Below are 144179 nucleotides of genomic sequence, written 5' to 3'. Positions count from 1 at the left end.
AACCACTTCATTATTCTCATAATTACTCAGAATCTCTTGATTCCAGAAGACTTTTTGGCCTGCTGGTTAAAGGGAAATGGGTGTTTCTTTTTCCCTGTCCTCATTACTTTTCTCATCCAGCCAGTGGTGTACCAAGGATGGGATGGTGGGAGTGGTCTACCCCTAGTTTAGGCAGCAAGGGAGTGCTTTGTGTATAGAAAATTTAAAAGGAATAAAATAAAATAATAGTAAAAGTCAGTCTGCTTTTTTTTTTTAAAAGATTTTATTTATTTATTTGACAGACAGAGATCACAAGTAGGCAGAGAGGCAGGCAGAGACAGAGAGAGCGGGGAGCAGGCTCCCCAATGAGCAGGGAGCCCAATGTGGGGCTCGATCCCAGGACCCTGAGATCATGACCCCAGCGGAAGGGAGAGGCTTACCCCACTGAGCCACCCAGGACCCTGGGATCATGACCTGAACTGAAGACAGAGGCTTAACCCACTGAACCACCCAGCCGCCCCCAGTCTGCTTTTTATTATCACTATGCACCAACAGTTCTAAGCAATGCCAATGACTCTGCTGCTCTCTGAACAGAAAAACAATCTTTTGTCAGTCTAAGTTCTGAACAGCCGCTGCAGTTACTGAAATGGGGTGATATGCATGTGAGCTGAAAATCACCGTGTTTTCCAATCACTTATGCTTTAATACACATTATACTCCCCATGGAAGTGATTCCAACTGCCCTACAGGTGGACTCAGCTACACATATTTATTTCAAGAATAAGCAACCGACTTCTGTTTTTTCGTTTTCATAATCACTCTGGTATAATTATTTATTTTGAATCTGAGTTTAAACACAGGATTAGGTAGTACCTCAGGGGCTAAAGATATGAACTGAGCCTGAAGCAAGCTCAAATATCGAAACCATTATCGGCTCTGGAGAATTTTACCAAATAAAATAGAAATTTATGAGGAATTTTCTGGTGCAGGTATTCAACTGCAGAAACATCTGAAAGCTGCTACAATGAATCCCAGAGAACAACGAAATGGACAGTATTGCAATTTCTCGAATTTGCTATGAAATAGGATTTTTATGAATCTCTGATAAATATCCTTATTTTAAAGCTTTCTATTTGTATATCTGTTTCTTAATGTGAGAGAAACATTTGAAGTTAAAAAGTGTTCTTTAGTCAACTATGAGTGAGGACAGATTGACAAATCTGATATATACTATATATTGATTCTGTTGACCATGAATGTATGAATATCAGTTTGACAAAGCCATTGACAGATTTGCAGAAGTTACGTTTCAAAGCCAGAAACTGCAGTGGAATTATTCACCGTGGCAGACCAATATGTAGGCAATAAATACTTTTCTCCTTTAAAAAAAAAAATTAATGTATTCTAAAAAGAATTAGAACTTTATTTCTTGTATTTTATTATTTTTTAAAGATTTTCTTTATTTGAGAATGAGAGAGAGCACATGAGCAGGGGGAGGGACAGAGGGAGAAGCAGGCTCCCTGCTGATCAAGGAACCTGACTTGGAACTCTATCCCAGGACCCTAGGATCATGACCTGAGCCGAACAGATGCTTAACCAACTGAGCCACCCAGGTGCCCCACATTTTACTAATATTTTACTAACACTATTTGCACTATATGCAAAATTTATTAAAGGAAAAAGGTCACTGTTTGAATTGCTTTTCTGAACAAAATAATTCTTATTTGTTGCATGTCATGATTGTTGCTGAAAATACTTCTGTCTGCAAGAGAAAGAGGTTCAAATGGTCCCTTTCAGGTGTCAAGTCACTAGGTATGCCCCTGTATCCATCTTTTCAGTTGAACTCAAAACAAAACATATTCTGTCTTTTTAGTTCAACTGCATTTTAAAAAATTATGCCAAATAGCAACTCATTTTAATAAGGCAGGTTCTTAATCATCAAGAAGTAGAACTATCCTTAAATACAGCTCTCATCTGCCATAGATTTAGTGATATATAATTATTAATTTTTAATTAATAATTATTGTTCATTACATATTATATATGCTATATATTACCAAAATATATGCCAATAATAAATATATGCTTTGTGTCTTAACTGGTTTGAATAAGCTTAGTAGGATAAAAAAAAAAACACAAAAAAATACAGCCTGCTGAAATTTAGACATGAACAAAGACATTATGTAGATCTCATAATAGCTAAAAAGATGAATCTCTAATTTTAAACCTTCCACTATATGTGATAGTTTCACTATTTAACTCTAGAAAATGTTTAAGGAATAAATATCTTTATTGACTTCAAAAAACAGAAAAAGAGGGAAGGCTGTCCAACTTAACTTACAAGGCCAGCATTACTTTGATATCAAAATAAGAACAGGAAATTATGAGGAAAAAATTAGAGGGCAACCTCAATCATGGACACAAATAACAAAATTCTTAATTTCAGCTGACTAAAGAATATGTCCAAATGATAATATGTCACACATAAGTTGAGTTTGTTGTGATGGTGAAATATTAACATTAGAAAACCAAATCAGAATTTACCACATAAACAGAATAAAGAGAAGAAGTTTTGTCAGAATCTTTCTGGAAAAGCAGTTGATTCCAGTCAGCATTTGTTCATGATTAAAATACATCTTTTGGCAAACTGAGAAGAGAAAATAATTTCCTTCATAGAGGATATCTACAAAATACCCATAGCAGTCACCATATACTTACTGAAAGCTTCCCTTCTGAGATTAGGAAAAGACACATATGAGAATTATTACCGTTTCTAGTCAGCCTTATACTGGAGGTCCTAGTCAATGTGTATAGGAAGAAAGAGAATTTTAAAAAACCATATAAAACTGATATTATTTAATGTGGCTCATCTATGTAGAAAATCCCAAAGATTCTACAGATAGATATTAGAATTAGATGAGTTGAGGGGCACCTGGGTGGCTCAGTCCATTAAGAATTGGACGAGTTTGGGCGCCTGGGTGACTCAGTTGGTTGAACGGCTTCCTTTGGCTCAGGTCATGATCCTGGACTCCTGGGACTGAGTCCCGCATTGCGCTCCCTGCTCAGCGGGGAGTCGTCTTTTCCCTCTGACCCTCCCCCTTCTCATGCTGTCTCTCTCTCTCTCTCTCTCAAATAAATAAATAAAGTCTTAAAAAAAAAAGAATTGGATGAATTTAACAATTATGTATTTTTAAAATTGCATTTCTATGATAGGTAACAACAGAAAATAAAACTGAAAAAAATTTACAATAGTTTAAAAAATATTTAAAACCAAGGAATAAATATCTAAAAATTATAAAAACATAAAAACATTTCTGAGAGACATTAAGAAACCTAAATTAATGCAGTCCAATACCACATTCCTAGACATTGGAAGACTTAGCATTTGCTTTAGATTCAATAAAATTACAGTCAAAATTCTACCAGGTTTGTGTGTGTGCTTAACTGTATGTGTGTATTTGTAAGTATCTGTGTATGAGAGAGAAAGGTACTTGAAAGAAGCCTGACAGGGGCGCCTGGGTGGCTCAGTGGGTTAAAGCCTCTGCCTTCGGCTCAGGTCATGATCCCAGGGTCCTGGGATCGAGCCCCACATCGGGCTCTCTGCTCCGCGGGGAGCCTGCTTCCTCCTCTCTCTCTGCCTGCCTCTCTGCCTAGTTGTGATTTCTCTCTGTCAAATAAATAAAATATTAAAAAAAAAAGAAAGAAGCCTGACATGAACAAACAGAAATTAGGAAATATATATAATACATACACAGACACATAATATTTTCAAATTCACTTCTTTGCTATGTTGATCTCCATCCCAGCTTGTTGATTTTAGTTTGTTTTACTTTAGTGAACACTGGTGTACAAATCTGTTTACACATTTGTCTCTCACTATTAGATTCCAATGTTTTTGAGGGCAAGATCTTATATTTGTGTCTATATTATTCCCAGTGTATCACACATGTCTGTTGAGTGAATGGATGAGCCTTTCTACTCAACATCTTGACTCAGTGGTAAGTTCCCATTTTAACCTTTCTAAAGAAAGCTTGAAATCACTCTGATACCTGCCAGCAGAATTAGAGCCGAATCACATTCTTTTTTTTTTTTTTTTAAGATTTTATCTGTTTAGTTGAGAGAGAGAGAGAGAGAGAGCGCGTACAAGCCAGGGGAAGGGGAGCAGCAGAGAGAAAGGGAGAAGTAGACTTCCCACTGAGCAGGGAGCCCAATGTTAGGCTCCATCCCTGGACCCTGAAATCATGACCTGAGCTGAAGGCAGACGCTTGACCAACTGAGTCACCCAAGTGCCCTGCCAAATCACATTCTGAAAAATAGAGGATTCTACTTTATTTTTCCATTTGAAGTAATTGACAATTTCACTTCCTGTGGCTCTCTTAATGTGCACACTGCCCAAGTTTCACAAACTATATCCAGAGAACAAGGCTATCTTTGCTGATGGTATTGTTTTCTCGGTGTGCACTTAATCATAAACATCTCTCTCAGAATTATGTCCAGGATATGAACATCCCTGCTGTACATTTGTATTTAGATACCAACTTCTTTGGAATCCAAGGGTAATTTTATTTAATAATAAATCTGTTTCGGGGCGGGGGATGGGAGGTTGGGGAACCAGGTGGTGGGTAATAGGGAGGGCACGTACTGCATGGAGCACTGGGTGTGGTGCAAAAACGATGAATACTGTTACGCTGAAAAAAAAATAATAATCTGTTTTATAGAAGGAAAATATAAAAGTACACATCTTGCAATAATTAAGAGAAAATGCACCCTGTTGAAAGGATCATGATGACCTAGACAGAATCTAAAAAGTTGTATGAAAGAATGATATACAAGCCTGCAACATGCTAAATAATGTTTTGGAGTTAATTTTAGCTACAGACTTGCTCATCTGAATATTATAATTTCTAAAACCCCTTTTAAAAAATACACATTATTTTAAAACTAATACAGAATGTCACCTACCTGAATGACATGTGGTCTGTTGTATTTGTTACCATGCTTTGAAGAAAAAGAATAATATTAAATTACATTAATATAATTATATCGTGCCCAAAATATCTGAATATAGGTGTTAGACTAAGTTCATAGTCTCTGTTACAAATATTAATGACTGATTCATATGTATTAATATTTATGACTATAAGGAGAATAGCTAATAATAGTGATATACTGATAATGTGCATGTTTACATTTTGTCTTTTTAAAAGCAATAACCTTGTAAGTTATAAATACTGTCATTACCCCTGTTTTATAGATAAGGAAACTGAGACACAGGGAATACATATTTGCTCAATGTGACACAGCTGGTAAGTAGTAGAGCTCGTTCATAAATCCAAATGATCTGGCTTCAGAACCCTTACTCCTTACTGCCATGCCATAGTACCTTGTACATATGAGGAAAACACATTAAAAAAAAGTTGCTTTGTGCAAGATTTCCTTTAGCTTAATTTTGCAATGGTATTCATTCATCATTCATCATTAGAAAATCTCTAACTGCAGAATTACTCTGCCTTAGTATTGAAAAGCATTAGTATGACTGATGATTACAGAGGGTCCTGAGGTAAAATAAAGACCAGAGATTTAGAAAAATTATGTTCTGATGAAGTGTGAGATTTCAGATATATGTAGAGTAAAATGGTTTGATATACTTCTTAATGACTATTAGCAAAAATGACCTGTGTGATTTGGTTTTTAGAAATGACTTTGAGAACACTGAATATAAGTTAGGTCTGCTCCGATTTATATAGATTTTTACTCCCGCATTCAATAACTAACTTTTGACAGTTTTGTAGGACATGATGATATTTGGTATAACTATGAAGTTTACACCTTCAGAAACTCCATCAGAAATTTTGCAGTTACCTTGATTCTGTCAGGTAAGAGAAACATCAAAAACCATGAAGAATAAACTTCATCAGTTCTTTCCCATAATAAGAGCTTTGTTGTTCTTCACAATTCCATTTGGTGTCCTGATTAATCTTACTTTTTTAGCTCTCTTTATCTTTTTTTAAAAGATAGATTTATTTATTTATTTATTTATTTGACAGACAGAGATCACAAGTAGGCAGAGAGAAAGGCAGAGAGGAGGGGGGAAACAGGCTCCCCGCTGAGCAGAGAGCCTGATGCGGGACTCCATCCTAGGACCCTGAGATCATGAGCTGAGCCGAAGGCTGAGGCTTAACCCACTGAACCACCCAGGCGCCCCTTGGCTCTCCTTATCTTTAATTAATATGTGAAATTTCATAGTGATATGTTTTAAATTTGGATCATATGATTTAGAAGTCATTATAATTTATAGACTGAACCAAAGATTACCTTTGGCATAAGTTCAGAGAGAGTGGAAAGCTTAGCTAAACAATTCGACCCACACCCAAGCAGCATCTGCAGAGTTTTTGTTACCTAATTTGCAAAATCTGTGTAGCTTATTCCACACACAAAGCTGTAGAATGATAGAAAGCTTTTTCCATTTTCCAGCAAAATACTGCACAAGCAGCAACATGTTTATGAAAACAAATAGCTTCATGCCAGTTCTAGATTCTCCAGCTTCCCATTTTCAAGGGTCTCTGGACTTCTGAGGGCTTGCCCAGACATCCTTGCTCAGGTCCATCAGGAACTACAAGTTCATCTGTGGTTCCAAATAGCAAAACAGTATTTCAGAAATGTTTGCTATAATCTTTGTTTTATTTTTCTCATGTACCCTGTGCTAGACTCTCTATTCATCTGTATCCATTTATTAGTAACATGTTTTTTTCTCAGTAGATAAATTAGTTGGTCTTCTTGTCTTTAATTGGCTGAAAAAGTCCAGAGTGGGATCTCCTCCACCCCAGTCCTGTCCATCTGCTTACCATATTCCGTGGCCACGTGTCCTGAATTTTTCATCTCCCGTAGTTGATGTGGCCACTCTACACTTCCAAGAACTTACATAATGTTAAATCCTAGAACATTTACAAGTTGTCAGGGAACATGTACCCGCCCACAAGTAATTATCTTTTTTCCCCCCATCTTTTCCCTTCTCTTTCTTCTTTTTGAAACTTATTTCAGTTGAAAGTCTCCAGATTTTTTTCATGACTGGAATTTTAGGTTGGCGAAGGGAAGTGCTAAATACAGTTAAAAAAGCAATGTTCTGCTAACAAACTCAGATTTTATTTTTTGAGGCTTGGGAAACTATCATTTTGTTATTATTTTAACAGGGACACTTATGATCAGAGCTAAGCTTTAAGAATATTAATCTGAATACTATGCTTTGGATGGATTAAAGAGAGAAAAGGACAAGTCCATGAAAACAAGTTATTGCTGTAAGATCTATCTGGGCGAGAAAGTAATGACATCCTGGACTAGGGAAATAGTAGTGGAAATGAATAGTAAAAAGAAAATTGTCAGTAGAATTGGCAGGACTCAGCAACCAAGTAAAGTTGGAGTAGAAGGATATTCTTATTCTTATTATTTTTTTTCATTTTCACCTTTTACTTTCCAGTGCCTTTTCTATTTCCTCTATTCATGCACATAGCTCCAAGGTTAGCCTGGAATGGGTGACTAGCTTTGACTCCCTCTCATCTCCACATATGCACAGACAGGAATATGCCTCAACCATGACCACAGCCTCGGACTGGTAGAGCTGTTGGCTCTCTCTGGTCACCCACCTAAGAACTCATTACTTCAACTAAAAATGTTGGGAGTGGTTGTCTCCCCCCACTCCAAACTGAGTGAGCTCACACTTACCATGCAGAGAAGCTGCCAGTTTTTCTAGCCTACCCTACCTCTACCAAATCTCTGTCCTTACTAAAGAGGCAACAGGGGGTGGAGAGCAGCTGCAGGCCAGAATGCCACAGTCTCTTTATTCTTACTCAAAATTCAACGATTTTTTAAAATATTTTATTTATTTATTTGACAGAGAGAGAGGTCACAAGAAGGCAGAGTGGCAGGCAGAGAGAGAGGGAGAAACAGGCTCCCCACTGAGCAGAGAGCCCGATGCGGGGCTCGACCCCAGGACCCCGAGATCATGACCTGAGCCGAAGGCAGAGGCCCAAACCACCGAGCCACCCAGGCGCCCCCAACGATTTTTCAAGCTAAACACTTCTCAGATTGTTGTATGCCTTTGGTCGATTTTCAGAGTGTTAAAATGATTGGTTTTGTCAATTTTATCTAACTTTATACATTTTAGAAAGAGGTTTTATACTTTACTTTCAAATTTTATACTTTTTTCTCTCTATTTCAGAGTGATTTGTATGTCATAAAGGAATAGGGTAATAAGAAAATTGAAAGTGATCAGGCCACTTCAAACACCTTAATAAAAACTGTTCAAGGGGATACGGTTGAGGAATGATATAGAAGGTCAATGTACTATCATTCTACATTATTCTACTTACTTCCTCACAGAATAGAAATCTTTGACCAACTCCTGTGGCAATAAACTTTATTTAAAGTCGCATACTCACATTAGAACTCATTCTTCAGGAGTGTCTGGGAGGCTCAGTTGTTTGGGTGTCTGCCTTTGACTTGGGTTGTGGTTTCAGGGTCGTGGGATCAAGCCCTGAGTTGGGCTCCCTGCTCGGGGGAGTCTGCTTCTCCCTCTCCCTCTGCCCCTCTGCCTGCTTGTGTTCTCTCTCTCTTTCTCTCTCTCAAATAAATAAAATCCTTAAAAAAAAAAAAAAAAGCCAAACCTCATTCTTCAGAGAAAGATACATACATCTCTCCTTTTCATTAAAAAAAAAAAAAAATTGTGCCAGTGGGGTGCCTGGGTGGCTCAGTGGGTTAAGCCTCTGCCTTCGGCTCGGGTCATGATCTCTCAGGGTCCTGGGATCGAGTCCCGCATCAGGCTCTCTGCTCAGTGGGAAGCCTGTTTCTCCCTCTCTCTCTGCCTGCCTCTCTGCTTACTTGTGATCTTTGTCTGTCAAATAAATAAATAAAATCGTTGAAACAAAAAAATTATGCCAGAGAACCTGGATAAGCCAATCTGAAAATCACATGTTGAGCTTCCATTTAAATTTTCTCAGGGACAAAGCCCTGACACAATTGTTCATTCTTTGAAGATGCAAAAAATCCAGTGAGATATTGTGTTCTATTCAAGTTGGTCATTATGATATTTAAAACTATTCCTTAAAGAAAAAAAAATATTGTTCTCTAAATATCAGGCAGGTCCTCACTGCTTTGCTGGTTTTCTCAAAGAGGAGTTATGTGCCGAACATGTATTTTCACTAAACCTGTACACTGCATGTATGCATATAATTGGCTTCCAAGGATGGAAAAAAGCTAGAGCAATTTTGGGGTGTTTTTTATGCAGTTTTTTATACATGACGAAGATAGATTTTCATTGTGTTTGGGATGGTTGTTCTTAAAGGCAAAAGACTTAACATCCGGGATGTCTGGGTGGCTCAGTCAGTTAGACATCTGCCTTCAGCTCAGGTCATGATCCCAGGGTCCTGAGATCGAGTTCTGCATTGGGCTTTTTGCTCAGCAGGGAGCCTGCTTATCCCTCTGCCTGCTGCTCCCCTACTTGTACTCTCTCTGTCTCTCTGACAAATAAATAAATAAAATCTTTTAAAAACATACTAAAAAAAAATGACTTAACATTCATAGGATTAGCATTAGGTGGAGCAGAGGTCCGTAGCTCTTGAACTGGTTAGTAAACACCAAAGAATTGAGAAATAGAAAGCAGGAACTTTGGGATGCTTTGAGGAGCACACGTCAAACCACCACAGCCTCAGATGTTGTGCTAAAGAAGTAAGAGGGCCAAGAAGAAAACATTAGTCAGGTCTGGAACTCCACTCATTCCAATAATATGCCTGGCAAGGAAATTAGTACCTGTTTTGCAACATAGCCTTAGGGCAAGTCTGGGCAAGCTTTGGGTGGGCAAAAAATTGGCTTCCCAAAACTGAGCTGGTTTGCCAAGCCAACCCACATGCATGCCTCACACATGGAATCTTCCTTTTCCCTTCCTTTCTTTCCTTTTTTTCCTTCCCACTTCCTTCCTCACTATCCTGCCTCTCTTCCTCTTCCTCCAGCCCCTCCTTCTACCTCTTCCTCCTACCCCGGTCCTATCGGTCTACTCTTCCTTCTCTTTCTTTTTCAGAATGACTTGTGGAAATGTGGAATGTGTTTTGTCAGACAACTGCATCAGGGACAGTTAAGTGGAAGCCAGAAACATGAGTCTTGTGGTCATCGTAAGTTCTCGGGCTTCCCTACCTCCTCATTTGTTTATGTTAGCTAAGTACTAAAATCAAGGTCTTTACTAATTCATAGTTCAAATACACATATGAGTAAATGTGTTTGTGTGTATGTGTGTATGTGGAAATATATATGTACGTGAGTCTGAGTTTGTATAAACACTGATGGATATTTTCAAATGAACTGATGATGACCTCTAATTTGTGGTTTAACAGAAGGAACTTTATGTCCTACTTTTTCCCTCTGGAGAAATTAAGATTACTAAGGTGGTGGCGGGGCAACACTGTGCATATTTGTGTGTGAGTATGTGAGTGTTAGGTAATATTGGGTGGAAAATTTAGCGATATTTTCCTTTGTAGTATTCCAAGTAAATCTGTTTATATCGTGGATAGTTACTGGGAATAAATATCTTTCTTCATGAAGGACTTCTTAATTTCCAGGATGTCTTATAATTGTTTATCATTAAGGTCTTTAAATAGACTTTGTTCCATCAGCAGTAATAGCTTCCTTTGAGCATTTACTCTGTCTGGCATTGCCCAACACTTTACATTCTGATGTTTAATTCTATAGGTGGGCATTAATATCCCCAGGAAAGATGAGATTTGGGGAGGCTAAACAATTTGCCTAATACAGTAGAGCAAGTAAGTGTACAGCTGTTACGTGACTATAGATCTATCTGTAGCCAAAGGACACCTGCCATTGTGACATAAAAGGACTTAGATAGATATGGGCTTATTTTAGAATTTCCTCCTACTAATTTGGGCTTAGTTTAAAGTTTTCTTGTTTATTTAAGATCTTTCTTTTTTCTTAATGCCGGTTAAAACTACTTTTGCAGTATCCCATAGGTTTTGATATGTTGTATTTTCACTTTTGTTTGTTTCAAGATTTTTTTTTCTCTTTTGATACCTTCTTTGACCCATTGGTTGTTCAGGAGTATGTTATTGAATTTCCACAAATTTTTGAATTTTCCAACTTTTCTCCTGCTTTTCATTTCAAAACCATTGTGGTTGGAAGATACTTGGCATGATTTCAGATTTCTGAAATTTACTAAGACTTTTTGTGACCTTTCATATAATCTATCCTGGAGAAACTCATGTGTGCTCTTCAGAAGAATGTGTGTTCTGATGCTATTGGATAGAATGTTCTGTATATGTCTTTTAGGGCCATTTGCTCAGAAATATGGTTCTGGTATAATGTTTCCTTGCTGATTTTCCATCTCTAATTTATCTATTGTTGAAAGTGGGATATTGAAGTCCCCTACTATTATTGAATTATTGTCGACTTCTCCTTTCAGATCTGTTGGTATTTGCTTAATATATTTAAGTGCTTCAATGTTGGGTGCATATATATTTATGATTGTTATATCTTCTTGATGAATTAACCCCTTTTTCATTATATTATGATCTTGTCTCTTGTTACTATTTTTGGCTTAAAGTCTTTTTTGTCTTGCATAAGTATTGCTGAGCTACCCCTGCTTTCTTTTTGTTTCCATTTGCATGAAATATCTTTATCCCTTCACTTTGAACCAACATATTCTTAAAGCTGAAGGGAATCTGTTGTAGGCAGCAAATAATTGGATCTTTTTTTTTTTTTAAAGATTTTATTTATTTATTTGACAGAGAGAGAGATCACAAGTAGGCAGAGAGGCAGGCAGAGAGAGTGAGAGGGAAGCAGGCTCCCTGCCGAGCAGAGAGCCCGATGCGGGACTCGATCCCAGGACCCTGAGATCATGACCTGAGCCCAAGGCAGCGGCTTAAACCACTGAGCCACCCAGGCGCCCCAAATAATTGGATCTTGTTTTGTTTTGTTTTACCCATCCAGACTCTGTATGTCTTTTTAAATTTTTTTTATGTTTTATCTACTTATTTTATTTTCTTTTTTTAAAGTAAGCTCCGTCGCCAGCATGGAGCCCAATGCAGGGCTGGAGCTCACGACCCTGAGATCAAGACCTGAGCCGAGACAAGAGTGAGACATTTAACTGAGAGCCACCAAGGCACCCCTGGACAGTTTTATTATAATTGTCTGGGAGAAGATTATTTTGGATTTAAGTTTTTGGGGTGACCTATTAGCTTCATGAACTTGGATGTGCAACTCTTTTCCCAGGTTTGGGATGTTCCCGGCCATTATGTCTTTAAATAAGCTTTCTACTCCTTGCTTCCTCTCTTCTTCTGGGACTCCAGTGACCCAAACGTTGTTTCTTGGAATTGTGTTATATAAGGCCCATAGGTATTCTTCATTCCTTTTTTTCTTTTTTCTTTTTATTCTCTGATTAAATCATTTGATTGATCTGTTTTCTGGATCATTTTTTTAAAGATTTTATTTATTTGACAGAGATCACAAGTAGGCAGAGAGGCAGGCAGAGAGAGAGGAAGGGAAGCAGGCTCCTTGCTGAGCAGAGAGGCGATGCAGGGCTTGATCCCAGGACCATGGGATCATAGCCTGAGCTGAAGGCAGAGGCTTTAACCCACTGAGCCACCCAGGCGCCCCTATTTTCTAGATCATTGATTCTTCCCGGTTAACTCTGCTATTGAAGCTCTCTATTCAGTTCTTTAGCTCAGTCATGTATTCTTCAACTCCAAAGTTTGTTGTTGTTTTTTTTTTTTTTAAATATCACCTGGATGGCTCAGTTGTTGGGTGTCTGCCTTCAGCTTGGGTCATGGTCCCAGCGTCCTGGGATCAAGCCCCGTGTCATCGGGCTCCCTGCTTGGCAGGGAGCCTTCCTGCTTCTCCCTCTCCCACTCCCCGTTTGTGTTCTCTCTCTTGCTGTCTCTCTCTGTCAGATAAATAAATAAAATCTTTTTTTTTTAATGATGTTTTTTATATCTTTTTTGGAACTCATTTGTTCTTGTATTGTTTCCTGATATTGTTAAATTTTCTATTGGTGTTCTCTTGTAGCTCTCTGAGCATCCTTAGGACAATAATTTTAAATTCTTTGTTGGGAAATTCTTTAGGACCAGTTACTAAGGGTTTTACTGTATTCCTTTGGTAGAGTCACATTTCCCTAATTCTTTGTGATCTGTGTGGCCTTGTGAAGGTATCTGTGTATTTGGAAAAAAATCACCTCTTCCAGATTTTATGGACTGACTTGATTAAGGAAAGACTTTCACCTTTGGGTGGGGCACACTAGAGCATACTGTGCTCCCAGGTCTGGTGCCACTGGGCACCGACTTTGAAGGCATGTGGCAGCACCGGGTTGGGGATGGGAAGGACCTAATATCTTTTTTGCTCAGGCTACTACGTGAATAGCATTGACAACTGTGTGGTTCTTGGTGCACACAGTGGGGATCCATAGTGGCTGCAAGGGCTGTTGAGGTTCTCGGTGGTCTTCAGGTCCAGCGGCTAGGGAGCAGGGCAGGCAACAGTAGTGGCTGGAGCTGGTGATGTGCACGTCCTCCTCTACTGGGGCCAGCTACAGGTGCCTGTGTAATGGCAAGAGCTTGTTGTACTACACATAGTTGTGGGGGGTGGTGAGGGGAGACAGGCAACATTGGTTGGGCATCTGCAGGGGCCCTGGCTGTTGGCATGTTCTTCCATGGCTGCACAGTTGCCCCCAGGCTCGTGCATGCAGGGGCATACTGGTGTATAGCTGTAGGGACTGACGGCGAGTAAGCACTGTGGTGCAGGCTAGGACAAAGAGCAGGGCCTGATCTGGGCCCACAAGCAGGTGGGGAGACCCTGCCCCTGTGGCTCCACAGTCTCTCTCTGGGTATGCACATGGCAGTTGAGGTTAGGAACAGTTGGCAGGCCATTGGGTGCAAGTGCACAGAGTGGCTAATTGAGTGTGCACACAGCAGTGGGAGTCAGCTGTGGGGGTTTGTGTTGGTGTCTTGCGCTCTTGCAGCTGCAGAGGCCTGGGCTGATTGCTGGTGTGGTTCCAGTCTCTGATGGGGGGCTGAAGTGCGGGGGGCGTGGGTGGCTACCAGACAGACTCAGGCTGGCATCTCCAAATGAGAACACCTGTGGGATGAAATCTGGTGAAGTCCGCGGGGTTTCTTCTGCATCTATGCTGACCATTAGTTTCTTCAGTAGCAAACTGCTGGATTAGTCTGCAAATCAGGCCCCTGTGAACTGTGATTGCTCCTGCTGCATGACTACTATTGGTAGCGCCTGCATTCCTAGCTGTCTCTGTCTGTCTCTGCTGTGCTGGTCTGCGGAGGGTGAAACCAAAGGAGGACCTATGAGCTGATTGCTCACCCAACTATGCTTTTTCTGACAAAGGGAGCTCCTTCTACCTGGGAAGTGCCCTCTTGGCTAGCACAGTGCTGGCTGGAGGTGGGATGATACAGGAAAATGAAGCTGTCTTCACTCCCTTCTTGTGAGATTTCAGGTGTTTTGTTCCACTGTGTAGTTTAAGTTTCTAAGTGGATGCCAGAGCTTTCCTAGAGCTCCTTTTGTTTGCGAATAGCTGTCTGATTATTGATCTGTGTTGTAGAGGGCAGGAGGCCGCGTTCTCTTATGTCACCATTTTGGGCTCATCTGGTTTTTTTTTAAAGATTTTATTTATTTATTTGACAGACAGAGATCACAAGTAGGCAGAGGGGCAGGCAGAGAAAGAGGAGGAAGCAGGCTCCCCGCTGAGCAGAGAGCCCCATGTGGGGCTCGATCTGAAGACCCCGAGATCATGACCCGAGCCGAAGGCAGAGGCTTAAACCACTGAGCCACCCAGGCGCCCCTTATCTGTTGTTTTGTGGCTGGTACTTTTCAGCCTTTTACTCCAGTGAGGCCACAAATACCCTCATCTACATTTAAGACTCCTTTCTTTTCCCTTTGGGAGAACATTGGCTAGAGCTCAGTCAACCTAATTTCAACATACCTGTTTTTTGAAAATTCTCTAGTAGCCTCCTTTGTCCATGCTTAAATGATTATGGACGTCTAGAAGGGAGACTTCTAATACATTAACCCATTTTTTTCATGTCAGTGAAATGAAAGTATTATGGGACTCTTCACTCTGAAAAGTTTTCTCAACTGCTCGGTTACCACTCAACTACGGATGTCTGAAGGTGGTGAGACTCTGTCCTAGACTGAGGGCAGCTAGTGCACACAGAAATGTTAAACAGGTCAGAAATAGATGCAGCTCCTTCAAGCCACCAGCTGGACATGTCCTGGCAGAGTGGAATCTGGTCTTCTTTGTTTTGGAACATCAGCTCATTATTCTTTAATACCTTTTAACCTGGAAAATAACTGAAAGCACCCTGTGCTATCAGGATTAGTGTTGAAATCTTCCAGCCCACTGAGCAGACAGCAGCTAGTCCTTTGATAACTATCTGCAGAGTCTCTGGCGGGGAGACTAACCACATGACCGCTGCTTCCCTTATTTCACCCATCTCTGAGCAGCATGAAGGCTTAATTCGGTCAGTAAAGAGATTTTCAAACACGTGCCTGCAAATTGGTATGAACTGGCTGCACATCAGATTTATCTGGTGAGATTTTTCTAAGATATGACACATCCCTGAGGAATGGGGAGAGTTCAGAAATATAAATAATATAAATATAAATTTAAATACAAATATAAATACAAATATAGTTCCCCCAGTAATTTTGGTGAATAGCCAGACTTTGGAACCATGGCCCAGAGCATCAAAGAGAAATGTAGCTCCTTCTCTTATGAACTTTGCACTACTGTCTGGAGCAGTGTTGTCCAGTTTGGTAGGTGGTAGCCACTCGCCGTGTATGGGCACTGAGCATTCCAGGTGTGAGTAGCTACTCGAGATCAGAGACATGTTGACATGCAATATTTGAAACATATTGGGTCATGCAGAAATTTTATAAAACCTGATTTCACCTGTTTCCTTGTACACATTTATTTGTTGTATATAGACGACATCATGAAAGTGTTGAGATCTTTTTTTTTTTTAAGATTTTATTTTAAGTAATCTCTACCCAGCGTGGGGCTCAAACTTACAACCCTGAGATCAAGAGTCACATGCTCAGGGCACCTGGGTGGTTCAGTTGTTAGGCATCTAGCTTGGGTCATGATCCCAGGGTCCTGGCTGTGTCTCTGTTAAACAAATAAATAAATTCTTAAAAAAAAAAAAAAAGAGCCACATGCTCTACTGACTGAGCCGGCCAGGTGCCCCCCTTTTACATATTTTATTGTAGCTACCAAACATTTAAAATTACATATGCAGCTTGCATTGTATTTCTGCTGGACAGTTCTGATCTGAAAGGTATTTGTCCCATGAGTCAGGGAACTTTTGAGTCATAAAATTCTAAAGTTCAAAGAGTATTGTAGATGATACAACCCTTTCATTTCATAAATGAGGATCCTGGCACCCAGGTGGGTGAAGTGACTTATTTAGGTCACCAGAATTGATGGCAGAGCCAGGATGTCCCTGAATCGCATATACTTGGATCCCCATCCCGTGCTAGCGTCTCTCACCCATGCTGCCTGTGTTTAGCTGCAGTAGCTCTATTGAGTGTTTCAGGGGTCCTGCAAGTCTGGGGCATAGCAAGTTTCACCACCGACAGCCCCTACTGCAGTTTCTGCTCACGGGCTCCTGTCTGCATAGCTGGTGCTTCCAAAATTCATTACTAAAAAGCCATCTTTGAGCCTAAGCTGCTGTCTCCCCTTTTCACCATCTCACATTAATTACTAGCTTTGACTCTGCACGGAGCTATGGTTTTTGTGAGGTCTTGGTATTTTTCCAAAGCATGGCTCAAAAAACTAACAAACAAACAAAAACTGTCTAGCTAATTAAGAAGTGTGAACCTTAGAAATTCCTTAATCATGTTCCCCCCACCCCAAATGTCTACACATCCTGATTTCCCTGGCATCTACCAAACAGCGTTCTTTCTCTTCCCTTTTCAAGTACTAGCTCACTTTTCAGAAGGATTGTTGCTGATGGGTAGAGAGCCACTCCCTGGTTCCTGCCATTTAACCATAAAAACAAGTTTTTGTGTTTTTTTTGTTTTGTTTTGTTTTTTTTACATGGCATCAGCAGAGACGTGTTTATATAAAACTTTTTTAAACCAAAACCAAAAATATTTTCCTTCTCTCTTATCCTTTAATAAACGATTTGAGAATTTTAAAGATTTTATTTATTTATTTATTTGTTCATTTATGTATTTAGTGTGTGTGAGCAGGGGGAGGGGCAGAGGGAGAGGAAGCAAGAGAGAATCCCAAGCAGACTCAACGCTGAGCTTGAGCCAATGCAAAACTCAGTCTCAGGACCTTGAGATCATGGCCTGAGAGGAAATCAAGAGTTGGACCCTCAACAGCCTGAGCCACCCAGGTGCCCCAAAGCATTTGAGAATTTTAAAAAAATAATGTTATTGGTAGCATCCAAAATATTTCTAGAATCCTCTCCCCACCTCCATAGGAATATTTGCTGCTCTCAGTGGTGCATTCCAGGAACCTACTTCCCTGGATGATTCCAGGTCTGTTGATATCCATGCATCTGCATGTCCAAAATGTATGAAGATCCATTTATGTGTGTCAAAGTCAGTGAAGACACAGAGAAATACCTGACTAATGTCTTTGCATTTTCATGTATATCCTTCTGGGTTCCTTAGATTTACTCTGTCTCTTTAAGTGAAAGACAGATGGGTCACCTGGGTGGCTCAGTGGTTTAAGCCTCTGCCTTCAGCTCAGGTCATGATCTCCGGGTCCTGGGATTGAGCCCTGCATCAGGCTCTCTGCTCAGCGGGAGCCTGCTTCCCCCGCTCTCTCTCTGCCTGCCTCTTCGCCTACTTGTGATCTCTGTCAAATAAATAAATAAAATCTCTAAATGAAAGACAGGCTAAAATGGAAAATGTAATATCAGTTTCTGAAACTGTCTTATATGTATCTATTTCTATATCTTTCTCATCTATCGATTCTCTCTTGTCTGTCAGCTGTATACCCATATTAGTTTTTAGCTTTAAAAAAGTTTGAAGAAAATCTGCCTCAGGGTTACAGTCAGAAACCAATTATTAGACTTTGTAACTATTCTTATGATTTCTTGGTAGACTGAATAGGGAACACTTCCTCTAAGTTTGCAGATGTGACAGCATCCTTCTTTCACAACTTCTTCCCACAACTCCTGTGTTAGTTTTTTGCCTTTTAAAACCGTGGGGAGAGACATAAAAAATGGGGAGGGGATGATACTAAGTCTTATGGACATCTTGATAAATTATCAATGGCCTTGGCTTGCATGGCTCCAAGCTCTCTGGGCCAGACCTGGCTGACGTTCCTCCTCACTGAAGCCATTCAGCAGAAGAGGCAGACGGAATGCCAGCTCCTCGAAGGGCTTGCCTTGATGGGACCAGATTGTCAGTGGTGCATTAAATGAAAGAGGGTGTAGAAAAGTTTGGGCACTTGTTTAGACATGGTCTTTCATGTGTCATGCCTCAAGCATGTACTTGAAGGTCCATAGCCAATGAGACTTGTTTGTACTTCTGAGCAGTAGGACAACCAAACCAGTAATGGAAATTTAAAGTAAAAACTTTATAATGATATATAATAGCAGAACATAATTCTGCTTCAGTCACTCACTTAATTCTTTACTCTAAAGTGGACGCTTCACTCAGGATGTAGAATGGGGCACTTTTTAAATTGTTGATCCAGAATAATTGAGCCACCATTTGCTATCTCAATGTCAAAGCAACAGAAGTCACATACAAAGATTGAGGCCAAAAATAATTTACATTTTCTGATTTATCCTTCATTACACCAATTCTGCTTATCAGGGAAAGAAAGACATGCACATATTCTGCTTCAGTTTCTGGTAAAGTTGGCAAATAGAACTTGCTTATATATTTCTGAACTAAGAAAATACAGATAGTTCTAGTTCTAACTGACAATGCTTCTTGCTACAAAAACAAAATTTTATGTTTAGAATGGTGTTTCATCAACTTCTTAACTGAAAGTGAATAGTATATTTTGTCCAACTTCTTAGTAGTAAAATGTTATTTTAAAATAACCACTGTTACCGGGCGCCTGGGTGGCTCAGTGGGTTAAAGCCTCTGCTTTCGGCTCAGGTCATGATCCTGGGGTCCTGGGATCGAGCCCCACATCGGGCTCTCTGCTCTGCAGGGAGCCTGCTTTCTCCTCTCTCTCTCTGCCTGCCTCTCTGCCTATGAATAAATAAGATATTTAAAAAAAAATAACCACTGTTACCATTATAATGAATTTCAGTAGTCATTGTCAACCATAATGATCAAATTTAAATTAAATATATCTTTCTTCCTATTTATAATTTCAGGTCAACTACTATAGTCTTGTTTCCTATATGTAGTAAATACTGTTTTCATATCGGAAGAGTTCAGAAGCTTCTTAGCTTTCAAAGAATGACATCTGATTGGTGAGGGGCATGCAAATTCAGTACTATTCTCTCACTCTCAAAATAGAAACTGCAATACAGATCTTTCATTTCAATACAGTATATATAACAGGTGATGTGTTTAAGTGGCAACAGCTGGGAGTTTTGCAGTATTATTACAAATCAGAATTCTATAATCCTTTTCCCTTCAAGCAGTTGTTAATCTCCACTCATCTGTGGTTCTAAGTGTTGGTATAGCTTGCTTTCCTCATAAAATTATATCATTGACTTGTGAAGCAAAATCTTTTAGGTTAAATTGCTAGGTAATGGTCATTCTTAGTGGGATCCAATAAAAGCAAAATTCATATGGCAACATCATTTTCAAACAATTCCCTACCAAATTATATTTCACTTATAAACTTGCTTATAGAGAAAGAAACTATCCTATATCTGCATATGGAAAGAAAGTCACATCTTTTTTTAAAAAAAAGATTTTTTTTTTTTTTTGTCAGAGAGAGAGAGCATGGGTAGGGGGGAGGGGCAAAAGGAAGGCAGAAGCAGGCTCCCCACTGAGCAGGAGCCTCATGCAGGACTCTGTCTCAGGACCCTGTGGTATTGACTTGAGCAGAAGGCAAACGCTTAACCAACTGAGCCACCCAGACGTCCTGAAAGTCACACCTTGACATGTACTCTAGCATTTCATTTATAATTTCCCTGGTGATTTTTTTTTTATTTTTTTTTTTTAAGATTTTATTTATTTATTTGACAGATAGAGATCACAAGTAGGGAGAGAGGCAGGCAGAAAGAGAGAGAGGAGGAAGCAGGCTCCCTGCCAAGCAGAGAGCCCGATGTGGGGCTCGATCCCAGGACCCTGGGATCATGACCTGAGCCGAAGGCAGAGGCTTTAACCCACTGAGCCACCCAGGCGCCCCCCCTGGTGATGTTTATTTATTGAAAGATGCAGAAAATCTTTGAAAGCCAGTTTTTGAATGTCACTTGTAAATGACGGTGACACAATTAGTCCCCTTCCAACAGAGTATGGTTTTGGTTTTTTTTTTAAGATTTTATTTTTTGTCAGAGAGAGAGTACAAGCGGGGGTGGGGGGGGCAGCAGGCAGAGTAGGCAGAAAGAGAAGCAGGCTCCCCACTGAGCAGGGAGCCCTATGTGGGACCCCATCCTAGGACCCCGGGATCACTACCTGAGCCAAAGGCACTTAACCAGCTGAGCCACCTCGGCATCCCAGAGTATGGATTTTTGAGTACATGTACCAATCTGATGTTAATTCTCTTGTTGCTTTGTGACCACTAGTATGGATATTTAGCATGTTCATATGTTTGAAAATGTTGCCACTTTGGCCTCATTAGAACAAAATTCTAATTAAGCCATCTGCTCAAATACTATTCTTAATAACTCTCCTATTAAACCCCAGGACTATTAAGATTGTTAGTTTTGATTCATGAGTTACTTGTTCCTATCTGATGAGTTCAAAGTTTTTAATTGTTGAGTTTTTAACTGTTTCATGGTGCCTGGGAGAGGAAAAGAAAAAATATCAAAAGGTTGTGTTTTCTACTCTTATGTGCTCACTTTTGTGCTGACAGTATTACAATTAAATTCACTGGTCAGACCTCTGATAATTTGAGATGTTTTAAAATTTCATTTTTAAATAACTGTTATATATTTGGGCAAAGTGACATCTACAGTTTTTATCCTAAAGTGATTTATATCCTAGTATTGAAGGAGATTTTGAAATTGCATAATTCAGAACTTAAGTTTTTTTTTTTAAAGATTTTATTTATTTATTTGAGAGAGACCACAAGTAGGCAGAGAGGCAGGCAGAGAGAGAGGAGGAAGCAGGCTCCCCGCTGAGCAGAGAGCCCTATGTGGGGTTTAATCCCAGGACCCTGAGATCATGACCTGAGCCAAAGGCAGAGGCTTAACCCACTGAGCCACACAGGCACCCTAGAACATAAGTTTTAATACTAAGAAATACCCATAGTTCTTTTATTTATATGGTTGAATGACCTTATTGAGATTTACAAAATAACCATATAATGTTTGTTTCTTAGGATTACCCCTGGACTCTAAATTTGTAAGATTCTTTTTTTTTAAATTAAAGATTTTATTTATTTATCTGAGACAGAGAGAGCACAAGCAGGGCGAGGGCAGAAAGAAAGGGACAAGCAGACTCCACACTGAGCACAGAAACTTTATGCTGGGCTCAATCCCCAGACCCGGAGATCATGACCTCAACTGACTAAGCCACCCAGGCGCCCCTGTAAGATTCTTTTAAAATATCTCATAAGCATCTGGCTACTATCCAAACCCTCATTTAGTCTTATACAATGGAAAGACACTGACCATCAAATAAATCTTTAATTTTTATGAAGGAAAAAGAACCATGTATCTAGCAAGTGTACTTTCAAAATAGCAATTCTTAAAAAAAAATGCTATTTAATACACTACATCACCTGATTAATGAAAAGGGATTAACAAATGTGTTTATATCTGCAACTATAAAATAGAGCTATCCTATTACTTTCCTTTTGATGTACAGTATCTAGATTATATTATATTACATGTATATGTCATTATATTAAAATCCATACTGTTTTAGGACTGAAAGACCCCCTAGTGGTCTTCTACACCAGTGCGTCTCAGATTGGATTTACCTGCAGTGCTTTAAAACTTGCTTAGCATAAGCATCCTGTAACAAATGGAAAACTCTGAAATTGGACCCCAGGCATCAAAGGTTTAAAAATTCCCCAGGTGATTCAGTGGGAGGCCTCACGTAATAGTAAGTGGCCTAGGCCACTGATCCTCAAATTTGTGCATAAGAACCATCTACAGAATTTGTTACAACATGGATTCTTGGTCCTTACTCCCAGAGGATCTAAATCAGTACATCTGGACTTGGGTCTGCTTCAAAGTCCCAGGGGATGTGGACCAAACTGAACCCCACCCCCATTCATTTGTTAAAGATAGGGCTTTTAGGAGATAAAGTTACTTGAGGTCATAAAAGTGGTGTCATCCTGTAGGACTGGTGGCCTTATAAGAAGAAGAAAAGAGAAAGATCCTTCTCTTTCTACACATGCATGCCCCAGGAGAGGCCAAGTGAGGACACAGTGAGAAAACAGGAAGAAAGTCCCCCCTCCACCCAAACCGAATTGATCTTGGGCTTTCTAGCCTCCACTACTGTGAGAAATAAATTTCTGTTGTGTAAGACACCCAGTGTATGGTATTTTGTTGTGGCAGCCCAAGCTGACTAATAGGCCAAGCGGTGCTGATGCTGGTGGTCCATAGACCACATTCTGAGTACACTAGCTGAAGCCACATTCCCCAGGAATTCTGTTTCAATTTGTCTGAGGGTAAGTGCAGGGCATCATTATTTTTTAATGTTTCCCGGGTGATGTTGATGTATAACCAGGACTGAGAACCTCTGATCAAGGCCAATTGCTTCAACTTAAAGCTAATGACACTGAGACTCAAGGAGGTTAAGTGGTTTGCCCTAGTTATCATGTATGCTATTGCTAAATTTTCCAGATTTATTGGGGGGGGGGGGATTTCTCCTGAGGCCACACACTAGTATGTGAAAGATTTAGTCCTAGACCCCAACACTCTCCATTTCTAGGACTGACCCATTCATTTCTCCCCAAACAACATTAATTTGTTTAATTCAGGTAGGTTCATTTTACATGGCTTTTTCATTGTAGTACAATCCAAGAATGTTGTATTCTGTGTTCTAGGTCTGCTCCAAAATTGTTGCTATTTGTTATGACATGCTTAATGACTGATCATAAAGTGAGATTATAAACACACACACACACACACACACAATTCATATGTATATATGTACCTCCAGGTTGATCCAGGCTGATCTTCACGCTGTAACAGTAATGTGCTCACTATGAATAAAAACACTGCCATCTAGCATTATCCTTTTTTTTTTTTTCATTTAAAGATTTTTATTTATTTATTTGAGAGAGAGCATGAGCAGAGAGGAGGGGCAGAGGCAGAGAGAGAGGGAGAAGCAGACTCCTAGCTAAGCAGGGAACCTGCCATGGGACATGATCCCAGGACTCTGGGATCATAACCTGAGTTGAAGGGAGAGCTTAACTGTCTGAGCCACCCAGGTGCCCTAGCATTGTCCTTCTTGCAAGTAGCAGGAAGTGTAGAAAGTTGAGTCATGCAACAAAAATGTGAAAATGTGTTAAAATGTTTGAATGCCTTAAAAATCTCAGGCATAATGAGGATAAATGATTCAAGGAAGATAAAAGCTTATTGAGAATTTTACCTCCAGGACAGGAGCTTGGTTAGGTGATAACTGTTAAATATGTAGTGAGGAGCATACTTGGCCCACATGTCAGTGGAAAATTATACGTAGCATACACTACCAAGTTTAACAGTGCTGAATGCAGGATGCCATCAATTTACATTTTGAATAGGAATTTGATTTCCTCCAAAAATAAAGCTTACTTCTCCATATGCATCAATATTTTGTTAATGGGAAGAAAGCAGATTTACATTTTTAAATAAATTGCTACAGTTCATGTACAGTATGAGAACCTCAAAAGAAGAAGTTAGACTTTTTTGGCCAATGATACAGTATGGAGAAGTGGGAAGAAGAACATGCAGCTAGGACCCAGTCTTCCCATCTCTACCAGTAATTAGCAACAGGAAATGGCAGTCACCACCTATGCTGACCTCAGTTTTTTAGGAAAATGAAAGGGTTGGCATATGATTATTCCAAGGTTCCTTCTTTCTTCTTTTTTGCGTAGATGAGAAGTGCTTCTAAGAAATGCTGTTTTTCATTTTGCTGTTTTAGGTTTTTTTGTTTTGTTTTTGCCTTTTTAGCATTTTTAAAAACACCAGTGTTTTCCATTTGGCCATGAAGAGCAAAAATGGCCACCCCAAAATGGAATTATTTATAAAAATCATAAGAACTAGAATGCAGAAGAAGCTATCTGTATTCTTTGGAGTTAGTTTAGAAAAATGTATGGAAAATGTCATTGGGTTACATACTTAGGTTTAATATCAGCAAACTGGCAATTATTCCTGTCATCCAAAAGATCATCTGAAAGATTTTATCAAAATGCAAAACAGCCAAGATTTTCTTTGCTTAATACAGTTGATCTCGTTGGCAGAAGAAAAAGTCCTGAGTAGCCTAGCTGTTACATGTTTCATTGGAACTTAGTATTTATAGTACTCGGGAAGCAGAAATTTGAAGTGAAACATTCACTACTGAAACAACTTCACTAGTTCAGCTAATACTAAAACCAACTATTACTTCTTCAAACTGCATACCCAACAGTAGTACTTAGAAATAAATATATTAGTGAACTGGCAAATGAAAAGCAATCTTCACAATATTTTATGTAAATGAAAGTAAATGTAAAGCAATCTTCGCAATATTGTATGTAATTATTGAATCATTATCGATTATATGGTAAATTAACATATTATCAAAATCTAATGCTTCGTTTAGTTCAAGTGCCCATTTAGTAACACTTCTACAAAATGGTGGTTCCCAAACTTTCTATATATTGGAATCACAGGGCTTTAAACACCCCAGTCAGTATGCTTTGATTGGCACAGGCCACCAGAAGCTCTAAAAGCTCCCTAGATTGTTCTAATGCTATGGAACATTGGTTCTGACTTTGGCTGCACACTGGAACCATCTGGTATATTTAACAACATATAGAATGCCAAGGCTTCATTCTAGAAAGAATTAAATCAGAATTTCTGAGAGTGAGCCTAAGCACTGCTGTGTTTTTTTAGGTACTCCCCCCCCCCCCAGGTGATGCTAATATAGCATTAGAATTACTACTACAGAATATTGCCAAAGCAACTCCTTATCCTCCTAAATACATTAGCATAAAGTCCCATAAGGCTTAGCTTCCAAACTAATGCAAACCTGTCCTAATCTCAACTACTTTTAGCTACATTGTGAGTGAGTGGGGTGCATGAAGACAGAAGTTGGGTTATTTCTTGGAATAACACACTGAAATAGCACATGAACATTGGGCAACCAGATTCCTGGGCCATGAACCTGTCCTCAGAATCTTCTTAAAGCAATTCTTCCTTAACTGCACTTTTCTGGAAGAAGCCAGAATTTGGTAAAAAGAGGAGAATTAAGTACTATGGAAGCACCTGTTATAAGGAATCACTAAATTAAATCATGCCTCAATGAACATCCATTCTGAACTCCTCAGTGATGTTGACAGTTCTTTACAGTACTCAAAAGCCACATTTAAGAAAAATATTATTATTACTATTAAATATGCTGAAACTACTTTCAGTTCTTTTCGTGCTCAAAAGAACAAACAACATCAGTCATTCATGTTGCAAATATCAATAATCATTTGTTAAATTCAGAGAATAGTGATGTCCCTTGGCAGGTGTATGGGACACCTTGGGTGTTTTATTTTATTTTATATTATTTTTTGTTTTTGTTTCATTTTCTCAAGAGAGGAAAGCAGGGGGAAGGGGCAGAGGAAGAAGGAGAGAGAATCTTAAGCAGGTTCCATGCCCAGTGTGGAGCCTGACACAGAGTTCAATGTCATGACCCTCATGACCTGAGATCATGGACTTGAGCCAAGTCAAGAGTCAGATGCTTAACACACTGAGTCACGCAGGTGCCCCCACGTTGGGTAGTTTTAAAATAAATCAGTAAGTGATATAAAAATGATCTATTCAAAAGTCAATTGAGAATGGAGAATAACTTTGACCTGAGGACACTCAAACGGAAAGTGGGGGTTTTAGGTATGAAGTTAGTGTAGACCAAGTGATTTAGTAGAAAGAACCTGGATTTGATATCAGAAAATGTAATCCTATGTGCTCTGAGCCACTTATATCTTGGGAAACTCACTTCAACTCTCTGAGCCTGTTTCCAGTCCAATGAACCTAGTAGTGCTGACATCAGTAGCCTGGCATACATGATCTTTTAGGAGATTTTAAGGCCGGAAATAGGTACCTGAATAAGAATTATATATAAAAACCTTAAATTGTGACTGAGGATGGAGAGGGTACAATTCAATTATAATTAATAATACCGGTAAATGTTTTCTTTTGTTTTAATGATGAAAACTAAGTTCAGAAAGCTTGAGTCATCTGAAAATGAAGCAGTAGCAACAGAACAGTCTGGGCAATGGAGAGGGGCCGGTCGGCACTGGACAAGTCAGGGAGGCTGTGGGTATGAGTCAGGGGCGCTGGAGAAGCCTGGTGGATGTCTGAGCAAGGCTGAATGCTCAGAAATGGAAGGGAAACTGACGAGATTACTGAGTAAGGGCAACTCCAGGGCCATCCGGCTTAAGCAAACCAAAATGATCAAAATGATCATACCTCTTCAGTGACTCAAAGATGAAACTTTTAGGTGTAGGGTAAAACAGTTTTAGAAAAATAGACTATTTGGCTTAGGGAGAGAAAGAAAAAAAAAGGCATTTCAAGGATGGAGGAAGTTGTATGGTCGTGGACCAACTGGCTGGTTAGTAAAACCTAAAGGGCAAATTTGAGTTTATTGAATTAAACAAGAGAACCAAAATTATGTGATTTTAACAGCCCTATAAATTGGGGTCCATTAGGCTAGAGCCAAGAATAAACCATAAGGACAACTATATATATAGAGAGAGAGAGAGAGAGAGAGAATTTGTTTTCTTTATATATACATATATTTTTTTGTTTTGTTCAAACCAAAAGACCATAGAAGGGATGCTCCTACTTGAGATAAATAGACGACAAACAGAACTCATTCCTTTTTTATTACTTATCATGAAAAATAACCCTTCAACTGAAAGAGTAAAATGAACACTGTGAGAACTAGTTACAGACTTAGGTGAAGAATGTGGACGAAGATAACCTAGCTCTCTAAAGCTTAACTTCTCTTGTCTACAAAAATTATATCTCAGCAAGGAGAGTTTGCAAATAAGAACTTTCATCTCAAATCAGCACAGAGAGAGATGAACACTAAAAGACCAGAGATGGACAATTAGAGTTCCAATTTTCAAAAAAGCAGCACCTAGATTCCTAAAACTAAGACAAGGGGCTTTTTACCCTGAGAAAAATCAATAAATCTATTCTTACAGTAATATCAAGTCATTTAGAAAAGTCAGAAATCCAGAAGTTAACAACAATTCACTAAGTAGTCATTTCCTTTTTTTGACAATGTTGCTATGCCAGTAGAGCAAGGACATCTCATAGACAACACATTTGTCTGTATCTGGGAGGAAGAGGTTGCTTTTTCCTAATCCCTTGACTTGGGTATGTGTGGGTAACTTTTTCTAATTTCTACAAAGATGCCAAGCACACATGCGCTTTAGCTGCTGTTCTGGAACAAGAAAAGAAAATATGACTAAGTAACACGTGAGTCCTTCATTGATGAGAATATTCATCAACAGTGTGCTAATTTGGTGTTAGTTGGCAGTGGGAAGTGCCTCAGAATGAGGACTTGAATGATGACATGGTGTACAGGCCAAATTTGCAGAAGACATATTAATTGGGAGGTAGAATTACTCAATTATTTACATCAGTGATATTCAGTGTGTCAACGAGCTAAAAGAAGAGGCGTGACAGCACAATCCAACTTAATAGAATCATGTTAAGGGATGAACACCAAGTAGAATGCATGTGGGTTGGGAAGGTGTGTTTCCGAGTAGTCATGAAAAAGCCTTGACTACTTCAGAGTTTTAGGAGTAATCCAGCAGTCATTAGGGTAAGAGCTGCCCTACTAGCTCACAGGATTTACTTGAGGGAATACAGTAATTAGAACAAAGCCATTCAACATCTTTTTACTCTGTTATTTAGATGAAACCTTGAGTTTATTATTGGGGTCAGATTTTAAGAGAGACAATGGCGAAGACTTCTAAGAGCTTTTCAGAAAGGATGCGGAAAAGCTGATGGAGTTGGTTCCAGACAAACTGGAGCACTTTTCTGTGCAGCCAAGGTGCCAGATGCTTCCTGGAAGACACCAGGGGTCAAAATTGCCAATCTTTGAGGCATTTTGTAGAGGGGGCTTTTGCAAGGGGAAGATGTTATACAAAAGCAGATTCTAGATCAAATGAAAGCAAAACGGGGGGTGAAGGGAAACAAATGACAATGGGTACTGTCACCCTTGAAGAGTTCTAGATCCTGGTTGCCCATTATGATCACCTGGGAAGAGATTTTAAAGGCTGCTGCTTAGATTCTAGCCCTAGAGATTCTGATTTATTGGTCTGGTGTGGGGTCGTCATTGAAAGTATTTTATCAAAGTCCCTCTGCTGATTTACTGTTCTAGGTTGGAAAATCGCTGACCTAGATGACTACTTGTTGAGAAGTTAAATAAATCAAACCAGATGCTTTTTCTAAGGTGTCTTCCAAATTCGAGAAGATCAATGGAAATGAACACTTCTGGATTACTTTCTTTCTACAGCCAGGCACTTTCATAATTAATCCTCTCTAATTGAATTAATATGTGTAAATCCCTTAGCACAGTGTCCGGCATGTAGTAACTCTCAAATATTAGCTATTTTTCTTGTACAACCATTCAGCCGAGGTACTGTATCTCTACATTACTGATAAGGAAACTGAGACACTGCAGTTAGTTTTCCAAGGCCTCTAGTAATAAATCGCAAATAAGGATTTAAACCAGATTAAAGCCGATTCTAAATTAGAGAGCCCTTTCTCCTCTGCTCCACAGGTCACTTTTAAAACTTCGGGAAATTTATGCAAATCAGTGGTTTACCTGAGTGAACATTTTAAAAAATTTAATGAAATCACTTCCTGTTTAACTGTTTGTAAGGAATCTCTCTTCAAGCGCTTTTTTTTTTTTTTGGAAAGGAGAATCATAAAAGTAGACATCCACATTTTTTTCCTAATGTGGCCTAACGAGGAAGTTCTTTTCATTTTATTTATTTTTTCAGCGTAACAGTATTCATTCTTTTTGCACAACACCCAGTGCTCCATGCGAAACGTGCCCTCCCCATTACCCACCACCTGTTCCCCTAACCTCCCACCCCTGACCCTTCAAAACCCTCAGGTTGCCCCAACCTCCCACCCCTGACCCTTCAAAACCCTCAGGTTGTTTTTCAGAGTCCATAGTCTCTTATGGTTCGCCTCCCCTCCCCAATGTCCATAGCCCGCTCCCCCTCTCCCAATCCCACCTCCCCCCAGCAACCCCCAGTTTGTTTTGTGAGATTAAGAGTCATTTATGGTTTGTCTCCCTCCCAATCCCATCTTGTTTCATTTATTCTTCTCCTATAACGTGGAAGTTCTTGAGAACCTCTGAGGACAGGGGAAATGGATGGAGGTGGCCTTTTAGAACCCAGCAAAGCACTTTGAAGCAAAATGAGGAAAAACTGCTATCTGGTAAAACACCTCCGATTCTAATGAATGGGTAAACATTTGCCACTTTCTTACCCCTAGCTCTGGCAGGTTTGATTACAGGCCAACACGGAGAGAGGCAAAAAGTCAGGCCTCAGGTGATGGCCTGGTCATATAGGACACCTTCCTGGAGTCAGGATGGACCAGGCTGCCTGCAGTGGCTGCTTTAAGAAAAGGGAGGAAACTTCTCCAAAGAGGTTGTGACTACTAAGGTTGCAAATCCTCCACCTGAAAAACTTTGAGGGATCAGAGGTCTCTCTCCTCTTCCTCCTCCTCCCTCACCCTCCTCCCTACACGGGCCTAGGAGGTAAGGTAAAAGAAATTTCCTTTTGAAAGCCGAGAACATCAAATGCTCTGTCCCAGATCCCTTTACCTTTGATGATTTAAAATCGGTTGAGTTTGCAGGGTTCAGTGATTTAGGATTTAGTGATCTCGTCAGTGCAGTTAAGGGGAGAACTGCTTCTAAGTAGGTGATTTCCTCCCTTCTTTCTGAGAGTAAAATCGAACGCAGGAAAAAAGGAGGAGTAACGATTGTGGAGAAGGGGAGGGGAGTGGGCAACAGCCCCGGGGGCAAGGTTTCCTCGATTTCCTTCCCCAGACTGTGCGGAAGCATCAGCTCCTTCCCCCGGGCCTCCAAAAGTATCTTCGGAGTCGAACCCGAACCGTGTGGGTCACTTGGAAACTAAAGCGACTCGGAGCCCAAGAGGCCTGGCAAAGCAGGGGTGCGTGGAGGGGAAGGCCGAACGCAGCGCGGAGCCGGGAGTCCCCCGAGAGGAGGCGGGGAGAAGGCGGGGCGGGACGGAGGTCGGGGTCCGGCGTGGATGGGGGGTCCCCGTTTCCCCCTCCCCGCTCTCGCCTCCCGGGCTCTGGTGACGTTGCGGTTTCCTCCTCCCTCCACCGAGCCTCAGCGCCGGCCGCGTCCCGCCCTCCTCCCCCTTCGCCCACACCCCACACCCACCCGCCCGCCCTCCCGCCCAGCTCGCAGTAGCGCCGCCCGAGGCTGCAGCGGCGCATCCCGTGGCGCGGCGCCCACCGGCACCCTAGGCGCGGCGGGCGCGCTGAGGGCTCGGCTCTGAGGGCGCCGGGGGCCCGGGCGCCCTGGAGTGAGGGGGCCGGGAGGGGGCTCCGAAGCCTGGGCCGAAGCTGGGGAGACGACGCCCGAGAGGACGAAGCCGCGGCGAGGAGCGGTAAGCGGAGGGGCGCGCGCGGCGGGCTCCCTTCTGGGCCCCGCGCGGCGCAACTTTCTTCCGGGGTCTCGGGCGGGTCCCCGGGCGCCAGCGGCAGAAGGAGAGCCACGTCCCCTTCAGGGCGCGGAGCGCTGCGGGCTGCTCGCCCGGGCCCGGCGCGCCTGGGCTGCTGGAGGGCGCGCGAGGCGTGGAGCCCGAGCCCTGGGCTTGCTGGGTCAGGGCAGCTCCTAGCCCCTTCCTACCCCTGGAGCGCCCGGCGCGGACTCGGCGCACCGTGAGGTCCCGGACACCGCTATCGGCGCCGAGGTTCCCCGGCCCGCCCGCGGGGCTCCCGCTCCCCTCTGACGGGTCGGCCGGCACAGCCTCGCGCCCTTCTTCCCCTGCGTGCCCCGCTAGTTGGGGAGGGGGTGGTGATGGCCGTGCGTGCGGACCCCTCGGTGCGCGGGCAGCCCTTCCGTGCGGCCGCGGAAGCGGGGGAAGCCCGTCCCGAGCCTCCCCAGATGCCGGATTCCAGCGCCGCTTGGCTCCGCCGACGCCCGGAGAGCTTGTGGGTAAAGCTCTCGCGCAGGCAGCTCCTGGTGGTGGTGGTGGGACGCTTGACTCACAGGCTGGGAAGCTCTGTAAGCAATGCCACATGGGCTCGAGATCTGTCGCGGCTGGAATCTGAGCTAAGTTTGTGACCCGGGAACTTTCTCGTTTTCATCGCTCATTTGAGGCGGCAGCCTCCGCTTAGGCTGGCTGCCACCGAAGCTTGAAACCAAACCCGCTGCTTAAACGCAGGAGCCGCATTTACCTGGAATTCCTTCGGTCGGGAAACGACACTTTGAGTTTCTAGGGATCTTCGTGTAATAAAGTGCTTCAAATTTTCTTTCGTTCGACCTGGTTAATGAGACAGTAAATTTGAGAATCGACGTTCTCACTTAGAAGGTTTTTCAAAACAGGCTTTTCAGTATTTTTGACAGAATTTAATCTTTCAGGAATTCCATTTTCTTCAGCTTTTTAAAATTTTTCTCAATACCTGATAACTTCTGAAACGATGTATGTGCCATATTTGGTAGAATATTCAGACAGTACTACCAAAATGGGATCACAAAAATGTAGTGACCTTGGAAGAATAGACTATGGGATGATCTAAATATTTGTCATGTGTTAACTTTTTTCTTTTAAGGTCACCATATGGGCCCAAGTCCTTTTCTGAAGTGTGTAGGTTAGATGTATTTCAGTAAAAATGAGAAAGGGTGAAATTTAATGCCTCCATCATCTACTGACCCCTCTGTGTGGGTACAGGAAAAAATGCAAGACAGTGCTGGTAACTGAGGAGATATGCAGAGGTCTGTAAGAAACTGCCCTAGTTCTCCTGGCGTTGTCAAGGTGGGATGGGAGGAAACAAAGAAGCACCTGAGAGTTTGAGCCTGGGAAGTGTCATTTTCCATTGATTGGCATATCATGCCAGTCAGTTTCATCAATTTTTGGTTAATAAGGACAGTGGCCTGCGAAGTAGGCCATTTTTACTTTTTTTTTTTTTTTTTAACATTCAGGTTAATAACTACTTATAGTACAGTCATCTCTGAGCTTAGGGGCCTCATGTGAGAAGACACCGGTAGGAAATCAGCTAGGCTGGCCACATGAGGTCAGGACCATTATAGTGACTAACATTTGTGTGAGTATCAACTTTAGTATTTATAAAATTAGTTCACTAATTAGCTAATACATGTTTGCAGTGAGATCTGTGGTCTGGCTAGTCCAGTTAATCTCGCACTGCTGCCTGGAGGGGACGTGGTGATCATCCATAAAGTTCTTAACTTTGCAGATGTCCTGCCTTCCCCAGTGCTTCGTTTTAAAGATTATTTAATCTCTGAAAAAGTGTTTTATGATTATAGGTGAAAGTGCATTCTGCAATTATGTAATAAAGTACTTATACATATTTTCATGTTCTTCGTGATAGATTATTTTGGTATTTATTTGTACTGCCTCAGATTCACACTGTGTTGTGTGAAAGAAATTACGTTATTCCCATTCAGTATTATGATTGCAGCAAATGGTTTGAAAGGAATAAGGATAAAATATTTAAACTTGGGTTTTAATATATCATATTACTATATTAATATATCATAAAATATAATTTAATATACATATATGTCATGTAGTATATATACATAATATATGTATAGATTTACTAAAATATAGTAAGTATTCTTATCGTTTTTCAGCCTCCTGCCCCTTCAAAAAAGAGAAGTAGTGTTATTGTCCTGGATTGTGTTTGTGACAGGCCTTGGAGTGAGGAGCCCGTGGTAGAGGGAACTTCAGCAACATAGTGGATATTGGTATTTCATTTACCGAGAGGGGCTTGACCTTTATTATTCTGAAGGAGTGGATGAGGGACTCGATAAGGTTCGATGGGCAACAGCCTTCTGAAAGAATGTGTCCAAGCAGAGGACAGGACAGTTCTTGTTACTGATGCCTGAGGGGTTCTTCATCTTGGAATTACACTATCGTCCTCTAACTGACGGTCACCCAGTTAGCCTGCAGATGTTTGGATGACACAATGAAATTCTCTAAACGTAGAATCAGTGCCCAACATGGGAGTTAGGCAAGTGTATAAGCCCAGAGTACCAGAAAGAGAAAATGTTTTCCCATGCAATTCTTTGGATGAGTTAGTGGCCGAATAGGAACTGGATATTAAAATCCCAGATTCCTGAGGCACTGATCCATGCGTCCATCTGGTGACAGTGATAATTAGGGATGAATGAATTTCAAAGTGTTGCCAACACTAATGCCCGATTCTAATAGGAAATCCCTTTAAAAAATTAAACTCTGGGGGCGTCTGGGTGGCTCAGTCCATTAAACTGCTGCCTTCGGCTCAGGTCATGATTCCAAGTTCCTGGGACTGAGCCTGGAATTGGGCTCCCCGCTCAGCGGGGAGCCTGCTTTTCCCTATCTTGCTCCCCCTGCTTGTGTTCTCTGTCAAATAAATAAAATCTTAAAAAAAATTAAACTCTGCATTAAGGGGATAATATTTTTAATTGAAATATTTGTTCTTTAAAGAAAATCTTTCTGGGGCACCTGGGTGGCTCAGTCATTGGGCATCTGCCTTTGGCTTGGATATTGATCCCGGGGTCCTGGAATCGAGCCCTGAGTGGGACTCCCTGCTAGGTGGGAAGCCTGCTTTTCCCTCTCCCACTCCCCCTGCCTGTGTTCCCCTCTCTTGCTATGTCTCTCTCTGTCAAATAAATAAATAAAACCTTAAAAAATTAAAAAAAAATCTTAAAATCTTTCTGTTAGTGAATAAACTTAGTCCCGTGTTCTGATCTGTCTACGCTTAGTGTTTCAGAACTTCTGGTCACACACAGAAAAGTGGTTTGGTTAGATGTTGGTGGAGAAGTGTCACAGAAAAGATTTAAACTAGTAGAAAGTGTTACGGGTGGGGTAAAGAAGTGCCATTAGGTTTAATAAACTCTTGCTCACAAATTCATATGTTTAGACAATTGAAGGGAAGGAAAAGTCCCTGATAGATCATATGGCTCCATGAATACTTGCATTTTGAAATTGCCTAGTACTGTGAAGTTTTTTTTCATACCTAGTATTTTCATATTTTTAGCCTATGGAAATGGAGAGTGATACAGAGCAAGTGTCTTATCCTCATTTTAGGGGTGTGGAAATGCAAATACTGTGGAGGTAAGAGACTTGTCTGTCATTTTACAAATAATTAGTGGCCTACCTTAAATATGGGGTGAACCTATGTTGTACTTTTGAGTCTACTTTTCTCCTTCATGACTTCAAGTTCATGTGATGAAAGACTCTTATATTTCATCTTCCTACAGATGTTGTGTATTATCCCTTTTACTACTCACTACTGACCAGGGACTGTTAGCTCCATCCAGTGCTTATGTGCTTCCTAGACTTCTGTAAACTGGCTGTTTGCACACCCTCTTCCCACAGCTCCCTCTTTTTCCACTCTAGGCTTTGTAAGGATTCCATTGTGGGGCCTCTTCTAATTCCCAAATTCCTGCAGAGTCCTAGGCTCATGGCTCAGTTCTCATTAGCTGCCTTAAGGTCTTGGGGTACTTTACCAGTTGTGTGGCTTGCTTCTGCCTCTCCAGGCAAGCTCCAGCCTGTTGAGGGTGTGGAATCCAGATCCTCTTTCAGACGCTCAGAAGAGTATAAACCTGCAGGAGGCAGAGTGAGCCTTTGCAGAGCCTGTTGGAGATCACAGAGAAGAAAAGGGAATGATTTTCACTTGGCAAGAGAAGAAAAGACTGTTGAGGCCATCTGTTTATTTCTTGAATGGGGTAGTTTGTTGAGTCCTTCATTCAGGAGAACACTATGAATTTTTAGTGTGTATCGAGATTACCACTGGATTTCCTTCTAGATGTTTCAACTCCTTTGGGATAGTCCACAAACATGAACTTGGTAAGTGTTGTCATCAAATTTTAGTAAACAATTCCTGAAAGAACCGAATTTGCCTCTTTAGTAATATCTGGAAGCTATAAACATACTGATAATAAGTGTGGTTTGTTTTGACATTTTATATTTGGGAATGGTTATAGTTGTGAGATAAGTATGGTCCTGTTTTTAAAAATATAACAGAAGACATATATGCCATTAACTCTCCATGGCTTGTACGTGACATACACATCGTTGGTTATCTGTGCCCATCTGCTTTGTCCTAGACAGGGTCAGAGAGAGTTTGCGACTGAGCATATATTTCTGCATGCCAAAAAAAAATTTTTGGTATTCTTTATGGAATTAATATTGCCTCTATTCTCCCCAATTAATATGAAAAAAAAAAAGGATAATCATAATAAACTTCCGTGTGTGTTTAAATTAGCATACATTGCTCTTTTAGTAGAAATCAGATAGGTCCACAATCAGTTAAAGAGCTGTCATTGAAATCTTTCCGATTGAAATATTCATGGCATACACAGATGCCTTAGAGTTGTAAATTTGTATTGTTGATTAAATCAAGGCTTCTGCATTTTTCTCGAGTGTAACAAACTTAGCTACTAAGCCATATGCACTTGATGCGTGCAGATGTTCTACCACACCAAAGCTGAATCAGCATTTCATAACTCTTAAAAGGAATTTGTTAAGGAAATGGGCTTACCAAACTTGTGGGTCTATAATATTTTTATTGATGAAGTACACAGGCCATATACTGGCTTTACTGTTGGAGCCTCATGGCTAGTGCAGGAAAAATGGGATTATTTGTTCGCAATTCATGAAGTGGGAGGTAACACGCTTAGGCTGGTTATATACGTTTCAGTGTATAATGTAGGAAGTATTCTGCACATGTCGTGACGCTAGCAGGAATTACTGATTTCCAGATGTCACAGATGGACAGATGGACGCTTGCATTTAGAAGACTTCCTTAGAGTGAGGCAGGGAACGGGTTATTGCATTGCTAAAGTTAGTTTGCTTCCAGAAAGTTGCGTCAGTGGCAAGAAACTCAAGAATTGTGTGATAAAAATCACCAAGTAGTTTAAAAGTGTTCGCATGCCAAGGTGCACTCAACAGCCTGACAGGCGAGGTAGAGGAGCAGGGAAGATGGCCTGGCCGCCCGACAGCCCTGCTTAACCCTCTCTACAGCTCTGCCTGTCATTCTTGTTGAAGCAGCACGGTTTTAGCTGAGCCTACTACTGAGGTTACACTGGAAATCATGGATTTCTAGAATTCCACAAATTCTGGTGAAGAACTCTTCTTGGGGCCTTGGCTGATTACTGATAGCATTCTAGGAAGTGCAAATGGGGCCAGACTCCCCAACCTTGTGGATAATCAGGCTTGGGCCAGCTGCATTTTGGAATCACCTGCAGTGTTTACACTTCTCCCCTGGGGGGGAATGGGCCTGGCAGGAAGGAAAAAGTAGCCTGAAAGGGAATGTTGAGCAGCTGTTTTCCATCGTCCCTGAAGAAAAAGTAGAGGAAATAGACTTACAGCAAGCATCAAGAGGGATTTATGCTAAATTCAGGGAAGTTTTTCTGAATGTTTTAACCTTTAGAATGGCTTTCTGATGGAGGCCTTGGAGTTCTTCTGTGTTTAGAAAGGTTTAAGTGAGGCCGTCCTGGAGGGATGTTAGCATCTGGCTTCTCCAGTTCTGATTTTATGACGTCAGCTCATCTGGATATGAAAATCTTGGGAATTAAAAAGGATTTAATTATATGAATATAGAAGAAATGGTCAGTTTTAGTGTTTGAAACTCAAGTTACTTTTATGGTTTCTATTTATCATTTTTGTTATTAGAACAAAATATTTGCTCACAGACTAAATACTGATTACGTGTAAAAGTCCTTTAACCTTTCGTTCAGGTACACATAATACCTGAAAATTCCTCTTCTCTATACTTAATATTTTCTCCCCCAAGGTTGCTTTTCTCCACTTTTTTTTTTTATTCTAGAAAACCTTAAAAAAAGGTTTTGGGGGGGCGCCTGGGTGGCTCAGTGGGTTAAAGCCTCTGCCTTCGGCTCAGATCATGATCCCAGGGTCCTGGGATCAAGCCCCACATCGGGCTCTCTGCTCCGCAGGGAGCCTGCTTCCTCCTCTCTCTCTGCCTGCCTCTCTGCCTAGTTGTGATTTCTCTCTGTCAAATAAATAAAATATTAAAAAAAAAAAAGGTTTTGGCACCAGTCTATAGTATTCCATTTGGACTTTTCAGTAATATCTTTTACGTTTTTCTGCTCCGTCTTTTATAGCATAACTAGACCGGCAGTAGTGGCCACAGGAGCATATGGGGCATTCGTCAGTCACGTGGTCAAAACACAGAGGTTGCCTATGTCAGAAAGAGTCTGGAAACTTGTCTCATTTACCAAACTTCTTATAGCAGTATTTATGGTTAAAAATTAGTAATGGTATTTATGAAAATGGAAAGTGAACTTTGTTTCATTTTTGTTTAAGCAAACAGAATCTCCAAGAGAACTGAGGTTTTCAGGCCGGTGGTTTTGGTTTTTTCTCAATATTAAAATTAGGCAGTACTTGAGGTGTAACTCTCTTAAAAGCAGGGTCATTTCGATACAACACAAAGTGTTGGAAAAACCACTCTCAGCCAGTGCCTGAGGTTCAAGTAGTGTGTTAGCAGAGCACAAGTAGGAGAACCTAGCAAAGTCAGTGTCTTAGGCTATTGGCGTTAGGTGTTTCAACTTAGTTTTACAGTACATGGTTTTAAAGCAGTTTTGAAATGTTTTCACAATTACCTTTCTCAAAGGAAACCTTGATTCTTGGAGGCGCTAAAAAACCTGCAGACTTATCTTAGGTAAGAGTGTCTTTTGCTGGCCCCTTTGGTGGTAAGCTTAATTTCTTCTTGACCTCCTTTATCTTTACCTTAAATCTTCCATAAGTTAGAGGCTATATCAGTTCTACTCAGAACCCAGTAGAGAGCAAAATAAGAATTGTTAGGGTACCTGGCCGGCTAGCTGGAAGAACCAGTGACTCTTGATCTCAGAGTCTTGAGTTCGGGCCCCACAGTGGGTATAGAGATAACTTAACTAAATGAATTTAAAAAAGTTTTTTATAAAGATTTTATTTATTTATTTGACAGACAGAGACCACAAGTAGGCAGAGAGGCAAGCGGGGTGGGGGGGGAACAGACTCCCTGCTGAGCAGAGAGCCCGATGTGGGGCTCAATTCCAGGACCCTGAGATCATGACCTGAGCTGAAGGCAGAGGCTCAACCCACTGAGCCACCCAGGCGCCCTGAACATTTAAAAATTTTAAGCTCCGCCCTTTCTTCTAAGGAAACAAACATTGTTCAGATTGGATTTATCACAAGTTAACCATGTGCTGTATTATGGTTCTAAGGTTCTCACCATTAAAATTTTTAGACTTACTGGGACTTGCATAGAATTATTCTGTATTAAATTCAAATTAACAAATAATATTTTGAGTATCTGCTGCAAGAACTTGGCAACTTTACAAATTCAATTTCATTTCTAGTTGTTGAATTTCATCTTGCAAGTTTCAGGTTAAGTTGGATCACATTCAATATCACTTCTTGGGGAAGAAATGTGTGTTGTATTTATATTACTAAATTGCCATAAAATGATAAATCCTATGCCTAAAGAAGGTGAATTGAGTTAGCAGTGTTAGGGCGGTTTCGTAACAGATCCTTCTTTGTGTGCTTACACCTTTTTTTTCTTGTTGGTGAAGCCACTGAAGTTTGGTTCAGTGATTGCAAGTTTTAGAAAAGATAAATCTGTGTTACTTGGGAATGAATGCTTTGGTATATAACTTTTTCCAATGTACTTTTGAACCTGGAGAGTTAGATGAAAGAACATTATACTTCAGTGATAGAAATACTGAAAGGATTTAGTCATTCAGCAAGTATTTGCCAGGTACTTCTGTTTGAAGGGACGTCTGTGTGGAGGTGAAGAGGGAAAGCATACAAAATAAATATGACATGGTTTCCAGCCTTGGGGAACTATAAAATCTGGTGGGAGAAGGATAACCGAGTATGAAACTTCATGAGAACAACGAAGTGAGGGCCAGACCCGAATGCATGCAGTAGAATTGCAGGAAGGAGGAGATCGTAGGATTCCCCGGGCAGAGAACACCCAGCTAGGAGGGGAGAATGAACTGGGCCTCAGAAGACTTTATGCCAGAAAGGGGAAGGAAAAAAACCATCGCAAGCAGGGCCGCTGAGCCAAGGCCCGGGAAGCAGAAAGGGAGTGGCTACTAGGTTGAGGAGAACTTGGGAAAACCGTGGGAATTCACTTCTCTCCTGAAACATTCTCTCTCCTTTCTTTCCTTCATTCTGGAGCTGTTCCTTCACTGTTTTCCCCGAGTATTTCTGGAAGGTCTGATTGCATGTAACCAGCTGTGCATGCCACTATAGGAAACAGACCAAGACCCCCGCCTCGCACACCCCTTCTAGCCCAGTGGGTAAGATTCACCTCCAATCCAGAGAGCACTAAAACTGTAAATATGAGAGAAGAAGATAACATACACCTTCAAGTAACTCGGTATGCATGAAACTAGTACTAAATGCATATATTACTAAATGCATGTAAAGCTATAAACATTTTTAGGGACCCCTTTTTAGGCCCAGGTCAGGCACCACCTCCCCAGTCCATCTTTCTCCACCCCAGCTAGTTTGTCGTTCTCAGGCAAACATCCTTTGTTTTATTTTAGTGGTTTGGGTGAAAATTTCATTGCTTTTGCCATCTTATAAGATGGTGTAAGCATCTTCTTGACTGGCATTGTTCCTGAAATCTCAGGCAAGTGTAAGATTGCGGAAGCTCTTGGATGAGAAATTTATTTATTGTGAGAAATAGAGGCTTTCTCTCTCGGCTCTTCACCGTCTGTGACCTTGGGTAACTTAGTCAATCCACCAATGCCTCAGTTTCTTCATCTGTAAAAAGGGGATGATATTAATATCTACATTATGGGCCTGGTGAAGATTAAATGAGTTAATCCACGTGAAGTCCTTAACACAGTTCCTGGCATTTGGTAAGCGCTATATATATTTATCGTTTATAGCAATAAGAATTACGATCTCTGCTTTAGAAATGAGAAAATTTAGAGCTAGGACTGTGTTTGCTAGAGCCGCTGTAGCAAAGTGCCTCTAACTGTGTGGCTTAAATAGTTCTCGAGGTTAGAAGTCCACAATTCTAGAGGCTAGAAGTCCAGGATAAGGCTTGGATGGGGTTGGTTCCTTCTAAGGCCATGAAGGAGTCTATTCCATGCCTCTCTGCTAGCTTCCAGTGGTGTCTGGCAAGCTTTGGCATTCCTAGGCTTGGCAATACTTCATCCTGATCTCTACCTTCATCATCCCATGGCATTCTCCCTGTGTGTCTCTTTGTCTCCGAATGTCCTCTTTTTAGAAACATACCATATTGGATTAGGGACCCATCCTACTCCAATATGAGTTTTTCTTTATTAATTATATCTGCAACAACCCTGCTTCTAAATAAGGTCACATTCTGAGATGTGGGTGATTCGGACTTCTACATGATGAACTTTTACGAGACACCGTTCAACATGTAACAGACTCCAAGTCAGATCTTTTGAGTCTACCACACTATGACCACGGTGTGCCAGAAGGATTGTGGGGAAGGGGAGGAATCTGTAGGTCTGTATGAGAAACAGTTAATGAGCTCACCTTGGTTCTTCTATCTTTGCCTGGACCTGCACCAGTCCCTGAACGGCTGCCAGGATGGACATGTCACGGAGAACCCTGGGATATCGGTGTATCCCTGTCTCCTGAAGGGATCTTTTGCATTTCTTTCTTTTTTCCAGAATAGCAGTCTTTTGCTTCTTTCCATTTGGGGATTGGAGATAAAGGTATTCAGAGAAGTTTGGGGATATTATACTTGCAGTGGATAATTTCAGTCTTCTCTATAAATTTGGATGATAAATCACTGTCCATAGTATAGGTGATAAAGGAAGAATTGAATACTTTTGGAAAGAGTTAAAAATCCAAAGTATCAACAGTAAGGGTTTTACTGAAGAGTCGATTGAAGTAAGCGGGTCAATATGCTGAGGTCAGATAGAAGTTGAGGCTTTTCAGGTTTATTATTGGAATCGAGGTGGAATGGGCAAATACGATTGAGGTTTCTAAGTCACTGAGGACATTAGAAATATCCCCAAGCAATAGAAATTGCCTGTGATGGCTAAAAAGAATGCATCCACAAGTGGGGATTTCAAGTGGCAAAGTACCAGGAGAGTTACTGAGAGTGGGTGGCCCCAGGAATCAAAAAGTCTTGCTCTTCCTCCCTTGTGGGTTGGGAAGAATGAGGTGTGGCCTCCCAGAGAGCACAGCAGAGCATCAGGTATCACTGAAAGAATCAAAGTTTCTTTATAAAATCTTTCATTTGGAAGGAGCCTAAGTGACACCTGGTCCCCTGCCTCATTTAACTCAGGAATTGCCTGACAGGTGGTCCTCTTACCTCCACATTCATTTAGGACAATACATGAGAAGAAAGTTAGAAAATAAGCTTAGCACAAAAGGAGTTTTCTCCAGCATCCAGCTCCACGAAGAGAATGCCATCAGGTTTGACCAAAAGAAATAGGTAGGTGGAATCTGGTTGTGAGCAGAGGTTGGGTGAGATGGGTAGGTGGAGATGAGAAGTGTATGCCTAGATTAGGAGATGCGGAGAACAGGCTAACATTCCCAGAGTAGGATGCTAAAGACAGTGCTACATAGAGACAGTTGATTCACCAAGACATCCAGTGAAGCATGCATGACCTTGGACATACAGACACAAACAGTAAATATCTGGCCATGTTTCAAGCTCTGACTTAGGGTGTTTTTGTCAGGACACTTTTTTTTGGCCTGTGGATCTGTGGCCAAGAGTTACTCTTTGGTTCTGCACGGTGATCATAGTTTTCAGCAGTCTAGTAAAGCTTTTCCTTAGATTGTTTCCTTTACAGATCTATAAAAACTCACCATAATAAGATATTTAGCACAAATAATAGGAGTAGAATAGGTGTACGAAAAATCATTCATTAGAAAGCATCCGAATTCTTTTGAATTCTCTAACTAAAAGACATGTTATCAGTCCAGGAAATTTTTTTTTTAATTTACAAATAGCACTAATAAAGCCCTTATACCAAACCATTAAATAATAATCTTTGGGAATACAGTTAAAAGTGAGGACATGAATCACTCTAAATTTCGAAACAGAACAACTTTAATAAATGTCTTAGCGCCAGACAACCAACCATCCAGCAGAAAGAGAGGCCTGGCTGGTCTGGGCAGGAGGAGATGGGAGAAGTGGCGGAATGTCTAATCCAGTGTGAAATGGGCTGAAAGTTTTGTGGTGGCCTTTAGAGAAAGATCTGGAGAAAAACCCATGAAAACCATCTATGGACTGTGGGAAACAGAATGGGATACTCAGGACATGGAGTGTGATCTGAGGTGAGCCAGGCACATTAACAAGGATGTGGCAAGACTTGGGGGGCACAGCAAGCCCCCTCAGCCTGGGGCAGATACGGTGAGAGCTTTGTGCCTGAGGGAGGGTTGGGAAGGCAGTGGGTATGGTGGCAGCTGTCATTAAAGTGTAACCTTGAAAGGATCAAACATTGTAGTCCATTTTACCTCCAAATGGTTTGTCTTGGTACACAGAGGTTTTATTGCTTCTTTTTATGTAACTATAGTAATTAGTTATATAATTATGTGTATAGTTATCTCTGAGTTTTTAAAGGTTAACATCTTGACACATTAGTGAATCCATTCAGTAAATAAACTCTGCATGTTTATTAAGTGTTGGGTACTGTTCTAGGTGTTGGGGATACAGCAGAAAGCAACGTGCCCTCATGGAGCTTGCTTTCTAGAAGGGGCAGCCAGGCAGACAAAAGAGATAATAAATTATGTAGTAGATTAGAAGGTTGTAAGTATTATGAAGAAAAGTAAAATCTGGAAGGGAGTTAGGGAATGGCGATGATTGATTTAAATAACATGGTCACAGCCAGCCTCGCTGGGGAAGTCACATTTGAACAAAAACTTAAAGGAAGCAAGAGAGCAAGCCATGTAGGTGTCTGGGGGTTCACATTCTCGGCAGAAAGAACACAAGCACTGAGGAGGGGTGCGGAGGAGGGAGCACGCCCCATGAATACAAGGAGAGCAGGGAGGCCACATGGCTAGAATGGGGAAAGAGAGAGTTGGAGGTCAAGAAAGCAGAAAGGCAACACGGGCAGGCCATGTAGTACCTTAAGAGTAATTGTAAGCACTTTGGTTCTTGCTCTGAATGATGGGAAGCTACTGAAGGATATTTTATTTTATTTTATTTTACTTTATTTATTTTAAAGATTTTATTTATTTGACAGAGAGAGAGAGAGAGAGTGAGAGCAGGCAAGCATAAGCAGAGGGAGCAGGAGACGGAGAAGTGGGACTCAATCCCAGGACCTTGGGATCATGACCTGAGCTAAAAGCAGCTGCTTAACCAGCGGAGCCACCCAGGCACCCGACTGAAGGATTTTAAACAGAACAGTGACATAACCTGAATTGTAATTGAACAAGGATGGCTCCAGCTCCTGTGTTGAGAATGGCCATTGGGAGGTGAGTGTGAAGGCAGGCAGACTAGTTTGGAACCTTTTGCAGTAATTCCGGCAAGACATGGCATGGCTTAGGCGTTATGGCAGTGGTGAAAGCGTCTGGATTCTGGATGTATTTTGAGGGTGGAGTCGACAGAATTGACTGATGGTTTAGACATGTAGACAGAGTGGGTAAGGAAAGGAGGGGGAGTTTGGACCTCAACCGCTAGCAGGGTTGATTGCCAGTAACTGAAATGGGCAAGCCCTGAGAAGACAGTGCCTGTGTCTTTCAGTTAATTACATGTATGTATCATTGTTTTACAAACCAAAGCTGTGGTATTCTGAGTTTTGATTATGATTCATAAGAGGACGTTTGGAAAGTACTCAGGGATTCTGGTGCCAAGGAACTATGATCTGTGAGACAAAAATGAGAATTGAAAAAAGTGCATATAAAAATGTTTGAGAATGTTAAAGGCAGCAAAAAAGTTAAATGTTGTCATTGGTGAATATTTGAAGACTGGAAAAATGGAAGAATGCTTGAATATAAATAAGGAATGAAAAAGAGCTTCATTATAGAGAGAAAAGCATCACTCTCCAAAATATACTCCGTATACATACTCATGAATGTATATATACACTCATCCAATACATGAAATTTTTATTTTGATTGAATAAGCTGGAATTGTAGGTTTAATGCCAGCAAATTACTTTCCCATGAAATTCTTTTAAGCCTTTTGCCTAATAACTGTGTGTTTCATTTTTTTTGGATAATACCTAGAACTTTGAGACCTTCTCTAAGTCTCGTACTGTATATTTTGCTCTGTCCTTTGCTTCAACAGCAGGATCCTTGGACAGAATCATTTTTCTGGGGATAAATCCTAGAAAAATAGCAAAAGTTGAGCACGAAAAAAAAGATTTGGTGAATAGTATCCCAGTACTTTCTAATGGGGCTAATTGTATGGCAAGACTCGCACTTCTAATAAGAATTTAGATGACTGGACTAAAAAGAAGACTGGGGAGGGGACTCCCCAAGACCACTACCAGACCCAGTGATCCACTAGAAGCCACTCACAAAAAGGTGTTTTAATCATGAATAAATATGGTTTGACACAGCCAAGGATACAGATTAAAATCAGCAAAGGGGGGTGCCTGGGTGGCTCAGTGGGTTAAGCCTCTACCTTCGGCTCAGGTCATGATATCAGGGTCCTGGAATCGAGTCCCATGTTGGGCTCTCTGGTCAGCAGGGAATCTGCTTCCCTCTCTCTCTGCCTGCCTCTCTGCCGACTTGTGATCTCTCTCTCTGTCAAATAAATAAATAAATAATCTTTAAAAAAAAAAAATCAGCAAAGGGAAAAGGTACATGGGGCAGAGTTCCGGAGAAACCAGGCACAGGCTTCCGGTCTCCTCTCTTTGTGGAATGGCACTCCTGGTCACAGTATGCAACAACATGTGCCAAGTGTTGCCAGCCAGGGGAGTTCACCCCAACCTTGGTTTCCAGGGCTTTTGCTGGGCTCCATTTGCGTAGACATGCAGCACCCACATGACTGACTTCAGCTATTCCGAGTCTAGCCCCTCAGAGCGAAGATAGGAGTTTGTCATCAGTCACACTGTTAGTATAAACCATCTGGTCATGCTGGTACTACCCGGCCTGAGGCCGCAGATACACAAACAAACTTGAATCTGGTAGAATAGTACAGGCCTTTCTTAGAAATTTTGCAGGGTTTGAGTAGTGGGCCTGCCATTTCCTGCATAGGGTGGTTAGCCTAGAGTCATTATCAGAGGCTAACCCTATAGGACCAGATCCTGGAGGAGAATGATATCAGGATGTACCCCAAGTATACATAGATTTAGCTAAATTCATAAATGAGTGACTCTGAGTAGATTACAAATGAGAGGTTAAGTGTTTTACGGTACATAGCTTGATAATCTATAATTGATGTCATGGCTCATTACTTGGAGGTTTGCAGATACTGGGCTAGAGGAGCAGGGGATCTGACCTACAAGGACCTGTGTTGACTAAAATCAGGAAAGAGGTGGAAAGGAGGAAAGGGAGACTTCAAGTTGACCTTCAGCAGAGGATTTGGTTCATTCTAGTCTGGAGGCGGAGTATTCCTCTGATCTGTGCTCTGCAGGCTGGAGCCCAGGAAAGGTGTCGGTGTAACACCAGTCCAAGGGCAGAAGGCTGATGGCCCAGCTCTGTTGGGCAGACAGGCAGAGTGTGGAGAGTGAGTACGCATGAATAAGAATGAATTCACCCTCTATCTTTTGTTCTGTTCAGACCCTCAGTGGGTTGAATAAGGCTCACCCACATCAAAGAGAACAATCTCCTTTACTTTTATTTAGTCTGCTGATTCAAATGCTAGCCTCTTCTGGAAACCACTTCCTGAAGACACACCTAGAAGAAAAGTTTAGCATATATCTGGGTGCCGATAGCTCGTCAAGTTGACATATAAAATTAACTATCACAACTGGTAAGAAAGAAAAATTAAAGGGGGGAGAGTTGGTTATAGAATTACAGGTAGTTTTATCTACAAATTCTAGGAGTTACATTACCAACTGAAAGTTAATGTGTATTGCCTTTTAGGGGAAGTAGAAAAAGTACTTCAATCAAACATCAGATTTTTTGAAGTTACATTTAGGTTCAAAGTGGTTTTTTTCATCTTTTAAATTTTGTCAAGACTGGTGTTTCTGTATGTACGATGATTTTCTTTTTTTTTTTCTTTTAAAGGTTTTATTTATTTATTTGACAGAGACAGGGGAGAGAGGGAACACAAGCAGGGGGAGTGGGCGAGGGAGAAGCAGGCTTCCTGCTGAGCAGGGAGCCTGATATGGGGCTCCATCCCAGGACCTGGGATCATGACTCCAGCTGAAGGCTGGAAGCCACTCAGGCGCCCCTGTAGGATGTTTTTCTGACTATAAACACATATGTGTCATTATGGTATATCAGAAAATTTTATCTCTCTCTGTAAATATTGGTTGATGACGAAATAGTTTTAGATTGAAGACTCCTTTTCTTTTTCAGATGTGTTGAGTTACTTGGAATACGTAGCCTGAAAGTTATAAATATGCTGTTGAGAAGGAAGAAGGAGAAACCTCTTGACTGCAGATACTTTATATCTGTGAAAATCATTTGATATTTTTAGGGTCCCGATGACTCTGCAAGGTTCTGAACACACAATGCATTGTACCTATTTGAAAAATAACTTTCTGCGTGTGATAGTTTAGTGAGCGCTTCCGCCTGGTGTCATGGCACACTTCCTCTCCATTGGACTGACCTTGGTTTCGCTGAGAAGAGGATGACTGCTAGTACTTACTGAACACCTTCTAAGTCCTAGACGCCCTTTTAATGTTTTAGGTGTATCAGCAAATTGAAGAGCCCAGAAACCCTATAAGGAAGGTATTATTTTATCCAGTCTACTTAAGGGAAAACAGGCACCCAGCTAAGGCTGTGGTGGCACTGGGATTTTAGACCTTGGAAGTCTGGCTCCAGCCTGTGGCCACAGCCACTAATCATGTTCTGAGGTGAACAGTGATGACTAGCATTTTGGGGGAAGTCTTAACCAGAAGGTGTTAAGTGCTGTGTAAGTGTTACCTCATTTAATCTCCCAACGTTCTATGAGATGAATACTATTTTCATCTTCATTGCAAATGAGGGACTGGGTTTCGATAGTTGGCCTGTCTAAAGTCACAGAGAGGTAAACGAAAGCCACTCTGATCCCCCTGTGAGCTCGCTTAGCCACGTCACCCGTCTGCCCTTGTCGATCTATGGCAGAAAGAAAAGTTGTGCTTTAGTTTTCATGATTATTTATGGTTTTGTTTAACTGTTGTTTGAAATTATATGAAGTTATATTTAGCCACTAGCTTCATTCTCTTAATCTTCTTTTCTATGCTTTATATTTTTAGCCAGTAATACCAGAAAAGTGTTTTCATGGTTAAAGCTATTGCTGAGAAAGCCATAGCTGGTTTTGTAGAACCTTCCAGAGAATTTGTGGTTACTTACTGTTTAGAAGAATTTTGAGGGGGAAAAAAAAGATTGTTAATTTTCTTATAGGGCCAGCTATAGTCTGTTAAATAAATTACGTTAGACTAAGGGAGAATTCCTGATCATTTTTATTGTCAGAGTAATACAAGTTCTGCAGTTTAAAAAGAACCAACTCAGGGGCATGTGGATGGCTCAGTCGATTGAGTGGCTGACCCTTGATTTTAGCTCAGCTTGTGATCTTAGGGCTTGGGATTGACCGGTGTGGGGCTCCGCACCTGATGGGGAGTCTGCTTGGGATTCTCTCCCTCTGCCCCTTCCTCTGCTCCTCTCCCTGCTCGTGTTCCCATGAACGTGTGTCCTCTCTCAAATAAATAAATCCTTAAAAAAAAACAAACCCTCAGAAACATCATTTTCTTAGATTTTTATCTTATAATTGTTAAGAGCAGAGCATAATTTTTCTTGTTTACTTTTTATCACTATGCCTAGCAGGGTTCCTGGATTTAATAGCTGCTCAATACATAGCTGAATTAATTAATTAATATTACAAGAAACTCCTACCCCAACATGGATGAGAAATTGATCTTTCAGTTCTGGAAAACAATGCATTGGAAAACTTAATGTGCATAAATTACTACTTTTTTAGGGACACTTGAGTGGCTCACTTGGTAAAGCATCTACCTTCAGCTCAAGTCATGATCCTAGGACCCTGGGCTGGCGTTCCATATCAGGCTCCTTGCTCAACAGAAATTCTGCTTCTCTCTCTGCCTGCAGCTCCCTTTGCTTGTGCTCCTGCTCTTGCTCTCTCTCTGACAAATAAATTTTAAAACTCTTTTAAAAAAATTACTACTTTTTAAAAGCTTTGGAATACCAAAAAGAAATACACTTAATTATATTCAACATTATATTACCTGAAAATAATATCAGAATAAAAAATTTCTTGACCATTTTATTTATTTATTTATTTATTATTTTAAAATATTTTATTTATTTGACAGAGAGCATAAGCCAGGGAGAGGAGAAAGGGAGAGGGAGAAGCAGGCTGTCTGCTGAGCAGGGAGCCAGATGCAGGATGTGGGACTCAATCCCAAGACTCCAGGATCATGACCTGAGCTGAAGGCAGATGCTTAAAGAACTGAGCCACCCAGGCACCCCCAAGAATTTTTTTTTTTTTTAAGATTTTATTTATTTATTTGACAGAGAGAGATCACAAGTAGACAGAGAGGCAGGCAGAGAGAGAAAGAGGGAAGCAGGCTCGCTGCTGAGCAGAGAGCCCGATGCGGGACTCGATCCCAGGACCCTGAGATCCTGACCTGAGCCGAAGGCAGCGGCCTAACCCACTGAGCCACCCAGGCGCCCCGAATTTTTTTTTTAATTAAGATTTTACTTACTTACCTGAGAGAGAGCAAGGGAGAGAGAGAGAGAGAACACAGAGGGAGAGGGAGAAGCAGAGTCCCTGCTGAGCAGGGAGCCCAGTGTGGGACTTGATCGTAAGACCCTGAGATCATGACCTGAGCCAAAGGCAGACACTTCACTGACTGAGCCACCCAGGTGCCCCCAGAATAAAAAAATTTTGAAAATACTTGAGCATATTTTATTCTAATACCATCATTAAGAAGATCAATTAAAATTGTAATAAAGAGGTACCAATTAGAAGGTGTTCAATTGTTAGACTGTAAACTAGTATTTACTTAGAGCTTAGAAAGTATAACCAACCATTTCATTTTTCTCATTTAGACTTTTTATAGGTAAAATGAGCTGCTTCATTGATCTCCTCAGTGATTTTGTAGCTTCTCCTCCTCACCTCTACCCTGCTTTCTCTTTGCCTCCATGAAAGTACAGATTTTACTTCCTTCCTATTTTCTATAAGACAGCCACACTCTCAACAAGTGGATCTAATTTTTTTTTTTAGGTAATACCTTCATTTATTTTTTTTTTTAAATAAGTCTATGCCCAACATGGGGCTTGAGCTCGTGATCTCAAGGTCAAGAGTCGCATGCTCTACTGACTAAGCGAGACAGGCTCCCCCAAAGCTGGATCTTAATGGTTCTTAGTTTTGTAGTAATGCACACCAGGCAGAGCTCTACCACGAAATGATGCCTTCAGTTTGATAGGCACTAAATTACTTAATCAAGTAGTCCTCTGGTGAACGGGAGATGGAGCCTTCATTTTAAACATAATTTAGGTTAACCATTCTTCTCATAGAAAGAAGTTATATAGTGTTCATTGTTGGTCTAGAAAGAAGTGAGCTTCAGATTACATTGTCAGAAAGTGTGTCATTTTCACAAAAAACTTTCCCAGGAACAATATAGAAATGGTCTTGGACTGCACAGAGCTGCACTTAACGTACAAACCTGACTTAAAGTTTCTCCAATGTTGAGTGTGAAGGTGGTGAGTACCATTATTATACGCAGTGTGGTTTTGCTGTGTGGGTTCAAGGTTGTAATTACTCCCTCAGTAGTGTGTGTAAATTCTTGGGGGTTCCATATGCTATAATTTCATATTGTGGATTTTGTTTTGGAAATGACTTTTTGGGGAGATATATTTCATTTCACCCTAAATAAGGAAAACAATAAACCCTCAGTAAAAGGAACTTTTCATTTTGATTAAGAGCCCATGGTTTTTAAAATATTCTTTTTTGGCTGAGTCTACAGGCTTTTCACATCAGGGAATATAATTTTAGCAAATGATTGTGTAGTACCAAAACCATGTGTTTTCTTAGGATTTGATGTATGTAAGAATAATGTTAGATTCATTTCACTACAGAAATTTACCAAGGACATAAAAGGTTTTATTTTGATATTGAGGTAAAATTATTTTTCAAGAAAAGGATCCTAATTATACATTTAATAAAATTGAAATAGAAAAAGTAAGGAGAACTTTAAAAATATGTGGAAACAGGGGCGCCTGGGTGGCTCAGTGGGTTAAACCGCTGCCTTCGGCTCAGGTCATGATCTCGGGGTCCTGGGATCGAGTCCCGCATCAGGCTTTCTGCTCAGCAGGGGCCTGCTTCCCTCTCTCTCTCTGCCTGCCTCTCTATCTACTTGTGATCTCTCTCTATCAAATAAATAAAAAATCTTAAAAAAAAATATGTGGAAACAGTGTAGTATGTGTGAGACCACAGCAAGATGGTTCTCGAAGACTTAGAAATAGATTTCTCTGAGAGTTAAATCCTAAAATAGATGAGAGAAAGAAACGTGCAGCTCTGTTAAGGTATATGTTAGTCCTCTCAGGGCGTCAGAGTTCGCCTGAAACCTGACTGGAGGCCTGAAGATGAGGGAACTTGGTTTTCAGTGGAGTGGCAGTTGCTAACTTCTCTAGCGCCTGTACGTTTTCCAGGGAGGAGGCTCCAAGGTCAGGGGCATTCTGTTGTCTGGTTTGCAGACATGGTTAGCCCCTCATGGATGCGGGCACATCCAGTTCTAGTGTGGGAAGTCTTTAGCTGTCCTAATCAGATAGCTGGCTACTGGGCCTCTCCATTGGCTTGGGCAAACAGGAACATGTACTCTTGAGCTAAAATCGGCGGGGGGTGGTGGCAGGAGCTGTGGGGTATGTACATTTTGCTCTTTCCTAAATATCATTACAATTCAATTTAAAAATTTTTGTTTTTAGTGATATCCCAGGGGCATCTGTGACAGACGCTGACAGCGCAACCTCCTTTCAAGCAAGTCATGGCGGTGCTCTTGACTGGTTGAGTTGCCCCAAGCCCAGGGCCCCTCTCCTGGCAATTGTCAAATAATTTCACTACCTGTGTGGTTTTCTGATGAAGCCAGAAAATATTTCCTAATCTGCTTGATAGTTGTATTTCTCGTCAACGAAGGCACTGATGTTCTGGTTCTATGTATGTTGGGGGAGGAGGGTTTTAGTTTTATTAATATCGGAGGAGGGTTTTAGTTTTATTAATATCGGATAGCATGTCCAGGATGATCAGCTGAGATACTGATGACATGGCCTGAGTCAACTGTTTACCTTATCAACTCAGGCGGGGCCAGCAGATGTCTCCCAAGTACTCATGTAGCGTTTCAGTCATATAAATTTATCGCTAGGAAACACTCTCCTGCCAGAGATTTTATTTTTCAGCCCCTGTTATATCACTGGGCCTTTTGAAAGAACACAGCAAGCAGCAGTCACCTTTTATACCCCACGAATTACGGGCCTTGGGAGGCAATCAAATTCAGATACCATTTATTTAATCATTATTCTTTTCTTTGAGGGCAAAACTCCTGGCAAATACTTGAAAAATCTCAAGGGTTTTATGCTTTCTTTTCCAGTGAGTGTTGAGCTTACTAATGAATGATGTCTTAAAAAGTCAGGAGCATTGTGTTTGCGTTTCAGCTGAGTTTCTAAAAAGTGGCATTGACCTTGCCCAGTACTTAATATCTGTGATTCCCCTTCTTTTCCTTATAATATTCAATTTCATTCAAAAAAATATTTTATGAATAGATTAATATAATCTCGCATGTCTGAAACTTCTTCCCTTTTATTAAAATATTTATAGGGACGCCTGGGTGGCTCAGTGGGTTAAAGCCTCTGCCTTCGGCTCGGGTCATGGTCCCAGGGTCCTGGGATGGAGCCCCGCATCGGGCTCTCTGCTCAGTGGGGACCCTGCTTCCTCCTCTCTCTCCCTCTGCCTGCCTCTCTGCCTACTTGTGATCTCTCTCTCCATGTCAAATAAATAAATAAAATCTTTAAAAAAATATTTATAGGGGCGCCTGGGTGGCTCAGTGGGTTAAAGCCTCTGCCTTCGGCTCAGGTCATGATCCCAGGGTTCTGGGATCGAGCCCCGCATCGGGCTCTCTGCTCTGTGGACAGCCTGCTTCCTCATCTCTCTCTCTGCCTGCCTCTCTGCCTACTTGTGATCTCTGTCTGTAAATAAATAAAATCTTAAAAAAAAAAAAATTTATAGAGCTCTTCACGTCAGGGTCTATGCTAAGTACATCACATAATATTTAATCACCCTGTGAAGTTGGGATTGGTTTATGGATGAGAGAATGGAGACTTTGGGAGCAGGAGTCAGTTGATCAAACCTAGCAGACAGCAAAGCAGGGATTTATTCTTCTGTCGGTGCCCAGAGTTAATTGTAATTCTGTGCTCCTGAGACTTGACACATGCTGTAACTGCGCTTTTAATCCATCTTAATTTGGAACATGTTTTATTTTCTACAGGGTAAGGTCACTCTTCAATCCTTGTGCTTTCTGTATTTTCTAAAGCCAGGGAAATTGAAAGAACTTTTGTGCTACCATGTGTTTCATTTATAAACAGTCCTAGACCATTTGGAAACCTACTTCATTTTGAAACTTGATGTTTCTAATAGTTTTCAATTCTTTTCCTTCTGAACGTATTCTTTCTGTGCTTTCTTTGTGTAAGGATGGCAAAAATGGGAACTTTAATGTCACTGAGTATTATTAAAAATTTGGTTAAAGAAAAGAATGTTGGCTTAGGATTTAAGACATGGGTTCTAGTTCTTCCTCTAAGATACAGTTAGAGTATCAGTAGACACTAACTCTTAGTACTGTTTGTCACATCAGGTTATCATAAAGTAAAAGATCAAATATGTGAAAAGTGTTTCACCAAAATTTCTGTGTGTCAGCAATCATAATAGCTACAGTGGATTGTTGGAACCAGGATTAAAGCAAAATAACTTTAGGCTTATTGTTGCTTTGTGAGGACCTACTTAAAATAATTAGAATTCAGGCATCTTGTTAAATGCTTTTTGTAATATTTGACTTGGTGTAAGCCTACTGTCCAAGTTGGACTGCTGCAGAGACGGCCTGGGCATTCAGGCAGGGGGTTGATCAAATTGCTGTCTCAGTTATCTGGTAGTGACAGGGTAATTCGTAAATGACTATACTGTACTCATTGATTAGGTGAAAATTTAGGAACGTTTTGCCTTCAGAGCTGTGTAGAGTGAGACAGAAGAATGAGAAGAAAACCAGATAACACAAACTACTGTGTTATAGTGGAAGAGAAGAGAAAAGGCTTTTAGGGGAAATGAGGCTCCATATGAGTCATTCAGAAACATCCCGAGAATTGAATTATAGGTAAACTGAAATATTAGTGGCAGGTACCACATGGGCAGTTGCCCGTGATGTTGCCATGTTGAAAATGCCATGCTCTTGAGCTGGACTGAGTGCACCCTAAAGATTTAAGGGACCCAGCAGTGCTCCGCTGTGTCTGCAACACATGAACATGAACTAGGGGGAGAGTGGCTTGAGAGATCACCCACAGACATCTGAAAGTACAGACTTGTTCCGTGGGGGGGGGGGGGGCAGTGGGAGAGTCAGAGTTGGCCCTTCTGGTAAACTCAGTGGCCATTGTTTCACTTAGCATTTCAGCATCTCCCAAACTTTAGTCATTCACCTACTACTTTCAGCAATTTTTGCCCTATCCATTTTTTTTAACTTTTAAATGTAAATGTGTTTTAAACAGAAACTATATATTTTAGATTTCTGTTGAAATCTCCGGTTAGATGTACCAGTGATGGTTTTCCCATTGAAATAAGTTGGCATAAAACCTGTCCCATCTGTGGCCCACCTAAAATGATCGTGAGAATCTCTCCTTTCATGTAACTTCAGCTCTTCTCTCTACAGAGTGGTACGCAGAATGCCGAGGGTAGAAGGGGAAATCCAAAGACTGGAAATGTGGGGGTTTTTCAGGGTGATTTACTGGACAGATTTAAGATGGCAGATGTCTCCCTTTAGGTTATCAGTTTAAAATAAGTTTGAGCTAAACTTGAAATTTAATTTCTTTCTTTTCTTTTCTTTCTTTGAAATTTGCTTTTAGGCTACAGAAGTTTCTCAGCCTTGTGAGTCTTTACCTCTATTAGTTTACTAGCAGAAATTTTTTTCTAAAAAATTCCAAACTTGCTTTGGCTTCAAATAAGGGGGAATAAGTTTTCTCCTTGCTCGTTTTAGTGACGACATCTGCTCTGCCAGCGCCTAAGTACAAGGGTTAATTCAGTTCAGCCTGCATCTATGAGGTACCTTTTCCCTGTGAAGCACAGTGCTAAGTCCTGCGATGCAAAGAGGAAGCTACGGCCCCACCTTCTGTGAGGCACAGCATATAAAAAGCCCAAACAGGGGCGCCTGGGTGGCTCAGTGGGTTAAGCCTCTGCCTTCGGCTCAGGTCATGATCTCAGGGTCCTGGGATCGAGCCCCGCATCGGGCTCTCTGCTCAGCAGATTCCTGCTTCCCCCTCTCTCTCTGCCTGCCTCTCTCTGCCTACTTGTGATCTCTGTCTGTCAAATAAATATAAAATCTTAAAAAAAAAAAAAAAAAAAGCCCAACCAGTTCCATGTGATACAGGTATGTGCTAGATCCAAAGAAATGGACTCTTTGGATAGATCAACAAAGGCCTTAATCTCAGAAGAGAGTGGAGGCAAGGTGAGTTGAGGAAGGCAACACACTCTGTGATGTGATGAACGCTACAGCCCTTTCTTCTCAGGCTGTCTGTGTGCCTGATAGTTCTGTGGAATTTCTGGGGGTTCTGCATTGGCCCACGTGGTATCCCAACAAGAATTTAGGTTTTGAGTGTGCGGTAGCTCACAGCCTTGCTGCCCTGACACCCTCAGGTGAATCTGAAGCAATAAGGAGGGAAGTTTCACTAACAGTTGGCATATGGAGGGGGCATGATTCCCAAACCAACATGGTAATGAGATTCTGGGCTTCAGGAGCAACTTTTCTTGTTTAAATATACTCAGGCGTGACCTACGCGATGGGAAGCAATGTGGCTCACCTCCCCACAAACACCTAGAACGTGAGCTACACATTAAAAAACCAGTAGTAGAGATCTTTCATACTCTTCATGTAGGGGTCAGTTAAAGGAGAAACTTCCAATTCATCCTCACTTTGGGCGCCTAAAAAACCTCCACAATGTTAATTGCATTGATAACTGCAACTGATTTTAGGCTTTGGGGCATTTAATATAGGCAGACTTTTTTTTTTTAATTGTTCATATGAGTGTTTAATGAATAGAGCAAAAAATAAACCTTGGGGTGGAGGGTGGGGGTATTGGGGACTCAGCATTACCTTCGACCCAGCCATGTCTCTGTGTTGCCAGAGACCACACCCCCCTCAGACATAACCACAGAGGACTATTTCTTTTGGCCGGGTCTCTGACCTTGAAGGGTCTAGCCAGCCGCCTGGAAGATTTGGGTGCTAGACATAATACGAGTACAGTCCAAGAATTATTTCTATTTTATATATTTTATTTAGCATGGCTATACCAATTTTTTTATTAATATGTTTGACTCTTGAAATACATCTAAAATGCTTTGCAAAATTGCTGCCCTTGAATTTCATATATATATAATATTCATATACATTCGTATTATATATATAATAGTCTAAAATACATTCAGAAATACAAAGAATACTAGAATTAATGGCAACATCCGCAAGTAATGCCATATTGCCTTTCTCTTGGAGATACAGCAAGTTGAGAATAGGGACTGATCTCCGGTGTATGTTAAATCTTTGGTTTTCTTCCTTGTGCGTGTGACGAGGCAGCTTTTCCTTAGAAAAATAGTTTGTGTTCAGCTGGGGAGGCTGATTTTTCTCCATCAGTTTCTCTCTTTAATAATTGAAAACTACTGTTCATTATTTACATAAAACTGTCTTTTTCTGGTCTGCTTCCTATAACCTTTCCCCTCTGAAGAATTTTAAGAATTCCCTTACTTTCCTCTGGGGGATTTTGTGCCTGCTTTATCCCAGATGTGGGACATAGACTAGGCTGAGGTTTTTTGTTTTTTTGTTTTCTTTTTTTCTTCTTCTTCTTCTTTTTTTTTTTTTTAAATATCCTTGTATTTGAAAGATGTTCTTTTAACCTGTGCCACTGGAAAAAGGATTTTTAAGAAAGTTAAGCAGTTAAGAAAATATGAGCTTGGTTTCAGTGTCTGACTTACCGAGTAACACCCAAAATCCCATCACGCAAAATGAAAAAGTAGACAGTGGTTTCAGATAATAAGGGGAGAATGCCAACGTGTTATTTCAGCCTTTTGATTCTGGGATTTTATCTTCTGAATGAAGCCCTGTCCGTTTCTAGTCCCGGCAGCCCCTTGTCTGGCCTTTCCATACGTCCCTGCTGATGTCAGTCCGGGGAAGGCATGGGTTTGGCTGTCTGTTACCCTGCTTTTGTCTTTTCTGTCCCCACCTTCTGTTGACACAAAGAGGATATAGACTTACTCATAATATTTTGTCTGCTTGCACTCTTACAGTTGTATTCATCCTAATCCCTGCTTCAGACTGTAGAATGTTAGGAAGCCTGAAGAAGCCAGAGTGATGGAGCCTATAATTAAGACAGGATTTTCTCTTTTTTTCCTGATGTCCATTCAGATTCCCAGACAAGATTTCGCCACCAGCTTTTTTGGTTATTGTGGTTTTCATGCTAATGTCTAAAAAAATACCATAAGATTTAAACTTTTTTGAGTTACAAAATATGAGAAAAATGCCACGGAGAGTTTGTCTTCCCTACGTGAGTGAGCAAATGTGGTTTCCCCAAGTCCAAAGTTCTGTTTTCCTCCATGAATACATGTCTGAAGTATCATGTTTACTTGATTAATTAATCAATAAAATTATTAGATATATTTTTTTAAAGATTTTATTTATTTATTTGACAGGGAGAGAGATCACAAGTAGGCAGAGAGGCAGGCAGAGAGAGAGGAGGAAGCAGGCTCCCTGCTGAGCAGAGAGCCCGATGCGGGGCTCGATCCCAGGACCCTGAGATCATGACCTGAGCCAAAAGCAGCGGCTTAATCCACTGAGCTACCCAGGCGCCCCAAATTATTAGATATTTTTATTTGAATGTAGTTTTATTGTTTTTTTTTTTAAAGATTTTGTTTTTTAGAGAGAGAGAGAACATGAGTGAAGGGTGGGGAGAAAGGGAGAAGGAGAGGGAAAAGCAGGCTTCCCACTGAGTGGGGAACCCCGTGTGGGGCTCAGTCCCAGGACCCTGGGACCATGACCTGAGCTGAAGGCAAACACTTAACCACCTGAGCTCCCCAGACCACCCCTGTTTGAGTATAGGTGACACACAATGTTATATTAGTTTCAGGTGCACAACTTGACATTTGGCAAGTTTGTACATTATGCTATGTTCACGCTAAGTATAGCTACTGTCTGTCACTGGGCAATGCTATTATAGTATCATTGACCGTATTCCTTATGGTGTATCTTTTATTCATGTGTAAATTATTAGGTTTTCATAAGTCTCTTCCTAGTTCAAATTTTTGTTGTAATTTAAAAAAAATCTAAATGGATAAGCTTTAGTTTTTAATATTTAGACCTTCTCCCAGTAAGCAAGGTTGTCTTTCCTACTTTGTCCTGTTCCCCTGGTTGACGTCCCCTTTTCTTTCTCCTCCCGTAGGATCTTTCGAAGATGGTTTGGCTGCCTCGGAGATTTGGAGATCTGATGCCACGATGAGGACTCACACACGGGGGGCTCCCAGTGTGTTTTTCATATATTTGTTTTGCTCTGTGTCGGCTTACATCACCGACGAGAACCCAGAAGTCATGATTCCCTTCACCAATGCCAACTACGACAGCCACCCCATGCTGTACTTCTCCAGGGCGGAGGTTGCAGAGCTCCAGCTTCGGGCGGCCAGCTCCCACGAGCACATCGCCGCCCGGCTCACCGAGGCTGTGCACACCATGCTGTCCAGCCCCTTGGAGTATCTTCCTCCCTGGGACCCCAAGGACTACAGCGCTCGCTGGAATGAAATTTACGGCAACAACCTGGGCGCCTTGGCAATGTTTTGCGTGCTGTATCCTGAGAACATCGAAGCCCGAGACATGGCCAAAGACTACATGGAGAGGATGGCAGCTCAGCCTAGTTGGTAGATTTTTGTCTTTTCTTCTTACTGTATTAACTCTGCAATTTAAAGAAAGAATCTATACACAATGAAATCTTAGAGGCCAGATTTTCACATACGTGAGTGAGTGAAGGGGTGGGGTTCCTTGTTATTTGTGGTGTTAGTGGCTTATGAATGGTCCATAGTTTCAAAAGACCCAGTCATGTCCATGTTTAAAGTTAGCAGGAAAATATTTAGATATGACCCAACCAAAGAAAACATAATTTGCTGCATTGAGTAAATACTATTATCTCGATTGTTGAGAATTCTTTCCTCCATGTTTAACAAGCATGTGTTATGGTCCTCTGGCGTTAGGCTCTTACTGCCCCCCAAGTGGTTAAAACCCTCTGCCTGCAGGAGATTTTTAGTTAATTAAGATTTATTTAAATTTTATGACAATTAGGAGTTAAAAAGGATTGTGATAGGATTAATTGGCGATTTATAAACAAGATCTTATCCAGTAACTACCAAACTGCCCAAACCTGTAGGAAAACCTGTTGTATAATTAATTATGTGAGGGATTCTAACTACATAGTAATTTATCTTCAGATGTCCTAAGATTTGGAAACAAACTTGCTGTCCCTTTTTGATTAGCTTAAATTTGTTTTATTTGTTCATAATGAATATGTCCGCCTACTTCCAAAAAGATACGGGGTGGTGGGTTGATTAGGGATTCTGTGGGTATTCTTAATCAAATTGTGTTTTAATACGTATGTATGGTACAATTGCACCAAAAAAATGACAAACTCTGTGAAATCGTGTCTTACAATTACAGAAGCTCCTTCTTTATAGGGCTATAGGAAGCTCATTTTTGAATGCTTAGAAAAATCAGTGAATGCATTTAATGCTGTGATGCGTGACATCTCACATATCACAGGAGTGAAGAATGGTCTTTTGCAACCTTTCTGAATTCTGTGAATGTGATAACAAAATTTAATCTTTCCTAAATTTCTGCCAAAATGATAAAAAATGCTATTTGCTTATAGAGTTTGAAGGATTTTCTGAAATTTCCTAGTGAAGAAGATTATGGAAGAGTCGCCATTAAATCCATAGCAGAGCTGAATTTTTCTTTAAGATTTTATTTATTTATTTGACAAAGACACAGCGAGAAAGGGAACACAAGGAGGGGGAGTGGGAGAGGGGGAAGCAGGCTTCTCGTTGAGGTGGGAGCCTGATGTGGGACTTGATCCCAGGACTCTGGGATCATGACCTGAGCTGAAGGCAGATGCTTAATGACTTAGCCACCTAGGTGCCCCCGCTGAGCTGAATTTTTGGGCGCCTGGGGGGCTCAGTGGGTTAAGCCGCTGCCTTCGGCTCAGGTCATGATCTCAGGGTCCTAGGATCGAGTTCCGCATCGGGCTCTCTGCTCAGCAGCGAGCCTGCTTCCCTCTCTCTCTCTCTGCCTGCCTCTCTGTCTACTTGTGATTTCTCTCTGTCAAATAAATAAATAAAATCTTTTAAAAAAAGTGTTATAATATAAAGCATTCAGGAGTATAAATACCAACTTGGATGAGTGCTATCATTAGGGAGGATTAGACTCCTAGGATAAATAACTTCAAACAAGATTGGTCATTTCCATATTATTTCTACAAATTGAGATTTATTAGTTATTGGAAGTATATATAAATCTGCCAGAAGACTAGTACTTTATTCATGACAGTAGTGATAAAAATAGATATAACTCTATGTTGTTATCTGGTCACTGAGAAGCCAGTCTGTAATTTAATAGAGCTGAACAGCTGACCTCTTTCTCCTAAAGCTGAATGTCAGAAATGGAAAATTTACCTTTACATCTGGTTTCTAGTGCCAGAAGTGACCTTAGCAGAAAAAGTGGAGCTACTGGAACATTTTGTCTTGGCAAATACTGTTACTAGGTTCTACTTTTAGATGATTTTATGGAAATTTTAACTCTGTTTTTTTTAAAAATTTTTTTTAAGATTTTATTTATTTGAGAGAGCATGAGTGGTGGGGAGGGGCAGACGGAGAGGGAGAAGCAGGCTCCCACTGGACAGGGAGCCTGACACGGGACTCGATTCCAGGACCCTGGGATCATAGCTGGAGCCAAAGGCAGATGCTTAACCCACAGAGTCACCCAGGTGCCCCGGAAATTTTAACTTTTTAGACGCTACCACACCCAACCCCTAGATTCTTGTATTTTCATTTAGATTTATAGTTGAAGTAATTGCTTTTTGTCAACCCAAATGTTTTTTCTAATCCAGCTGTCTGTTTAAATCAACTAATTCTTATGTTCCCACAATGCACAGAGAAGTATATTGTGGATGTTGTCACTGTCTTAGGATATAGTTCACCTATACTGGTTTCAGTGGGGAAAAAAAAAAGAACTAGCTCTTATTTACCAAAGATTTAATCTTATTAATTTGTTTAGAAAGCTTCCTGCAGTGGCTTTATCAAACTGAATACATTTGCCATTTTCCTTGAAGGGCATTTCTACTCCTTTTAAAACCAGTGACTTAATTATGTTCACTCACTTATTCAATCAACTAACTTTTATTATCTATTGTGTGTCATGAACTAGGCTGGGTACCAGGGATTCAAAGATGCAGTAATAGCCAAGAAATTGTATATGTCACCCCTAGACTGAGGAGTGCAAGCCTTGGGTATTTGAAACCTAAGCCAGGGCTGTGCGCTCTTCTTGGAAATGAGCGTAAGGATCACTTAATGAGAGGTGTCATCGGTTTCATTCATGACTTAATAAGCGAAGGTCTGTATTGTGTGCACTCTGGTGCGGTAGAGAAGTGCTAACTACAGAGTCTTTTTTTTTTTTTTTTTTAATTTACTTGACAGAGGAAGAGAGATCACAAGTAGGCAGAGAGAGGAGGGGAAGCAGGCTCCCTGCTGAGCAGACAGCCCAATGTGGGGCTCTATTCCAGGACCCTGAGATCATGACCTGAGCTGAAGGCAGAGGCTTAACCCACTGAGCCACCCAGGCGCCCCTAACTCCAGAGTCTTATTACGGCCTGGATTGGACTCCCAGCTCTCCACTCCTCAGCTATGGTACTTCAGACAAACGTTCTTCATTGGGCTGTGCCTTTAGCATCCTGATCCGTAAAGTGGCCACAGCAGCAGTATCTCCCTCACAGCCTTGTTGGGAGGATTAAACAAGGTAACGGAAAGTACTTGGTGCAGTCCCCATCACCTAGTAAGCCTTCAGTAAATAAGAATAATGACATTAATGATAAGTAGCTTTGCTGTTATTTACTCAGTACTTAGACCCTGTTTGGCTTATCATTTAGTATATGTGGGCTCAAAGGAAATAGTATTGGGGATTTATTTGGAGATTATATTCATCTTTGTTCCAATGCCTCTCTAACCCACTTTTTTTTTTTAAGATTTTATTTATTTATTTGACAGACAGAGACCACAAGGAGGCAGAGAGGCAGGCAGAGAGAGAGAGGAGGAAGCAGGCTCCCTGCTGAGCAGAGAGCCCGATGCGGGGCTCGATCCCAGGACCCTGGGATCATGACCTGAGCTGAAGGCAGAGGCTTTAACCCACTGAGCCACCCAGGCGCTCCTCCAATGCCTCTCTAAACTAGAACATCTGTTTAACTCATAAAATTTCCCTTTTGGCTTTGTTCCATGAAAATGCTCAGATATGCTCCCGAGGGCCCTTTTTTAATGCATATAAGAATCTGATGGGAAGGTCAGTGAGGAAGGCTTAGTGGAATGTGTCACACAGTGACACACAGTGATGTGTCTTTTGTCTGGTAATACAAAGAAGTCCATCTGAGATACGCGTGCATACAAATTTGTTAATATGGTTCATTTGAGTATTTTGTAAGTGAAGAGCTAAAAGGTAACAACTATATACTGACTTATTTAAGGCTCTTGGGCCATTGTGAAAGAAAAGTTAAAGAAAAATGTCTGATACACTGATCCTGCTTTTTATGTCCATTTTATGTGACATGTACCGCAAAGTAGAAAGGGAATCTGGAAGACTGGTCATGAGGATAGTAGTGATTGAAAACAGCAGCATGCAAAACTTCTTTCTTCTCTTCGAGTTACACTCGCTGTATCTCCCCACTTCCCCCGCCCCCGATGATCAGGCACCACGGAAAGATGGGTCCTGTCCATGTGCTTGGTCTGCCTTTGCAGAGATGCCCCGACTTTGCTCACGCACACTGTTGTTCTTCTGACTTCTGCTAAGGCTCGTCTGTTCTTCGTAACAGGAAAATTAACAGTAATTTAAGCCTGTTCTTAGCCTACGTCTAAAAATCAGGTTTAAAAAGATGTCGTTTTAACTTAGATATAAAGTGGCAAATCATTTTCAGCACCACCAAAAATGTCTTTAACCTTTGAATGAATAGCCATTTTTTGGTCCTCTATAGATCTCGTCTTCCAAATGAGAACTAGGATTTGTATTTTATATAAAGGTTTGTATTTTATATAACTATGAGTATTTTATTATATTGGCTCTGTATTTTATATTAAGGTTTGATGAGACCTGAAGATGCAGCCACTTGAAGAAAGCTTAATGAGCTGAGACCCTAAGTCTAGAGCTGGTAACAATAGAAAATGCATTTTAATTCACTTTAAGTGAATTCACTTTTCATATTCTGTCACCTAGTCACTGGAGCAAGGTCTGCATGTGTCAGTTAGCATATGGGGATATTCTCATGTGTATGGTTGCTTTCTGCCTTCAAACCTTACATTAGTTCAAAAAGAACACAGACTCTTGGGGCACCTGGGTGGCTCAGTGGTTTGAGCCGAAGGCAGAGGCTTTAACCCACTGAGCCACCCAGGCGCCCCGAGACTTTTTTTTTTAAATTAAGATTTTATTTATTTGAGAGAGCATGTATGCACACAAGTTGGGGGGTGGGATGGTGGGCAGAGGCAGAGGGAGAAGCAGATTCCCCGCTGAGCAGGGAGCCTAATGTGGAGCTCCATCCCAGGACTCTGGAATCATGACCTGAGCGGAAGGCACATGCGTAACTGATTGAGCCACCCAGGCGCCCAGTGAGGCTGTTTTGTGCCAGATCAGACTGAAGGCAGGGTTGTGGCTTTAGCTCACACGTGTATCCTCTTCCTCTTAGCGCGGTATTACGTAGATTTCTGTCCAGTGAATGAATGAATGAATGAATGAATACTATAGCATCCCTAGATAAAGCATCTCCGAAATGAAGTTCATTGAAATCCAGGTGGGGGTGGAAGGGCTGGATCTGTGGTTTAGCCTCAGGCCACTTTGTCCCCTAGTCTAGCTTATTAATCTTCCAGGAGAATCTTGCGTACTTATCAGGCAGCCTCCCTGTACATCATGCGTCTCACTCAAGCTTGTGATAGATGCCATTACCGTCCTTAGGAAGTTCTTGTAGTGATCTGTGACTAAAAACGAGCCAAAGCAGCAAAAAACTCACGCAAATGATTATTGGAAAACACTACGGATCCTGAATCGCTTAAGAAAGGCTCAGCCGGGGGCACCTGGGTGGCTCAGTGGGTTAAGCCTCTGCCTTTGGCTCAGGTCATGATCTCAGGGTCCTGGGATCGAGCCCCGCATCTGTCTTTCTGCTTGATAGGGAGTCTGCTTCCCTCTCTCTCTGCCTGCTTCTCTGCCTACTTGTGTTCTCTCTCTCTCTGTCAAATAAATAATTAAAATCTTTAAAAAAAAAAAAGGGCTCAGTTGGGGCTATTTTACATACTAACATGAAGAGATGAATGCATTTAAAAGAAATTTAAGATAGGATTGTAACAAAAAGGCCATGTTCAGCTCTCGTTGATAGCGCCTGGTTAATCCTGTGTGCATTTCCAGGCGGCAGGCTTTTGAAGCCTGCTCTTGTATTAGCCATGCATCTTTGGCAGGTTTTTTAACCCCTGTAAACCGCAGTGTCTTCATCTGTGAAATGTGGATGATCCTTCTGGTGCAGTGAGATAATGCACGTAAAGCCCTTCACATTATGTACCTGGCACAGAGTTTTACGAAAAACTCTGTTGTTATTACGCGGAAATAGGTATGAACGTGGAGCTTGATTCTCAAGCTTCTTGGTACACACGACCCCGTTTTACCAGCTCTGTCATTCTGGAGTTGTGTTCTTGAGAAGGATTCACTGTGAATCGCGCTTTCCTCCTTTCTTTATAGTAGTTTTGCTTACTGATGGTCAGCAAATAAATCACAGAGAAAAGAAATTACTTCACTCTCGCATTGGAGCCAGTCAGCTACAGGAAGTCAGCGCTGGTGAGGGAAACAAAGAAAGTTGAACTTCTGGACAGAGAAGTAATTGTACTTTTGTTTGCAGCTGACTGAGTACTGAATCCTTGCCGGCGGATTGCAGACTTCTGGAAAGTGACATCTGAGAGTGCCTTTGCAAAATAAAGTAAAATAAACTAATAAGGTAAAACGAAGGAGAGAGAAAAAGAAAAGCCTCTGGCATGTGGAAATGAACCAATCCGTTTCATTCCTGGACATTCCAGAATGAAGTGTGTGCCTGTCTTTCTCGGCAGAGCCCTGCTGGGCTCCAAGTACAGTTCCCTACAGCTGTTTCACAGACTTCTTACGTTTCTGAATCGTTCCTTAAGGCTGGGAATCCAAGGAAGGGGGAGGGTGTAGCTGGGTTCCAACACATGGAGCCCCAGCACCGTGAGGGAAAAGATCAGGTTTTCCTCTCATGACCTTACAGTGGCGAAGACTGGGAGGCTTAGCCCAGAATGCACCTGGAAACCATTGGATTCCAGGAAACACATCCAGTGGACCTGGGGAAACAAATGCTGGGCTCTCAGAATACCCAGCCCCCAACTCCCCCAGCTTTTTCTCATTCCTGTTTATCCTTCCTTTTACCCTTCCCCCAGCTCTCTTTTTGCCTCTCTTTTTCTCTCTTTTACATTCTGTAATCTGAAAGAAGCCATCCCCTTTTATCCTACTTCAGATCCTTGGAAATAGGAGACTAAAACTGATCACGATGAGGCTTTTTAGGATGGTTAGGTTTTTTTCTTTTTAAGAGATCCTGCATTTATTTTATTTATTTTTTTAAGTAACCTCTACCCCTGATATAGGGCTTGAACTTACAACCCCAAGACTAAGAGTCTTATGCTCTACCCGACTGAGGTAGCTAGGCACCCCTGTTGAACGTTATGGAAACACATGTTAGGAACCTGACCACTGGGAATCCTCTTCTTAAAGGCTATTTAATAGGCAGGTTATTGCCACGTAATAATAAATGAAACTCCTGGGCAAGGATTGAGGTCACGGGACCCATAGCAGGAGGAAGCTTGTGAAAAGTTGCTAATTGAGAGGCAGCATGGGGTATGCAGATTAGATGAGCATCTCCTTTAGAGTATGGTAGTTCAGTACATGGCAGACAAAGGGCTCTCCATCTATTTCAAATGCAAGTGAGGATAAAGTAGTTTTAACAGTGCTTCTTTCTAATAACAAATTTAAGATATTTTATAGCAGCTATAATCATACACAAGTGAACAGAAGTCCAAAGTTAATTTTCTTTGGGGGATCTGTTTGTTGTTTGACTCTGAGAGTCAGTATTGGCGATGAGTGACCCTCTCTCTCCTACCTCCTGACCTTTTAGTGTCATTTTCCTTTTTAAGTATAACAGGGGCTTTCAGAGCAGCCAGAGAGAGCTGTGCTTAAGGCCAGGGGAATCCTTGTCCCTCTTTTGATAGGGTTCTAAGTCAGAGTCCATCGCCCCATATATACAAAAAGGGCAGCACCAATGTTCCACATAGTCTTAACAATCTGGCACTTCAGTGTTTCTAATATGAAAAACTTACTAAGCATGAGGTTTGAATTTTGTGCATTTCTTGCCCCTTATCTTGAGAGAAGATATTAAATGGCAAGTGCTGCCTGTGTATCTGTATTCTATTCCAATGATGCTTCATAGTCATTTTCTTTTAAGTTGGCTTTATCTATTAGGTAAAATAACTGTTCATTTCTTTTTTTTTTTTTTTAAGACTTTATTTGTTCATTTGAGAGAAGAGAGAGCAAGCACAAGTTAGGAAGAAGGGGCAGAGGGAGAAGCAGACTCCCCACTGAGCAGAAAGCCCAATGCGGGGCTCGATCCCAGGACCCTGAGATCATGACCTGAGCTGAAGGCAGAGGCTTAACCCACTGAGCCACCCAGGGGCCCAATAACATTCAGTTCTACTACTACTTAAGATTTAGGGTCCTGATAACATTAGGTTCTTCCTAATGCTGTGCAGATATTTATAACTAGTAGAGTACAATCATGCCATGAGTACACCCATGGGGTCTCTTATAAGCTGGGAAGTTCATTTTACATTAGTTATCTTCAAAATGGCTTTTTTATTTCCTCACCTCCTTCTGCCATATCCATTAAGGGGGCTTGTTTCAGCCATGCTCAACAGCCTCTCATCCGTCCGCCCCTTTCCTTTCCGGTGTCGATACGCAGCATTAGGACAGCAGGAGGAGACATTGTTAGGGGCTGCCAGATCATTGTTTATCCTACATAAGCTGGTGGTTTGGAAGATTTGTGTGTGGGATGGCCTGGAAGGAGAGGAATCAGGAGGAGGGAGAACTAGGTAGAAGCTCTTAGTATCAGTCCGGGGAGGAAGTGAAGACCATAATTAAGACAGTGATGGTGGAAAGACAAAGGAGTGACTTAGGACAGAGAATCTGCGTGGAGATTGATGGCATTTGAGACACTTTGTCTCACAGTGTGCTGCTTTTTTTTTTTTTTTTTTTTTTAGATTTATTGATTTATTTATTTGACAGAGAGAGATCACAAGTAGGCCGAGAGGCAGGCAAAGAGGGAGAGGGGAGCAGGCTTCCTGCTAAGCACGGAGCCCAGTGTGGGGCTCCAGTCCAGGACCCTGAGATCATGACCTGAGTCGAAGGCAGAGGCTTAACCAACTGAGCCACCCAGGAGCCCCAGTGTGCTTTTTTCATCAGAATTCTATAAATATCCTTTTTTGGGCAGGGGGAGTTAAAAATTGACTCTTTTCCTCTTCATCTTGAGTTTAGGCACCATGTTGGGCATGAAGCCTACTAAAATAAGTAATAAAAATTTTAAAAATTGGGGCGCCTGGATGGCTCAGTGGGTTAGAGCCTCTGCCTTCAGCTTGGGTCATGATCCCAGGGTCCTGGGATCGAGCCCTGCATCGGGCTCTCTGCTCAGCAGGGAGCCTGCTTCCCTTCCTCTCTCTCTGCCTGCCTTTCTGCATACTTGTGATCACTGTCAAATAAATAAAATCATTTAAAAAAATTTTAAAAATTGTCTTTATTTCATATCTGCAAAAATCATACTACAAGTCCAATTCATTTATAACAAGTGTGGTTACCAGTGGGTTAGGGTTTTTTCTCTAATCGAAGTATAGTTGACATACAGTAATAGTTTCAGGTGTACAATATAGTGATTGAACAAGCGTATCAGTTAATAAATGCTCACTGTGATGAGTGTAGTTATACCATCTGTCACCGTACAAAGTTATTATAATATTATTGACTCTATTCCCTGTGCTATACTTTCCATCCCTTTGACTTGCTGTTTTTACTTCTAGTTTATACCTCGTAACCCCCTTTATCTATTTTGTCCATTCCTCCACACCCCCAGCTCTGGCACGTATCAGTTCTCTGTATTTATAAGTCTATTTCTGGTTTTTTTGGTGTGTATATGCTAATTTGTGTTCGTTTTCCTTAGATTGTGTTGTAAGTGAAATCATATGGTACTTTGTCTTTTTCTGTCTGACTTATTTCACTTAGCATAATACCTTCTAGGTCCATCTGTGTTGTCAAGAATGGCAAGATTTCATTCTTTTTGATGGTTGAATAATATTCCACATATATATATGCCACATTTTGTTTATACATTCATCTGTCAATGGACACTTGCTTATTTCCAGGTCTTGGCTATTGCAAATAATTTTAAAATAAACACGGGATACATGTATCTTTTTTTAAAGATTTTATTTATTTATTTGACAGAGAGAGGGATCACAAGTAGGCAGAGAGGCAGGCGGCGGGGAGAGGGAAGCAGACTCCCCGCTGAGCAGAGAGCCTGATGTGGGGCTCAATGCCAGGACCCTGAGATCATGACCTGAGCCAAAGGCAGAGACTTAACCCACTGAGCCACCCAGGAGCCCCAACACTTACTATTTCTTGTCTCTTTGTTACTAGCCATTCTGACTGATGCGAGATAACGTACATTTCTAAAAAGGCAGATTCCTGGGCCCTACACAGACTCAGTGAATCTCCTTCTTTTGGAGTGGCCGAGTAACCTGTCCTTTTTAACAAGTCCCCCTGTGATTCTGAGACACACTAAAATTTAAGGAAAGGGAGGTTTTAAAAAATGGCATTTGGTTTTTGTCTTGGGTTAACTGGTTGCACGGTGATGCCCAGATGTGGGAGAGAATAGAGGAGAGAGAGGATAATTAACTTTTTACCTGTCTTTTGGTAAAGTCAGTCTTTCTTCCATCCGCGTTATTTGTCTCTCTTTGTTGATACCAACCAACTGTGTAGACAGATGAATTTCAAAGCCCTCTGTCCCCCTTGTCATCACAAAGGCTCAGAGATACCTGCGGTAGGTATCTTGCTGCGTATTCATTGTTATACTTACTTGGGCCTCCTGGCCATATCTGTTCCTCATGGAAGTTCATTGTCATCCGCTTTCACCTGTTCTGTGGCTTCTGCATTGTTGCTGCTACACTGTTGACCTCAGGCCATTTTTCTCCTTCCTTGCCACTCTGTGCCTGCAGCTTGCTCTTGTTTGTGTCATTGTTGAATGTGGGTGAGCTCTTCAGGAGAAAGTATTTTTAGGTGTCAAAAAAATGATCAACCTGTGGTCATCAGCATCATAAAACATGCCCCTATCCCAAGCTTACAGATTTTTTTTTAAGTCTTATTTTTCCCAGAATTTTGTGATTTCAGTGCTTTAAGCTTTTCACTGACAGGCATTAATGTGCATCTCCCCCGTGGTCCACCTGGGCCACACGTGCTGACTTTTTCAACTCTGCCCTGAGTGTTGGGGCAGTAAGTTTACAGTATAGCAGTGCAGTCAGCTTTCTGTCTGCAGGAATCCCAGCTGTGTCTGTCCCTCTCCTTCCTCCTTTCCCTTCAGCCCTCCTTGGACTTCAGGATCCAGTTTGCCTTCTTCCTCTGTAAGATTTTCTCTAGCCCGTTACCCTTCTCAGTTTCCACAGTTACTACTTCTCATGTGACTTGTCAGTTTGCAGTAGTAACTGGGCTATTTACTGTTGGATTCTCGAATCAGGAGTATATAGCTTCAAGATGGAGACCCCAAAAAATGTTTATCTGGAAACATCCTGGCCTCTAACTTCTACCCATACCTTATCTGGTGTGATTCAGATATGCCAAGAGAACCATGCAAACTTCTTCTAGGGTGTCTTGCCTGTACTAGAGTTCTTGTTTGTACTAGAATTCTCTTTTTTGTACTAGAATTCTCGTACCAGAGTTCTTGGTTTGCCTACCCCACATAAGCTCATTGAGGGCAGCACCATCATCATTTTTTACTTTTGAGTCCTGAAAGCCATATATGGTCACAAATATGCTAATAAATGAGTGAATGCATGAGTTCATTTTGATTGAAAGTCTGTGCTTACCCAGAGCTAAAGTCCTGGATCTGTTTATAACTTTGCATCAGATTTGGTACCTTGTGCAGCGTGGACATGTGTAAGTGTCTGCCTCGCTGTTGCTCCGAACGCCTGCCTGTAATCACAGAGGTATTGTTCCTTGGCCCAGCTGGAGGCCAGTAAAAGGTATGTCAGGATTTGGTATCTCAGTGCACGGTTTGCCGGCAGAGTCAGATTACCTGCTCTTGGAAATGCCCATGCACCGGTATTCTCTCCTTTCCAGATCCTCAAATTTTGGCATCCAGCATCTTTTTTTTTTTTTAAGATTTTTTTTTATTTATCTGACAGAGAGAGAAAGGTCACAAGTAGGCAGAGAGACAGGCAGAGAGAGAGGGGGTACAGGCTCCCCACTGAGCAGAGAGCCCGATGCGGGGCTCAATCCAAGAATCCTGAGATCATGACCTGAGCCGAAGGCAGAGGCTTAACCCACTGAACCACCCAGGCGCCCTGGCATCCAGCATCTTAATATGCATATCATATTTGTGGCTATTCCCTGTCAGCTAACCTCAGTAGAAATTTGTTCAGTTTTCTGTTTTTTCCCATTAAAGCCACTTGCTTCAGTCTTTGAAAGGTATGGTAGTGATGTTGGCTGGGTAGTGGGAGGTGATAGTTTATTGGAATTAGAGCAAGGACGGTGGAGGCAGATTGCCGTGTTCTCATCCCATTTATGGGCTCTGTGACCTGGAGCATGTTAGTTGGCTTCTCTGTGGCTCAGTTTCCTCACATATGAATTGATGATAAATGTAATACTGATGTCATAGTATTTAGAGCATTAAATGAGTTAATAGAAGAGTATCTAGCATAATGTTATTGTTATCTTTATTACTTCGCTCGTATTTTGTTTTCTTATAAATGGATGCCAACAAAGGTAATTTTCATTTATCATAAATGGATGTGTATATTCATTTTATTGATGTTTATTTTGTACTTATTCTGTTCTAGGCATTGTGGTAGGAATTGGGGATATGTAAATTTGAGGGCAAGTTCTACGTCTTGCCTTGTTGTTGACCCGTGGAAGATAGCCACTAATAAATATGAAAGCAGATGAGAAATGCTGTGATTGGGAAAGTACAATGTGTAATGGGTAGATGGAAGGGTACTTCACCCAACATTAAGGCATTGGGGAAGACTTTCCCACTGCGGCCTGAAGGATGAACAGGAATCAGCCAAGTGAAGGGGAAAGAGAGTGCATTTGATTTTTTTGAATGGTGGTAACTTATGTTTGAAGTGACATGACCTAAGAAAGCACACTTCTTTTCAGGAACTGAAAATTTAATGTAGGGAGGAAACTAGTCATTGTTGAGGCTTTGAGTAGAGAGCCAGGTGCCACAAGGTCTTGTCTACCATGTGAAGAAAGGAGCTTGTACTTTTCCTTACAAGCACCCTGAGGCCATTGAAGGGTATTAATAGGACAGTGACATGATCCAGTTTGAGTGTGTGTGTATGTGTGTGTGTGTTCTACTCTTTTCTTTTTTTTTGTTCTAATCTTTTCAATGCAAAATGAAACAATGCCATATGAACATGTGTGTAGTTTAATAAAGCAACTAAAGGAAACTCCCTTGTCACCACAGCACAGGCCAAGAAATAGCTCTTTGTCTGCCCCCCTGAGAAGCCCCTCCCTGGGCACCCATCCCAATCCCAGCTCCATCTGTCCTCACAGAGCCCACCTTGACCTCAGACCTTCTGCCCCTGTATTTCTTTATTGTTCATTCAGGTGTGCATCTCTAGGCACAAGTTCAGGCTTGCTTGTTTTGCAAAGGTTAACTAAGCCTTTTTTTTTTTTTTAAATATGCTATTTCTCCTCCATCTATTTTTGTTACAATTTTTCTTTGGGACCTTTGGCCTGTGCAGCTCCCCGCAGTCCGGAGGCTGCTGACTGTGTGCTTAGGGAGTAGCTGGGGAGCTCTTCTAACCTTGCTGCTTCCTGCAGACCGACGAGTTGCAGCCGACTGCTGTGATCACTCTGACAAGCGTGGGCAGTGACTATCTTCTCTTCGGGAGACATAAAATGGCTGCTGTTTTCTCCGTGTGATAGACTTGTGTTTCAGGAAGAGTCTCTGACCACATGTGGAGAGTAGATTGTAGAGGTCAAACCAGAAAGACCAATTAGGCCTTTTGTGTTTATACAGATGAGAGCCCGGAATAAGGGCTCTGAGAATGGAAAGAAGTTCTGGGTTCCAGAAAGTCATAAGAATTCATGTGTCTAAGACTTGACAACTGGATTGGAGGACAAAGAAGACAAAGGAATTTCTTCATGGGATGCTGAGAAAATAATGAGACCTTTTGGTGAGACGGCAACACGTGGAACTGTTGGGGAATGCTAATAAAGGGTTCGGTTTTGGATATACTAGGTACAAAGTGCCGATGAACCCAAGAGGAGATACTGAGTTCACCACTCTCCAGAGTTATTTTTAGCTGCTTCCTGTTTGCCATAAGTGTATTGTGGCTTTAAAAAATAAAGTCACCGCAAAAAAGATTTTATCAAGTATAAAATTTGCTTTCAAGTACAACATACATAACTTCTGTGAGTGATAGAAAAATGTAGAAGGGAAGTTCAAAGCAGGTCAGATTTAATTAATGTAGGGCTACCACAGTAAATAAATGAATAGCAAAAAGAGAAGAGTGAAAAGAAAAGGTAAGGGCCTGACAGGGTGTTACAGCCACATGGGTGTTTTCATGTTACTTTGTGAAGCTGAAGCCAAAATGGAAAATTACGCAGGCGGCACTCCAGGAGGAAAGCATCAACTTGAGAGAATCCTCCTGTTTCTTTAAAGTTAGAAAAAGAGAAGAGATTCTTGAGGAAGCGTGGGTAACCATTCGGGCTTGTAACAACGGAGTGAGCAATTTTGAGTTCCCTTCTGTGATTCATGTACAGGAAATTCACTCTTAGAATAAAAAATCTGGGGAAAGGAGAAGATAAGAATAAATCCACAGATATTGTGAAAACCTTATATTAACTTTAATATCTTCCTGCCCTAAACTTTTGGCCATAATTTTGAAAAACCAAATGGAATTTGCTGTTTTACCTTCTTTGGAGAACTCGTTGACATAGGAGAGATTTGAATATTACTGAATCCAGTTTGAATTTTTTCCTCTTGGGTTTTTTTTTTTTTTTTTACCACGGCCTGTCATTGGTCAGAAAAGGTTCAAGGATGGGACTGCATTCAGTTTTTGGGGTGAGGTCAACTTTTATTTTCAAAATGACTTAACTCTAGACTGAAACTTGGGAGTGTTTAATGCACATGGTATGTTGATGATAGCTTGTAAGGTTGGCTCATAATTGAAACTTAGTTTATTCATTAATTTTGTTTTCTGGCAACATATTAGATAGTACATCTTGCAAATTTTTTTTACGATTCACAAAGAAAAATCCTAAACTGACTTTTCCACTTTACTGCCAAACTGCTTTTTAAGAAGTACTCTGAAATTATGTCCCAAGGACATGAAATTAAAAAAAAATTACTGATACAGACCACTGTTCATAGGCATTATTTTATTGTGTCTCTTGAATGTAGTTGGCTTCAAAGCTAAACAGAATCACTTTGGGGAGGATGAGAGATGTTTTTCTGCATAGTGATAAAATTAATTTCCATTCCTGAAATGACTGCCTGGTTCTGTTGGGTGTTTTCTGTCTGCCTTTATCATACAGTACCTTCTGCCCTCTACTTTCAACCAGACTGAGCTGGTGCTCTGGGTTCCTTCCTGGTGATCTCACAGTGGGATTTCCCACAGAATTGGCTTGGCCCTGTGCTGGAAAGTGCTCTGGGTGGCCAGGTCTCAACCAAGCTCCACCCACTGAAGCGGGCCCTGGGCCCAGGTCCTCTCTGCCTGGAGGATGCATCTGGCTGGCTGCTTGTTTGACATCCAGGTCACCCTTTTCAAACCTTTTTGAATGTGCCCCATAGTAAGAAACAGAGTTTGCATCACAACCCAGTACACAGGTAACTAACTGTGTGTATGTGTGTATAATATATAAATATAATATACAAATACGTGATATATAAGATAAAATATGAGTGAAAGTTGCATGAATTGGCCCTTGCATATAAGCCATGCTTTTCACCCCGCAGTTTTCTGTTCTATTCCATTTCATTAAATTCAAATATATACAGATATACTAGTCATAATACACTAGTCATAATCCATTATATTTATTTCACAACCTATTAATGATTTGTGATTTAAAACTTGAAAACTCTAACATTCTAATAAACACATGATTCCTTTTCAGATGACCCTTTCTTAACATCCCACTTAAATCTTGCCAGTGGAGGGATTGCTCCACTCTTTGAGGTAGACTCTTTCTTCCAATATTTGAGTGTTCAGAGTACTTGTTCCTAAAATATATGAAGAAGCATCTTTTTTTCATTAGGAAGAAGTGTAAGTCTGTGATAGATGATGCATTTCAGGTTTTCAAGGCTGAATGGAATAAATTCTGCAGCACGTTGTTTCCTTTTGGTGCCTGAATAAAATCAGCCGCCACTCATTGACTGTTTCAAAAAGGCAATTTCAATAAAACCCTTAGAAAGCATATTGTAAGGGAACAGTTTCGATAAAGCATTGAAACGTGGGACTCTTAAGTAAATATTAACCCTACTGAGGAGATTATAAGAGAAAGTAAAATATCTTTTCAGGTATCCTAGCACCTTAAAGTCTGCCTCACTTTGGTTTTGATATTTTCCTACCCTTACAGTGGCACGATTTAGCAATTTGAGTACAGTTTTTGCTTTGTTAAGTGCCCTCCACTTTTTAAACTTTCCATTGCAGGTAATTCTTTTCTCTTTTGTATGTTGTGTGGGTCACGCTATTAGGGGATTGCTCTTTAAAATAAATGGGAGCGGGGCACCTGGGTGGCTCAGTCGGTTAAGCATCTGCCTTCAACTCAGGTCATGATCCAGGGTCCTAGGATAGAGTCCTGCATCAGCCTCTGCTCAGTGGGGAATCTGCTTCTCCCTCTCTCTCTGCCCCTCCCCCTGCTTGTGTTCTCTTCCTCTCTCTCAAATAGAACATAAAATCTTTAAAAAAAAAATGGGAATATCCTCATGTTCAGGTAGAGGCAGGAAGATGGCGGGTACAGGATGGCGGTGATGGCTGGTCAGATTCTTTAATTGCTGGGGCAGCTGTTAACAAAGTATTCATTGCTGGGGCAGCTATAAAAAATACCACAGATGGTGTGTTAACAAACAAATAGAGGCTAGGAGTCTGCAATCAAGTTGTCAGTGAGGTAGGTTCCTTCCCGAGGCTCCAAGGGAGGAACTGGCCCATGCCACTCTCCTAGCTTCAGGTGGCTGTAGGCAGCCGTTGGCATTTCCTGGCTTGTAGATACATCACTCACCTGTCTCTCACATGTGCCCTCCGCCACCCACACATGCATACTTCTTATCCCTCCATCCTTCCTATAGAGATATGTTACAATTTTAGTTAGATAAATTTTAAGTATTTGCATATTTTAACAAGGCAAAATTTGTTGACACCTAAGCCCTATTGTATACTATGATTTCTTTTCAGGTTGTGCACAGATTTTGTTTTCTTTAGGATTAATAACAGCTTTCTTGTTTTTAGTTAGTTTCCTATATATTTATCACTATTTATAAACCAGTTACATAAATCCTCTCTCAATCAATTCACACAAGACATTTTTTTAAAGATTTTATTTATTTATTTATTTATTTATTTATTTATCAGAGAGAGAGAGAGAGAGAGAGAGAGTATGCACAAACAGGCAGAGTGGCAGGCAGAGGCGGAGAGAGAAGCAGGCTCCCTGCCGATCAAGGAGCTGGATGCGGGACTCGATCCCAGGACCCTGGGATCATGACCTGAGCTGAAGACAGTGGCTTAACCTACTGAGCCACCCAGGCGTCCCACAAACAAGACATTCTTAATGACATTTTAGGTTTCCCACCCCTATCCAAAAACATCTTTCCTATAAAAACTTACAGAAGCTGAAATGGCAAAAAGCAAAGAGCCAGTTACCATTAATTTATATGGAAATATTTTTTAGTGAGCCCGGACCCCAAAAATAATCTGTCCTAGATTGTTCTGATGACTAAGGACACAACTTACTAACAACGCACAAAATAAATCCCAATAAAGTGTAGATGCTCAGACACAGTTTTGGCAGCCTGATGCTGAGATACTCATGTAGTTCCCAGAGAAGGCGCCTGGTGGCGCCACTGTCACCGTTCGGTTGTACGCAGCCTCCCCATTGCTTGCTACAAAACAAATGCTTAATGCTTTTTTCACTTTTCTACTTCTGTTGTCAAAGGGAAAATCCTCTTCAGATTTCCATCAGTTAGCAACAAATGCGTACTAATGTACGGCTTTCGTAAAAGTGACCTTGTATAATTTAAACTTTGGGAAGGTGGGAGATACCTGTAATTTTTAATGGTTCATCTTGTGGGAGAAGTGACTACCAGAACTTTTTGACATGCCATGATCTAGATCTACTGTCCAGCTGTTGACTTATTCTCCTTCTCTGTTTTGTTTTGGATTCCCTGTGCCATGAGAATCATGTTGTCCTCTTCCTAATTTGGTGGGGAAATTCTCCATTGGTTTCCAGAGAAAGTGTCCGTGAAAGGTAAATTTTGAAACCTTGGGTGTCTGCATGTGTTTCTTTGGCCCTTGAGCTTGAGTGTAGGTTGGCTGGGTATGGAATTATAATCTGGAAATTGTCTCCCTGTGTTTTGAAGATGTTGTTCCATTGTCTTCTGGCTTCTAGTGTGCTGTTGATCCCCCTTTGATTCCTGATACTTTGAATGAAACCCAGTTTTTCTCTCTGAAGCTTTTTTTGGGTCTTTTCTGTCACCAGTGTGGTGAAATTCTGGGTCTTGGTTTGGGATGAGTCTCTTTTCAGCCACATCCTGTGCATCTGATGGCCTCTCTCGGTCTTGAAACTCCTGCGTTGTAGTTCTAGGAGTTTTTCTTTTCTTTTAAATTAGTTAATTTATTTATTTATTTTCAGCTTAACAGTATTCATTGTTTTTGCACCACACCCAGTGCTCCATGCAATACGTGCCCTCCCTATTACCCACCACCTGGTTCCCCAACCTCCCACCCACCGCCCCTTCAAAACCCTCAGGTTGTTTTTCAGAGTCCATAGTCTCTCATGGTTCATCTCTAGGAGTTTTTCTTGATATATTTGATTTCTTCCTCTTTGTTTTTCTTTGTTTTCATTTTTGCTTCTTTTCTTATTCAGATATTCAACCTCTGGGGCCAATCTTCTAATTTTCTTTTCCATCTTCTATTTCATTATCTCACATCTCTCTTGATATTTCTTCAACTTTCATTCAGCCCTTCTTTGAGCTTGTCTTCCTGTTATTTTTCATTTTTAAGAGTTCTTCTTGGGGCGCCTGGGTGGCTCAGTGGGTTGAGCCTCTGCCTTCGGCTCAGGTCATGATCTCAGGGTCCTGGAATCGAGCCCTACATCAGGCTCTCTGCTCAGTGGGGAGCCTGCTTCCTCCTCTCTCTCTGCCTGCCTCTGCCTACCTGTGATCTCTGTCTGTCAAATAAATAAATAAAATCTTAAAAAAAAAAAAGAGTTTTTCTTTGTTTTCAATACTTTTTCTAACTGCATATTTTTTTTTCCCTAGATGCACTTACCATTTTGTTAATTTGGGCCTCTTTTTTCCTATTATGGGATTTCCTTAAATCTCTGGTAGACATTAACTGCCTATTCATATATGTAGAATTTTATATTAGTCTCCTCTTGTGGCTGAAACAAAATTACCGCAGACAGTGACTAAAACCATACAGACTTATATAAGAGAAGATGTAAGGTTAGAACTCTAGCATGGGTCTCACTGAGATAAAATTATGGTGTTAGTAGGACGGCATTTCTTTTCAGAGGCTCTGGTAAGAGCTTTGTCTAGTTTCTAGAGGCCACATAAATTCCTTTGCTTGGCTCCCTTCCTATACCATCTAAGCCAGTAACATTGAATTTCTCTGATTTTTCCTCTGTAGTCACATCTCTTTATGACCACAGCCAGGAAAAATTTTTTGCTTATTTTTTTAATATTTATTTAAGAGAAAGGGAGAGAGATAGGGGAGTGGCAGAGGGAGAGAAAGAGAGCAGATGGGAGAGAAAGAGAATTCTAAGCAGGCTGCATGGCCAATGTGGAGCCCAACACAGGGCTTGATCTCACAACCCTAAGATTGTGACCTGAGTTGAAATCAAGAGTCAGGTGTTTAACTAGCAGAACCACCCAGGTGCCCCTGGGAAAGATTCTTTGCTTTTAAAAACATACGTGATTGGATTTGGTTCACCTAGATAAACTAGGATAATCCACTACTGCAGTTCCTCATTTAATCACATCATCACAGTCCCCTTGCCATAGAAAGTAATATAGCCATGGATTCTGGAAGCTAGGATGGAGATAGGATGGAGAAGTCATTGAAGATACCATTGTTCTGCCTACCTCAGATTCTCAACAGCTGGTTGTCCATTCTATGTGTGTGTTGGGGAGAAGGTTTTGTGCACTATAAGGCTGATAATAATTTGACTCCACCTCTTTCCTTAGGAAAACTTGGATGTCAGAATCTTTAGATCTTTATTCTAGGTCATAGAGTACTCAGCCTTTATGTATCGTGTTATGTTTGAAACAGACATTTTTAATTTTGCATGTTATAAAATGTATATTGGATTTTAGAAGATTAATAAATATGTAAAGATACACAGAATTATTATAACTGATCAGCTGCTGTAAGAGTCAACATTTATAAGTTGTCATTTTTTTTCTGAAAATTTTAATTTTGAAAACTTTCAAATATGCATAGATGTTAATTATGTAGTCAGTATCTACTTACATATGGAATTCCTGCATTCAACAAGTATTTGTATTTCCAGAGTCAATTTTGCCTTGGTTGATTTTCTCTAACTACTTGTCTGTATTGTATTTCATAGATTTTTGTCTTTATTTGTGTTTACTACCATTAATGCTGGATTTAATTTGCCCTTCTTTTCTAGCTTCTTAATGTGGAAGCTTAAATCATTGATTTTTAAAAAAAAAAGATTGATGTATTTGAGAGAGAGAGAGAAAGAGTGTACATACAAGCAAGAGTGGAGGGAGGGGCAGAAGGAGAGAATCTTCAAGCAGACTCCCTGCTGAGCCGGGAGCCAGATGTGGCTAGATCCCTGAGATGAGCCAAAACCAAGAGCTGATGCGCAACTAATTGACCAGGAGCCCCTTAGATCATTGTTTTTTTATACCTTTTCTTTTCTTCTCTCTTTTTCTTTTTACCTTTTTTACAGATTTTATTTATTTATTTGAGAGAAAAAGAGAGTGCACAAATGTGGGGGGGGGGGCAGTGGGAGAGGAAGAAGCAGCCCTGCCAAGCAGGGAGCCCAAGACCCCTGAGATCACAACCTGCACCAAAGGCAGACACTTAACAGACTGAGCCACCCAAGAACCACTTTACATTTTTGAGAGAGAGAGAGAGAACGTGTGTGTGCCCACATGTGCACACAAGGGTGGGGAGAAGGTGCAGAGGGAGAGGGTAGGAGAGAATCTTGGGCAGGCTCCACGCCTAGTGCAGAGCCTGACTTAGAGATCATGACCTGAGCCAAAATCAAGAGTTGGACACTTAACTGATTGAGCCACCCAGACGCCCCTACTTTATCTTTCCTTTAAGGACTACATTAGCTGCATCCCACAAATTCAAACATGTTATATTCTCATTATCATTTGCAGTAATTTGTATTTCTTTTTTTTAATTTGAATAGTATTTTTATTTAACCGATATAGCCAAAATATTACACTATTTCAATGTGTTACCACTATTAAAAATTGACAATAAGTTATCTTGCGTTCTATTCTGTGTACTAAGTCTTCAAAACCAGATGCATACTTTACAGTCGAATTCGGCTCACAGTGGAAATACTTGATGTCTATTTAGATTTCATAAAATATATAATTAAAACGCTAGATTGACATACCGAGTTGTTCCAAACATACTTAAAACTTTTCCAATTGCTGAATTAATTAAAAAATGTAAATTAATTAACAACGACCAAAGGAAAATCCAGTTCATTAGTTGCCCTAGCCACACTATAAGGGCTTGACGGCCACATGTGGCTGTGGCTGCATGTTAGACGGTACAGGGCTAAACGTTACGAATTCGGTACTGTGGAGACTAGATTCTGTTACATTCCTCTGAAGACTTGACGCTTCTGCTTCAGCACAAATTAACCTGCAAACCCTGCCTTGCCTGTGGTGAGCAGTTGCTTGCATCTCATTGGCTCTTTGGTCTCTAGGTGGGTCTTTTTTTAGTCCATCGAAGGGAACCAGAGCTTTCTGGAGAAATGGCTGATTTCAGGACCAAAGCAGGGAAAGAACAGATGAGTTTGGAATGTCTTATATCAGAAAGCAAGGAAGTGCTCCAAGAATGATGGGGGCATGTCAAAAGTACACATAAACCAGCTTGAAGGGGCTCCTACTGGCCACATTAGAGACAATTTAAAAGTCAAAATACATAATTAACACAATGGAGCATAACCACTTAATCAAATAGGTAATCTTGAGTCCCTGAAATCATAAAAATAACAAATGAATAAATTAAAAGTCTGGTAAGGAATGGGATATTCACATAGTTGCAAATTTTCTCCACAAGATGCTTATTAATTACAAAGTGGATAAAGAGTGCCTTACCATGAGAAAGCTTGACAGATCCCACCTTAATCAAGCAGTCAAAGTCAACGTGAGCTTTCATGGGACAAACTACGATTGTGTGCAACCCATTAAGTTGCCATGTGAAGAATATAGCATTTCTGTGATCCTCCTGCCCAAGATGCAAGCCTGGACCCAGTCATCCAATAAACATCAGAAACCATCGGATAAACTCAAGCAGGGGACATGCTACCCTCTGCAATCTTCAGAATGGTAAGGAAAACTAAGGAAAGGCTGAGAACTCTTCTAGACTGAAGGGCACTTGGAGTTCATGTTCTGACCTGAATCATTACAAGACATGCATGGAATGACTGGCAAAACAGGGTTGGGTCCCAGGGCTGAGATGGTAGCAGTGAGTTCGTGTTAACATCCATGTTTTAATGGTCAGACTGCAGTCATATAGAACGCTATTCTTGTTTGAGGGACACATACACTGAAATATTTGGGGTGATGGAGCCAATTTACTCCCAAATGGTTCAGGAAAAAATTTGTTCTTCCCACCAAATTTCCAACTTCTCTGTAACTTTGTGGTTGCTTTTTAAAATGATCAGCAGAAGAAGCTGTGGTAGAGATAGCTCATAACAGATCACTTCTACAGAAAACAACTCTAAATTCTGGTAAATACAGAATTCTGGTAAATACAGAATAACTATCTAAAGGCCCTGGAGAGTGAACAAAAACAGGAAGACTTTGGAGAAATTCAAAACACAGAAGAAGGGACGAGTATGGAGGGAGTTTCCTGTTCATCATGGCTTTGAGCCTGAGAGGAAGCCACAGTCACTCGCCAGCACAGAGCAGCTAAAACCCCAAAAGAAAACCCATCGTCTCTCTGGCCTGAAGAACTGGTACGCAGAACCCAAAGCAAGTATAGTCACTAAGGATATGAGTGAAATCTCCAATCAGAGAGACAGAGAAGGAGACCCACTTTCTGTGTATAAATTCCATCCGAGTTTCCAGCAGAGCAGGTGGGCATCTGCTATACAGGTTAGACTAATTTGTATTTCTAATTTGTTCTTTGACCCATGAGTTATTTAGAAGTGAGAGTAGCTTTTATAGATATATTCAACTTTTCTAGGTATCTACCTCCTATTACTATTTTAATGCCTTTGTTGCAGAAGCGTACTTAAAATGATTTCAGTCCTTTGATATTTATTGAGACTTGTTTTATAGCCCAGCAGTAAGTAGGTTTTGGTGAATATTCCATGTGCCCTTAAAATAATGTGTGTGCTCAAAAAACTACTAGAACTGATAAATGACTTCTGTAAACTCACAGGGTACAAAATCCATGTTCAGAAATCTGTTGCATTTCTATGCACTAATAATGAAGCAGCAAAAACAGAAATTAAGAAAACAATTCCATTTATAATTGCACTGAAAATAATAAAACACCTAGGAATAGACTTACCCAGAGAGGTGAAAGACCTGTACTCTGAAAATTATAAAACATTAATGAAAGAAATTGAGGACAACACAAAGAAATGGAAAGATATTCCATGCTCAGGGATTAGAAGAACAAGTATTGTTAAAATGTCTATACTCCCCAAAGCGACCTATGCATTTAATGTAAGCCCTATCAAAATACCAATAGCATTTTTTACAAAACTAGAACAAAGAATCCTAAAATTCATATGGAACCACAAAAGACCCTGGTAGCCAAAGCAGTCTTGAGAAAGAAGAACAGAGCTGGGAGCATCCAATTCAGGACTACCAGTTACACTGCAAAGCTGTAGTAATTGGGGCACCTGGCTGGCCTCAGTCACAGGAACATATGACTCTTCATTTTTGGGATCCTGAGTTCAACTCTACATTGCATGCGGAGATTACTTACATAAATAAAACTTAAAAAGAACCTAAACTGGGGGCGCCTGGGTGGCTCAGTGGATCAAAGCCTCTGTCTTCGACTCAGGTCATGATCCCAGGGTCCTGGAATGGAGCCCTACATCGGGCTCTCTGCTCAGCAGGGAGCCTGCTTTCCCTCCTTCTCTCTCTGCCTGCCTCTCTGCCTATTTGTGATCTCTGTCTGTCAAATAAATAATAAAAAAATAAAAATATGTTTAAAAAAAATCTAAACTGTAGTAATCAAAACAGTATAGTACTGGGGCAAAAACAGACACTTAGATCAATGGAACAGAATAGAAAATCAGAAATAAACCTGCGATTATATGGCCAATTAATCTTCAACAAAGGAGGAATGAATATCCAATGGGAAAATGAATATCCAGTGGGAAAAAGACAGTCTGTTCAGCAAATGGTGTTGGGAGAGTCACATGTAGAAGAATGAAACTGGACCACTTTCTTTGACCATACACAAAAATAAACTCAAAATTGATCATGGACCTGAATGTGAGACCTGAAGAACTGATACAACTCAACAACCAAAAAACAATCCAATTGAAAAATGGGCAGAAGACGTGAACATTTCTCCAAGGAAGACATCCAGATAGCCAACAGACACATGAAAAGATGCTCAACATTGCTCTTTCATCAGGGAAATGCAAATCAAAACTACAGTGAGACATCACTCACACCTGTTGAACTGGTTAAAATCAAAAACACAAGAAACAAGTAGTGTTGGAGGGGATGTGGAGGAAAAGGAACCCCTGTGCACTAATGGTGGGATTGCAAACTGGTGCAGCCACTGTGGAAAACTGTGGAAGTTCCTCAGAAAGTTAAAGATAGAACTATCCTATGACCCAGTAATCACACTATTGCCTGTTTACCCCCCAAATTTAAAAACAGTATTTCATGCACTGTTATGTTCATTGAAGCATTATTTATAATGGCCAAATTATGGAAGCAGCCAAAGTGTGCATTGACAGATGAGTGGATGGGGGGAGGATGTGGTATGTATATACAATGGAATATTATTCAGCCGTAAAGAAGTGGGGTCTTGCCATTTGCAACAACATGGATGGAGTTGGAGAGTATAATGCTAAGTGAAATAACTCAGAGAAAGACAAGTACCGTATGGATTTCACCCATATGTGGAATTTAAGAAACCAAACAAATAATCAAAGACAAAAAGAAGAGAGAAACCAAGAAACAGATTCTTAAGTATAGAGAACAAACTGATGGTTACCAGAGGGACAGTGGGAAGGAAGATAGGTGAACTAGATAAAGGGGATTAAGATAACGCAGTGATCACTGAGGAATGTATAGAATTAATGCATCGCTGTGTTGTCCACCTGAAACTAATATATTAAACACTCTGCATGTTAACTATGGTGGAATTAAAAAATTCAGTTTTTAAATTCATCCCACAGTTGTGGGATGCAGTGTTTTATGAAGGTCAATTAAGTTCAGTTGGTTGATAGTACTCTTCAGATCTTTTATATGCTTACTAATTTTTTCTTTTTCTGACAATCTATAGGAGAAGAGTATTAACATCTCCAACCATAATTGCGGGTCTTTTTTTTTTTCTTTCTTTAGTTCTTTTATTTTTTAAAGATGGTATTTATTTGAGAGAGGGAGTTCATAGAGAGAGAGAGCGAGAGCATGAGTGCATGAGCAGTGGGGAGGGACACGGGGAGAGGGAGAAGAAGACTCCCCACTAAGCAGAGAGCCTGATATGGGACATGATCCCAAGACTCTGGGATCATGACCCATGCCAAAGGCACAAGTAACTGACTGAGCCACTCAGGTGTTCTCTTTCTTTAGTTTTGCCAATTTTTGCTTTATATATTTCTGAAGACCAATTAAGAGGGTACACAAACATTTAGGATTGTTATATTTTCATGATGAATCAACACATTTTTATTATAAGGCTTACCTTTTAATTTCTGGTAATATTCCTGTCTTAGAGCCTACATTGATATTAATATAACAATTCCCACATTTTTTTATGTTTATCTTTTCTCATCTTTTACTTAAAACTTATTTTTTTTGCCTATATGTTTAAAGTATGTCTTTGTGAATACATTTCCATTTGTTTTTTTTACATACAGCCTGGCAATCTCTTTACATGGTGGGTTTGTCTCTTTACTTTTATTGTAACTAGTGATGACTGGGTTCAAATATATTAACTTGGTATTTGTTTTCTATTTATCTCTTCTGTTTTTGTTCCTCTATTTTTCCCCTCCTGCCGTCATTTATATTAATCAGGTATTTTTTAGTATTTCTTTCTAGTGTTTCTGTTAACTTTTAGCTATACTTTGAGTTACCCTAGTAGCTGCTATGAGGTATAATTTATATCTTATAAATAATTTCATTATTTAAGTGAAATATATATTTATATCTTACAAATAATTTCATTATTTGTAAGATATAAATTATATAAAAATTATAAATTATACCTCTTCAGAAAAGATGTAGAAACCTTACAGCAGTGTAATTCTATTTCCTTCCCCCCCTTTATGCTCCTACATGATATTTCTACATTGGTTATAAACCTCACAATGCATTGTTACTTGTATTTTCTTTAAAGAGACACTCATCTTTCTTAAAAGTTTAGAATGAGTGAGTATTCATACACCCATACAAATATAAAAGAGGCAAATGTCTTTGTATATTTGCCCACATGGTTTTCCTTTTTGGTGTTCTGGATTCCTCTGCATAGAGCCTAGGCTTCATATGTTACCATTTCCGTCGGCCTGAAGGAGATCTTCCAGCATTTCATGTTACACAGGTTTGCTGGTAACGAAGTTTCTCAGCTTTCAATTTGTCTTAAAATTAAAGCTTTAATTCATGCTCATTTTTTTCACCTTTATTTAGGTATAATGGGCAAGTAAAATTATAATGTATTTATGGTGTACGGCATGATGATTTGACATACATATACACTGTGGAAGCATACCCATCACCAATTGATTAACGCAACCGGCACCTCACATATTTACCGTTTTTTAAAATGAGAACACTGGAGTTCTACGCTCTTAGCAAATTTCAGTTATACGTGGTAGTATCAACCATGGTCACTACGTTACACTGTAGCTCGTCAGACCTTATTCATCTTTTTTTTTTTTTTAAGATGTATGTATGTATTTATTTATTTATTTATTTATTTGACAGAGAGAGCAAGAGAGATCACAAGCAGGCAGAGAGGCAGGCAGAGATAGAGGAAGGGAAGCAGGCTCCCTGCTAAGCAGAGAGCCCGTTGCGGGGCTCAATCCCAGAACCCCGGGATCATGACCTAAGCCGAAGGCAGAGGCTCTAACCCACTGAGCCACCCAGGCACCTCCAGACCTTATCCATCTTAAAGCTGAGAGTCTGTACCTGTTTCTCAGCCTCTCCCTGTTTTGCTTACTCCCCACACCCTGGCAACAGTCATTCTCTCTGTTTCTATGAATTTGACTTTTTAAAAAAGATTTTACGTATGCTATACAGTATTTGTCTTTTGCTGTGTGAATTATTTCACCCAGCTTAATATCTTCCAGGTTCATCCATCTTGTCACAAATGATAAGATTTCCTTTTTTTATGGCTGAATAATACTCTTCTGTGTGTGTGTGTGTGTGTGTGTGTGTGTGTGTGTGTGACATTTTCTTTATCCATTCATTTGTTGACAGACATGGGTTGTTTCCACACTTGGGTATTTTGAATAATGCTACAGGGAACATGGGAGTACAGATCTCTTCAAAGGTACTGATTTAGTTCCCTTTGCATATATACCCAGAAGTGAGATTGGTAGATCATAGGGTATTTTTGTTTTTTTTTTTTGAAAGGACTCCATTCCATTTTCCATAGTGTCTGTTCTAGTTTATGTTCCCACCAACAGTGTATGAGAGCTCTCTTTTTTCTACATCTTCACCAGTATTTTTCTCTTGTCTTTTTGATAATATACATTCTAATAGGTATGACGGGATCATCTCATTGTGGTTTTGATTTGTATTTCCCTGGTGGTGAATGATTTGAGTACCTTTTTCTTTTTTTTTTTTTTTAAAGATCTTATTTATTTATTTGGCAGAGAGAAATCACAAGAGAGGCAGGCAGAGAGAGAGGAAGGGAAACAGGCTCTCCGCTGAGCAGAGAGCCCGATGTGGGACTCGATCCCAGGATCCTGAGATCATGACCTGAGCTGAAGGCAGCGGCTTAACCCACTGAGCTACCCAGGCGCCCTGAGTACCTTTTTATTTACTTGTTTATATATATTATTTGGAAAAATGTATATTTTGTTTTGGAAAAATGTTTGGTTCCTCTGTCCATATTTTAAATGAGATTTTTTTTTTTTTTTTTTTGCTATTGCGGTGTGTAAGTTCCTTGTATACTTTGGATATTAACCTATTATCAGATATGTGTTTTGCATATATTTTCTTGAATTCCATAGGTTGCCTTTTCATTTTGCTGATGTTTTCCTTTGCTATGCATTTTCTTTTCCCCCAGAAGCATTTTAGTTTTTATGTTGTCCTGCTTGCCTGTGCTTTTGGGGTCAAATCCAAAATATCCTTCCCAAGACCAGAATCAAAGCATATTTTTTTGCTGTTTTTTTTTTTTTTTTTTTTTTCGGGAAGTTTTATGGTGTTAGCTCTTATGTCAAATTTGGTCCATTTTTATTTGCTTTTTGCGTATAGTATAAGATAGGGGTCCAGTTTCATTCTTTCTCATGAGGCTATCCAAGTTTCTCAACACCATGTATTGGAGACACTATCCTTCTACCATTGTATATTCTTGGCTCTTCTGTCAGAAATTAATTTGCCATATATGCACGAATTTATTTCTGGGCTCTGTTCTTCATCCGTCTACGTGACTGTTCTTGTGCCAGTGCTATACAGTTTGATTACTGTGGCTTTGTAGTAGTGTTTGATACCAAGAAGTGTGATGCGTCCAGCTTTGCTTTTCTTTCTCAAGATTGCCTTGGCTTTTCAGAGTCTTTTGTGATTTCATGTGAATTTTAATATTTTTTCCTATTTCTGTGAAAAATGTCTTTGGAATTTTGATAGGGATTGCATTGAACCTATGGGTGGCTTTGGGTAGTATGGGCAGTGAGGACACCAGCAAAGAGCCCAACCTATCCACCCAGATGTTACCAAGGAGGAAGTACTCTGGGCAGACTTCGAGACTCTCTGCTTCCCCCACTTCCCAGTCAACCAGTGACTCACTTCTGGCTGCTGTGAGCCAATGACTGGCCTCTCTCCTCTAGCCCCTGCCCAGGAGCCTGGTGATAGGTACCTCATGGGAACTGGCCAGTCATCTTGAGACCTGGGCCCTTCCTCAAAATATTTTTGAAGTGGTTGAATTGCAGCGATGGGAATCTGGAGGGCTGGAGGGGTTGTGGGAATGGGGAGAAAGTGAGGAAGGTTCATTGGTTAGTAACATATCTCCACAGAGAAACCACTGATGGCCACTCAGGGTTTCTTATAAAGCAGGGTTTGGTTTCTGACTTCAAGGAGAAGAAAATTCTTTCAATTCATGAGCATAAGATAACTCCCCACTTATTTGAATGTTCTTCAGTTTCTTTCATCAATGTTTTAGAATTCTTAGTGTCAAGATCACTTACTCCCTTGATTAAATTTATTCATAAGTATTTTATGCTATTATAAATGGGATTTTTTTCTTAGTTTCTCTTTCTGATAGCTCATTGTTAGTATATAGAAACACAATTTTTATACATTGACTTTGTATCCTGCAGCTTTACTAAATTCATTTATTAGTTCTAACAGTTTTTTGTTTTGTTTTGTTAGTGGAGTCTTTAGGGTATTCTGTTTATAATATCATGTTTTTTTTTTTTAAGGTTTTACTTATTTATTTGACAGCAAGAAAGATCACAAGTAGGCAGAGAGGCAGGCAGAGAGAGGTGGGAAAGCAGGCTCCCCACTGAGCAGAGAACCCAACAAGGGGCTGATCCCAGGACCTGAAGACCATGACCTGAGCGGAAGGCAGAGGCTTAACCCACTGAGCCACCCAGGCGCCCCTCATGTTATCTTTAAATAGAGGCAGTTTTACTTCCTCCTTTCTGATTTGGATACTTTCTTTTTTCTTTTTTGCTTAATTGCTCTGGCTAGTACTTCTGGTACCATGCGGAATAAAAATGGTGAGAGTCAGCATCCTTCTTTTGTACCTGATCTTAGAGGGAAAACTTCTTGCTGCTAAGTATGATGTTAGCTGTGGGTTGTCATATATGGCTCTTATTTGTTGAGGTATGTTCCTTTTATACCCAGTTTGCTGAGGTTTTATTATGAAAGGATATTTAACTTTCTCAAATGCTTTTTTTGTATCTGTTGAAGTGATCATATGATTTTTGTCCTTCATTTTATTAATGTGAGTATATCACATTTATTGGTTTATCTTTTCAAAAGACCAGATCTTAGTTTCATTGATCTTTTCTATTGTCTTTTTAGTCAGTTCTCATCTGCCTGATCTTCATTATTTCCTCCCTTCTGCTAACTTTGGGCTTAATTTTTTCTTCTTTTTCTAGTTCCTTGAGATGTAAATTTAGCTTGTTTACTTGGGACCTTTCTTTTTTCTTAGTGTAGGCTTTTATCGTTATGAAATTCCCTCTTAGAACAATTTTTGCTGCATCTAATTTGTTTTGGTATGCTGTGTTTCCATTTTCATTTGTCTCAAGATTTTTTTTGATTTCCCTTTTGTTTTCATCTTTGACCCACTGGTTACTTAGGAGCATGTTGTTTAATGTTCACATATTTGTGAATTTTCATATAATTGATTACAAGTTTCATATCATTGTGGTTGGAAAATATGCTTACTACAATTTTAATTTTTGAAAATTCATTGAGTTGTTTTGTACCTAACATATGATCTGTGCTTGAGAATGTTTCACATGGACTTGAGAAGAGTGTGTGTTCTGCTACTTTTGGATGAAATGTTTTCTACATGGATATGTGGTCTATGTATATATGTCTTTATGTATATTTTTATAGTCTAATGTGTCATTTCGCTTTCATTTTTGGTTTTGGCTTTTTGGTCTAATGTACAATTTTCCTTATTGATTTTTTTGTCTGGATGATCTATTCATTGTTGAAAGTGGGGTATTGAAATTTCCTACTATTATTGTATTGCTCTATTTCTTCCTTCAGAACTGTTAATATTTGCTTTATATACTTAGGTGTTCCTATGTTGGGTGTGTTGGGTGCATAAATATTTACAAATGTTATCATTATGTAATAACCTTCTTTGTCTCTTGTTACCGTTTGGCTTAAAGTTTATTTTGTGTGATCTAAGTATAGATACTCCTGCTCTCTTTTGCTTTTCATTCGCATGGAATGTCTTTTCCCATAACTTCACTTTCAGTCTATATGTCCTTAAAGCTGAAGTGAGTCTCTTGTAGGCAATGTATAGATGGGTCTTTTTTTTTTTTTAATCCATTTAGCTTCTTTGTGTTTTCGATTGGAGAATTTAATCCATTTATAATTTAAAGTATTTATTGATAGATATGGATTTAGTTGTTAATTATTTCCTGGCTGTTTTTTAGTCCTTTTGTTACTTTCTTCCTCTCTTGCTCTCTTACTTTCTGATTCAGTGATTTTCTGGTGATTCCTTTCTCCTTTGGTTATCTGTTATAGGTTTTCTACTTTGTAGTCAACATAAGGTTTACGTCTTATAGTTTTAACAGACTGTTTTAAGTTGATGACTTTACCTGCAACACATATAAAAAATCTACACTTTTATACTCCTTTCCACCACATTTTATGTTTTCAGTGTCACAATTTACATTTTTTAATATTGTGTATTCACAATATTTTTGTATTGTAGTTATTTTTAATAGTCCTCTTTTAAAATTTATACTAAAGTTATAAGTGATTTACTTACCTTGATTACAATATTAGGGTATTCTGAATTTAAGTATATATTTATTTTTAGCTGTGTTTATACATGTTACTATTTAGCATCCTTTCATTTCAGCTTGAAGAAGTTCCTTTAACACCTCCTGTAAGGCTGGTTAATGGTGACGAACTCCAGCTTTTGTTTGTCTGGAAAACTTTATCTCTCCCTCATTTCTGAAGGACAGCTTTGCTGGGTAGCATATTCTTGATTGGAAGTTTTTAAAATTATAACACTTTGAATATATCATCCTGCTCCCTTCTGGCCTGAAAGGTTTCTGTGAAGAAATCTGCTTATAGTCTTAGGAGGGTTCCCTTTTATGTTAACAAGTTGCTTTTGTTTTGCTACTTTTGAGATTCTTTATCTTTAGTTTTGGGCAATGTAAATGTATCTCGTGAGTCTCTTTAGATTCATCTTTTTGTGACTCTTTGTGATACCTCAATCTGGATGTCTGTTTATTTCTCTCCACTTTAGCCATTTTGAATAAACTTCTGGCCCGTTTCTCCCTTTTTTCTTTCTGAGACAGATACAATGTTTATATAGTTACTCTTGATAGTATCCTATGAACCCCTTAGGCTATCTTTACTATTTTTTATTCTTTTTTTCTTTTTGTTCCTCTGATTGGATGAATTCCACTGCCCTGGTCATTCTTTCTGCTTGATCTAGTTTGCTGATGAATCTCTCTTTAAACTTTCCAGTTTTGTTTTTTTTTTTTTAAGATTTTATTATTTATTTGACAGACAGAGATCACAAGTAGGCAGAGAGGCAGGTAGAGAGGGAAGCAGGTTCCCTGCTGAGCAGAGAGCCTGATATGGGACTTGATCCCAGAACCCTGGGATCATGACCTGAGCTGAAGGCAGAGGCTTAATCCACTGAGCCACCCAATGCCCTGCAGTTGTATTGTTATATTCTTTAACTCTGTGATTTCCATTTAGTACTTTTTAATATTTTCTCCCTTTTTGTTGAAATGCTTGCTTTTCCTATACATTGTTCTCCTGACTCTGGCAGGCATCTTTATGATGGTTATTTTAAACTCTCTATCAGTAATCATTCATCTTCATTTTATTAAGATTGCTTCCTAGGGGCGCCTGGGTGGCTCAGTGGGTTAAGCCACAGCCTTCGGCCCAGGTCATGATCTCAGGGTCCTGGGATCGAGTCCCGCATCGGGCTCTCTGCTCAGCAGGGGGCCTGCTTCCCCCCCCCCCCCCTCTGCTTGTCTCTCTATCTACTTGGATCGCTCTCTGTCAAATAAATAAATAAAATCTTAAAAAAAAAAAAAAGATTGCTTCCTAGAGATTTATCTTGTTCTTTTTTGGGAGCATTTGCCCTATTTGTTTATTTTATTTTGAACATTTTAGTATTTATTTCTGACATGTTTAATTTTAAATATTTGAAACAGTTACATAGTTCACAATGTGCCATGTCAGAATCATATTACAAATATTATACATAATTCCATGATAAACAACCTTATGCATATGTGCTTTTGTATTTGTAGAGGTGTATCCTTGAGGTAAATCTCTGTAAGTGATATAATCAGAACAAAAGATAAAACATTTACATAATTGTGCTAAATTATTGCCAAACTTTACCCTGTAGGAACTGTACAATTTGAACCCCCAAAGCATTTTAAGAGGGTCCCTGTTTTCTCTACAGCTTTACTGGAGTGTTTGTCATATTTTGATGTTTTTACTAATTTGGATGTTACCCTGTTGTTGATTTAATTTACATTTCTTTTACAATAAGTGGAAATGAAAATTTGGGAGAGGAGATATTTACCTTTCTTTTTTGTCAACTGTCTTCTTTGTCTTTTGTTCACTTTTCTAATGAGATTTTGATCTTTTTCTTAAATTTTAAGAGCTTTTTGTATGCTTGGAAGTGTAACTATAATCAAGATATATGATGCAAATATTTTTTACCAGTTTGTTCTTTGTGTTTGATTTTGCTTGTGTGTTTTTTTTTTCTCCTATGCAAAAGTTGTTTTTAAACTTTTATATGTCGCTTTATTTTTCTATTATTTTCTCTTTTTAAATCATAGCTGGAAAGGCTTTCCCTTCTCCAGGTCACAAAGGAAGTCACGTTTTCTTCTAATAGTAGTATGAGTTCATATTTTACATTGAGATGCCTAAATTATTTAGAGTTTATTTTGTTTTACTCTGAGAGTTTTAGATTCAACTTTATCTTTGTTCAAATGCCTATCCAGTTGTTCCAGTATAACTTCTTTGAAGTAACTTCTTTCCCCTATTTATTTTTGATGTTACAGAATTTCTATATGTTTTGTACCTTTTTCTGTTTGGCTTCATTAGTGTGTCTGTCTCTTTATATGTCTGTCCACTCAGTTTTTATTGGTGATGTTTTATAGTTCATTTTCTTCTCTAACAGAGTTAATCACCCTCCATCATTGTTCTTTTTAATTGACTTCCCTGGCTATTCTTCCATGGTTAATTTTTTTCTTACAGTCAAATTGACTATTTCCAGGCCTTGTTTCTTCTTCTTTTTTTTCCCTGAGGCATTGTTTCTTACATTGTCACTGGATAGTTGCATAGTCATTGAGTAAAGCAATGACAGCAATAAGGTGATCCACTAAACTCTTTGAAACATATTTTACATTGTATACATATAAATGTAAAGTAGGTTAAAATTAGAAAATACCAAGGTACTTTTTTAAATGGGCAAAAAAAAAATCATTTGATTAAGCTTTGTGAACAAGATAGGCAAATCTTTGTTATTCTCTCCTTTTCTTTGTAGGTTCCAGGATTTCTCCGTTATGATGAGCTCTTTGATAATTTTTCATTAGAATTTGATAGGTAAAGACTAACCCCAGTCCTTTGAGCTCTGCCTCTCCAGTGACACAGAGGTCTTGTTATCAAATTTGAATCGTCTTGCCTATCATGTTTCTCCCTCTTATCCTTTCAGGCTGGACACTAGCCCAGGCTGGACACTAGCCCACTGGTCAGTTAAAAGGGATTACAATTATAAATGCTGTTTGATTCTATTTAAATATATTGTGCTTGGATGGCATACTTGGATATTTGGTTAAGACTTTGTGTCAGTTAATTAAACATTAGAATAATGACATAGCAGTGCCTTTTCTCATTTAACAACACTACATTTTATTCACATTAGCTTGGTATATTTTGACATTCAAATTAATTCATTTTCTCTACACATTATTTAGAGTACTTTTTTAAGTAAGAAATAATATTCTCTTTGGTTTCTGCCTGTGCATAATTGATCCCTCAGTGTTCTGCTTGAGTGGAACCAACCTGACCTAAATTTTTGTATTTTAGAATTTAATACTTGGGATATTGAATTCTAAACTTTCAAATGAAATTAGTGTAGTGTTCTGTTATATTGAATCTAGTAATTTAATGAATATAGAAATATGGATAGTGAGAGAAAGTGTTTTTACGTTTTAGGGCTGATAAGTTATTTTTCTTGAAGATTTTTTTTCTTTTAAGGATTTATTTTGGAGAGAGAACAAGCCAGAGGATGGGAAATAGGAGGAGGGGGTGGGGGGAAGGTCCTAAGCAGACTCTGAGTGCAGAACCTGACGTGGGGCTCGATCTCATGACCCTGAGATCATGACCTGAGCCAAAACCAAGAGTCAGATGCTCAACCAACTGTGCCAGTCAAGTGCCCCGATTTCTTGATACAGTCAATTTCCAGTCTATCATACTGTTATCCTTCCAGCATTACTTTTCAAGTAGGGAATGAAGTAGATGTTGGGGGGGGGGGGAAGGTCATTGTCCATTTCTGTTTATTGTAGTCCTGTCCAGCTTAAGGGGCTGATGGTTCTGAGTGTCCAAGGTCAGGCCCACTAGCCCCTGTACCAGAAATACTTGGAGTAGTGCATTAGGAGCCCCAGGTTGAGCAGACATCTGTGGGGAGAGGAAGAGTTGCTCCAGGCATTCCATATGATTGGTCTCTCATGTTCTTTGAGTGGGTCTTGAGCAACCAAATGAATGCAGAGTCATGGTATCTCTTCTAATATCTCCCTCTTTTCTCACATTTCTTGCCTTGTATCTCCCTTGGTGTCATGGACATGGCAGAGCTTGGAACCCTGGATTGTATTTCTGCCTGGCTCTTGGTAGGTCTGCTAACTCTATAGAGCACTTTCTTCTGACTGGGTTCCGATTGTAAACTTGGTGACTTTCTTTGAAAGCACTGTGCTTTCCCTCACCAGGAAGAAGTCAGAAACAATTCTAGATTCAGATCGCCTTGGGTTCCATTCTTGGCCTCACCATTTAACTTAACTTTCTGATCTTAAACATGGAATTTTCCTATCTAAATGCCAGTTTTACAATTTGTAAAATGGGCATGTAATAGCCTAATATGAGTTTTGAAGATCAGATGAAATAAAGTATATAAGGGGCTTGGGACATACTATGTGCTTACTTAATATGAAGTACAGTTTCTCTCTTTCCTCCCAGCTATACTGAATTTTGCTTGATGATGCAAATGCCACCCTTAGCCACCTGATCAAACACTTGGAATATGGACACCAAGCCAGGCCAGAATTCAGCTGAATCTACCCCTTGGATACCTGGCCACCCACTCAGAGGTCCCTGCATCCAGTCTCTGTAAATTCCAGGCTCACCCGGCTCTTCTTGGCAAATCACTGTGAAGGCCCCAGTGTGCTTCACAGGCGAGGCCCCACAGCTTAGAAATCCACTTCCTTTGGCTAAGGTTTACGGGAATAACTTACAAAATTTACCGTATTACTGACATTTAACATTCATGGTTAGTTTTCACGTTTAACTTAAAGAGGGAAAAAAGATGAATCACAACCCCCATTAGTCATGTTTTTAGAAACAGTGGTCATACAGGGCTCTCCTAACTCATGGAAGTTGTTTGCAAACTCACAAAGACATTTGGTGGAAAATGGAATGACTTTCTATCAGATTACTGTCTTCCGGACACTTTTAGAATGAATAGACTAGTTTACATTTTAAGATAGAAGTGACCTTATTTGGACATATTTGGGTGGTGTGACCAAGTGCACCCCACAAGCAGAGGTGTGGGGTATTTACCTAGACACAGCTGCAGTGAAGCCGACAAAAGGGGGTTGCGACTGCTCTAGCCTTCTTTCATTTTCTCTTACATTTATATTGATGTAAATATCTATTGTAAAAAATAAATCAGATTGTTTTTACACCTCACAATAACACAAATTTTATTTGTATATTACAACTCATTACATCTGAAAAGGGAATATGAAAACATACAAACAAAAAACAGAAAGAAAGAACTCATTGCCAAATTCAAAATTGCCTGGATTTTCTTGTATGTTGTCTTCTAAAAGTTTCATATAACTTCATGTAAAAAGTTTTGCATTTTACATTAAAGTCTATGATCCATTTTGAATAAATTTTTTAAAAGGTGGGGGGAAAAAGAAGTGAGATTTTTTTTTTTTTAAGATTTTATTCATTTATTTGGCAGAGAGAGATCACAAGTAGGAAGAGAGGCAGGCAGAGAGAGAGAGAGAGGGAAGCAGGCTCCCCGCCGAGCAGAGAGCCCGATGCGGGACTCGATCCCAGGACCCTGAGATCATGACCTGAGCCGAAGGCAGTGGCTTAACCCACTGAGCCACCCAGGCGCCCCAAGAAGTGAGATTTTAAATGAAGGACAGATCCTTAAAAAAAGAGAGAAAGAAAAGAAAAATAGGACAGATAGTCTTTTGTAGCTCTGGGGCTTCTTGACATTAGGCTGGGGCTAGAACAACTGATCCCAAGTTCCTCTGTTTGATTTCCAGGCATGACATGATGAGCTGCTCAGACAGCCAACTTGGCTCCATTACTTGTTCCATGATGTGGACTGAAGTCCAGCATAGCTAGGTTGGCTTCTTTGCAATTACTTCATTGGTGTCATAGGTTAAGTCATAATCTAGCACTTCAGATTAAACCAGATTTTTTTTTAAGATTTTATTTATTTATTTGACAGAGAGAGAGAGAGGTCACAAGTAGGCAGAGAGGCAGGCAGAAGAGAGAGGGAGAAGCAGGCTCCCTGCCGAGCAGAGAGCCCGATGCGGGGCTCCATCCCAGGACCCTGAGATCATGACCTGAGCCGAAGCAGACTCTTAACCCACTGAGCCACCCAGGTGCCCTAAACTAGATTTTTTTTTTTAAAGATATTGTTTATTTATTTGGCAGACAGAGATCACAGGTAGGCAGAGAGGCAGGCAGAGAGAGAGGATGGAAACAGGCTCGCTGCTGAGCAGTGAGCCCAATGCGGGACTTGATCCCAGGACCCTGCAGTCATGACCTGAGCGGAAGGCAGAGGCTTTAACTCACTGAGCCACCCAGGCGCCCTAAACCAGAGTTTTTGTTTTGTTTTGTTTTGTTTTTTAAAAGATTTTATTTATTTATTTGACAGGGATTACAAGTAGGCAGAGAGGCAGGCAGAGAGAGGAGGAAGCAGGCTTCCCGCTGAGCAGAGAGCCCGATGCAGCTCGGTCCCAGGACTCTGGGATCATGACCAGAGCTGAAGGCAGAGGCTTTAACCCACTGAGCCACCCAGGCGCCCCTTATTAGCTTTCTTAATCAAGTAAGCTGTCCCACATTTAAGTAATAGAGACTGAGATTACCTATTGTACTCCATACCTAATGGATAGTTCAAAAGACATTTATCGTAAGGGAGGCAGTCTGTTCATATAAAACTGGTATAGAAATTTGAATCAATGAAGCTATTACATTTTGGAAGGATTTTTATGCCTCTTTTCTTCCTCTGACAGTCAGCGTAAGTCATGGGAGCACCACAGCTTGATCAGCTCTGTGCCCTTCGGCACCAACACTATGCCCCCAAACTTGGACAATTCATCATTTTCATGTTCACGTCATTCCGTGTCACATAAATTCGCTTAACTCATCTTTGAAAGTATTTTAGGAACAGTTTTTGAACTTTTTGGAGTCAAAATTCTTTTACATTCTTAAAAATTAATGAAGACGTCAGAGGGCTTTGGACTGGACCAATATTTAAATATCAATATTCACCATATTAAAAATTAAAGCCAGAAATATTTAAAATAAGTATGCATTCATTGGAAAAGTCCATTTCTTTTTTTTTTTTTTTTCCTTTAGGGTGAAAAGTCCATTTCATAGTAACAGTGAATAACGTTTTTAGGAAGAAATAACTGTATTTTAAAAAAAAAGTACTTAGTGTGAAGGAGGTCATTGTTTTACATTTTACATGACTCCAGTATCCAGCCTGTTGCAGTGTGGTGTTTTGGTTGACTTATATGAAGAAAATACAGCTGCTTCACATCAATATGTGATTGTAAAGGATGGACTATTTTAAGAATCTTTTCAGATAATTATGGATACTCTCTTTTTAAGATTTTATGTATGTATTTGAGAGAGAGAGCATGAGTGGAGGGGAGGGGCAGAGGGAGAATCAGACTGTCCACTGAGCAGGGAGCCAGACCTGGGGCTTGATCCCAGGACCCCGAGATCATGACCTGACCTGAGCCAAAGGCAGACACCCAACTGACTGAACCACCCAGGTGCCCTTGGATGCTCTTTGTTACTATACTAGAACTGGACAAGTGGTAGTTTCATAAAAGTTAATTTTAAATGGACTCTGGGTCAGAAAAGTTAGTTTCAGTGTGGAATCTGAAACCATGTTATCTTTTAATTGGTAGAAAAATCCATTGGTATATTTTGCACTTACAGTGGAATTTTTTTTTTAAAGATTTTATTTATTTATTTATTTGACAGACAGAGATCACAATTAGGCAGAGAGGCAGGCAGAGAGAGAGGAGGAAGCAGGCTCTCTGCGGAGCAGAAAGCCCGATACGGGGCTCAATCCCAGGACCCTGAGATCATGACCTGAGCCGAAGGCAGAGGCTTAACACTGAGCCACCCAGGCGCCCCTACAGTGGATTTTTTATGTATGGTTTGATAATATCATGCCTTTTTTATTTTGAATGTTTGTTTGCTGAGTTATTCCAGTCTTCTAAGTGTTGACATGTTTAGTAATACAATATAAAAATAAATCACATTTGTTATCACTGACCTCATCAGAAAAATTTGTTAAGTATTGGTAAACTCTTAAGAACATGGCAGCAGATACAAGTTTTCTAAAATTTTTATTTTCTCTTGAAAAAGCTCAAATTTTGTCATAGGCAGCAAAGGCTTTCAGTTTTCTTTAAACTCACAGGCTTTCTTGTACATTTTCAAGGAAACTTCCACTTAAATGCCTACGTCTAAGTAACTAGAATTTGTCAGTTCCTCATTCTCACACATAAAAATGATGTTTCATGAATAAAAGGAGCTAGCTCAGCTCTCAATGCACAATTTCTTTTCATCGTGACAGTTCCTACACTTTGACATCCACTGCGTTTTTTATTTTATAGTACTTCCCATTTCATCACACAGAATATGGAAGAGAGATCTACTCAAAGGGCTGAGATTTTGTAAAATTCTTATTTTACCACTTTTCCAAGGATATCCTTAAGTGAAACTGGCTTTTTTGTTTGTTTGTTTGTTTGTTTTTGTAACGTAGAGTGCATGACTGCATGGAGAATCACACAAGGGTGGCTAGAGTTTGGTGCTTCTGCCTGGATTCTTGCTAAAGATGCCAGTATTTTTTTTTTTTTAAGATTTTATTTATTTGACAGAGATCACAAGCAGGCAGAGAGGCAGGCAGAGAGAGGGGGAAGCAGACTCCCCACTGAACAGAGAGCCCGATGCAGGGCTCGATCCCAGAACCCTGGGATCATGACCTGAGCCGAAGGCAGAGGCTTTAACCCACTGAGCCACCCTGGCGCCCTAAGTTGCCAGCATTTTTAACCTATTAGTGCTTTGGCATCATCAATGGAAATGTCAACATATAACATCTTTATATTAGGAAAATAATTTTTATTTGAGGATTCCTTCAAAGAGTCTCAGAGATGCTGGGGGTCCATGGACCTTTCTTTAAGAATGGCTCTTAGGAAGAGAAGGTATAGGTTATAAAAAGAGGACTACAGTAAAAATTTTCCTAACCTTCCTCTTAACTGACTTGCCAGTGAATTCACCTCCCTTGCTTGCATAATCTAGCAGCAACTCTCACAGAATGCTCAGTGTTGAGGCCGGTTGGCTGCCCTCTGCTATGTCCACTCATCTCTGTTCCCGCCAGTAGGATAATGTGCTTTGCAAGTATCAGTTGTATTTGTTCTCAAACAAGTTTATGCCTAGTTTATTAATACTTATAATTACATAATTTCAATAATATGTAAATAGAATGAGTGTGAGTTCAAAAAGAAAAAGAATATATGTTTCTAAAACTAAAATGCTTTAGAATGACTTACTGTAAAAGATTGCTATCATATTTTAGCATGAGTAGCATTTGTAAAAGTTTAGGAAAAAACATAAAAATCTGGAAGGATTTTATATTCCTTCACAAATATTTTTAATTCTTTTAAAGATTTTATTTATTTATTTGACAGACAGAGATCACAAGTAGGCAGAGAGACAGGCAGAGAGAGAAGGGGAAGCAGGCTCCCTGCTGAGCAGAGAGCCTGATGTGGGGCTCGATCCCAGGACCCTGGGATCATGACCTGAGCTGAAGGCAGAGGCTTAAACCACTGAGCCACCCAGGAGCCCCTCACAAATATCTTTAATTCTTATCTTACAGAGAAACTAAGACTTAACATTGTGAGGATGTGTTATGTGCGTCCTTTGCAGGAAAGAACAATGAACTCATCTGTAGACCTATTTTTAAAGAAAGGCTTGTAGCTCACCTTCAAAAGCTTGGTGAATCTTTAGGGTAAATACCCAGTAGTGCAATTGCTGGGTCATAGGGTAGCTCTATTTTCAACATTTTGAGGAACCTCCGTGCTGTTTTCCAGAGTGGTTGCACCAGCTTGCATTCCCACCAACAGTGTAGGAGGGTTCCCCTTTCTCCGCATCCTCGCCAGCATCTGTCGTTTCCTGACTTGTTAATTTTAGCCATTCTGACTGGTGTGAGGTGATATCTCATTGTGGTTTTGATTTGTATTTCCCTGATGCCGAGTGATGTGGAGCATAACAAATGACATGGAGGACATGGGGAGATGGAGAGGAGAGGGAGTTGAGGGAAAGTGGAAGGGGAGATGAACCATGAGAGACTACGGACTCTGAAAAACAACCTGAGGGTTTTGAAGGGGCGGGGGTGAGAGGTTGGGGGAACCAGGTGGTGGGTAATAGGGAGGACACATATTGCATGGAGCACTGGGTGTTGTGCAAAAACAATGACTACTGTTAAGCTGAAAAAATAAATAAATTAATTAAAGAAGGGGGGAAAATAAATAAATAAATTAAAAAAGCTTGGTGAATGTGTATACATGTAGGTATTTTAAGCTGAAATAAAATTCATAAACTAATATCTGTTCCCCCCCTTTTTTTAAATAGCCCACTCAGCCAGCTTTCCCAGTAGATTTATTAACCAGCAGTCACGATCGCATTGAATCAGATAGTTTCTTTGCTGCTAATTTAACTTTCATGAAATTTCGCTATGAGCTAGAAGAAAATTTCCTTTGCTTTCCATGACCTTAAATATGCTCTCTTCTATCACTGCACAGCTGACGGCTAGGTCAGCTCGTATTGGTAAAGCAGTTAGATAACCTTTTAGAACTGTAACTACTACAGTTCTGGTCTTGTAATGATAGAGCGATGAGCCTGATGGTATAAGCTTTTTTTTTAAATTGGTATATGAGCATTTTATTGGATTGGTAGGCAGATGGTAGAGGTTCCTTGTTATCAGCTCTGCCATTGTTAGGTGGACATGCAGTCATTTATAGATGCGTCGTGACGTGGCACGAAGACACAGGCTGGGAAGCAAGTGACTCAGATTCTCTTCTTGGCTCACCAACCACCAGGAGTCACTAAAGATTGTGTTCTAACTCCCTGACAGTGAGCTTGCCGGAGAAGTTGTTTTTTTCCCTAGAAGTGGGGAATGAGTTCACACTCTCCATAGTCTCTTTCCAGCCAGTCCACACTAGCAATCTAACCAGCAAGGTGGCTTTATCTGTGACCAAACAGTTAAAAAAACTCATCAACCTTTGTTATTTGAGCACCATGCTGTATCACCACAGCTAACCAAACACAGGAATTATTATTAAGTATCAAGAGATTCCTTCAAATTCCTGATTCTGTGATGATCATATATTCACTGTTAATAGTGTAACCTAGTTTTATAGACCTATTCCTTCTTTTTTTTTTTTTTTGTTTTCCAAAAATGTTTACTGAGCAGCTACTATGTGTCAGACACTGTTGTAGGATTTAGGGATTCAATAGTGGATAAAATAGAGGAAAAAATAAGACCCTGCACTTGTAGAACTTAAAATCTAGTAGAGGATGCTCATACATATACACACATGAACATTTAAGAGGACAAAAAAGTGAGAAAGGGAAATGAGACACCGTCAGTTGGAGAGTAATGTTGAAATTCTGCAGGGTGACCACAGAAGGCATCACCGAAATCACATTTTCCATACAAAACTCCTAAAAGAGGAATATAGTCTAGAGGAGGTGGTCTCTCAGAACATTTTTAAGTATTCTTGTCCTGGGATCTATGGGGTTTGTATGGGAGAAACACAGCATCCTAATTTGCATGAATTTTAGCATTTATTATTGAAATCCTATTTCATGGAATTTAACTTTCATGAAATTTAGCATTTCTTCCAAATCATGAACATAGGTGACCCCTAGAGGGATACTGGAGAACGTGTAACTTTGTCATAGGTAGGTATGGATATTTGCATATCCCATTATACTTATCACAGATACTATTATTTATGTTCATCACAACATAAATTATAGTTGTACTAGTTCTGCTATTAAATCTTGTTTTTTGGTGCTGTAATAAAGGACAGAGATAACAATTTTTAAAAAAAAATCTGTATTGAGGGGTGCCTGGGTGGCTCAGTGGGTTAAGCCTCTGCCTTCGGCTCAGGTCATGATCTCAGGGTCCTGGGATCGAGCCCCGCGCAGGCTGTCTGTTCGGCGGGGAGCCTTCTTCTCCCTCTCTCTCTCTACCTGTCTCTCTGCCTACTTGTGATCTCTGTCTGTCAAATAAATAAAAATTAAAAAAATATTTTTGGGGCACCTGGGTGGCTTAGTGGGTTAAGTCCTCTGCCTTCTGCTCGGGTTGTGGTCCTGGGGTCCTGGGATCAAGCCCTGCATCGGGCTCTCTGCTCAGTGGGGAGCCTGCTTCCTCCTCTCTCTCTCTGCCTGCCTCTCCACCTACTTGAGATCTCTGTCTGTCAAATAAATTAAAAAACAAATCTTTAAATAAATAAACAAAAATATTTTTAAAAAATCTGTAAAGATAGCTACATGTCAAAGTAACGGATTTCCTTATATCACTTTGTATTCTAGCTTATGCATTTTAAAGCATTGAGAAAGAGGCTGAGGCTTCACGAGATTGCCCAGAGGTCAAGAGGCAAGCTTTCAGTTAATCCCTAGTTGAGTTTTCTTATACCTCCCATCTGTACAGCACACTCTTCATGGGTGTTCCTATCTTGAGCACCTGGGGAGGGCTTTCTAGATAGTTCCATAGAATTGTGATTGTGAAAGATCCCATCTAAGCTTCCTATATAATGCAGGCCACACACTGTTAAACCACTTACAGAATAATGTTGCCAGCCAAGCAGAAACTTGGCTTCCTAGAAAAATGGTGTCCTACTTCACAGGTCAGATTTATACTTCTCTGAGTGATACTCAAAAGACCTTAAAGGCAGTGTAGTTCATCTTGTGAGAAAGAACAAGATGCAGAAATCGGAGTCAGAATCAGCTCATTTCACTCACACCAGATTTTTAGCCACCCTCCTCATCATGGCATTGACCAAGTGGGTCTGTCCAGATTGAGAGGTCATAAACTCGAGGCCAGGATACCTGCACTGTGACCAGCCTGTGGGAAATAAGATGGGATAGATGTGTTTCACTGGTTTGCCAAAGCAGCCATAAGAACAGAACCGAGACCCTGTTACTATGTGTAAAAAGAGGAGGGTGAGTACTAGTTGGATGGATATTCCCGAGAATTTTGCCCTGCCACTACAGCACATATTTTGTGCTTTAGATCTATTTGAACGTAGTCCTCTCATCAAGAGCAAAAAAATCAAAAGGAAGAATTCTCAACACCTCTTGATGTTGCCAGAAACCCTAGAAAAGCCTTTGCTGTGTAATTTTCCCATGGGACAAACTTTATGCTTGTGTCTAATGTGGAAGGCAGCTAATTTTGAGGCACTCAACCCTTTGGATTGTATCTTCGATTGTGCCCTTTCTTTCTGAGAAACAGACACTCGAAAAGTGCGACGAATGCTCTCAAAGTGTTGCGCTCATTCACGTGGTTGATTTCCCCCTGCAGGCTCGTCAAAGACGCTCCTTGGGATGAAGTCCCGCTTGCTCACTCCCTGGTTGGTTTTGCCACTGCCTACGACTTCTTGTACAACTACTTAAGCAAGACACAACAGGAGAAGTTTCTTGAAGTGATTGCCAACGTCTCGGGATATATGTATGAAACGTCATACAGGAGAGGATGGGGATTTCAGTACCTGCACAATCATCAGCCCACCAACTGCATGGCCTTGCTCACGGGAAGCCTGGTCCTGATGAATCAAGGTGCGTGTGGACACAGCCAAGCGAATGCCCAAGCCAGTTGCCTTGTGCGCAGAGCGTTTTTTTTTTGTTTTTTTTTTTAAGATTTTATTTATTAGACAGAGAGAGACACAGTGAGAGAGGGAACACAAGTAAGGGGAGTGTGAGAGGGAGAAGCAGGCTTCCCGCCGAGTAGGGAGCCTGATGTGGGGCTTGATCCCAGAACCCTGGGATCATGACCGGACTGAAGGCAGACACTTAACAGCTGAGCCACCCAGGCGCCCCGCGCAGAGCGTTTTTATACCTAGCCTTAGTACGCGTTCATACTTGGATCCTAACTGAGCTCATGAGTTGAAGTAATACCAGGGCATCTCTTAGACAATTGAGAGACATCTCTTCCTCATTTCTGCTACTTATATCAGCCTGCAGGTTTTTTAAGTCAGGCTTTTGATTGCCCCAGTCAATGTGACAGTGAACATCGCCATCCTGGGTAAATGGAGTTTTTAAAAGCTTAACGAGTAGTTTATTATTTGAAATGAATCTTCTTGGCACACAGATGTCTGTCATTACAACACTATTTTTTTTTTCTCTAAGGACCTAAAACAACCAATCTGGATCATTTAGGTCAAATTTGGAAATGACTTTCGTGGATCACGTAACTATTTTGCTTTAATGTATTACATAATTGCTGATACCACATTGTCTCTGTTCTTGTAATTCTGACTTAATTACAATACCTTGAAAAGTCTGCCCATGATTAATTAGACTGTATTTAAGAAAAGCAGCCCTAAGATCACAGTGAATTATTAGGATATTAAACATACACTTGGGACTGGAAAATCTGACAGAACTCTGCTTCCCCACAAGAATTAGTAGATTACCCAGCATCGGATTTCCTCAAGTCTGGCATTCGCTCTTGTCTCGTCAACCAGCCATCACTTTTTTAAAAATTATTTTTAATTTGTTTAAAGATTTTATTTATTTGTCAGAGAGAGAGAGAGAGAGAGTGAGCAGAGGCAGACAGAGTAGCAGGCAGAGGCAGAGGGAGAAGCAGGCTCCCCGCTGAGCAAAGAGCCCAATACGGGACTTGATCCCAGGACACTGGGATCATGACCCAAGCCGAAGGCAGCGTCTCAACCAACTGAGCCACCCAGGCGTCCCTAAAGAACTATTTTTATTAACATATAATGTATTATTTGTCCCAGGGGTGCAGGCCTGTGAATCATCAGCCAGCCATCACTTTTAATTAGTCTTAGAGGAAAAGAAACTAATATTAACTGAGCATATGGCATGTGTTATTCCTTGTCCCTATTTTATTTGTCACATCAGCCATATAAGGTATCAGATTTGGACCCAGTTTTGTCCAAACTCAAAGTGCCCTCCCCTTCCACTATATTTTGTTGCCTCTCTTAGAATAGAGATTCAGTTTATAGTGATTTAAGGCACGTTGGAAGAGGGCCAAGTTTCACCTTGGCTCCCTTTGCCCCCTATTCTCACAAGAACAAACAAGATTTAAAAGATCAAAATGCAAAATAAAAAATAAAAGATCAAAATACAAAATATCAAATCAATAAACAAATATCAAAGTATTTATTTATTGATAAATAAATCCCAAGGCCTGTGAAAAGACACCCTCATTAAATGGTGGAAAGAACCCAGGACAAGCTAGCTCTCAGCCGGGGCCTTGGGTGTTAGCCTCGTAGTCTTATTTCTTTATATAAATGTTGAGTTCTTTAGTAGCAGGAAAAGAGCTTATTTCTTCATTCTTTGTGGTAGTTAAGATTGGTCCAGATACTATGCAGGCATCAAAAATACCAGTTCAGGTTGGATCAAAGGTGTAGTTCTCCTCTCGCAGGAGTTTGCAAGTGCGTTTATTTCCTATTGAAGGTTACGGGTTGCTCAGCGAGATAGCGTTTCCAGAACCCTCACGCAGGCAATGTACACATTTAGAAGATGACTGGACAGAAGAAGAGGTGAAATCCCCAGCCGGGCACATCTCTGTTAATAACCAGGCTCGCCGTCCTGGCTCTGTTGGCAAACACACATTAGGAGTTTCCTCACAGGCTGTTTGGACAATCCCACGTTCTCCAGACCAGCCTCACAGATGCTGGCGTAGCTTAGTGTACCAGTAGTTCCCATGGACTCCCATAAAATCTCACAAGGGGGAGAATTAAATGTTCTCTCTGCTCTGCTAACTCTGTCTCAGTCTTAAGGCTCAGGGACCACAGGATCACACATGAGCCGTTTGCAGATCCGTGGGAAGGAAGCCAGCTCTGAAACGTTTACATGAACACGCAGTAGTTACAGCAGCACCAGAGAACGGAAGAAGAGTGGTCATGAAGCTGTGGTTAAATCCCGATCAAGGGTGTTAAGTTTGAATTCAGGAGAGCAGTGTTTTTTATTGTGAGTTTGAGAAGGTTCACAGAACTTTGAAATGTAGATAAGTCTGTATAAGGGAAGATAATGAAGAACATTCCAGACAAGGGGTATGGATGGTGGGCGAGCCCAGGGCAGGGCGTCAGTAACAACATCACCCCCTGAAACCAAGGTTGCACTGAATGTTAACTAAAGCTGAAATGCGGTAACAGTATCAGGGCCTTGCACTGACAGATTCGAAGTTTACAAAGGTAGACGTTGCCTCATCTCCCCCGAACAGGATTGCTTTGGGGGGTAGGGGGGAAAGAAGGAAAAACCAGGCCCTGTGATACCAGGGAGCAGTAAGTAGGCCTGTTTTTTTTTTTTTTTAAAGATTTTATTTGTTTATTTGACAGAGTTCACAAGTAGGCAGAGAGGCAGGCGGAGGGGGTGGGGGCGGGAAGCAGGCTCCCTGCTGAGCAGAGAGCCTGAAGCAGGGCTCCATCCCAGGACCCTGAGATCATGACCTGAGCTGAAGGCAGACGCTTAACCCACTGAGCCACCCAGGCGCACCAGCAGGCCTGATTTTAAGTATCACGTTGTGGAGTCTGGTTAGAGATGGAGGATGCAGAGAAGAAAAAGTGGAAGATGACTAGAACTCTAAACCCTAACGGTTACAGAATGGAAACTAAAAACTCTCCAGAAGACTGGCCTGGCAGGTGTACGGCTGGATAGGAGGAGTCAGGGTACGATTCTCAGTCACCTCTCCAGGTGGAGCCCGAACAGTGCTTCCCTCAGGAGATGGGAGCCAGGTCTAGAGCCTGGCACCTGGGATTTGGGCTGGGATCTGGTGGTCCCAGGGGCCCTGGAAGCCCTCACACCCAGCACACATGTCGTAGGCCGTGGTAGTAGTGTTCAGCACTGGTGATCACACAAGTCTGCGAGCAAAGCAACAAGACTCTGTCCACACCGGGAGGCGATGAACTTACTTTCATCCTCACTGGATGTATCTTTTTAAACAAAATAAATAAAACAAAGCTGCAATCGAAAGACCTAGGTTCAGATCAAAGTTCTGTTCATTTTTAGTCATGTGTCAGAGGTCTTGAACAAGTCAAGCTTTCTGTAATTTTAGAGCAATAATGCCTAATTGAATTGGTAAAAGGATTAAGTAAGATTGTGTTCAGTGCTGTATAAATTACAAATGTTTTAGAAATGCGAGTTATGATTGTTACCTAATGCTAGTTGCAAGAATTGATAGGAAGCTAGCATTTTTGAGTCAAAAGTATTTCATAAAAATTTTAAAGTCTTTAATTTTCAGTCGCAGAAGTAGAAAAATGTGACGGGTTAAAGCGCTTGAACAAAATTTTAGCTCCTTTTTGGTAGACTCAGGACTCCTAGTTGATATTTTTTACCATCAGAGTGTCCCTCCAGTGGCGTGTCTGACCCACTGTGCTGCTTTTTGAAATCCCGTGGAATCCAAAGGCACATAAAGGATGAGAGATCTTCTTCTAATGACAGAACAGACCGAAGACTGTCTGCTCAGCCTTTATAGTATTTGCAGCTTATTAAAAATCCTCTGAACGAATGGTGCAAGTTTTATGAAGTGATAAGCTTCAAAAATATTTTCAAGTAGTAGTTTTTTTTTTTTAATATTTTATTTATTTGAGAGAGACAGTGAGAGAGAGCATGAGCGACGAGAAGGTCAGAGAGAGAAGCAGACTCCCTGTGGAGCTGGGAGCCCGATGCGGGACTCGATCCCGGCACTCCGGGATCATGACCTGAGCCGAAGGCAGTCGTCCAACCAACTGAGCCACCCAGGTGTCCCTCAAGTAGTAGTTTTTAGAAAAATTGAATAAAAGTCTTAATACACAGATCTTTTCTTGTAGACACAAAGTCACATGCAGTTTGTAATCTTAGCTGTGATGGGGTTTCAAATTAATTAAAGATTGGAAACAGAAGCTCATTTCAAGGTCTATCTTCATTTAATAAATGACTTGTATTCGAGAACTTTTTAACTTAAATCTTGGACCCAACACAACCCTGAATTAGCAGAATGTTATTTATATTGTTGATAAGTGAGAGTTTTACAAAATGCTCTTTGTACTGAAGTCAGAGAACTCAGAGGGTTTGGTTTTTTTTTGCTCATAATTTTGTTGATGCTTCCTTATAGCCAGAGTCAGTGTTTCCATGTGTTTTCCTTCTGCAGGGTATCTTCAAGAAGCCTACTTATGGACCAAACAAGTTCTGACCATCATGGAGAAGTCTCTGGTCTTGCTCCGAGAGGTGACAGATGGTTCCCTGTACGAAGGCGTTGCCTACGGCAGCTACACCAGCAGATCACTCTTCCAGTACATGTTTCTTGTTCAGAGGCACTTTGACATCAACCACTTTGGCCACCCGTGGCTTAAACAACACTTTGCATTTATGTACAGAACCATCCTTCCAGGTATAGTGAGGAGTCAGAATTGGGAAGGCCATTAACTATGATAGTTTTTTCTGATTATGAAAATGGGTCAGACCAGGGAAAGAAATGTGGGGTTCGAGGCATGTCGAGATGAAAGGAGTTTTTTTTATAAAAAATCAAAGAAGAATGCAAGAGTTGTATCTAACCAGAACATTTGGGAAATTAACTGTGAGGATTTGTGATTTATGTACTGTAAAGCTCGGAGCGTAATGGATCAAATATAATTTGTAGCCCCCACAGTACTTTTATTTTTGTAGATGTAAAACTTGGGTACATATACTAATTCCTTTTCATGAATCCCTTTTTTTTAAAATTTTCAAAATATTATTGTGTTTATTTTTTGCATATATGAAATAGCTCACAAAACAAATAACTTTGTATTTTTCTGATTCGTCTGCAAAAATAACATTTCCTTTTCTTGAATCTTAACAAGATGTAAACATTTATGGTTACATGCTCATTTTCCTTTACATGCAATCCCAAACTGATCCTCTTGTTTTTTAGGTTTCAGTTTTTATTTCCAAACTGCATAGATATTCAAAATGAAAGACTACGTCTACATATGTGCTGGCGCTTCAATATTTTCTTTAAATAGTTTACTGAAATGAATAATATAAAATATAAAAAATCAAAAAATGAGTTGCGACGAAACTTCTCATCCCTTGTTGCCATGTAGCTCAGTCTTCTAACAGAACTAGTCTGAAAAAGGTGGTATGATTCAAGAACACTTGGATTTCTAGGACGGCCTTAAAACTCTCCTTGTTTCTCAACAGGACTAAGATGTTAGAAAAAGTTTAGGAGGTAGATTTTCATCAGATGGGATTTTTTTTTAACACCCAGAAAACAAATAATCCAGTTGAGAAATGGGGGAGAAGAAGTGAATAGGCATTTTTCCAAAGGAGACACCCACGTGGCTAAGGGACACATGAAAACATCACTTGTCATCGGGGGAAAAACTAAAGTCTGAGATATCACCTCATACCTGTCAGAATGGCTAAGATTAACAACACAAGAAACCATAGGTGTTGGCAAGAATATGGAGAAAAGGGAAACTCTCACACTGTTGGTGGGAATGCAAACTGGTACAGCCACTCCAGAAGACAGTATGAAAGTTCCTCAAAAAGTTAAAAATCGAGCTACCCTACCACCCAGCAACTGCACTACTACGTGGTTACCCAAAGGACACAAAAATGCAGATTCTAAGGGGTGCGTGCGTCCCGACGTTTATAGCAGCACTGTCAACGGTAGCCAAACTATGGAAGGAGGCCAAATGGCCATTGACTGATGAATGAATAAAGAAGATGTGGTGTATATCAAAAAGAATGACATCTTGCCATTTGCAATGACCTGGGTGGAGCTAGAGCATATTATACTAAGTGAAATAAGTCAGAGGAAGACAAATATATTTCATTCATATGTGGAATTTAAGAAACAAAACAGGTGAACATATGGATAGGGGGAGGGGAGAAAAAAGAGAGGGAAGCAAGCCATAAAAGACTCTTAAAGACAGAGAACAAACTGAGGGTTGGTGGAGGGAAATAGGTGGGGGCTGGGCTGGGGAGGGGATGAGTATTAAGGAGGCATTTGCTGTGATGAGCTCTGGGTGTTGTTTGTAAGTGATGCACCACTGAATTCTGTTCCTGAAATCAGTATTGCACTGTAGGTTAACTAACTAGAATTTAAACGAAAATATGAAAAGGAAAAAGAAAAAAAGGATGGGGATCCCCTCCCCCCCCCAGTGAAATGTAATTTTTAGATGGTGATTCTAGACCTACACTAAAGAATCCAGTCTTTAAATCTTTTTGCTCGGGTTGTGTACCCATGGCCTGAATAGAATCTCCATTATTTGATTAGTATCCAAAAAATACTGGAGAGCAAAAGAATGATAAGCTTCTTAAAGTTTAGTTGAGAATTAACTTTCAGAACCCCATTGTTTTATTGCTGATTCTTAGATATGCAGGAGAGGCTTGTTTTGTAGCTTATCTTGATAAAGGCCCTCGAAGGCCAGGGACCTGGAAGAGGTCTCAGTGCTTTGTCATTTGATCTGAGATCTAACAGCCAGCCACATCAGGGCTGTGAGCTGTGTCTGTGACTGCATTCGGACCTGGAAAGGACAGAAGGAACACCTCTGCGAGGAGGATTCATGTATTTCTGTCAATTAATCCAACAAAACGTTACTGAACATCTGTGTGCCAGGCACTGTTCCAGATAGGGGATTCAAAGAGAAATAAAACATATCTGCTTTCAGGGAATTCACAGATGACTAGAAGATTCAGGAAATCGCATTTTATCGTAAGATTTACTTGGAATAGCATTTACTAAACTGGCAGAGGAAAAGCATTAGCTGTAAATTATGTAAATATGGTCATGGTATCATTTAAGAAGGGATTGTGTGTTAAAAGTCAGTCTGTTCTTAACAACCTTTCTCTTTTTCTTTCTTTCCTCAGTGGCTGTTCTAGTAATGATTATGCCTGTCTGGCTCAGAGCTGTCTCCTATTCTTTTTCAAGAACAACTGGAGCATATCCAGTCTTACCTGCTTTTGTTTCACTGACCTATTCCTGCAGGACCTTCGCATTTTCTTTAGCTTGCAGCAGTATATATTAGCAGGATCTTCTTTGGGAATTAAGTTTTCTTCCGCTATGGGGGCACCTGGGTGGCTCAGTTAAGGGTCTGCCTTCGGCTCCGGTCATGATCCCAGGGTCCTGGGATCGAGCCCCACATGGCGTTCCTTGCCCAGCAGGGAGCCTGCTTCTCCTTCCCGTTCCCCCTGCTTCTGCTCTGTCTCTCTTTCTCTCTGTCACATAAATAAAATATTTAAGAAAAAGTTTCTTCCTATAGAAATGCAGTGTCTCCCTAGAGCCTTATAACTTCTACTTTATTGGATGCCAAACTGAAGCACCTTATGTCGTCATCTTGGTGTAGAATACGGGATAGTTGGTAAGACAGCTAGAGCTCAGTCCAGGTTCAGGAACTTACCGTGCTCCAGAGGAGAACCTCTGCGTCCCTGCAGTTATGATGTCACATAGCATGGACACTGGAAAATGAGGAAGGTGGGCAGCATACAGAAGCATTAAGAATTGTGGCACTAGGCGAACCATAAGAGACTATGGACTCTGAAAAACAACCTGAGGGTTTTGAAGGGTCAGGGGTGGGAGGTTGGGGGAACAGGTGGTGGGTAATAGGGAGGGCACGTTTTGCATGGAGCACTGGGTGTTGTGCAAAAACAATGAATACTGTTACGCTGAAAAAATAAATAAAATGGTAAAAAAAAAAAAAAAGAATTGTGGCACTTCCATTTCCGGTGATAAGTTGCCACCCAGCAAATACAAACTTGCACACAAGGTTTGTGAAAGAGGTCAGGTCAGAGGTCTCATTAACCGGTTTGGGTCTCCTTAACGTGGATATCATGCTTTTGGGTTTTTCTAATTCAAGGTAGACAGTCGATTCTAATTTGCAGCCAGGACTGGAAATCATTGTTTAGGTCTTCAGTGGAGCGTGCAGTTTTAAATATCTCTTCATTCTGTCAAACTTCTCTCCCCAGGGTTTCAAAGAACTGTGGCTATTGCAGACTCCAATTACAACTGGTTTTACGGTCCAGAAAGCCAATTAGTGTTCCTGGATAAATTTGTCATGCGTAACGGCAGTGGCAACTGGCTTGCTGACCAGATCAGGAGGAACCGAGTGACGGAAGGCCCAGGGACACCATCCAAAGGGCAGCGCTGGTGTACTCTTCACACAGAATTTCTCTGGTAGGGCATGGTGGGCTGCCTTTAAAAATAAATGATACCCAGGGCGAACGTGTGCTAGATTTCTGCATTTAAAAAGAAAAATTACGTAAAGCACTTTGTAACCCCTTCTCCGTACGCCACCAGCTCAGCTTTGGTTCCTGTCGCAGCTTTGGAGGCTCTGCTAGAAACATACCCTTACGTGTAGGGTCTCATTACTGTTGGCAGTTCTTGGTTTTCCTGTGTTGGAGATGTCCTGGGCTCCCACTGTTTCATAGATGGTCATGTTTTGATTTACATCATTTTTGAAATCCTATAAAGAGAAAAACCACAAAATGTAGACTAGGTTACCCTGGCAATCACAGCAAAGAGATAAAGGTAGGAAAATGTTTTCTTTTAGTAAAGGGAGCATTATAATCTTCTAATAGCAAAGTTGTTACTAAATTTCCAAAACCGTTTAAAAGTGTTTGACAGTATTTGACAGTTTCACTTTGATAATAAAAGAACCATGTAATTTTTCCTGCCTTAATCTTTTAAGCCCAGAAAGAGAAGCCAAGATCTCCTTTTTAAAGTACTGCCAAGTATATTGTTGGCATCCAATAAATTAAAATAAAAATTACAGGGAACTGGTTAATTATTAATCCTTGATGTCTTTTCAAGCTATTGAAATGTGTATTCAATTCCAAAATATGCTTCTGTGTTTTGATTTGCTTCTCTTCATTATTCTTTTTTGTTGTTGTTTTTTAGATTTTATTCATTTATCTGACATATCACACACAAGTAGGCAGAGAGAGGGGAGGAAGCAGGTTCCCCACCAAGCAGGGACCCCGATGCGGGGCTCAATCCCAGGACCCTGAGATCATGACCTGAGCGGAAGGCAGAGGCTTTAACCCACTGAGCCACCCAGGCGCCCCTTCATTATTCTTTTTTAGTTTAAACAATTAAGAAAAAAAATATTAATAGAGTTATAACCAGTTACAATTTAACCAACATTTTTTAAAACTATTGTCACAGATGAAGTAAACATATTAATATGCAACCATTTCTGACTCCTTTTAGGGGTATGTAGTAATTATTTAGTAGTAATCTCAGTTACCCTAAATAAACAACCAGGAGAGTTCTGTAAAGCTGATTATAGGAGTCAGACTAATGCTAAGTCTAACTTGGTTCAAAATCTGCCATTTATAGGAATATGCAGACTGACCAAATCACAGAGCTGTGGCCAGTTAATTCATCTTGTGTCTGGAATTGTTAAATTACAATAATTAAACCAACATTATTAACTAGACCTAAGTAAACATACGATCTCTGATGGCCTGAGACTCTAGAACAAAAGACGAAACAGCGAAAATCAGGCACCAGTAAGGTTAAACATAGGTGATCAATTCATTTTAGAGAAAAGTATCTAAGAGCTAATAGTATAGGCCTGCCTTTCTTCCCTTGAGCAGGAAATCATCTAAACCCATCAGAAATGTTAATCTCAGTCATCACGTTTATGATTCCTTCAGGGTCCCTCTCTGACTCACAATCCTGTGTTCTCAATCACTGCGGAAGTTTAATGTTAATTCTTATATTAATATGATAATAAGTATTTGTCATAAGAAAAATAAGAGGCCATTTTTTGGGTCCAAAATCCATGATCTCATCTACAGATTCAAACAGAACCCATGGCTCTTGGTAAGCAGGGGTAGCCACAATTATAAATCTCCCAGTATGAATAGTTTCTTGAATTTCATCCACTTACCTTCTTAGATGCGATATAGGCAGTAAATTTTATCTAATACTTAAAGTTCAACTCTGTTAACATTTATTTTTTTAGAGGGTGAAGATTACTCTAACAAACTTTCAGTAATACTGGTTGTCACTGAACAGTACTTCCTTACAACTGTGGCTTGTTAGAGCCTTGATCCTAACACTGGCTTCTCCACCACAGGAGTCCCTGGGCTAGAAATTTGGAATTGTGATTCTGTGAGCCCCGGTGGTTTGGAGGGCAGCTCTGAAATGGTTCGGTGAAGAAGGTTCCGGTAGCCATGAGCAGGCTCAGACCCAAGGTTCCAGGCTATGAAGATAGACTCATCTCCCCTTCACTAACACGAAGGGTGTTCCCCTAGGCAAGCTCATCCATGGGTGTTTCCAGAAATGTCCCTCCTCCAGAGGACACTGCCAGCACCCTGGGTACCATCTGTGCTGTTGTCCTGCAGCCACACTACAAAGTGGCACCCCAGTTCTGATGGGTTATTTTAACTTCCACCAGGAAAACCATCTAATTTTGAACAATTCATCCCTTCAGGTATGACGCCAGCTTGAAATCTGTGCCTCCCCCGGATTTTGGCACCCCCACGTTGCATTATTTTGAAGACTGGGGTGTTGTGACCTACGGAAGTGCACTACCTGCAGAAATCAATAGGTCCTTTCTTTCCTTCAAGTCGGGAAAACTCGGCGGCCGTGCAATATATGACATCGTCCACAGAAACAAGTACAAAGACTGGATCAAAGGATGGCGAAACTTTAACGCAGGGCACGAACATCCCGATCAAAACTCATTTACTTTTGCCCCCAATGGCGTGCCCTTCATTACGGAGGCTCTCTACGGGCCAAAGTACACCTTTTTCAACAACGTCTTGATGTTTTCGCCCGCTGCGGCCAAGAGCTGCTTCTCTCCCTGGGAGGGTCAGGTCACGGAAGACTGCTCCTCCAAGTGGTCTAAATACAAGCACGACCCGGCAGCCAGCTGTCAGGGGAGGGTGGTGGCCGCGGTGGAGAAGAGCGGGGTGGTTTTCATCCGAGGGGAGGGAGTGGGCGCCTACAGCCCCCAGCTGGATCTCAAGAGCGTCCAGAGGAACCTGATCCTCCTGCATCCGCAGCTGCTGCTGCTGGTGGACCAGATCCACCTGGGAGAGCGGAGCCCGCTGGAGACCGCAGCGAGCTTCTTCCACAACGTGGACGTTCCTTTCGAGGAGACGGTGGTGGACGGGGTCCACGGGGCTTTCATCCGGCAGCGGGACGGGCTCTACAAAATGTACTGGATGGACGACACCGGCTACAGCGAGAAGGCGACCTTCGCTTCGGTGACGTACCCTCGCGGCTACCCCTACAACGGCACCAACTACGTGAACGTCACCGTGCGCCTGCGGAGCCCCATCACCAGGACGGCTTACCTGTTCATCGGGCCGTCGGTGGACGTGCAGAGCTTCAGCATCCACGGGGACGCGCAGCAGCTGGACGTGTTCGTCGCCACCAGCCGGCACGCCTACGCCGCCTACCTCTGGACCGGGGAGAGCACGGGCCAGTCCGCCTTCGCGCAGGTCATTGCCGACCGGCGGGAGATCCTGTTCGACCGGAGCTGCGCGGTCCGGAGCGCGCCGGTGCCCGAGCTGCGGGACCACGCCGCCCTGGTGGAGCAGAACCTGCAGCGCTTCAAGCCGGTGTTCCAGCTGCTGGAGAAGCAGATCCTGTCCCGCGTGCGCAACACCGCCGGCTTTCGGAAGACCGCCGAGCGCCTGCTGAGGTTCTCCGACAAGAGGCAGACGGAGGAGGCCATCGACAGGATCTTTGCCATCTCGCAGCAGCAGCAGCAGCAGCAGCAGCAGCAGCTGCAGAGCAAGTCCAAGAAGAACCGGAGGGGAGGCAAACGCTATAAATTTGTGGACGCCGTCCCCGATATTTTTGCACAGATCGAAGTCAACGAGAAAAAGATCCGCCGGAAAGCCCAGATTTTGGCACAGAAAGAACTGCCCATCGACGAGGATGAAGAGATGAAAGACCTTTTAGATTTTGCAGACGTGACGTATGAGAAACACAAAAGCGGTGGCTCCCTGAAGGGCCGCTTTGGACAGGCCCGGATGATGACGACGACGCGCAGCAGGGCGCCGTCGCTGTCGTCGTCCTATACCAGACTCTTCCTGATCCTGAACATTGCTATTTTCTTTGTCATGCTGGCAATGCAACTGACTTATTTCCAGAGGGCCCAGAGCCTGCATGGCCAAAGATGCCTTTACGCAGTCCTCCTAATAGACAGCTGTATTTTATTGTGGCTGTACTCTTCTTGTTCCCAGTCCCAGTGTTAGCACCAAAGCCAGCCATTGTTTGATCGTTTTGTGGTCCCAAGAGTCTATGCAAAAAACAAAACTTGCCGCAGTTTGTTATTGGACTTTTTAATCTCAGATTCCTTTTAACAAATTAAGGGGGAATGTATTTTCACACAAGAAGGAAGGGATATGGAGAAATCAGAATTGGAAAGGCAAAGGTTTATCAGAGCAGTAAGAGCGGCTTGGTTGTTCCATGGTGTTTCTGGAAGTATTTGCCTTGGCGAATTCAGCAGTCCCTATGATATTACCCTGAGGAGAAACAAGAAATCTGGTTTTAAGAAAAAGATTTAGATAGTTTTTGGTTTTATTAATTTAATGTCATTTGCAAGTTTCAGATACTATTTTATGGAAAAGACTGAAACACACTATTCTGATAAATTCAGAAAAAAATTTTTATTAATGGGGTAGTCATGTCGAAAAATAAGAATTAAGTCCTGGTGTGGGGGTGTGAACTTCCTTGGAGAGTAGTTCATTAGTTAAAGAAAGCAGGATCTCCATATCGGATTCCTATTCAGACAACACAATGAAATGATGGCAGACAATCATTAAAAATTTTAAATATGTTTTCAGTAGAAAAACGCATATCAGTGATGAATATTTCCTTGGCGATGTTGGTCTGTGCACACACATAATGCATCCACTGGTGGTTCAGTCAATGAGACAATTCCGGGTAACTTCATTTTCTCTTTTCCTTATAGGGAAAACTGTTGTAAGACCCAGTGGCTCAACTTCAAAATAAAATATTTTATATCCCAAATGTTGATTTCAATACCAAAGAAGATGGGGAAGCTAAAATTTGGATATGATTCTTATGTTTTTTTAAATAGAAAACTTTAAGTTTATTTTGCTAAATAAACATAATTATGATTTATCTGTGGTGTCTTCCTTCTTTGTTCCATTACATTAAACACGTATGCAACAACTTTGAAATCTTTGAAGAGAAGTCTTTCTTTGGATATGAGTTAATTAAATTTATAAACTAGTGTTTGAATCGAAAGAAATAATTTCTCTGTTTATTTACCTTTTTGTGGCCTAGACATCTTTTAAGCATCGAAAACAAAAGCCAACTTCTGATATTCAAGTAATTGAAAACATGAAATTGCCATAGTTGTGGTCATTCAAATTCTCCTGTGGTAGCAGGAGCAGAGAGTGCTGGGAACATGTCCCACAGGTTAGATTTCAGCACAAGAAAATGATCTACTTACAGGGAACTTAAGAGTAATTATCTTACATTCTACATAGACAGGTCTCGCAGATTTCTTCCTTGAAAACAGAAAATATACTTGGCTCAAAGTTTACAGTAAGGACACATTCACTGATTTGGAAGTCTAAAGTCATAATGGCAATCATTTATTTTTCCTTACCCTTTTCACTCATGGAGTGAAAACTAGTATTAGTAGGCAACGAAAAACAGGGATATGGAGAAACCCTCAGGAACACATTTTTGCAGTGCTAATTCTGAACATTCTTACATAAAGAAAACACAAGATTTGACTTCATTACACTTGGCATCTAGAAGATGACTTCTGAGGAAGTAGTTTTTCTTCTTTCATGGAGGAAATCTCTAGGGAGGATGTCGTTACACAGTGTTTAAAAGAATAATGTTTTCAAAAAGAATAATGCTTCCGTTGTCCATGCCATTTGCATGGATGCTGTTCCTGGGATTTAAACTTGCTTTATGTGACAGATTCTCTGTTTACTTAACCTCATTCAACATTCCTCTCTTCTCTTTCTCATTCCAAAGGGTGAATTGTCTGAAATGATCAAAAGCAAATTTTGAAAAAAAAAAAAAGGGAAAATTGCTCTTTGAGGCTACCAAGTGAACCTGATCTCAGATTCAAAAACTCAAGGCCTACCTTCTAATATGGATGAAAAGCACAAGTGAGCGCCAAATCCAGCTTTTCCTTTTGTTTCGGTTAGGTCGGGGCTGACTGTAAATTAGTCACATCACACCATGTTCCAGTCTAACACTTGAGTTCATTCTTTAAGTGATATTTTAAAAATAGGGTAATCATACATCTCTGAAATGAAATTGATTAAGTAAGGTTTTCGTCCTAATAGGACCACATATTTCACTTACAAAGAAATTTCCACAGGCAGGAACTTAAGTGGTGAAGTGAAAAAGAAAAAAAAAAAAAAAGCTGAAAAGAATCACGGTTCTTTATGATGAGCCATGTTTTATATCAGAGATAGTGCATATTTGAATAAAACTAAGGTCTCTGTATCTGCCAGAAAACCGAGCAATGTTCAATCTCCCTTGTAAACTGAGTAATCAATTATGGAACCTGTTTCAGCGCTGAGCAATGTTCAATCTCCCTTGTAAACTGAGTAATCAATTATGGAACCTGTTTCAGCGCTGCTCACTACGAAAGGAGTGTTTCAAGTTCACTGAATAATATGTAACCTGTTATTTGGGGGATTGGCAGGACTCTTAGTACTAGCCTTAAAGAAAATTTGGGTATTAAGGAGGGCACGTATTGCGTGGAGCACTGAGTGTTATACGTAACAATGAATCTTGGAATACTATCAAAAACTAATGATGTATGGTGACTAATAAAACATAATAAAAAATTGAAAGTTAAAGAAAAAAGAAAATCTGGGAATTATTAGCATACAGAACCTGTCTGTGCAGTGGAAGGGGCATATTCCCTGGCTGGTAACTGATTAGCTTATAACCAGCCATGATGATGGATGATCAATGGATTTATCACCTGCTGTGAACTTTCTTTTGAGATCAACATTCTTATGACCATTGATAAACTCAGGTGGGAGACCTTATTCTGGTACTGTTTTAATAATTAAAATTTGTTGTATCACCTCGGATATTAATTCTTCCACAAATACTTTAGTCAGGATTTTAAAGAGTAGCAAATATTCTAAGTTTAATAGTTTTAATAGAATGTTATGTCCACTGAATGTTTTTTTAAAAGAAAAACTTACATTATGATTTATTCTGTTTTTTAAAAAAATAGTTGGTTCACAAACCACCCACAAAGGAGTTCGAGATTTCTTCACAAATTTTTCAGACAAAACAAGTTGTGAAATGTTGTATTTGTAAGTTAAAAAGTTAATTTATGTTTTTCTTTAGAAATATAAAACAAGATTAAAATGGATATGATCATGGGTAGAAGGACCATATAATTTATCATCTAAACCAGGCAATTTTTTTTAAATTTTATTTTTTTTTATTTGTTTATTTACAGCATAACAGTGTTCATTGTTTTGGCATCACACCCAGTGCTCCATGCAGTACGTGCCCTCCCTATTACCCACCAGGCAATTTTAAGAGTTGAAGGAGGAACAAACAACAGATATAAACCAAGACTGTTCTGGAAACACTAGGACATATGGTCATCTATGCCATCTCATTTGAGAGAGAGAGAGAAAGAGAGAGCATGAGCATGGGGAGGGGTAGGGGGACAGGAAGAAGCAGACTCCCTGTTGAGCAGGGCGCCCACTTGTGGGGCCGGATCCCAAGACTCTGGGATCATGACCTGAGCCAAAGGCAGATACTCAACCGACCGAGCCAGCCATGTACCCTATGACATAGATTATTAATTCAGGAAATAAAAGGGGTTAGGGTGGTACTTGTGAACGTCTAACTTGAACTTTAGTGCTAAAAAAGGAACTTGAGATGATCTGGTTGAGTGTCCAAAATTTGCAAGGAGGGAGACAGTCTCCAGCAAGGAACTTTGCTCTCTCCCACTTCCCGTCCGCGCTTATCCCTGCGCTTGTTTCATTTCTGTTGGCAAAGCCCGTCTGCTAGATTCTCTGGTCTTTATGTCCATATTGAGAAGAGGTCAGTTTCTGCAGCTTATTTAGCTCACTGGCAAAGATAACATACTTTTCAAGCAATGTTTCAGCTAGATATCTGCTTTACGTTATAACGCCAATCAGCTACTGACATTTCTCAGGAAATGACTGAGAAATCATGCAGTCCACAACATAGTCTAAATATTTAATTTTTAAACATTCTATTTTAATAGGTTCAAGCTCTGTTAAACAAGACATCATGTGAAGCATAAAGGCCCAAGTTGCATTAGGACTTTCTTGTTCTTCTTGGCTATATACTTTCCCTCTCTTTGTTTTAGGGGTTTCTTTTGTGGTTTTGGATTTTTTTCCCTAAGTTATAAACATACACGATTGAAAAAATCTAAAAGGCTCATATTTTTAAACATTTCCTGCCACTCCTTTCTCACTCTACACTCGTGCTTTCCGAAAGTAACCAGTTTCTGATTGCCTTGGCTGTTGTGTCCACGATGTCCTTGTTTGCGGTAAAGTCTAAATCTTCCTACCAGGGAAGAAGAGATTTAGCTCTCTTGTCCATCTCCCCTCTCTTCACACCTGTTTCATCTACCCCTAACTTTCTAACACAGCAACCACAGTTTCGGTTACACCAGTATTCCGTATTTACATGCTGTAGTTACGGTCAACAGGATTCGCCGGTTAGCAACATAGAATACCGTCTTACTTCCTTTCGTGTAGAACTTTGGTTTCCCCAAAGTTGAGGACTATTTCTTTTTTTTTTTTTTTTCATTTGCTTAGTTGCCAGGCCATTTCATTGTATCCTTAAACTTTTCCAATATGCGTGGGAATCTCTTCACTCGGTTCAATTTCTATGTAATTAGGTGGTTCTTCTTGTTCTTGGGATCAGCTCTCCTCCTATGTTGGTTGCCCTCAGATCTCCTTTCTCCATCATTCTGAGGATTCTCAATGCCTTTTGCTGGCCAAATCTTCTGTTTCTTGATCCCCATGCTTCTTTTTTCTTGATTAATATCTCATTTTAGTGGGACATATCTTCCCTGCAATTTCCGAAGAATTCATGAGCAGTAAACACGTTGCCCCTCTGCATAGCTGAAGAAACTGTTTGTTCTCTCCTTCACTTGATCTAACCAACAAGTGTTGGTTGGAAATCACTTTTCCTCAGAATTGTGAAGGCACGGCTCCATGACTTCCTAAATATTACCGAGTCTTCCCCTGCACAGAGCAACGGGAACCAGAGAAAGTCTTCATTGTCTTCCCTGGCGACCTCAGTGGAGGGAGGCTGCAGAGGGAGGTACTTAAAAGGCCTGACTGCTCATGCTCTCAAAGTCATGGGGGAAGGGAGCTAGATTGAGTACAGCATGTTCACTCTCAGCGGTGCTATGTCTTTAACCCAGAATCCCTCTTCTCGGTCTCTCCAGGGAGTCAAAACCTCATCTTCGGCTGGAGTCCGAGTACGCTCTGCCTGCCGCGGCCCCACTTTCCAGCTGCGTTCCCCGTCAGAGGTACCTGCTGCCAATTCCTGAGCCTGGTTGCAGCTCCGCAGAGCAAACCGACTTGTTGCTGTTGATGACAACCCTATTCTCTTGCTGGCTTGGATTCCGGCCTCCTCTTTAGTTACGTTACCATTCATCCAACTTTTTTCAGTAGGTGTTCGGTGTGTTTCAGGGACAGGAGGCCAGTGTGGCTGGAGTGGAGCGGGAGAGGGGAGGATGGTGGGAAGCGAGATCTGATCGTACGTGCCCTCACAGGTTGTAACGAAGACTTGAATTTTGAGGTGAGAAGTCAGCCGGAAGAATGGCGTTATGGATAGCTGAGATGTGGCCAGCTTTAGGTGGAATAAGTAGGGGGAGGTGAGTCCAGGAGCTCGGATATTTTGTCTAACACCCGATTGGTCCTAGAATCCAGGAATGGGCTCTGGCTGAAGATAGAGTTATGGATGGCTTCTTAAAGGTTAAATGGAAAATCATTACTGTGTAAGGGGAGAAATTTATTCTGGGTAAATGGAACAGCAGAACGAAATGCAAGTCTGAAAAACCAGGTCTTGCTCAAGAATTTACCCAGATTGGTGTGGTTGGCCCAGAGAGCACGAAATGGGGAGTGGTTGAAGATGAGACTGGAATGGAAAGCCAGGAGGATGTTAAAGGGGACTTTGTATGCCGTGTTGAGGAATTGGGACTTTATTCTGCAGTGGGGGCTCCTTAGGCTTTTTCCTGCTTTAGTGTAGGGGAGGGAGACAAAGAATGCCCATCGCTGAGCCAGCATGGCAGTGATTTTCACCAGATGGGATATATGGATGTGGTGGCTGGAAGGACTTGAGAGAGGGAAGGTGATGATGTCTTACACGTGTGTGTGTGTGTGGGGGGGGGTGTTGAAAAATCCTTGAGGTGATGCTGATAGGCTCCCATTTCCCATACATTCAGTCTAGAGGAAGATTCCGCCTCTGGTGGGAGATCACTGCAGGCGGTGCACAGCCACTGAAGGATTTTCTTTGTAAATAATCAGATTTGCATTTTAGAAAGACAAAGAGGATGGACCCAATGGGGAAGAGATAGGAAGCTATTTCCATAGTCTGTCTCCTTCCACAGGTAGGAGATAATCAGCTCCAAAACTCCAAGTCTAGAGAGGGATCATAGGATCCATAGAAGGGTCATATGATTTTAAAGGCGGGTCCCAACGGAAATGTTAATGATTTGGGATGGGCCTTTGAGGCTTTGGCTTTTATGGGGATTTTCTTAAGGTATTAAGGAGGGCATGTATTGCATGGAGCACTGGGTGTGGTGCATAAACAATGAATCTGGGAACACTGAGAAAAATAAAATAAAATTAAGATGTTAAAAAAAAAGGTAAGAGCTTCTAAAAACATTTCAGTTAGCTCGCACTTTCCAAATTAAACAATGAGAAGTGATTTTAGTATGGATTTAAGAATTATTTTCTGAACAAAAAATGTTCCCAGTGGTTTAGGCACCTTCATTTTCTTTCAAAGAAAGTATAGGAACAGGAACTAACTTTCTCTGTGGAGGGAACATCTTGTCAGTCTTCTCTACTTTTCACTTTTCAGCATGTGTTGTTTACCACTGTATAATTTTGTCCAGGATAAGAGACAGCCAGTAAAATAAATTTATTGCCTTCCTATGCAGATAATCTTGACTTCTTAGCTCCTTCACCCCCACTCTCAAAGGAATTTCTTTTAATGACAGAAGGATGGATCCGTGCCATTTATTAGAGTTCTGGGGAGAATCCTTGGAGCACTGTATATATTCAAAGCCTGTTCCTGATACAAAAAAGACTGAAGAAAGGACAACGTGATTATTTTGAAAGATGAATTCGTAGAACTTTTCATCAAAGTTGAAATATAATTGCAATAACAAATTGCAATAACAAATTGCAAAGTTGAAATAAATTGCAATAACAACTCAAAACATTACTGTTATTAAATACTGCCCTTGGGTAGCTCACACTTAGAAGACACAAAGAGAACATAAAAATCACTACTCTGACTTCCCCACTAGGCTACCCTCCTTGAGGGCCGGGGTTGGGTCCCCCGCTCGTTGTATGTGCATGATCCTTGCACAGTGCCTGGCACACACATGGTATTCAAAAAACACTTGAGGAGGGGCGCCAGGGTGGCTCAGTCGGTTAAGCATCTGCCTTTGGCTCAGGTCATGATCCCAGGGTCCTGAGATCAAGTTCTGCATCAGGCTCCTTGCTCCCCGGAGAGCCTGCTTCTCCCTTTGCCTGTTGCTCCCCCAGCTTCTGCTCTCTCCTTCTATCCGGCAAATAAATAAACAAGATCTTATTAAAAAACAACAACAACAACAACAACAACAACAAAACCCACTTGAGGAACTGCCTAAATGCATGAATGGAGCCCAGACCACAGTGCTCTCAGAAGACCTTAAGGCACAGAGCTGCAGCCAGTACAACGAGAGCTAACGTCAGGAACCTCCCACAGAGTGTCGAACTTTGGCCCAGAGAGGTGCTGGAGCGAGATCCCAGAGCTGTTCCAACATTGCCACCTCCGGGCCGCGTGGCGGTTGGAAAACTCACCCTCCAGGACAGGGCGCGTGAGAGAGACGGATGCTAACGCGGCCCACAGGCAGCTGCTGTACGGCTGTTACACACGTGGTGGTCTCGGGGGGCTAGAAAGCCCAGATGCCACAGCGCGACTTAAAATAACACACCATTTGTGTGGGATGTTGTAAACCACCAGTCATCAGCAGATGGTTGCTAAGCTCCGGGAACTGCCCGTGAGGACGCCTTTGGCGTTCGGGGCGTTGTGCAATTCCAGCAAGCCCGGCGCCGCCCGCGCAGCTGGCGTCCTGACGAGCAGGGGACAGTGCGGCGCGGGTGCGGGGACGCTGGACAGTCCGCGGGCTTTGCAGCCACACCTCCGCCCGCGCCCAGTCGAGCTGCGTGTACAGCTGCCTTCCCCAGGAAGACCCGCAAGAGTCGCCGCTCCTAGAAGTTACACACGTTTTCTCTACTTGTAAATAGCGTTTCTGTGTTGCTCCAGGGATGTTTTACAAGTCTTACAGGTGATGAGAGGACCTCTGTGAATTCACTGCTTAGGCGAGGTCATTTTTGATTTAAAAAAATAATTTGGATGCCAGGGGAAGAAATAGGGAATGAAAGAGTATTTAATAATGCTGCAAACTGAGTAGTGTTTTTCAAATGGGGTATAAGGAGTCCATGTATGAGACTTATTTTATAAAATGTGCAATAATTTGTGAAAACACGGCCTTGTCCGTGCTTACGCCATGATGTTGTTAAAGCATACTAGCTAGCGGCTTACAGCCCTAGAGCAAGAATTTTGCACACATTTGCACACCAATTCAGTAAGGATGTAAGGAAGATATAAGCTACAGCCTTGTCTTAGAAATTAGGAAGCGAGGCTCAGAGAGATTAACAAATGGGACTAGAGATGGCCAGCAATTATTATGGGCTGTGTGATGAAGCTCAAAACACAACGTTTTAATACAGCTTTTAATTATTTGAAATGTTCAAAATGCCACATTATAATAATTTAAACTATTGAGTGATGAGCATAGTCATGCTGAAACTATTAAAATCTCGCTGTAATTTTTACCTTTAATCTTGCGACACTGAACAGAGTAAGCAAAAATTGTTTTGTCAAAGTAGACTTTAAAAAATTAGACTAAAAGACATCCCTGTTTTATTTTATTCATTTTTTTTGAAACAATGGTTCTATTTTCCTGCGGACAGTTCAAAGAAGTGTGTACAGTGTATATATATATATATATATATATATATATATATATATATATGAGAGAGAGAGAGAGCAAATTTTGGGTTTAAAGGAAACCTAAGTGTCACTAGAAGCCGGATTGAAGGATTCACATTTTTAGAAAGGAAACACATACAGATTTCTCCAGATAGCAGTTTTTAAAGAAGTTGGTGATGGAGGAGTATGTTTTAAAGCTAGCTTGGAGGGCTAATTTCCCAGGCTTAAAGTAATTTGGGGGAGGTGTCACAGTGCTAGGTTTAGGGTGGTGGGACAGTGGTCACTGCCCAAGGCTTTGGAATGGATCTTGCTGTCACAAAGTGCAAGGTAAAAGACAGTAATCTTGGGGCCAAACAATGTTTTTGGACTGAGCATTCATCACGTGGGCCCAGAAGGTAAAGGCATAGGCCGTGTTGGGGTAGGGGTGCCCCAAACGGTCCACAGTAGCACAGCCTTAGCAATTCCCCAAAGCCTTGACGCTCTTGTGGAGTGAAGCCAGCCTTCTTTTTGTTTCCCTTGCGGTAGAAAAGGTGGATTTTTTCACGAGCCACACCGAGGTCTTCACATAGCACAGGGGCGTACAGAAAGCCAAGCCTTCCAGAACTTGCAAACGGCTACCTCCCAGCACCGCTGGGACTCTAGACCTCTACCTGCTTTGGGTACATCAGCTGTTCCAGAGCAAATGTGTGAAATCTGGCCACAGTCACTTGGCCTTCCTGATCATGTTCTGTGTCCCCAGTGCCGTGGGAGACTTTGAGTGGGTGCTGGTGGGGGAACAGACCTGCACCTTTTACCCTGTATCCTTCCTCGTCCGAGGGTGCTCACCAGGGCTGATGGGATAGTTCGGGCAGCTCGTGAAGTTCAGCTGATAGTTTATTCTCTGAACATTCAGTCTTTCTGAGGCATAGGATATCTGGGGCTTCTTCCTAGACCCAGTCTAAACCCTCCTTCTTAATCCAGGCTCGAAGCCCATCCACCTTCCAGGAGCAGCTCTGGAGTGTGGCTGATTTGCCACCGGGTGAGGTTTTCTGATCTGGGGGTGAGGGGGTCCTCAGACAGAACTGGCGCCTCTCCTGCTGCCTCTTTCATTTTGCTTTGCTCCCTCCTTATCCTTGGCGTCTGGCTCAGTCTTGGGCTCTTTCCTCTGCCACAGCTCCCGTTTCCCCATGCTTTTCCCACTGCAACGAATGTCCTTCTGAGCATGTACCACGTCACCCACTGAAGCCATATTTTTACTGTAGTACCTGTTTGGGTCCCACTCTGCCTCCCCTCCTCTAAAAGACATCCCCATGTTTTGGAAATTACAAGTACTTGTCATACTTTAAGATCCCGCAGCACGGCCCGCAGCACGGCTTACAGAGAAGCACGAGATACACCCTCAATGCAAAGTCAGACTTTTGCATTGTTTCTGGTCTCATCTTTTACCCAAACTGCGAGTCACTTTGATTCGTATGAAGTAGAAATGCTTCATAAACATAAAATCAAATTATTTGCTAATTTCTTCATAGTCATCTCTTAGCTTAGTGTTATTTTTTTTTTTAAAGATTTTATTTATTTCACAGATCGTAAGTAGGCAGAGAGGCAGGCAGAGAGAGAGAGGAGGAAGCAGGCTCCCTGCTGAGCAAAGAGCCTGATATGGGGCTCGATCCCAGGACCCTGGGACCATGACCTGAGCCGAAGGCAGAGGCTTAACCCACTGAGCCACCCAGGCGCCCCCTAGCTTAGTGTTATTATCTGGACTTTGCTCTTATTATAATTGTGGTTTTTCAGGTGGTTGAAATGAGTGATGTCATATAATGCTTTTTTTTTTTTTTAAATATTTTATTTATTTGACAGAGAGAAATCACAACTAGGCAGAGAGGCAGGCAGAGAGAGAGGAGGAAGCAGGCTCCCCACAGAGCAGAGAGCCCGATGCGGGGCTCGATCCCAGGACCCTGGGATCATGACCTGAGCCGAAGGCAGAGGCTTTAACCCGCTGAGCCACCCAGGCGCCCCTGTCATATAATGCTTTTAATTGGCTGGCTGTTACTTTACATAAAATAAGCCTACTTTATCACCCTCTCCTAAAGAAGACGAAGGCTCATCTGAAATAATTATTGCTGGTGTGGAGATATAAAAGAGACTAGAAAATACTTCAGCATCAAAGCATCTTTCAGACAGACAATCACTTGTCACTCACACTGCTTTTTAAAACCCTAGCATTCTATGAAAGGAACAATGGAACTGTTGTTTTGTTTTGTTTTGTCTTCCAGTTGGGAAGATTTAAACAATGATTTATTTTTCACTTTTGATTAAACTTTGTCACTTTTTGGTTGATTTTTATATTTTTAGAAATCACACCTGTTTCCTTTTAGAACTAGAATTGTGTATGTTTCACAGTTGAGGAAACACCTTGTTTGGCATTTCTTCACTTTAGTGCGGATGAAGGCATCGCCAAAATCAATGTTACCTGCTTGGACATTTACATTGCAAGCTGGACCAACCCTGGGTTGGGAAATAAACAAACAGGGATGAAAACAAGTTTATGATGTCATCAATCCAGCTGTTGGACTGTTCTTCCCCCAAATAATTTCAAGTGAGTTGCAGACTTAAATTCCTGAACTATATCATTTATTTCACAGAATAGAGATGGCTGGTAATTTGTTTACTAAACTTTCTTTTGTCTCTATTAGAGGATCCAGTCAAGGGTTAACACCCCATAAAGCGTGATAGCCTATTACGGCAGTGAATTAGCGCCCTCTAGCACATTTCTGAGTTACTACTGCCAAAAAGTCGTATAAACTGAAACTGTGCTGGGTTCTTTACACTGTCTTACGTTTAATTCTCACAAAAATTGTAGGACATCCATTGAGACAGCGGTGTAAGTAGAGAAAGCCAATAAGCAATGTGGTGAGGGCATTTTCAGGAGTGAGAAGAGCTGTGGACAGGGAATGACTGACTTTACTGAGTGACACTGATGAATATGAAGAGGTCCTGGTCCTCTGGGGGCTCCCTAATTAGTAGGAGAGAAAGAATTCCAGAAAGGGGGGCACCTGGGTAGCTCAGTGGGCTAAGCCTCTGCCTTTGGCTCAGGTCATGATCTCGGGGTCCTGGGATCGAGCCCCACATCGGGCTCTCTGCTCAGTGGGGAGCCTGCTTCCCCCTCTCTCTCTGCCTGCCTCTCTGCTTACTTGTGATCTCTTTCTCTGTCAAATAAATAAATAAAATCTTTAAAAAAAAAAAAAAAGAATTCCAGAGAGGAATGTTGCAATAGACATCTTAAGAACTATTGCGAGTTATTATCTTTTTTACGAGTGTGGGAGCAAGGAAACAGAACCACTAACTTTGCTTGGGGGTTGTGAGGATAGCGTCAGTGAAGAGACGACATTGGACAAGGAGTTAAAAGAGGTGAGTAGTTTGACGGGTAAAGAACAGGGAAACGTTGTTCAGAGCAGTCACAGGGGCAAGCGAAAGGGCACACAACTGGACAACACTCTGGTACGTAAGTATGAGTCATGCGGGGGTCAGTGCTGTTGGAAACCGGGGTGCAAGGGATGAGGGGGACAGAGTGTCCAGAGCAGGACTGGGAAAAGCTTCTATGACCACACAGCAAATATGGAACTTGTCCTCTTGACAATGGGAGTATTGGGGGGTTTCAACTGGAAAATAATATAATTGGATTTCTTTTTTTTTTTTTCTGCTAAGAAGTTGAGAAATCTAACCCACAGTCAGAAAACTACTAAACCAAACATACTGTATAAAGCATCGTTATAAAGCCAACAGTTCTGTACCCCACACTCTGGTATAGAAATACAACACTGGGAACACTCAGTCCTTCTTTCTACCCAAGTTATAGTCCCGTTCAAGCCCCCAAAGACAATAACCACTGTCTTTGTGACCCTTATCACTACTTGGCTTTTCTTTACTGTTTCATTACTTGTATATACTTCCTCAGAAAATAACATTTCCTTTCAACTTCTTGCGGAGTTTTTATAAATGGAATCGCACTTAAAATTTTCCTCGTGTTTGATTTTTAGGGCTCCGCATAATGTCTGTAACGTTCGTCCTTGTTGGTTGTTGCTTGCGCGGCCATTCATTTATGTGAACTGCTGACCGGCCTTCTCCTGTCTGAATACTTTGTCATTTCTCTTGCGTGGTGCTGTGGGATATTTGTTCTCTGACTTTTTTAAACGAGTTCTTGGCCAACACGAACGCTGCTGCCATGAGCTTTCTGTACTTTGTGTCCTACTCACGTGTGCAGAACAGTTTCTCCAGCTGACTACAATTTCTTTCAGGACGTGAACTCTGATAGCACTGCGTGGCATCCACCCGAGGGGAGCGAGGAAATAGCGGCCTGGTCCACTTCCAGCGAGGATGGAGAAGAGGTCGACCGGAGGGATGGTCCTGAGGCGGCGTGGAGCTGTGTAGGAAAGGGAGTGGCACCTACAGGTGACCCTGAGTTTTCCAGCTTAAAAGACTGATATCCTTAAGTGACAGAAAAAGTCTGGAGGAGAAGTAAGTTCTAGGGGGAAATGAGTCCTATTTTGGGTTTGAGGTGACTTGTGGACATATAAGCAGAAACGTCTGCGAGGCAATCGGAAAGGCCTGTTGAGAACTTGGGAGGGGACAGGTTGGAGAGAAAGGTATGGAAATGGTAACGTACAATTGGTTTCAAAGACATGCGAAAAGAGGAAAACAGTCCTTGAAGGCACTTTCTGACAGGCACTAGTCTAAGAATGTTACACGTATCTCAAGAAACACAAGCGTTGGGGAAGATGTGGAGGAAAAGGAACCTGGTGCACTGCTGGTGGGAAGGCAAACTGGTGCAGCCACTGTGGAAAACAGTGGGGAAATTCCTCAGAAATTAAAAATAGAGCTACCCTACCTATCACCCAGCAGTTACACTATTAGGTATGTACCCAAAGGATAAAAAAATGATGATTTGAAGGGGCACACGCACCCCAGTGTTTACGGCGGCACTGTCAACAAAGTATTTACCCAAAGAATATGCAGACACTAATTGGAAAGGATACATGCACCCCTCTGTTTCCTGAAGCAGTATTTATGATAGCCAAACTAGGGAACAGCCCAAGTATCCAGTGATGGACGAATGGATGAAGAAAAGGTGGTACATACACACGAGGGAATATTACTCGGCCATAAAAAGAATGAAATCTTGCCATTTGCAGCGACATGGATGGAGTTAGATGGCATAATGCTAAGCAAAATAAGAGAAAGACGAATCCTGTATGATCTCACTCATACGTGAAATTAAAGAAACAAAACAAATGAACAAAGGAAAAAGAGAGAGAGAGAAACCAAGAAACAAACTCTTAACTATGGAGAACAAACCGAGGCTTACCAGAGGCAGGTGGGTGGTGGGATGGGGGATAGATGATGGGGGGAGTTAGAGTGTACTGATGCGCACGGAGCAGTACGTAAAATTATCGAATCACTATATTATACGTCCGAAACTAATAGATCAATGGATGTTAACGCTACTGGAATTTTATACTGTTATTTTCATTTTACAGATGAAAGAACTGAGGCACAGAGAGGTCGAAAGTTTGCCCAAGGTCATAGATCAAGCGAGTGGTGGCTCCAGGTGCAGACTATTCAGGTAGCGGATGTGGAGAGGATTGAATTCTCGCGAGTACCAAGATCAGTGGTTGTGAGGAGGAGCCTGGCAGGGACACTTAGCCGAACAGTCACCAAGTTAGGAGGAGAGCCAGGCAGGGACACTTAGCCGAACAGTCACCAAGTTAGGAGGAGAGCCAGGCAGGGACACTTAGCCGAACAGTCACCAAGTTAGGAGGAGAGCCAGGAGCCTGTCATTGATAGCTGAGCTTAAGCTAACTGGATAAGGTTCGTCAGGTGCCTGGCTGGAGGGGGTCAGCCTGCCACTGCAGTCATACTAGCCAAGCTGGAGATTAGGCGTCAACAAAACCTATTGCTGCTTGGCTCATGGCTTCCAAGAAAGGAAGTGAAACCTTTTTAAGGAAATCTAATAATTAAATATAGAAAAAACAGTTATTTACCTTTGGTTTCTGTCTACAGCTAAAGTAAAAAGAAAAATGCCTCCCTTGAGAAAATCAGTTAAGCATGGCAGGGGAAGGTGGTGGACCAATGGGGCTGGTGGTGGGAAAGGTGAGTGCCCTCTCTGTACCAGGCAGCTCTGCTGAGTAAACAAGCTGAGCTGGGCGGGAAGGAGGAAGTTGTGGCAGAGTCCCTCCTGTGCGGGCACCTGCCGCTCACCGCCCCCTGCTGGGGCTTGGTCCCTCTGACGCAAGTGAGTGGGAGTGGGTGTCCAGATGGCCCTTCAGCTGCGCCTGGAACCTGTCCCATGGCCCTGTCTTCTCCATGGTGTTGTCCTGCTCCTCCCTGGGTCTGCTCCTCCCTGGTCTGCTCCTCCCTGGGTCTGCTCCTCCCTGGGTCTGCTCCTCCCTTCTGTCTGTCACAAGGTTGGCAATCAGGCAGGATCTCTGTAGAAGGGGTCAAGTTCTCAGCTGAGCAAAGACATGATGCTGACTCTGCAGCAGGAGAAGAGAAAATCCAAGTCTGATTCTGAGTCATTTGTTCATCCGTTCATTGGTTGATTCACTCATTGCACCCACAGATATTTATAGAACACCTATAATGTCCTGGGCACTAGGCTAAGACCTGTGTAACCCAAAAGGGATTAAATCAAGCATGATCCTTGCCTTCATGAAACATATAATCTAGTTGGGGAGATGAAAAAATAGTAAGTAGCAAATAACTATGAAGACTATGAAGCTGTCATATGTCATAAGAGGACAAACAGGAGGCTACAAAAGATTAAAGGGTGGTTGGAGGAATTTAGAAAAACTGATCACACACCACATGGTAAACGTCCTATGCTCACGCTTGTCCGGTTCTCTTTGCCTTTAATGCACAGGAGAGGACCATACTGCTCCCTTCCCTTGCCAATTGTTGGAGGCTGATGACTAGTTCGGACCAAATACTCGTTACTTGATGCAGGATTCTTCCTTGATAAAAATCATCTCGCATCTTCCCCATTGTCTGCCCCATTTCTCCACTATCTCCCCATTCCCACCCATAAGGGAATGAATTAAGGGAGGGATTTTTCTTTTTTACTTTAGCTATAGACAACAACCAAGAGAAAATAACTTTTTCTCTGATTTATTCCTACTTTCTTTTTTTTTTTTTTTTGAGTTTTTAAAAAATTAATTAATTTATTTTTTCAGTGTAACAGTATTTATTTTATTGTTTTTGCACAACACACAGTGCTCCATGCAGTACGTGCCCTCCCTATTACCCAGCACCTGGTTCCTCAACCTCCCACCCCCCGCCCCTTCAAAACCCTCAGGTTCTTTTTCAGAGTCCATAGTCTCTCATGGTTCACCTCCCCTTCCAATTTCCCTCAACTTCCTACTCCTTTCCATCTCCCAATAGCAGCAATGGTCACGGTCGCCAAACTGTGGAAAGAACCAAGATGCCCTTCAACGGATGAATGGATAAGGAAGATGTGGACCGTATACACTATGGAGTATTATGCCTCCATCAGAAAGGATGAATACCCAACTTTTGTAGCAACATGGACGGGACTGGAAGAGATTATGCTGAGTGAAATAAGTCAAGCAGAGAGAGTCAAGTATCATATGGTCTCACTTATTCTTCGGTTTCTTATGGAAGTTTCACTTCTTTTCCCGAAATATGTGACATTAGTTCGGCAGTCTTGTGGTGAGCAGCATGGAAACTGATAGTGGAGGTCTAGAGAGACCGCAGTTCTCATTCATAATAAAACTAACTCCTGAGTTAATTTGGGAAAATTATGCAGCTAAAGAAAATGTGGCCCTAGGGAGAAAAATTAGAAAACAATGTTTCTAGTGTGTGTTGGTTGCTACTGGCTATGTTTTGGAAAGACTTCATAAGCTTAAAAAGGAATCGGTTGATCTGTAAGCGGAAATGAAAAGGAATAGAGATATTTCAGAAAAATGAGGGCTTGCAAAATTGGAAAACTTGACAGGTTTTAGACTCCACAATTTTATATTATTTATTTATTTATTTATTTATTTTATTTGACAGACAGAGAGCACTAGTAGGCAGAGAGGCAGACAGAGAGAGAGAGGGGGAAGCAGGCTCCCCGCAAAAGCAGAAAGCCTGATGCGGGACTCGATCCCACGACCCTGGGATCACGACCTGAGCCGAAGGCAGCAGATTAACCCACTGAGCCACCCAGGTGCCCAAGATTCCAAAATTTTAAGAGAGAGAGTTTGGGGAAGCCTTGAAAGACAATGTCCATTAAAGTAAACCAGTGGAAAGGCCAAATTGAAAGTACGGCTTTTACACCAATTGGTAATACCTCTCAATCACTTCAGAAACTTTGGGGCAAAGATAAAATGAAGATATACAATGGTAAAGAGTTTCAGAAAGATAAAAATAAAGGTGCAGCTTTCCCACAGAAAACTATAGTCTCATGTTTACTCATGTTTACTCATGTTTACTGGCAAGAGAGAAAGATATGTACAAGTTAGAGGGGAGAGAGGGAGAGAATGGGGTAAAAAGGCAAAAGAACATAGTAGATCTGAGAACCATGTTTTAAAAAGAACCATAACAGTATCGGCAATTACAGTTTGCTGAGATAAGAGACAAGAAGCTTACTAAATAATTTTGGGAGAGATTTACTGTCAAAGGAATCATAAACCGGCCGGACCTGTGGCCTTCCAACATTGTACAAGTAGCACATGGACTCAGGGTATAGACCCACTGAATACACGGCCAACGGTGATAACAGAAGAAAACCCTCCAGAGGGAGGAGTCCAGAGATTTAACGGACATTTTTCACCCACCTTGCCTAGGGAAGAGGCCCTTCTGGTGTTTGCCCAGGAATAACTTCAGAAACAAAACACATCAGTCAGTGCCTGCTGCTGGCTTCCATTTCTCCCTGTCAGAATGGAGTGTTCTGTGTGGTTGTTCTGGCCCTGTTCCTCCACTGTACATTGCCTGTGGGGGACAGATTCATCTATTACTGTTCGTTCACGGTTCTGTAGCTCAAGATGGGCCACACGAAACCTGGCGTAGAGACTGCCACGCACTACCCAGACTCTGGGCTGTGAGCTCCATGTTTGGACTTCTGGTTTGTTTCTTTTGGAAAGAAGGCTAGTGACTTGTGGAGTGGGAAGGAGAGTGAAACAAAAGTTCTAGAGTAGTAGAACTAATGATCATTCTTTTCCTTCCGGCAAATGGGAATATTATATATCCTTGTCCCCTTGCGGTAAGGTGGACCACCAGACTGTGCTGAGGATCCCCTCCCCCCCAGAGGAGTGAGGGATCTCACTGGGGGCCTCTTTTTTAAGAGCGCTAATCCTACTTATGAGGACTCCTTCAAGACATAAGCAACTCAGAATGGTCTCATTTACTAATACCATCAATTTGGGGGGGGGGTCAGAGCTTCAACATATGAATTGGGGGGGGGCATAGTCTGACCACAGCACTGTCTGTAGTGAGCAGGAAGAAGGAACAGAAAATGCCCTAGAGACAGGGCGTTACGGAATTATCCAAACCTTTCCAAGATGCAAATGTTGCCTAGGAGAGGAATGTAGACGCAGAGATGATGATCTATATGTTCATCATCGAAAAGCAATCCCTAAAAACGGGAGACTTACTTCTTAAAGGAGCAGCTTATCAAGCCTTCAGAGCTGGAGCTAGGAGAGTATGGGGTTCCTAAGAAGACCAAGACTCCCAAGTGGAAGACAGCCGTGTCCCTGGGGCCTGGTTTTCTGGTTGCCCTGAAGATTACATGTCCGTATGTATGGATGAGAAGCCACTTCAATTCAGTAATGAACTCCCAAAGTGCTTTCTAGTATCTACCCAACTCCCTCCTGCTATGGGAAGAAAATAATAGCACTTAAAATCTCCACAATCTAACCGCTCACCCACCTCCATTCTTCTCCACGTGCCTGTCCTCTCTGCCTTGTTTCTATGGCAATAACGGGTACCTAGAAGACCCTACAGAGCACAGGTGAAGCCGTCTCTGAAGGAGACAGTGGGTTTTCCATCTCGGTTCCCTCGGGACCTGGATAAATGCCGCCCAATCCCACCTTTCCATTTGATCTTCTCCTCTTCTCTTCCTACTGCTTTTGGTCATCTTCCAGTTCTCAAACACTCGGTTTCTTTATCTTTTATATTCTTCAAACAGTTTCTCACTAGGATTTGTTACTTTTGGCAAGAAGGGGTGAATTGTTAGCATTCCAGGTTCAGGGAGCAACCCTTTATACAAGCTCTGTGTGCAGAGAAGGAAGGACAAGGAAGAGCCCGGGAAATTGCCTCTTCCCGGACTTCCTCCTCAGGGATTCTCCACTAGATCAAAACATTTCACGTATTTTTTAATTGTCGAAGGAACATATGCACGTTTAAAAAAAGGACAATCACTAAGAAAGACGTGCTACAAATCTCTCTCCCTGCATTCATTCACAACCCTCTCCCTTACACTCAGAGGTAAAAATTTGACAGTATTTTTTAATCTTGCAGAGTATTATACAAATCTGCAAGGGACATACATACATTTTCTTTTTCTTTTTCCATTTTATTTTATTTCTTTGCACTCTTCCAGCATTCATTGTTTATGCACCACACCCAGTGCTCCACGCAATACCTGCCCTCCTTGATACCCATCACCAGGCTCACCCAACCCCCCAATACCCTCCCCTCCAAAACCCTCAGTTTGTTTCTCAGAGTTCTTTTTTTTTTTAAATTTTTTTAAAAAGATTTATTTATTTATTTATTTGACAGAGAAAAATCACAAGAGAGGCAGGCAGAGAGAGGGAGAAGCAGGCTCCCCGCCAAGCAGAGAGCCCGATGTGGGGCTCGATCCCAGGACACTGAGACCATGACCTGAGCCGAAGGCATCGGCTTAACCCACTGAGTCACCCAGGCGCCCTGTTTCTCAGAGTTCTTACACAAATGTATGGCATGCAGTGTTTCTGTTTACCTCTTCCAATGAACATATGTATGGCATGCAGTGGGTCTGTCTTCCAATGAACATGTCACCTCTGTCTTTTCACCCCTACCAGCACATACAGTTCTCCTCAGTCGTATGCACCCACTTCGTATGCAGAGATGTGAATGTTTTAACTAAGCAGCGTATTTCATGTCACATATTCTTTTACATTTTGTTTCATTTATTTATTTTTAAGGAATCTCTATACCCACTGTGGGGCTTGAACTCACAACCCGGAGATCAAGAGTTGCATGCTCTCCCAGCCGAGCCAGCCAGGCATCTCTCATGTGATGCATTCTTTTAGGGAAGATCTTCCACCACATTTTATGATCTCCATTGAGTTAATGTAAATTTTTGATATTTTCCAATAATGTCATTTATAATTTGAAGAAATCCAAATTTCCTCCTATTAAATTACTTTTTTCTTTATTCTTTTTTTTTTAAAGATTTTTAAATTTATTTATTTGACAGACAGAGATCATAAGTAGGCAGAGAGGCAGGCAGAAAGAGAGAGGGGGAGGCAGGCTCCCTGTTGAGCAGAGAGACCGATGCGGGGCTTGATCCCAGGCCCCTGAGATCATGACCTGAGTCAAAGGGAGAGACTCAACCCACTGAGCCACCCGGGCACCCCGAATTATTTGTTTCTTTATTCTTAAACTTTAATCTAATTTGTTATTTATTATTATCATCTTTGGAAATCCAAATCTTTGATCACAGTTCACAAACTAGTAAACCAAATTTGACAGGAGGGCAATCGGACTTGTGATGAAGCAAAGTGTAAGTAAGTGGCCGTTGACAGTGAAGCTCTGGTATACATTAAAATCACCTGTGAAACAATTTGAGTCAATGGAAAAACGTAATGTAATTTACCAAAATTCCTAGTAGACATGTTTTTCTTGTTTTATACCTTTATTTGGCAATCAGCGATTAGTTCTCAACCAACATTAACTGTAGATTTTAGAAGTGGTCACAGGTACATAGGTAACCAATGGACAGAGCTTGTTTGCCGAATCTTCCTCCTCATTATGTTTTCTGGACAACTGCACATGGATATACAGTATGGAACATTCCTTATTCCTTTGGTCCAGATAGCTTTGTTGAGCCTGCTGTCAATGTGCACATCTGGAGTTCCCATGTCCTTCATGGCAGATCTCCGGGTTTCTGTGACTTGATACCCACTCATAGATGCACTTGTGACTGTGGACGGTGTATTCTCTAGTCACTACCTCGTTGATGGCAGAACGAGTGACCCTTTTTCTTCTTCTCACCCTTCTTGGTAGGAGCCATCCTGCTGGCCCTGGTTGGAAAGGAAGCTAGACATGGGTTTTAAGAGCCATGGAAGGATGGGCACCTGATGGCTCAGTTGGTTGAGCATTGACTCTTGATTTTGACTTGGATCATGATCACAGGGTCGGCGATTGAGCCCCGTGTTGGGCTCCATGCTCAGCACCGAGTCTGCTTAAGATTCTCTCTCTCTCCCTCTGCCCCCCCACACCCTCTGCTTTCACTCTCTCTTGGAAAAAAAAAAAAAAGAAAAAAGAAAAAAAGAACCTTGGAAGGAAAACTAGAACCTTTATAGAGTTATGGTGTCAGATGATGACGACAATGACAAAAACCGACCACATCTAGGCTCTCGGGGTTAAAATAATCATCTTTTGTGAGAAAATAGGTTTTAAGTGTGCGAATCAGTGAATATTTAAAATTTTATGATGGGTTTAGATAATTCATGGTAAGAAAAGGGGAAAAGAATCTGTAAAAAGGTTACTTGAAATGTCATGGGATTGCCATTTAACAAACGACATTCCTGTGTCAGGGAAAAGGTCTGATTTTTCTCTCCTCTTGCTTTATACTTGCACTGGAAGAACTTTTATAAGCATTCAAAAATCTTGAGATAATAACAGGCTCGGATTTTCAAATACATAACATAAACAACGTATTCATAAATAATAACGCACAGTAAACTATTCCCTAAGATTAAGAGTGTCAGATCTAGGGGCGCCTGGGTGGCTCAGCGGGTTAAAGCCTCTGCCTTCACCTCAGGTCATGGTCCCTGGGTCCTGGGATCGAGCCCCACATTGGGCTCTCTGCTCAGCGGGGAGCCTGCTTCTCCCTCTCTCTGCCTGCCTCTCTGCCTACTTGTGATCTCTGTCAAATAAATAAAATCTTAAAAAAAAAAAAAGAGTGTCAGATCTAAATTTACTTGTTATTTTTTGGTATCTGAATTTGGGTCTTGGACATGGTAGATACTTAAAATACAGATGAATTTTGATTTGATTTGATTGATTTGATTCTTACCGGTGGGTCTTGGAACCAGGATTGACACTTCGCTAGAACCTAGAAGTCATATCCCAAGCAGGGTCATAGAAACAAAGTCCTCCGGTTCAAACCAAACCAAACCCAACCAAACCCCTAACTACTGGTTTTCCAGTGTGCTCACCAAGAGAATCTCACACTCATTTTTTAAAAACTAAAGTAAATTGGTGTTAAGTTATGGATTCTCAAAAGTGTAAAGGTCTTTCAAGTATTATTTAGTCTACTCTCAAGAAAAAATTCTTGAATCCATCCACACCATTGGTATTTTACTGTTTCCACTAAGCACTGAACTCGGCAATGTCTTCTCTGGACAGAGCTGGGTATAAGGGGCTGAGCAATGTCCAACAGACTCCAAACTAGAACCGCTCACTGCCTCAGTGATGGCAGGGGTAGATGGCAGGGACTAGACTCATCGGCTGGTACTGGGAGAACATTCAGGCTGGCAGGCAGAAGCCAGACTCTCACAATTACAGTGACCTGTAATAAGTACAGAGTGATCATTCGTATCTGGGAGATCCATGATTGTGGGAACACAGTGGTGGCAAACCCGGGAGGCAGTGTTTGGAGACACAAGCTGATAGGATAATAGGTCAGGAGGCAGCTTGGTCTGTAATGAGTTTCAGGGGCAGGGTTGCAAACCACATACTCTAGTCTACAGAGCCCCTAAACCTGATGTTCCCCCTGCAGCTCGACCTCATGATGGCCAACTTCCTTCTCACCTTTAATGTTCCTTCACTCTGGCTTGTTTTCCAGCCACAGACTGCTGAGTTCCCTTGCAGCCCACAGCCTTGCTCATTCACATTTGTCCTTAAACGTCCTCTCCTTACAAAGGCTTTCTCTGGACACTCTCTACCACGTGATTCCATTTGAATTGTTTTCATAACCTTGAGGGCTTTCCTCCTCATTATCTATCCTCACTAATACAAGCTCAATGAAAGGGAGGTGTCTGTTTGTCCGGTTCCTTATTGTACCCAATAACACCAGGCACTTTCATACGTTCCTATCATATTCTGGGGGCTTATTAAACATTTAAATGAATGACTGAATGAACAAATGAACTAGTTAACTGTTAACAAATGAATTACTCTAGCTAGGACAGAAGACTGACGAGATGGAAGTTTCTGGAACTAAAAATATTTGAAACCAAATCCTTGAAGAAATAACAGGAGCCAGGGGGGAGAGGAAAGCTGTCGCCAGACGCAGAAGTCTTAGTAAATGAACGGAATGGACACAGATGGCAGGAGTGCGGTGAGGGAGGAGGTTGTGCTGAATGGCTCGAGCCTCAGTGGAGAATGAACTATTAGAAGATAATGGAAAAGCCTGGGTTTGCACATTGTAATGGGAGGAAGCCAGCCAACCCTCCTTGTTTTGCGAAATGTGTTACTCAAGAGGACAGAAGGGCACATTTTAGTTAGGTTACAGATGAGGGAGATTTGGATAAGGTCATCTGCATAAAGGTTGTGGCTAGAGTGGGCTTCATTCATGGTTGTATGCAGAAAGTGTGGAGCAGGGAGGCAGCATCTTTGGGAGTATGTGGTAGGAGGAAAGACGCGTCTAGCAGTAAGACGGGCAGGGTCAACTGAGGGACAAGGGAAGAAAAAATGTATTTTTTTTGAGATGTAGGAATAAAGCAGAAATGACATGCCTCAAACACGGAGCTTTGCTGCAAGTTTACAGGCAGGACCCGGTTTCATCTCAGAGAAGGGGCCCTAACTGTCCTGCATGACAGTTTGGACTCACACAGAGAGAATAGCTTTTCCTCAAAATGCTACAGAATGGTGGTTTGGGCCAGGCAGGGGTAGTGGGAGGTAGCTCTGTCCTCCAGGTACTGACAGTGTTAGGTTGTACCTGGGGGAATAAAAGAGGCAGAAGCCAGTCAAATAGGTTCAGTCTAACGCCCTGTGGGAGATCAGAAGCGACAACAGTCAGTGTGAATGAGGCTGGTGATTCTGTCCAGGAGGGGGCCAGAAGGGGCCAGAAGATCATGGAGGTACGAGAACTTGAGCTGGGCTCTGTTGTGATTTAGCTTATGAAAGAGGAACCAAAAGTTTGTCCTTGAGTAATGTTTCCTGTAACTGACTAGTTTTTTTGTAATGGTCCGGGTCTGAGTTGGCTTAGAAGGAAGGGGGCTATAATAGGGGAAAATCTAGCATTCTGCGTTTATGCAAGGAGAATTTTGTTCTCTTTTCACTGGGTAGCTGCATCGAATCAGGAAGGCCAAGGAAAGTCCCCTGGTTTCTTGTCAGTTGGGTAGAAACTAAGGTAACCATGGAATCAGCCAAACCAGGGATCCTGAGAGGTCAAGGGTGTATCAGCCAGACTTGGCCGGCTTGAAATAAGAAAGCGAAAGCTCACAGAGGCCCGAGAAGCCCTTCTCCCCAGTCCGGAAGCTGCTGCCCAGCAGAGTGGAAAGCCCTAGACCGCAGCCCACCCAAACCGTGGCAGGAGCAGGGCCCTGCAGAGGCAGAAGCTGAGAGGCCCGCGCGGGTAGGCGGCCCATGGATAAGTTCCAGACGGTGCTGGACCTGCACCTCAAGCATCACAGCACGCTGGGCTATGGCCTGGTGACCCTCCTGACGGCGGGCGGCGAGCGCGTGTTCTCCACCGCGGTGTTCCAGTGTCCCTGCAGCGCGACCTGGAACCTGCCCTACGGCCTGGTCTTCCTGCTGGTGCCCGCGCTCGCCCTCTTCCTGCTGGGCTACGTGCTCAACGCGCGCACCTGGCGCCTGCTGACCGGCTGCTGCGCGCGCGGCGCCCGCTCGCGGGGCTGCGGCGCGGGCCGGCGGGGCGTCCTGGTGTTCGCGCAGCTCAGCGCCACCGCCGCCGTCGCGCCGCTCACCTGGGTGTCGGTGGCGCTGCTCGGGGGCGCCTTCTACGAGTGCGCCGCCTCCGGGAGCGGCCCCCTGGCCCGGCGCCTGTGCCGGGGCCGGGACCCCACCTGCGAGGCCCGGCTGCCGCTGGCGCCCTGCAGCCCGGCGCAGGCGTCCGACGTGCAGGACCTAATGAAGGAGCTCAAGGCCCAGTCGCAGGTCAGGCGCCGGCCGCTGGCCACCGTCGGGAGGATGGGGGAGGGGCCGGGGGAGGGGCGAGCGGGGGGGCGGGACTTGGCTCCAGACCCGGGACCCCTGAAGACAAAGGAGAACGGCGACGAGTGAGAAGGAGGGAAGGCGCACGTGCAATTTCAGGCACCTGCCCTGGGCCGGATACCGCGCCAGGCCCTTGACCTCCAATCCTACATCATCTTCTTGATACACCATGCCCAGGTCCAGTTGTTTGTCCAGCCAGAAGAAGGCAGAATTGTTACAATAAAATGGGTTGTCCTGGCTCTAAAGCCACCACCCAACGCTGCTTCTGGGCATGTAAAGCTCAGAGGTTCTTCCCCCCCTCCCCCTTTTTTCTTTTTTTTTTAAGGATTTTATTTATTTATTTGAAGGCAGAGATCACAAGTAGGCAGAGAGGCAGGCAGAGAGAGAGAGAGGGGGAAGCAGCCTCCCTGCTGAGCAGAGAGCCCGATGTGGGGCTCCATCCCAGGACCCTGAGATCATGACCTGAGCCGAAGGCAGAGGCTTTAACCCACTGAGCCACCCAGGCGCCCCAAGCTAAGAGGTTCTTGAACAGGAATGCTTGTTTCTTTGGATTTGCCAAAATTCCACGTTTTGAATTCTAGCGTAGTGAATTCTCTGGGCCTTGGACATGAGTTGGAAAATGATTTGTCAAGCAGTTCTACCAAGGGTTTTGGGAGTTACTGTCACTTCAAGAGACCAAGATCTGGGGCGCCTGGGTGGCTCAGTCGGTTCATCTTCTGCTCTCTGCTAGGGACAGGATCCGGGGGTCTAGGGATTGAGCCCCACGCCGACTTCTGCTCCACAGAGAATCTGTCTGTCTCTCTCTTTCATAAATAGATTTTAAAAGAGAGAGAGAGAGAGACTAAGACCTAAAACTGTTGCTTGATCATCATAATCACTGTGAGTAGTTCAAACTCTAGGTAGGAATTTTTAAATTTTGGGGCGCCTGGGTGACTCAGTCGCTGAAGCGTCTGCCTTCAGCTCCTGTCATGATCCCAGAGTCCTGGGATGGAGCCCTGGGTGGGGCTCCCTTCTCAGCCAGGAGTCTGCTTCTCCCTCTCCTTCTCCCTCTGCCCCTACCCCCTGCTCCTGTGCGTGCCCTCCCTCTCTCTCTCTCTCTCTCTTTCGTGCACGCACGCACACACACACTCTCAAATAAATAAATAAAATCTTAAAAAAAAAAAAGATTTTAAGGGGCGCCTGGGTGGCTCGGTGGGTTAAAGCCTCTGCCTTCGGCTCAGGTCATGATCTCAGGGTCCCGGGATCGAGCCCCACGTCGGGCTCTCTGCTCAGCGGGGAGCCTGCTTCCTCCTCTCTCTGCCTGCCTCTCTGCCTACTTGTGATCTCTGTCTGTCTGTCAAATAAATAAATAAAATCTTTAAAAAAATATTTTAAACATATATATGTGTGTGTATGTACACACACACACACACACACACACACACACACATATATATAAAATGTGGCTAAATTGCTGTTTTTTTCTGTGTGTTTCCCTAAGGTTCTGGGCTGGATCCTGATAGCAGTTGTCATCATCTTCCTTCTGATCTTCACATCTGTCTCCCGATGCCTCTCTCCAGTTAGTTTCCTGCAGCTGAAATTCTGGAAAATCTATTTGGAACAGGAGCAGCAGATCCTTAAAAGTCAGGCCACAGAGCATGCAACAGAACTGGCCAAAGAGAATATTAAATGTTTCTTTGAATGCACGCATCCAAAGGAGTACACCACCCCCAGCATCAAAGACTGGCAGCAGATTTCCTCACTGTATACTTTCAATCCGAAGGACCAGTACTACAGCATGTTGCACAAATATGTTAACAGAAAAGAGAAGAGTCATAGTATCAGATCTAACGAAGGGGATACAGTGATTCCCATTCTCGGCTTTGTAGATACACCCGGGATGAACACTGCTGCTGGGTTATGATCTTATGAATGAATATAGGGAAAGTTCGAGTTTTCACTTCATTAAAAAATAAAAAGCTTTGGTATCGTGTATGACTGCTC

General features: G+C 41.5%; 2 protein-coding genes and 1 pseudogene across 3 annotated transcripts; 2 read left to right on the top strand and 1 right to left on the bottom strand.

Annotated features, from left to right (window-relative positions):
• The first annotated feature begins 30536 nt into the window (after positions 1–30536).
• DSE (dermatan sulfate epimerase) lies at positions 30537–117695 on the top strand. Of its 2 annotated transcripts, XM_046006722.1 has the most exons (6): positions 30537–30919; positions 58220–58688; positions 103968–104221; positions 108759–108998; positions 112559–112766; positions 115033–117695. In XM_046006722.1, exons 2-6 carry the CDS (start codon positions 58273–58275, stop codon positions 116807–116809), a joined length of 2895 nt encoding a protein of 964 aa, XP_045862678.1. In that variant the 5' UTR covers positions 30537–30919; positions 58220–58272; the 3' UTR covers positions 116810–117695. The 2 variants fall into 2 exon arrangements, with proteins under 2 accessions (XP_045862678.1, XP_045862679.1); XM_046006723.1 differs by lacking the exons at positions 30537–30919; positions 58220–58688; positions 108759–108998; positions 112559–112766 and having other exon boundaries at positions 104139–104221.
• An 8388-nt stretch (positions 117696–126083) lies between these two features.
• Positions 126084–132178, bottom strand: LOC123942089 (annotated as a pseudogene).
• Positions 132179–141417: 9239 nt separating this feature from the next.
• CALHM6 (calcium homeostasis modulator family member 6) lies at positions 141418–144160 on the top strand. The gene is made up of 2 exons (XM_046005721.1): positions 141418–142139; positions 143677–144160. The coding sequence occupies exons 1-2, from the start codon at positions 141609–141611 to the stop codon at positions 144097–144099; spliced, it is 954 nt and encodes a 317-aa protein (XP_045861677.1). The 5' UTR covers positions 141418–141608; the 3' UTR covers positions 144100–144160.
• The last annotated feature ends 19 nt before the right edge of the window (positions 144161–144179 follow it).

Source organism: Meles meles, chromosome 5 (genome assembly GCF_922984935.1).
Source record: "Meles meles chromosome 5, mMelMel3.1 paternal haplotype, whole genome shotgun sequence".
Lineage (NCBI taxonomy): Eukaryota > Metazoa > Chordata > Mammalia > Carnivora > Mustelidae > Meles > Meles meles.
Note: the sequence above shows the minus strand (reverse complement) of the source record. Positions and strands in the feature narration are given on the sequence as shown.

Bases quoted from the DNA above. Each gene is read 5' to 3' on its own strand.
- DSE (XM_046006722.1), top strand. From the start codon at position 58,273: ATGAGGACTCACACACGGGGGGCTCCCAGTGTGTTTTTCATATATTTG. The intron at 58,689-103,967 runs GTAGATTTTTGT...TTCCCCCTGCAG, and splicing joins ATGGCAGCTCAGCCTAGTTG to GCTCGTCAAAGACGCTCCTT. The intron at 112,767-115,032 runs GTAGGGCATGGT...TCATCCCTTCAG, and splicing joins CTTCACACAGAATTTCTCTG to GTATGACGCCAGCTTGAAAT.
- CALHM6 (XM_046005721.1), top strand. From the start codon at position 141,609: ATGGATAAGTTCCAGACGGTGCTGGACCTGCACCTCAAGCATCACAGC. The intron at 142,140-143,676 runs GTCAGGCGCCGG...TGTTTCCCTAAG, and splicing joins AGCTCAAGGCCCAGTCGCAG to GTTCTGGGCTGGATCCTGAT.